At 44.3% G+C, this 118,349-nt stretch overlaps 3 protein-coding genes across 10 annotated transcripts; all 3 read left to right on the forward strand.

The window, feature by feature from the left end:
• Positions 1-4,123: 4,123 nt before the first annotated feature.
• On the forward strand, positions 4,124-11,174 carry LOC119975994 (extracellular calcium-sensing receptor-like). Its single transcript, XM_038816008.1, has 5 exons — positions 4,124-4,408; positions 4,792-5,622; positions 7,961-8,188; positions 10,053-10,176; positions 10,270-11,174. The coding sequence occupies exons 1-5, from the start codon at positions 4,151-4,153 to the stop codon at positions 11,172-11,174; spliced, it is 2,346 nt and encodes a 781-aa protein (XP_038671936.1). The 5' UTR covers positions 4,124-4,150.
• Positions 11,175-27,229: 16,055 nt separating this feature from the next.
• On the forward strand, positions 27,230-32,960 carry LOC119976023 (extracellular calcium-sensing receptor-like). Its single transcript, XM_038816093.1, has 5 exons — positions 27,230-27,511; positions 28,370-29,203; positions 29,393-29,620; positions 31,861-31,984; positions 32,065-32,960. Exons 1-5 carry the CDS (start codon positions 27,245-27,247, stop codon positions 32,958-32,960), a joined length of 2,349 nt encoding a protein of 782 aa, XP_038672021.1. The 5' UTR covers positions 27,230-27,244.
• A 23,624-nt stretch (positions 32,961-56,584) lies between these two features.
• LOC119976770 (membrane-spanning 4-domains subfamily A member 12-like) lies at positions 56,585-102,978 on the forward strand. 8 transcript variants are annotated; one of them, XM_038817519.1, is made up of 7 exons: positions 56,585-56,678; positions 73,874-74,048; positions 95,532-95,636; positions 98,812-98,868; positions 99,660-99,788; positions 100,101-100,223; positions 101,652-102,978. In XM_038817519.1, exons 2-7 carry the CDS (start codon positions 73,881-73,883, stop codon positions 101,817-101,819), a joined length of 750 nt encoding a protein of 249 aa, XP_038673447.1. In that variant the 5' UTR covers positions 56,585-56,678; positions 73,874-73,880; the 3' UTR covers positions 101,820-102,978. The 8 variants fall into 8 exon arrangements, with proteins under 8 accessions (XP_038673447.1, XP_038673445.1, XP_038673444.1 ...); XM_038817517.1 differs by lacking the exon at positions 56,585-56,678 and adding an exon at positions 58,159-58,304 and having other exon boundaries at positions 73,849-74,048; XM_038817516.1 differs by lacking the exon at positions 56,585-56,678 and adding an exon at positions 58,164-58,304.
• The last annotated feature ends 15,371 nt before the right edge of the window (positions 102,979-118,349 follow it).

Consider the following 118,349-nt stretch of genomic DNA (forward strand, 5'->3'; position numbering starts at 1 on the left):
TTGTGGCGTTCCCTTGCACCTACTTTGCTTGTAAGTTGTCGAGGCCGCGTGTATGGAAAGTCCTGTCAAAGGAAGCTTGGTGAGATTCTGGAGTTTCATTTGTAGATGGTACATTCTCTTTCATAGCGCACGCAGCGGAGGGACTGGATGTTTAAGGCGGTGGGTGAAGAATTAATAGGCGGGCTTTTTTGTACCGATGGTGTTGAGGCTCTTGAGTGTTGCTGGAGTTGCATTCATCCAAGCCATTGGCGAGTATTCAATCAGATGGTGGTCATTGCATAGTATAAACTTTACTTGACTGTAAAGTCCAGAATCAAAAAGCTTATTTTTAAAGAAGAGTAGTACACTACGGATTTGAAAATCAGAAACCTCTTTGGGTCACCGATTTGAAAAGTTTGTCTTTCCCTCTCCACAGATCCTGCCTGACCTGCTGAGTTTTCCCAGCATTTCCTGTCTTTAGGTCTTATTTCAAAGTATTTCTTCACCTAGTTTCATTTCTCTTGATTTTGTAACAACGCCCCGAATATGCTTTGAAACCAGGTCTAAAAGCTTTGAGTTGGGTTTGATGATTGTAAGAAGAATGTCGTCCACAACATTATAATTAAAACCACGGTCGCTGAGGTGGGAATGCAGAACGGGCCACAGTTACTCCCATTGATAGATATTGAGGGGTCTCCTTGAGAGAAATGTTGCATTGTGTAGGTGCAGGGTGAGGACGAGATTCCCCTTAGATGTGATGCTTCCAGCAACCTGGTAAGATTCAATGTCTTGGCAACCACATGAAAAAATGCCATTGGTAACAAGTATTGGGGCGCTCTTGTCGAAATTGGAACGTTACGGAAAGAAGGTTTGTACTTTCAGGAAATAAAATAAGAAAATATAATGCACCCTGTAGGCTAAGCTATCAGCTGCACGTCTTATCAGCAGCATTTCGTGTTTGTTTTTATTACGAAATATAAAAATGCGCGCTCACGTAAATGGCAAATTGCAGGAGTGCTCACTATGTCATCTAATAATAGATTTCTACCAAGATGCTGAGGATGCCGAAAATTAAATTACTTCCGGGTAATCTGCAATCCAGCTTCGCAAAATTAGAAGTCCAGCTTTTATTTCTGTGAACCGCTCTTAGAATATAAAGATGAAAAACATGATGATATTTCATTTCTCTGGTCAAAGGCAGGTCCAAACCATGGTACAGTGGCACAGTGGTTAGCACTGCTGCCTCACAGCTCCAGGGTCCCGGGTTCAAACCCAGCCTCGGGTGACTGTGTGGAGTCTGCACGTTTTCCCCGTGTCTGCTTGGGTTTCCTCCGGGTGCCCCGATTTCCTCCCATAATCCAAACATTTGCAGGTTAGGTGGATTGGCTATGCTAAATTTCCCCTTTGTGTACACAATGTTAGGTGGGGTTACTGGGTTGCGGGGATAGGGTGGAGGTGTGGGTTAAGTAGGGTGCTCGTTCCAAAGGCTGGTGCAGACTCGATGGACCGAATGGCCTCCTTCTGCACTGTAAATTCTATGTGAACTCTATGAAAACATCGCTACCTCCATCACAGGTAGGGTGAAGAGGCAGGCCACATCCGACCCATGGGATCAAATTCCATTCTGCTGTCACCAATCCAACTCTCCTCCCGCACCAAGCCCTCAATAAGTCCGAACTGCCCTGGTAACATACACTTTTACATGCATGTTTCAACCTGGAGTAACGTGTAATGGCCGCACAGATTCCAATTTATTTCCATTGCATGACTGACCAGGAAACCAGCCTCCCTCCCCCACTTACCAACTTTCGAAACATAGAAAATAGCAGTAGGCCATTCGATCTATCGAGCTTGCTCCGCCATTCATTATGATGGTAGCTGATCACACAACTCAATAGCTTGTTCCAGCTTTTGCCTTATATCCTTTGATCATTTTTGCCCCAAGTGCTACATCTCACTCCTTCTTGAAGTCCAATGTTTTGGACTCAGCTATTTTCTGCGGTAGAGAATTCCACAACTACACCACTCGAACCTCGTCTCAGTCTGCCTCCTTAGACTGTGGTCCCTGGTCCTGAACTCCTCTCCGCTCCCTTCAATAGGGAATACCTTTCCTGCATCTACTCTGTGCAGTCCTGGTAGAATGTTTAAGGTTTGTATGATATCTACCCCTTCCATTTTCCTAAACTTCAGAGAATACAATCCTAACCACTCAATCTCTTCTCATACGTCAGATCGGCCATCCCAAGAATCTGTCTGGTAAACCTTCGCTGCACTCCCTGTATAGCAATAACATTTTGGCACATGTTGGAAGGATCGAGATTTTGACACTCAACTTGTTTGCCAGCGTTATGAAGGCACACTTCTTGGCCATCAAGGAGTAAGGCTTCAAACCAGAGCTGCTGAGCAGCACCTCTTCTATCTACTGCACCACAAGGCCTCTTACGAACGGTTATAGCAGCTAATAATTTTGCTTCATGTTCAGACAAGAATGTTTTTTTTTGTTTCAGTATTTGCCTCCGGTGTGATCAGCTATTTATACGTATCGTTTTATCCTCTTTATAAACAGAGTCGTTCTGAAGTCCACTTAGGTAGTTTCTTATACGAATTTATGGCGGTCAGCTGCAATGCATATTTCTGTTGATGAATATAAATATTCAGACACGTATTCATCTATCTACCTCTCCAACTGTCTACCACTCTATCTCTATAAAGGAAAAATGCAAGAAAGTCGGCATCTTTGGAAGACAAACTCACGTCTATCTTTATAGCAAGTTTCTTCTTCAGAACTAGGAAAGAATTGAAAGGCAGCAGGCATTATAACAGAATCAGAATCGAGTGGCAGGGGTCTCCGCATAGAGCAAAACCTAATTTGTTGATCATTTGCAAATTGCTTGAAGGGAAAAATCAGATATATTTTACTGACAGAAACTAGCAGCTTTGATAGACAATGGAGAATTGAAATGAAATTGAAATAAGCACTTTTTGAGAGAGAAAAGCCAGTTAATTCAACAAATTTCTATTTGCTCGGGAGAATGAGTTCTACTCTGATGTATAGAGTAGATATTTATGGTTTACAACTAGAGGTTTAAACAAAGCGGGAAACATTTACATGATTGCAAAGAGCACCACCAAAAAGGGTTACTTAAATAATGGAGAAAAAACCTTTTATGACTAAACACCCGTTTCTACGTATGTGTTCAGGGGCTGGTTTAGTTCACTTAGGGGCTGGTTTAGTTCACTTAGGGGCTGGTTTAGTTCACTTAGGGGCTGGTTTAGCTCACTCAGCTAAATCGCTGGCTTTTAAAGCAAACCCGCAGGCCAGCAGCACGGTTCGATCCCCGGACATGCGCCGGAATGTGGCGACTAGGGGCTTTTCACAGTAACTTCATTGAAGCCTACTCGTGACAATAAGCGATTTTCATTTTCAGTGTTCAAGTCGAAAAATAAAACACATGGCAACAAAGTAAAATACAGTAGATTAATAAATGGAGGAAAACATACAATAGAGAACTAAACAAACTCTCAGTTTGGAGAATTATAGAACCGTAGAACCAGAGAATCCTTACATTGCAGAAGGAGGTCATTCGGTACATCGAATCTGCACCGAACCTCCGAAAGAGCAACTTTCTAGGCCCACTCTTCCACCCTATCCCTGTGACCCCCTTAATCCCAGCGAACCTGCACACCGTTGAATGGAAAATGTGAGTCAGAAAAAGTTTTAATTTTTATACCAGGAATGTATTGAAATAATAGTGGCTGTAACAGATGCCCTGACTGAAGGAGTGTCGTATCTGACAGTATATGCCATATTTTTTATTCCTGCGCCTTTGCGTTTTACTAATGTGGAAGATTTATCGAATGTCATTGTTTTATATATAATCTTGACATGAAGCGTTCAAGAAAGACTATCTTTCTGACGATTTTACTTTTAACTTGCATAATAAAGTATACTTTGCACTATTCACATGTGACCTAAAGTTGCTAAAGTGGATAATTTTATTGTTAACAACCTAGCCTTTGTAATTTGCTTCAAACAAACTCATATATAATAAGGTTGCTGAGTAGATTACACCTAAGATCAGGCACATGTCAAAAGCTATTGTAGATGCCTATCAACTTACATTTTGTACTCTGTAGTTTTGATTTCAGATCTTACCGTCTTGTGCAGACTATGATCTTTGCCATAGAAGAAATAAATAGGAGCCGTACCCTACTTCCGAATATTACAATCGGTTACAAAATTCTTGATGATTGTGCTTCAACCACAACCGCTACGCAGGCAGCTCTGACTCTTGCCAATGGAAGGGAAGAGTTGATTTCTGCCAATGATTGTAAAGGTCTTCCCAATGTCTTGGCCATAATTGGGGGCGGTGGATCCTCCCAATCCATCGCAATTGCGCGGACAATCGGTCCGTTTGGAATGCCTTTGGTAAGGTAGGCGCTAAATGGGATTATTCTGGGTCAACCTTATATTGTATCAAGAATGTCTAATTGAATTATATTACTGTTAGAACAAGAACACAACAGGCCATGTGTGTAATATTGCATGCAGTGAACGTTTTAAATAATAGAATGATTTTATATTTATTTTTCTCCACTATATATTGATTATATGAAGTAATGGGACCAAACAAGAAATCTAATTGTTACTTACTTCTTTGCAATTTCAATGCAATTAAGTTCAAAAAGATACTGATCAAATGACAAAGTTAATAATTTTAGTTACATGTAGTATTATATTTTTTCGCCTTTATTCTTTTTGACTATGATTTCTATTATGTGTGGCTTATATACATTATTCTTACCCAACAGATAAGTTACTTTTCCACGTGTGCGTGTCTCAGTAATAGACAGGAGTACCCCGCCTTTTATAGGACAATACCAAGTGATTACTATCAGTCCAAGCTTTTGGCCCAACTTGTGAAAAGGTTTGGGTGGACATGGATCGGAACCGTTAGAAGTAACAATGACTATGGTAATTTTGGAATGGAAGCTTTTCTGGAAGACATTGAAGAACTGGGAATTTGCCTGGCTTTCTCGGTCTCCTTTTCCCGCACCGATCCGAGGGAGAAGGTAGCAGAGATTGTTCAGGTTATCAAAAAGTCGACAACAAAAGTAGTTGTCGTGTTTTCAGCCAAAAGAGAAATGCGGATTTTGTTAAGAGAAATTGTACGTCAAAACGTGAGCGGCATACAGTGGATAGGAAGCGAGGCTTGGGTGACAGCAGAGTTACTTACTGCAGAGGAAAGTACTAATTTCCTGACTGGGACAATAGGGCCTGCCATCCATTTGGCAGAAGTGATAGGATTGCGAGAATTCCTTCTGCAGGTTCACCCATCTGCAGCGCCCGACAACAGTTTTGTGACGGAATTTTGGGAAACAACATTCAAATGCACCCTACAGTCGGACAGCGGGTTTGAGTCAGATGCTGCTCCTGAAATTCCTCAGTGTACAGGTCATGAATCGTTACACGGAGTAAACAATGCATATTCTGATCTAAGCATGGATGGGAGTTCCTACAACGTTTATAAAGCAGTCTATGTCTTCGCCCACGCTGTGCATGACCTGCTTGCCTGTAAAGATGGAAAAGGTCCGTTTACAAATGGCACTTGCGCGCACATTTCTACCTATGAACCCTGGCAGGTAGGAGAAGCAAATCTAAAACTTGTACTAATGTATAGAAAAAAAACACATTAATTGATAAATCCCCTTACTAGACTGGTCAGAAGCTCTCAAGAAACTTCTCTGATGCCCTGAATTACTCTTTGAAGGCTATAAGACCATAAAGCTATAAGGCTATAAGCTGCGAGTATGTTTCTTGTATTGACCAAATGACCACACAACCAGTCTGTTTGTTCAAAAGACAGTTTATTATTAATCACAAGACTTATCTATATGTGCAATGATATATGCAGCTGTGCATTAAACAAAACCTATCAACTAAGATGACCTTTACTTAACTTCTGGGTGACCGGCTCTGTGCAGGTAGATAAGGCTTTTATCTGAATCCCCACATGTGTCGGCTGGAAGTCATCAGGTTCGTCTCAGCTGCAGCTCGTCTCTCTCAGATCGCAATCGTGGGTCTTGAACTTGGCTGATCGTTATGCTGCAGTTGGCGTGGGCACAGGCCAGTCCCAAAAGAGACTGATCACTAGTTGTGCAGTGCCTCTTATCCTTCTCCTTTTTTGCACCCTATTGGGCGGGTCAACTCAGGATCCAATGGATTGATAGGGTCTCGATCACCCTAATCAATTCTGGCCAATTAGGGGCGGGTACCTCGATGGCTGGGCGGGTCCTAGTTACCATAGACCCAAGTACGTATGCCTTTCCAAATAAAGGAAGTGGCGCCGGCGAGTCTGCTACTGTTGCAATTCCTTGATTTGAGTCGATTGTCCTGGGGAAATCGGTGATTGACCTTTAACAGGTGCAAGTTTCAGTTCGGTCTGGTTTTCCTTTGCGGGTGTACTTTCCTGTGTACTTTCTGTGTGCCAATTTGACCACAATTCCCATTATCCTTTGTGGGTGGCCATTTTAGATGCCCACAACAGCTCTTGGCCGGTAATGAATTCCACAGATTCCCTACTCTCTGAGGGCAGAAACTCCTCTTCCTCTCGCTCTTCAATGGGCGAACCCTTACTCTGAGATTGTGCCCTCTGGTGCGAGACTCTCCCACAAGAGAAAACAACCGATTTTATTATCATGTAGCCCAATTCAGTTAATCTGCACTCAGCAATGTCCACAATAGGGAAATATGATTTTTCTAGATTATCGAGCATTTCCATTCCATTCTAAGTATGTTTTACTGTCTTGTTTAAGACAAGAGAGTCTCTGATCTTCGTGATTAGTGCAATGACTTAAAGCTTGCACCAGTGGACCCGAAATGTCCCCGACAGGGGCTGGGTTAGCACAGTGGGCTTGTAATGCAGAACAAGACCAGCAGCACGGGTTCAATTCCTGTTCCAGTCTCCCCGAACAGGCACCGGATGTGGCGACTGGGGGCTTTTCACAGTAACTTCATTGAAGCCCCCTTGTGACAATAAGTGGTTATTATTATTATTATTACTACATGGAGGCATCCCGTCCATGCGGGACTATTCCTAAACCCAAGACTATTATGTCCGCAATATTTGTTTACGGCTGGAACTGCCGACCTTACAATTTCGTGCCGTGAATTCAATCAAACTTGATATTAAGTAGCGGACGCGATGGAGGGTAGTTCGAATCATTCTCAAAGCCAGAGGGGCCAATGTCAAGAACCCATGTGGATGCCCGCCGAGGTTGGGACTGTGTTGTAGAAAAGAGGAGATTGGAAGAGGGAGCTTGGAACAGGCCCTATGATTACAAAAGGGTTAAATGCAAGCGAAAACCCTTTTACTTGGGGAGTGGTAAGAAAATATCAGTGGTGAAATAATGAAGTCATTAAAATTCAGCAGACCCGTCTCAACCAAAGTGTGATAAGAATGTGAATTGCGTTACCACGAGGAAGTAAATTGCATTATGCATTTGAAGGGAATGTAAATAGGCAACCAAAAGGAGAATAGAATTGAAGAAACTGGTGTTCAGGTGTGTTCAACTCGAGTGGGTGGATGCTCATATGGAACATAGACACCAGTAAGGACCAGTTGGGCCCAATGGCCTGATATAGCATGATGAGTTTCAGGTAATTCTATGAAGAATGCAGATACGTCGGAGAAGATGCCTTTGTAGGCGTTAATTCTGTTTGTCATTCTTTTCGCTTTCGTTGACAATGATTGAACTACTTGACAAATCGATACGAGTAATGTAAGTCGAGTGATGCGTGAAGATTGGTGGTCTTGGTCATGTTTATCAATTCTCTTTACTTTATTTTAGTACCATTAATTGAACGGTCTTAAATTCTTGCCAGGATAAGCCCGAAAGGGTATTTTGACATTGTAATATAGCAAAACCTAAATGTGTGTCTCATTCTCAATTAAACCATCCTCGTCCTTCGCTTTTTCAGCTACTTCATTATATGCAGGCAGTTAACTTTACAACTACATCCGGGGAAACGGTCTACTTTGAGTCCAGCGGGGATCCAGTGGCTATCTATGACTTGATGAACTGGCAAGTCAATACAAATGGTTTCCCGGAGATTGTGAATGTTGGCTATTACGATGCTTCCGCATCTTCCGGACAGGCAATCGTTCTAAATGAAAAAGCTATTGTGTGGAATGGCGGGAAAAACAAGGTGTGCCCATTGTAGAATTAAGGAAATATCTTGTACTGTAGGAGTCCATTCGGTCGGTATCGCCTCTACCGACGTTTTCCGAAGAGCATTTGTGCTGCACTCAATCCCCCGTTTTAATTCTTAACCCTGTAATTATCTCATGCTGAATACCATCTCCAAATCAGTTTGAAAACTGTTTATGGAACTTCGAAAAGGAGTAGGCCATTGATCTCCTCAAGCGTTCAATGTGATCATGGCGGATCTGCGGCGGAACTCCATTTACTCGCCGTGCTCCCATATTCCTTAATCTTTTAGGAAAACAGCTGCCTATCAATCTCAGATTTAAAATGAACAGTTGATCGAGCGTCAATTTCCCCTTATGGAGGAAAGTTCTAAACTTCCGGCGCACTTTGTGTAGGCGCGATTCCTAATCACAGTGCTGGTTTAGACTATGTGGTAGATACTCATCCTGGTCGCCGCTCGAGATATTTTGCGAGATTTTATATTTATGATATATGATTATTGGTCCGCTCGCCATAGCAAATAACTGTTTCTATTCTATCAAAATCTCCCCCACATTTAAAACCTTTATTAGCTCATCGGTTAACCTTTACTCTTCCAAGGCCATGATTATTTTTAACCACTCGACAACTAAGTTCTATGTTCCTATAAAATTCTGTTAAACGTCCTCTGTACCCTTTCTAAAACATTGTCATCTTTCCGCGAAGCCTTGTGATTTGCAACGTTGACGTTTGTTTTATACTGTATAATCCTCTATTTATATATTCTGGTACCCTGATGCTTTTACACCACGCTATCACGGTTTCTGCTCCTATTGGAGATTATTTTCAGGGACACCACGGTATTTTTGTTGAATAAAGTGCTGGGGTGAATCAATGCTCGAAGCAAGATACCGTCACGTGCCCCATGTCTATTCCAGTCGTGAAAACTCCAACGTCACATTAGTCTTTTAAATGTTATTTCTGTAGCTGTCTACTGTGTTTAAGGATTCCTATACACCTAGTCACATGCGTTCATGTTCACCCATTGCCCCTGCTGTCTTTCTATCGATTAAACGCTCTCTAATCTATCGTTCCCACGTCCATATTGGACGATCACGCATTTCGTTTTGGCTTCACACTCAATCTGATATTGCTTTGCCCAATAACCTTATCTATCACTGCCCCCTTGGAACTTTTTGCTCTCTCTTTGTTAATTACTGTGCTATCGTTATGTTAATCTAGTGATATCGGCCAATTTTTATATACGGCCCGTTATTCGTTCGTTTTAGGGATTTATAAACCTTCTGAGATGCTGCTGAGCCTGATCGATGCCACAAGTCCCATGTTTCCACTTTGGCACACACTCTTTTACTCCGACTTCCTGCCTCCTGCCACTTAACCAATCCATCCCTCATGTGAATGAGTTATCTAGAATTCCACGCCTTCTCTATTCAGTTTGTCTTCTGCCGTTCGGAAATTTATCAGTTAGTTCTGTTATATGATTAGAAATCGCAACGTACTACTAATTGCGGAAATATTTTCTTAAATGTGTTGTAGCTGTGAAGATAAATATAAAACATTTGTGATAATAACAACAGTACATTTAATGTCATGTTCAAATACACACCGCACACTGCACAATATAAAGTTCAGTTTTCGATGCAAAGGTCTCAACTTTGCAACATGTTTTTCTTCGTTTGCATATTCAATCCTTTGCTAAACTCCACTTGTGATAAACTGTAAAAAAGACGGATGATGACCCGTGCACCACTACTTTCCCCGTACCGGTTCTTGAAATTAGAAATATTTAAATCGTGTTTTGCGCTTTGATGTGCAATATTACATGTAACATTATATAAACGTTGCTATCACATTTTCTTCAGGTTCCACGTGCAATTTGCTCCGAAAGCTGCCTCCCGGGCACACGGAAAGTCTCCAGGAAGGGACAGCCGGTCTGTTGCTTTGACTGCATCGGATGCCCTGCCGGTGAGATCAGTAACACCACAGGTATGCCAAACCTTAAATTTCAACATTACCTTTCTAAGTCTCTCATTAGGATGCTTCAAATCGCTTAACTTCGTTTACTACGATTTATCCTAGATGCTTTAGACTGCATTACGTGTCCACTGGAATACTGGCCCAACCCGAACAAAGACAAATGCTCCCCGAAAGAAATCGAGTTTCTCTCTTTTGAAGAAACCCTGGGAATCGTATTAGTGGCACTCGCGTTATGTGGCATCTGTGCCACTATAGCAACAGCTGGCGTTTTCCTTCAGTACAAGGAGACTCCCATTGTGAAGGCTAACAATTCCGAGCTCAGCTTCCTTCTTCTCTTCGCATTAACCCTTTGTTTCCTGTGTTCCCTTACTTTTATTGGCCAACCATCATTTTGGTCCTGTATGTTACAACGTGTATCATTTGGCATAACCTTTGTCTTATGCATTTCTTGTGTTTTGACAAAGACCATTCTTGTACTGATGGCCTTTACAGCGACGCTTCCTAACAACAATCTAATGAGGCGGTTTGGGCCTACACAACAACGCTTTGGCGTCTTTGGTCTCACATTTATTCAAGGCTTCATATGCACCATATGGCTAAGTATAGCGCCACCATTTCCAATGAAAAACACTAGCTATTACAGGGAAATTATCATTTTGGAATGTCATGTGGGGTCCACGACGGCCTTTTATTGCGTGTCGGGTTATATTGCATTGCTGTCCTGTGTTTGCTTTGTTCTTGCATTTCGAGCCAGGAAACTGCCCGATAATTTCAACGAGGCCCAGTGCATAACCTTTAGCATGCTTATCTTCTGTGTCGTTTGGATAGCATTCATTCCAGCCTACGTGAGCTCTCCTGGGAAATATACTGTAGCTGTAGAAGTATTTGCTATTCTGGCATCCAGTTTTGCTTTGCTTCTCTGTATTTTCATTCCTAAATGCACCATTATACTGTTGAAACCAGAGACTAACACAAGAAAACATGTAATGTCCAAACTACCTTCATAAATCTGTAAAAGGCTGAACATTTGAATACTTTATTGAACATTCCAATATCATTAAAACACATTCTGTTGCCTGTAATTTCACGTTAACAGCATTGCTCCAAACCTTAGCACGGACAGACAGTTCCATTCTACTTTAGAGGATGGTTATGCATTTGCTTCTGTCAGTGACATAGAATGTTAGCTTTACAGAAACAATAATTAATGTGGTATAGTTGCAACAAAATGTAGTTTAAACAACTTTTTCAATGGATTTATGCTGTCACTAACATGCTACAGCGTGTAGCAATAATGGATTATTGTAATATTCTCTAAATGTTTAGCTGAAGGAATGAAATATAATTGGCATTCGAAGTTTCACAGCAGTGGTTTTCACATAAAGAACGTTCCTGTAAATTGACTCGCCGTGTACCTTTGTTGAAGAGACTATATCTGAACAACATTAACTGTACAATATTGGGTTCAATCTCAGCCTTGGCGAGGTATCTAACCTCCAGCTCCAGCGGCCCTGCAAGTATCATGAGCAGCCTACTGCCTTGATATTCATAACTGATACAGATCCTAAGCACTACAAAATTGCAGAAAGGTTACAGAACTGAAGGAGCTAATTCAACTTCTCGTATCTGTGCTGGGTCTTTGAAGGGGCAATTCACTTAGTACCTGTTTTCTCCCAGTAGCCCTGCACATCCTTCCTTTACTGGTGATAATCAACAGCTATTCCGTATTCTAGTTAAGAATTGAGTCTGAAAATCCCGAGAAGCCATGATCTGAATGGGGATGATTAATTCAAATATGCATATAATATGCTGCTACAGTACCAGGCCATGTAGGCTTTTCTAGTTCCCGAATATCGTGGAATATCGTACCAGCTAAAGATCTTCAGCTTTGACCAATAACCAAGGATATGTAATGCCTATCATCAGGATTCAAATCCAAGATGATTATTATATAAAATAAGAGTAAAATGATAATACTGTATAGCTCCTGTAAGTATGTTGAGTTATATGCACCCCTCATGCTCTCGGGTCCATTTCAATATTGGCCGTGATGTGTTCCCCCTTTAATTAACTGAGGACAATATGTTCAATATGTTTCTTTCTTAAATATTGCAAAGTTCGAAAGGAACAGTATCGAGCACAACTTGACACTGAGACACAGAAAATGATATCAGGGTAGCTGAGCAACGTTTTGCTTAATGACGTGAGTTCCCATGCATGTTTGAAAGGAGGCGAAAGTGGTGAAGAGTTTGAGAGGTTTGCGGTAGGAATTCCAGAGTTTACGGTAGGAATCCCAGAGTTTACGGTAGGATTTCCTGAGTTTAAGGTCTTGGAAATTGAAACCAGGGCCGCTAATGTGGAGCGATTAATATCGGAGATTCGCAAAAGACCAGAAATGGTGGTGACATCTATTGGGGCTGAGTGAAGAGGGTGGAGGCGCGAAAGTTGGAGTAACAGCTATCCTGGTCGGTATATAAAATACAAATTATTTTTCTAATCGTCAGATATAGCACAGATGTTGAATACCGGCCAGTGGTTTAAATAGAATGTTCAAACTCGAGGAAATCGGGAAGAAAACATCAAGTGTACAAGACATTGGTAAGACCACACATGGGATACTGTGTTCAGTTCTGGTCAGCCTATTATAGGAAGGATATTGTTAAACTAGAAAGAGTGCAGAAGAGATTTACCAGGATGCTATGAGGACTTGATGGTCTGAGGTATAAAGAGAGACGGGATAGGGTGGGACTTTTTTCCCTGGCGCGGAGTAGGCTTGGGGTGCCCTTATAGATAGAGGTCTATAAAACAATGAGGAGCATAGATAAGGTAGATGGTCAACATATTTTCCCAAAGGTAGATGAGTCTAGAACTAGAGGGCATAGGTTTAAGGTGAGAGGGGAGAGATACAAAAGAGACCAGGGGGGAAATTTCTTCACACAGAGGGTGGTGAGCATCTGGAACGGGCTGCCAGAGGCAGAGGTAGAGGCGGGTACAATTTTGCCCTTTAAAAAGCAGTTAGACAGTAACATGGGCAGGGTCGGTATAGAGGGAGACGGGCCAAATGCGGGCAACTGGGACTAGCTTAGTGATAGAAACTGGGCGGCATGGAGCAGCTGGGCCGAAGGGCCTGTTTCCGTGCTGTAAACATCTATGACTTCATGACTCGATAATTGGGAGAAAATGCGTGCGACCGAAAAACGTCGTGGGAATTGCGAGGCGGGATTTTGTCCCTTTTAATAATAATCATGGAACAGGTTCATTTCGGTGCCAAAACTGCACATTTGCCATCAACACGCCCTGACATTCCTGGAGGTGTTGTTCTCCCTGATTGGTCGCCGCCAAACCTGGCGTCCCATTAAGGAAGGTTAGGAGGTATCGGTTCAGTCAGAGGGCTGGAGCACTGTAACGGTGGCCTCGCTGGCTGTCGGTGGGGATGCACAGGAATATCTCAGTGTCGAAGTGTTCTTTGAAGTGGTTGAACTTTTATAGAAAAGAAACCGCGGTTAAAGCTGCCAGGACATCACTGTGACCCACTGTGTCAGCTTTGGAGGAGAAATTTAAAGAGGGTGGTGCGCACCCAACACTAATCACCTTGCTGATTGGCTGCACACCTCCGCGGGAAGACTGTGTTCGTGCAAAGCGACCGTCACTTAAAGCGAGACTGTACTATTTAAAGTCACACTGAATCTCTTAATTGATGGGTACATTTGGCCCATGACGGTATTGGAAATTGTTGAAGGAGCGTTTTTGACCGGAAAGACTAGATGAAGTAGCACAAGAGACCAGAGATCATTCCATGCAACACCGGAAGCTGTGCTGGTGAATGTTTCCGGGAGGAGTGACTTCCTCTTCCTAGAGGGCACGAGGAGTTCTCGAGACAAACATTACAAAGGGAGTGAGAGCAGATCGCTGGGATGATTGGTTTATACCTGCTTCTTCTGAGAATCTGGATGAAGTGCAGCAAAATGTTAATTGATTCCCTTAAGTGGAGAGTCACTCTGCGCAGCTTCAAATGCCATATTCTGACAGAGGAACAGCCAGTCTCACATACTGTTCCATTCACCCACACCTTCATAACTTACATAATAATAATAATATAATAACAATCGCTTATTGTCACAAGTAGGCTTCAATGAAGTAACTGTGAAAGCCCCTAGTCGCCGCATTCCGGTGCCTGTTCAGGGAGTCTGGTACAAATATTGAACCCGCGCTGCTGGCATTATTCTGCATTACAAGCCAGCTATTTAGCCCACTGTGCTAAACCAGCCCCTCAAAGCTTTGCCTCGCCCCCACATGTTTAATAAACTCTGTTGCAAGACTCACACTCACATTCAACAGTTTGTACACACTGAAAGCTAATCAACTACATTCCGAAGCACAAACAAGAACAAAGATCAAAGAAAAGTACAGCACATGAACAGGACCTTCGGCCCAGCAAGCCCGTGCCGACCAAGCTGCACACCTCCGTGGGAAGACTGTGTTCTAAACTAAAATCTACTACACCTCCGGGTCTGTATCCCACTATTCCCATCCTATTCATGTATTTGTCAAGATGCCCCTTAAATATCACTATCGTCCCTGCTTCCACCACCTCCTCCGGCAGCGAGTTCTAGGCACCCACTACCCTCTGTATAAAAAACTTACCTCGTACATCTCCTCTAAACCTTGCCCCTCGCAACTTAAACCTGTGCTCCCTAGTAATTGACCCCTCTATCCTGGGAAAAAGTCTCTGACTATCCACTCTGTCTATGCCCCTCATAATTTTGTAGACCTCTATCAGGTCGCCCCTTAACCTCCTTTGTCCCAGCGAGAACAAACCAAGGTTATTCAACCTCTCCTCATAGCTAATGCCCTCCATACGAGGCAACATCCTGGTAAACCTATTTTGCACCCTCTCTAAAGCTTCCACACCCTTCTGGTAGTGTGGTGACCAGAATTGAACACTATACTCCAAGTGTGGCCTAACTAAGGTTCTATAGAGCTGCAACATGACTTGCCGATTTTCATACTCAATGCCCCGGCAAATGAAGTCAAGCATGCCGTGTGCCTTTATGACTACCTTCTCCACCTGGGTTGTCCCTTTCAGTGACCTGTGGACCTGTACACCAAGATCTCGCTGACTGTAAATACTCTTGATGGTTCAACCATTCACTGTATATTCTCTACCTGCATTAGACTTTCCAAAATGCATTACCTCACATTTGTCCAGATTAAACTCCATCTGCCATCTCACCGCCAAAGTCTGCAAAAAATCTAATTCCTGTTGTAACCTCTGACAGTCCTCATCACTATCCGTAATTCCACCAACCGTTGTGTCATCCACAAACTTACTAATCAGACCAGTTACATTTTCCTCCAAATCATTTATATATACTATGAACAGCAAAGGTCCCAGCACTGATCCCTGCGGAACACCACTAGTCACAGCCCTCCAATCAGAAAAGCACCCTTCCATTGCTACTCTCTGCCTTCTAAGACCTAGCCAGTTCTGTATCCACCTTGCCAGCTCACCTCTGATCCCGTGTGACTTCACCTTTTATACCAGTCTGCCATGAGGGACCTTATCATAGCCTTACTGAAGTGCATATAGACAACAGCCACTGCCCGACCTGCATCAATCATCTTTGTGACCTCCTCGAAATACTCTATCAATTTAGTGATACTCAAGCATAGTGCACCACATTTATAGACCCATCTCACTTGCAGGACACGGTGGTTAGAATCAAAGGCAGCAGCGCCTACTGAGTTGGGGCAGGTCTGAGTTGTCCTGAAAAATGGGGAAAATATGACACTTGAAACATGAAAGTAACACTGAGAATGCCTGACAGTTTTAATGAAAGGGAGAAGTCCCACAAGGGGTTAACAGCAGCAGCGTCTTTGAAATGCAGACAGCTTCACAGACGTGAAGGAAAACAGCTCGGAACAATTCATTCTGATTTACAAGTTAAAAAGTCATTTGATCGACTTAAATTCTTAAGTTATATGAAAGGGAACAGTATTTCACAATTCTTTAACAATGAATTATTTTATTGAACAATTAAGAAGAGCAGCCAGAATCTAAGGCTTAAAATAAGGGACAACTTAAGCGTGAAAACTTGCTGACACCAGTAATAAGGTGAGACAAGTACAAATAAAGAAACCCATAAGATGATATGGTTATACTATAACACACACCATTTTGATGCTAAAATATTTTAGAAGATAATCAAGCCAGATAAAGTTAAAGTCAAAGGGGGTAACCTGAACATGACATTAGCTTGACCCAAAGATGCCCCGGGTTGAGACTTAAAAAATCATTAAAAAAGACATAAATCTGAAAGGTTACTGACGAAGACACAGACAAATTTATTACATGTCAAGCAAAGTGAAAAAGTTCAAAGTAAGTAATGGCGAGCTGGTGGAATGAAGCAGCGCTATTGCGAGGAGCCACGCTTCTAACCGATAGAAACTAGCTTTCAACTGTCAGACTCAAGCAGCAGAAGGGAGCCATTTCTGAATGTCAGGCTGCACAAATTGCTATAAAAACTCTGAAAATTGAGCACAGCAGGAGAATCTTCCTCCGCGATGGGACAAGCAGCATCTGAAGACAGCGGAACTCAGAGAAGCGAACAGAAGACAAAAGTTAAAGAAAAACGATTGACAAGGTAGACTTGAAAGTCATACAACTGGTCCGCACAAGAAAAGATCTTTTTACCTTTCTGTAAAAGCAGTTTTCATCTTTTTAACTTGAAAATAAAGTTAAGTTTAAATGGATAACCTAAAAGAGTGGTTATTGTTATTATTCGAAAGTTTACTTTACTCTGCTTAGCAAGCCGGATCCGTGTGTAAGCGACTGAGTGGTAAGTAGAAAACATCTGCTGGGAAGATATGGATTATACCGGGGGATAACTTGAAATAATAATTTGACCTGATTGGCATCCACCTAAGTCTGCCTAGGAGTCAGGGAAAGCAAGGGAATCCCTAGACCACCATTTAGAATTACAGCGCTCTATCGACAATAGGGGGGATTCGAAGAATAGTGGTGAGGTTTTTACATCAAAGTGCACATCTTTACTCGCATGCAGGAGATGGTCTTGGCCAACATTGGATAAGCCTTGACTGAGGCTCGAGTATGCATCCTGGCTCAATCCAGAAAGAGTGGCAGTTTGTTCCTACTTAATCCACCTTCTCGCACCGACTCGAGTCAGTGCCAATGGCGGGCCTGGAACGAGGGGGATCGTGAAATGTCACCATGTTGCCATGAATGCCCAACTTGCTGTCATGTCGCCTCAGATTGATCCCCACCACCTTCTCAAATGAAATTGGGAATGGCAAATAAATGCTGGCCCAGCCAGAGTCTCCCACATCCCGAAAATATTTTTTAAAAAGATGATAGATAGCGAGGCTTGGGTTTGTCACGAGAATGTCACTTGAAGAAATGTTTGTCTGCTCAAGTTACTGCACTGATGTTAGAGTGTGGGTGGAGCTGAACTCTGGCTCTGCTTTTTAGTTTCGCTTTGAGGAAAAGCTTGGGTGTGTCTGTGTTTTTGATTTTGTTTTAGTGTTGAAGCTGAAGCCAGACAAAGAAGGTGTAATTTCGATCTCTCTGCAATCTAAAGAGTATCTCTAGATCATTTGGTGAATTCAGAGTGGTAACTGCTTTCAGAAGAGAATTTAAACCTGATGTGCTTCTGTTAAAATGTTTTTTGTTTGATGGATGTTAAAAGGAAAGTTTAAGGATTAATTAGAGTGTTATATTCTTTGGGGGGGGGGTGCATTTGAATTGATGGTTGCTAAGATTATCACTGTATATTTTAGAAAGGTTAACTGAGTTCATAGAATAAACATTGTTTTGCTTTAAAAATACCGTTAGATGTCGGCTGCACCACACCTGTAGAGTGGGCCGTGTGCTCCCCATACCACAATCTATTAAAGGTTGTGGGTCAGGTGAACTCCATGATACACTTTGGGGTTCACTAAACCCTGGCCAATAATAAATTGGGGGCTCGAGGGGGATAAAAGTCTATCTATTGGATTGGCTTAGTAAACTTAAAGATAGTGAGGGGTGAGCATATTGTTGGTGCTTTTCAGGTGTGCTATTTCACTTTAAGTGGGGGAGTGTGTTGTGGACAATGGCTCTTTCAGATTCTTTGACGTTTTTGGCGGGAGAGGGGGGGGGGGGGGCGGGGGGAGACAGTCACACGCAGTACCTTAGGGACAGAAACTAAAAACAGACTGTTAGATTTGGCAAATACATTGCATTTAACATTACCTGCCAAGGTGCTAAAAGATGAGGTAATTATGGTGGTGGCTAAGCATTTAAACTTGCGTGAGATACAGTTTGACTCATTGGAAATGGCAAAAATTCAGTTACAAATAAAAAAATGGAACAAGAGAAAGAATAAAAGCGGCTTGTATACGAAAGAGATAGAAAGGAAGAAGAAAAAGAGAGAGAAAAAAGGAAACAAAAGAATAGCCCTAGCAGAACAAAAAGAAAGATAAAGTGAGAAGCAGTTCAGGGAAAAAGAAAGAGAGAGAGAGAAAGAGAGAGAGGAAAAAAAAGAGAGAGAAAGAGAGAGAGGAAAAAGAACGAGAGAGAGAATTTGAACTTCGGAAAATGGCCATGAAACTTGACAGTCAGATTGAATTGGCGGAGGTGAAGGGGAACATACAGTTGGAGAATAGTGGTATGGATAGTGAGAAAGAGTGTCAAAGTCGAAGGCTTGGTGGGGCTACATTTAAATATGTCCAAGCATTGCCAAGGTTTGATGAGAAGGAGATAGAAGCCTTTTTCATTTCATTTGAGAAGGTAGCTAAACAAATGAAATGGCCACAGGACATGTGGGTATTAGAGATTCAAACAAAGCTGGTAGGTAGAGCTAGTGAAGTGTTTGCATCACTATCGGAGGAGGTATTTGGGACATATGAGGAGGTGAATAAATCCATCTTAGGTGCATATAAACTAGTGCCTGAAGCCCACAGACAAAGGTTTAGAAATTTAAGGAAATAATTTGGTCAAACATACATGGAGTTTGAAAGGATCAAAGATAGTAATTTTGACAGGTGGATAGGGGCTTTGAAAATAGACCAGAGGGATGAAGCTCTCAGAGAAATTATACTTTTGGAGGAGAAATTCAATTCCTGATGTAGTGAGAACTCATGTGGAAGAGGAGAGGGTTAAAACTGCGAGGTTAGCAGCAGAAATGGCAGATGAGTATGAATTAGTTTATAAATCGAAGTTTGGTTTCCGACATCAGTTTCAGGCTGTGAGGGATAGAAACTGGGGGCATGAGAAATACTCAAGTGGTAAAGATAAAGGTGATCTGATGGGAGATAATAAGGAGAGTTTACCTCAGATTAAAAAGGAAATATAGGAGGGTGGAAAAGAAATGAAAAGTTTCAAATGTTTTCACTGCAATAAACTAGGCCATGTAAAGTCACAGTGTTGGTTGTTGAAGAAAAGCACTGGAAAGGCTGATGTGGTAAAACAGGATACGGCAGTGGGGTTTGTTAAAGTGGCAAAGGAAAGTCCAAGTGAAGCGAAGGAGGTGCAAAAGATTGTACAGCTTGATCAAGAAGTGATTGATAAGAAGGTGCCAGATCGCTTTAAAGAATTTACTTGTGTGGGTAAAGTTTACTCATGTGTATCAGGAGGAGCAGGTAAAGAAGTCACAATTTTAAGAGATACGGGAGCTAGTCAATCTTTAATGGTGAAAGATCAGGAGTTAGGTATTTTGGGAAGAATGTTGCCAGAAAAGGTGGTAACATGTGGAATTCAGGGTGAGAAGAGTAGTGTTCCATTATATAAGGGAAGGCTGGAAAGTCCAGTGAAGAGTGGTGAAGTGGTAGTAGGAGTAATAACGAAACTATCTTGTCCAGGAATACAGTTTATCTTGGGTTCTGATGTAGCTGGATCACAGGTGAGAGTGATGCCTATTGTGGTTGAAAGGCCAGTGGAAAATCAGACAACTGAAGTGTTGAAGGACGAGTATCCTGGGATTTTTCAGGATTGTGTAGTAACAAGGTCGCAAAGTCACAAGTTAAGACAAGAGGAGAAAGGTGAAGTTTAAGTGACGTTATCAGAAACGATTTATGATCAGATGGTTGAAAAAGAACAAGAACAGATGGAGGATGAGGCGAATGATTTTAGTTCGGGAAAATGGGCGGAGTTACAATAGAAATTAAACAGATGTATCAGAAAGCATACACGTACGAGGAATCTGAGTGTATACCAGAGTGTTATTCGGGTAAAAGTGATGTCTTGATGAGACAGTGGAGACCTTTACATATGCAGGCGGATGAAAAGTGGGCACAAGTTCATCAACTAGTATTGCTGGTGGCTGTAGAAAGAAGGTGTTGCGAGTTGCACATGAGGTACCAGTGAGAGGTCATTTGGGAGTAAGGAAAACTCAAGCTAAAATACAAAAATATTTTTTTTGGCCTGGACTAAATAAAGGTACAGTTTAATTTTGTCGATCATGTCAAACATATCAAGTGATAGGGAAACCTCAAGCAGTGATAAAACCAGCACCCTTAATACCCATTCCAGTATTTGAGGAACCTTTTACAAGGATGTTAAGTGATTGCGTAGGACCGCTTCCTAAAACAAAAAGTGGGAATCAATATCTTTTGATGATAATGGATGTGTCTACTAGGTTTCCAGGGGCCATTCCAGTATGTAATATTACAGCTAAAAAGATTGTGGAGGAGATACTTAAATTCTTTACTAGATATGGACTACCCACAGAAATACAATTGGATAAAGGATCAAATTCTACCCCAAAGTTATTCAAAGAAGTTATGGATAGTTTAGGAATAAAACAATTTAAATCAACTGTGTACCATCCAGAATCGCAGGGCGCGTTATAAATGTGGCATCAGACATTAAAGATAATGTTGAGGGCTTATTGTCAAGATTATCCAGAGGATTGGGATAAAGAAATTCTGTTCGTACTGTTTACAATTAGGGATGCACCTAACGAGTCAACCAAATTCAGTCCTTTTGAACTAATTTTCGGCCATGAAGTAAGAGGACCACTTAAATTGATTATGGAAAAATTGGTGAGTGAGAAATCAGAACTTACATTATTGGATTACATGCCAAATTTTAAGGAACGAATAAATAAAGCAGGTGAATTGGCTACACAGCATTTAAAAGTTGCACAACATGTAATGAAACGGGTCGTGGACAAGAAATCCAAAGTTCGTAGTTTTGCCAGTGGAGATAACGTTTTATATTGTTACCAGTGGTAGGTGAACCTTTAAAATCAAGGTTATGTGGACCTTATCAAATTGAAAGGAAATTAAGCGAGGTGAATTATGCCGTAAAAACGCCAGAGAGAAGGAAAACTCATCGACTGTGTCCTATGAATATGCTTAAAAGGTACTTTGCAATTTCCTTCATTAATATTTCCTTGGAAAAAAATCCTGCTCACTCAGAACTGGTGTTGAAAAGAGGATGTGGGTGGATGTGTATATGCACATGTCAATCTATGTAGGTGTGCGGCTGTGTCTGTGTAGTGTACGTGAGTCTGTGTACGTGTGCATGTGTGTCTGTGTATGTGTGCGTGTGCATCAGTATGCATGTGTCTGTCTGTGTATGTGCATGTGTCTGTGTATATCCATGTATTCTGCATGCATGTCTGTGTATATGTACGTGTGTGTGTGTATGTGTGCATGTGTATCTGAGTATGTGTATATGTGTCTGTGTGTATTTGTGTATGCATGTGCGTGTATCTGTATTTGGTCTGTGTATCTGTGCGTGTGCATCTGTGTATGTATGCATGTGTATCTTCGAAAGTATGCATGTATTGTGTATGCATGTGTGTGTGTATCCTTGTATATGTTAGTGTGCATCTGTGTATCTGTGTGTGTATATCAGTGCCTGTGTGTATCAGTGCATGTGTGTGTCTGCAGGTGTATCTGTTATCTGTATCCGTGTGCATGTATGTCTGTGTATCTGTGTTTGTGTGCATGTGTATCAGTGTATGTGTGTGTCTGGGTATGTGGACGTGTGTTTCTGCAGATGGTATGTGTATCTGTGTATGTGTGAATGTGTACCTGTGTATGTGTGTATCTGTGTATGTGTGCATGTGTATCTGTGTATGCTTGTGTATCAGTGTGTGTGTATATATCTGTTTATGCATATGTGTGTCTCTATGTATGTGTGTATCTTTGTATGTGTGTGTGTGTCTGTGTGTGCATCCCTGCCTGTGTGTGCTTATATCTGTGTACTTGTGTGCATATATCTGGGTATGTGGGTGTCTGTGCATATGTGCATGTGTATCTGTGTATGTGTGCGTGTGTATCTGTGCAGGTATGTGTGTGTGTCTGTCTGTGTATATTTGGATGTGCATCTGTGTATGCGTGTGTCTGTGTATGTGTGTGAGCATCTGTGTTTGTGTGCATGTGTATGTGTGCATGTGGGTGTGTGTAGATGCATAGGTGTATCTGTGTATGTGTGTGTCTGTGTATTGTCTATCTGTTTGTATATCTTTGTATGTGTGTGTATATCTTTGTGTATGTGTTTCTGTGTATGTGTGTGTATCATTTACGTGTGCATCTGTGTGTGTGTGTCAGTGTGTGTGTATGTGTGTATCTGTGCATGCATTTATCTGTGTGTGCATACATCTGTGAATGTGTGTGTGTCTGTGTCTGTGTGCATGTGTATCTGTGTATGTGTGCGTGTGTATCTGCGTATGTATGTGTGTGTATTTCTGCATATGCTTTAGTGTGAATCTGTGTAAGTGTGTGTGTCTGTGTATCTGTTTATGTGTATATGTGTATGTGTGCATATGTTATGTGGGTGTGTATATGTGTATCTGTATGTGTGTGTCTGTGTATATGTGTGTCTATCTGTTTGTATATCTTTGTATGTGTGTATGTCTATGTGTATGTGTTTCTGTCTATGTGTGTTTATCTTTGTACATGTTCGTATGCATCTGTGTATGTTTGTGTGTGCGTCTGTGTATGTGTGTATCTCTGCCTGTGCGTGCATATATCTGTGTATGTGTGCACGTCTGTATATGTGTGCATGTGTATCTGTGTAAGCGTGCATGCGTATCTGTGTATGTGTGCATATGGTACGTGGGTGAGTATACATATATGTGTATCTGTGTGTGTCTGTGTATGTGTATCTGTGTTTGTATATATGTGTATGTGTGTGGCTTTGTGTATGTCTGTGTCTGTGTGCGTGTGAGTGTTTTTATGTATGTGTGTGTCTGTGTATGTGTGTATCTGTGCGTGTGTTTCTGTGTATGTGTACCTGTGTATGTGTATGTGTGTGTTTGTGTTTATGTATGCGTGTGCATGTGTGTGCATGTGTGTGCCTGCATATCTGTGTGTGTCTGTGTTTGTGTGTGTGTACATCTGTGTATGTGTATCTGTGTATGTGTGTGCCTGTGTATATGTGTGTATCTGTATATGTATGCATGTATCTGTGTATCTGTGAGTATCTGTGCATGTGTTTGTGTGTGTCTGTATATGTAAGTGCGTATCTGTGTATGCGTGCGTGTGTACCTGTGTATGTGTGTGTCTGTGTGTGTATCTGTGTATGTGTATATTTCTGTATGTGTACGTTTGTATCTGTGTATGTGTGCGTGTGTGCCTGTGTGTGTGAATCCGTGTATCTGTACATGTGTGTACTTTGCATGCGGAGATCTAAATGACGGATTTGGCCAGATTCCAGACCTCAGGCCTTGTGTGAAAGACACACATGTGACTTTTATCAGAAGGAGATTTTAATTTAATTTATCTTCGGCCTCGCAACTGCTGAAACATACTCCTCAACTTAGTTTTAATTTTAAGATGTAACTTTCAATTAGTTTAGCCTTAAGGTAACCAGGGTGCTGTGATATTATCGAAATATTTAAAACTCATATCTGGTGACGATATGGTGACGAAACGTAGTTCGTTTCCTTGTGTTCTCTGCGGATTTCTGTTTTTAATCGGATAAAGTGTACTCTCAAAAGGCCTCAAAAGTTTTTTGTTTAAATTAGAAGTGAATTCTCCTCTCTGAGGAATTGACTAACCTCTCCGTACGTCGGGGTAGACCGTGCACCATGTGATACAGAGAGACCTCCTATATTAGCTTCTGAGGTAATTCATTTGTTGTAAGAAGCTTTGGGACGCCCGCAGGTCACGAAAGCCACTATATAAATCTCAGCTGCTTCTTTCTCCTTCTAACCTAGAGGTAGGCTCTTTGCAATAAAGTAATGACTGTGTTTCTAGTTTTCCTTTTGGCAGCAGCTTTTCCTAAGAGGGAAACGCATGGAATGGTCTGCACCCGCCGAGCGAAAGATAATTTACCCGGTGTATCTGAGGATGGTGATATCATCCTGGGCGGAATATTCACGGTGCATTTAGATCCCAATCAGGACCTCCCTTCCTTTATCACTACTCCAACAGATGCGGATTGTAAAAGGTACGTCTAACTGTTGCCGTGGGCAACACCGTCTTCAATTACTGTACAAAATGACAACAACACATTTTTATTTCAGTCTTTCACAAATTCGAAGTATGATGTCCTGGATCCGGGATTAAGTTATCTTCTGGCTGGTTTAAATAGTTTTACTGTGTCCTGTAACGTTTCTACTTTCACGTGCTTTGAATTGGCTTCCACAGAGCGTTAACCTTCAATTATCGAATCGGCATTGTGCACAGACCCAATTTCTATTCCCCGCATTATTTGTTTGTTGTTCAGTGTTTCTATTGTTATAAATGTCTAATGGTAAATGTAATGCATCGAAGGAACATCAACATCCCGCCGGGAGTCAATACAAATGTTATTTGTGTGGCAGCCGTGGTATTACTGAAGCAATTTAACGATAAATATAACTAAAATAACGATTTTAAAATATAGTTGGGATATAGTTGCTACGAAACGAAGTGTGTACTAAACACTGTAAAGTTCTGAATGGCAGTGTCATTATTGTCACTGATTAGAAATACATGTTTTTTTCACATTGGGCGGCTACACGCAGTCCCGGCAGCTAAACCGCGGAGTTACAGTGGAGCTCAAAACAAATGCAGATGAATGCAATGATGCGGGAAACTTTGCATTGAGAATTGTGCCACTTTCTTCCCTTCCCGCGTTACCTTCCAGAAAATGGAAATTTTACGAGATAGATATGAGGTTAGGAAATGTTTTAGAAAATGTTGAATAATCTTTATTGGTGTCACAAATAGGTTACATTAACACTGCAATGAAGTTACTGTGAAAAGTTCCTTCCGGCGCCTGTTCGGGTGCACTGAGAGCGATTCAGAATGTCCAATTCACCTAACACCGCATCGTTCCGGACTGTGGGAGGAAACCGGAGCACCCGGAGGAAACCCACGCAGACACAGGGAGAATGTGCAGACAGTGACCCAAGCCGGGAATCGAATCAAGGTCCCTGGCGCTGTGAAGCAACAGTGCTAACCACCGTGCTACCGTGCTGCCCGTTATTGTTATATAAGATACAGTTGCATCTCTAGTGAAGATGGACCACATGAATGAACAGCAAACTTACAATATCTGTGGGCAGTTATTTTTAAAAAATTATATTCTTGAAGTTAGAAAGCCAATGCGCAGAGTGGACAGAGCAAGCCCTTAATCCATCTCACTGCTTGCTCCTAAAAACAATTCAAATTGAATCCAATTCGTGGTCTCCACAAGAGAGACTTGCAAGATCTTGCACGCCAGTGTAAGGGAACTGGAGAGCTATTTCAAATAGCACCTGTACCAATAATCGAAGATCTGTTTGAATAGGGAACACGGCAGCGAATCTTTCCAACTAATCAGATTGAAGATTCCCAATGAGATACGCAGGGTCTTAACCAGCTAGTGTAAGATACTGTATTCAATTTGTAAAATAATGGAGAGAATTAAAGGGAAGGAAATGGATTGGATTAAGATAAATGAAGGGGCATAAATAAAAAGTACATTTTAGTTTTAATAAGTGCATTATTGTTTTGAAAATCTACAGTCGCAATTTATTTCTAAATGAATGAGCTTCCACGTTTGCAAAATGTACGTTTTAGTGCCAGATATATTTACACCCTAACAGACTTTTCATCCCGATAAGAGTTCACTTATAATGAATAGGCAACTTAACTATTCTGACTTGTTCTGTGGCTCTCTATTACGCGCTTAACGCATATGAGTATCAAGCCTTCTGGTGTGATTATTTTCTAGGATGATTTCTGGAAGGGCAATTTTACCACATCAAGGCGTTCCGATTCCAATGCTGAGCGACACCGTATAGACAGTGGAAGTTGCTTTCCGATTTATTCCGAAGTAATCGTCGGTGCCCTGTGTTGCATTATGCTTAGAGCAGAATCTGAACACGGTCTTATTGACTTTATAGTGAACACGTTGAGTGTTTAGGCTTAAAGGATACTACAAAAGTTAGCTGTGCATTAATCTAATTTTTGCGATTGCGTCCACATGTATCATAATTGAATGAAACCACTTGTCTAATTTGCTTAATCGGAATCCCTAAGTAGAAACTTGAAATGAAATGAAAATGAAATGATAATCACTTATTGTCGCAAGTCGGCTTCAAATGAAGTTACAGTGAAAAGCCCCTAGTCGCCACATTCCGGCGCCTGTTCGGGGAGGCTGGTACGGGAATTGAACCGTGCTGCTGGCCTGCCTTGGTCTGCTTTAAAAGCCAGCTGTTTGTGCTAAACCAGCCCAAGAAGAAAATGAATTGGAGAGTCAAGATGATTCAAAATATGTTTTTACTGCAATACAACTGTTAACATTTTCAATCAATAAACATTATACTGTATTTGTGTACATGGGCATCTCTCTCTCCCTCCCTCTCTCTCTCTATACATACATTCAGTTACAAGGACATACATTCGTGTATCGCTAAGCCACTGGAATTTCACTCCTCGCAGACATGCCATTTATTCTTGTCCCTCTGATTCGAAATGGGAGAGGAATGATCTCTGGTCGTTACTCACTAAATATGTTCCCTCTTTGTTATGTTTTAATGGAAACAATTGCGTCCTAACTATACTATGCAACAAGCGATGGAACAATTTCTTGAATGTCTGAGTGTCATGTTTTGTTTCTATATTCCACAGTTTTCATTTGTCAAACTTTCGGTTGATGCAGACTATGATATTCGCTATTGAAGAAATAAACCAGAGCAAAACTCTCCTTCAGAATTTCAAACTGGGATATAAGATCTATGATGACTGCTCGTCCCCCACTATTGCGTCAAAGGCAGCGCTCGCTTTGGTCAATGGAGAACAAGCGGTAATTAATTACCCTCGGTGCAAAGGTTCCTCTGATGTGGCAGCCATTATTGGTTGTGATATGTCCACGGCCTCCATTGCAGCTGCAAGATCAGTCGGCTCTTTCGGAATTCCGATGGTAACGTGTGAAATATTTTTGTTCAACCAGTTTTTAAGTAGCTTCGGTTTTAAAGTTTATCAGTGCACTGGAAGCTCAATCACACACACAGCAACATTAAATAAAACCCTCCCATGTCTGAGGCCAGGCAGAGTCTGAGTAGGTGCGGAATCTACAGAGATTGTAAAATCGACATAAGCGTTAGTATAGCCGTTCGATGCTGTAGAAATCGCACGTTTTTGAAATCCATTTCCAATGGTGGTGAAGGGAGTGGATGTTGAAGGTGATGAATGGGGTGTGAACCCAAACGGGGCTGCTTTGTTCTGGGTGGTGATCAGTTTCTTACGCTTTCGAGAACCACTCATCCAGGCAAGTGGAAAGTATTCCATCACACTCCTAGCAGATTTTTAAAAACGTATTAAAATTTAGAGTACCCAATGCTTTTTTAATTCCAATTGGGGGGTAATTTAGAGTGGCCAACTCTGTGCATCATTTTGGGTTGTGGGGGGTGAGACCCGCGCAGACACGGGGAAAATGTCCAAACTCCACACAGACAGTGACCCGGGGCTGGGATCGACCCGTGCCGCAGTAGTGCTAACTACTGCGCCACCATGCAGCCCAAATGCCTTGAAGATAATAGACATGTTTTGGGGAGTCAGGACAGTTTCTTGGAGCAGAAATTCCAGCTGCTCAGTGTTGCTGTCTCTACAGTATTTATGTGGTTAGTCCAGTTCAGCTTCTGGTCAATGGCAACCTCCAGGATGCTGTTTATATACAAGTGTCACCGAAAAGCTTGCCAAAAATCAAACTAAATAGATTGAAAGAATTAAAAATACGCTGAACACAAGTTTACATTTATTCACACTTTCTCTTACACAGATTAGTTACTTCTCTACCTGCTCCTGTCTCAGCAATAAACAAGAATACCCCACGTTTTTTAGAACGATACCAAGTGACGACTATCAGTCCAAACTTCTCGCTGAACTCGTGAAAAGTTTCGGCTGGAACTGGATTGGGACAGTCAGGAGCAACACCGATTACGGGAATTTTGGAATGCGGGCCTTTATCAAAGAGGCGGAAAGATTTGGGGTTTGCATTGCGTACTCTGAAGTGTTTTACCGGACCGACCCTGCAGAGAAGGTCAGCAAAATAGTGCGTGTGATCAAAAAGGCGACGACAACGGTGGTGGTCGGCTTCCTCCATCCGCGAGAGATGCGACTGTTACTTAAGGAATTTTTGCGTCAAAATGTAACTGGGATCCAATGGATCGGAAGCGAAGGCTGGGTTACTGAAGATATAGTTTCACCCGAAGAGAGGGCAAGATTTCTGGTTGGGACAATTGGCTTGGCCACCCCGAGGACAGAAATTTCCGGACTCAGAGATTATCTTCTTAAAATTCACCCCTCTCTGTTCCCTGAGAATATCTTCGTGAAGCAATTTTGGGAAGCTGCCTTTACGTGCTCGTTCGTGGCCGGTAATAGGACAGAGCAAATTACTCCTGCATTTGAAGTGCGACAATGCACAGGGAAGGAACGGTTGGAAGAAATAGAAACTGCCTATCTGCCAGCGCTAATGGACGGAAGTTCCTATCACGTTTACAAAGCTGTCTACGCTGTCGCACATGCTCTAGACGACTTGCTTTCCTGCAAAGAAGGCAATGGACCCTTTATGAATAATACATGCGCTCAAATTTCAAATTTTCAGCCCCGTCAGGTATGCACATATTATTTGACGCGATCTATCCCAGATAAACCCCGTGTATAATGTGGACAAATGTGATCATGTTCTGCATTGTGACTGTCGGTTTTGATTTAGTATCAATGAATCTTAATGCATTCAACCACGCACATCTTGTCCATGCTATACTTAAATACTGACACTACTTGCATTATTCTTTCTTAGCTACTCCATTATCTACACTCAGTAAATTTCACAGATCGGACCGGGAAAATCGTGTATTTCGATGAAAATGGTGATCCAGTCCCAGCGTATGAATTGATCAATTTGCAAATGACTTTGAAAGGTACAGTTGAAGTTGTAAACATTGGATATTATGATGGTACAGCTCCTTTAGGACAAGAATTCGACCTGAATATCGGGGATATCATGTGGAGCAGTGCTGAGAATCAGGTATGTTCCTTAACACACCAATTCACGACGCATGTAAAACTGAGCTTCAGAGAAACAGCATTGAAAGCAGCTACAGAAATGTATTTTTATGAATGATTTGAACTTTGATGTCACTGACAAGATTGGTATTTATTATCCACCTTAATTTTCCTTGTTTAATATAAACGATAATAATAATATTTATTATTGGCACAAATCCGTTTACATGAACGCTGCAGTGAAGTTACAGTGGAAATCTCCTAATCGCCACATTCCGGCGCCTGTTCGGGTGATTCAGAAATTCACCTAACAGCACATCGGTCGGAACTTGTGGGATGAAACCGGAGCAGCCGGAGGAAACCCGCGCAGACACGCGGAGAACGTGCAGATTCCACCCAGACAGTGACCCATGCGGATATCGAACCTGGGACCCTGGCGCTGTGAAACAACAGTGCTAAACACCGTCCCGCCATAACCACTTTCGAAGCCATTTAAGAGGCAGTTTTCTCCCCTTTTTCATTTGTCTACCTCTTTTACTGCGATTTATAGCCGTATAGCTTCCCAGTAACTGCTCAAGTGCATTTCCATTCACTGCTAACCTTGTTGCAGAAACAAATCTGTCTGCAACATGTATCCACGGGTTCCTCAGCTGTCCCTAGTTTTGTTTCATTAAGCGAGTAGCGACCTTCCATTAGTGAGAGGTGATAAGAAGCAGGAAATTTTGAACAGTGTGCAGTTATTTTCTATAGGAAAGAAAAGGATGATGGTTGTCCTGATGGATCTTGTTTAATATTATGGAAGGCTCGATACCGTAGAAATAGATAAGATTGCTCCTTGTGTGGGAAGAGCGCAATTAGAGTCCGGAAGATATCGGCGTTAAATTACCCAGACAACGCTTGGACTATGTAAAACACAAGTGGGAATGGGATTGAATGGCAAGGATGCATTAAATGTGAAGCAGGATAAACACACGATGAATAAACCTACAGAATATTTGAACAAGAGCTGATGGGAGCAGAATCCTGTGGAACATTAGCATCCTTACGGACCTTTGTGCCAAAATGTATGCTTCTGTGCTTTGCATTCTATGTAAATCTGAAAAAACCTGCCATGAAAACATTGCTATTATTTATTTCGATTTGTTTAATTCCCAATGGGCATGACTGGACCAGTCATAATAATTGTGAACAATATGCAATAGTCTTATTCAATGAAGTAATCAGAGCTATCAGCCGATAGCTACCTCAGTTAGCTTGAAAGAGAAACTGCAGCTGCATTGAATGTAAACGCTGAAGTAAATTGTATCAATAGGCTCAGCATCTCCCCTCTCGAGCCTCATACCCACAGGTATCTGCTAGTTTTCACTGAACTCCACTGATTCTAAACTATGCTGATAACTATCAGTTTTGTTTTATTTCTTAACAAAATATCTAATTGTTTCTCACCAACAGCGTCTCAATATTGGAGATCACTGAAAGTTGATCGTTTTGTAATTTAGCAGAAATCTTCTTTTCTGTTCCTGTGACAATTTTCTCCTTCTCAGCATGAACTTTTAAGTTGGCAATTCCGCAGGAAGAGTGATAGGTAAAGGAATTCCATCGGCAATTTAAAGGGGAAGCAAAAAATGCTGGGGGAAACCATAAGACATAGGGGCAGAATTGGACCACTCGGCCATTCTAGTCTGCTCAGCCATTCAATCGTGGCTGATATTTTCTCATCCCCATTCTCCTATCTTCTCCCCATGGCCCCGATCCCCTTATTAGTCAAAAACCTATCTATCTCTGTCTTAAAGACACTCAGTGATTTGGCCTCCACAGCCTTCTGCAGCAAAGAGTTCCACACTCTCTGGCTGAATAAATTCCTCCGCATCTCTGTTTTAAAGGATCGTCCCTTTAGTCTGAGATTGTGTCGCCTGCTTACTCAATACTACCTTGCTCTCTACAGATCTGTGTATCACCTGCAAAATCAGCAACAGTGCCTTCAGTTGCTTCTTCCAGATCATTGATGTATATGGTGAAAAGCTGTAGTCACAGCACAGACCCCTGAGGCACACCACTGGTCACCGGCTGCCATCCTGAAAAAGGCCCCTTTATCCCCACTCTCTGCCTCCTGCCATTCAGCCAATCCATGTCCATGCCAGGATCTTACCCTGAACGTACAGGAGGAAGAGTAATCGGTGACAAAGCGATGCGCCCAGTGCTCCTTCTGGACACTATCGATCCCATGTGACGTAGAAGTAAGCATGTTTTCTTTTTCTTTAGATTCCACACGCCATTTGCACAGAACCCTGCCCACCTGGGACAAGAAAGGTTAACAGGAAAGGGCAACCAATCTGTTGTTTTGACTGCGCTCAATGCGCAGATGGCGAGATTAGCAACACCACAGGTCTGTAGAAATATTTTTCACCATTTACTCCGCAGTTCTGTGGCCGCGAGCACTTTTATTCAAAGTCTTTTATGTTTCAGGTTCCGCAGACTGCCTGAAGTGTCCTTTGGAATACTGGTCCAATCAACAAAAAGATCGGTGCGTTCTGAAGAAAATTGAATTTCTTTCCTTTGGAGAGATTTTGGGGTATGTGTTAGTGGCGCTTGCTTTAGTGGGAGTGGGTTTTACACTGGCCATAGCTGCCATATTCTTCCAGTATCGAGAAACTCCTATCGTTAGAGCGAACAATTCCGAGTTAAGTTTCCTCCTTCTCCTCGGACTAATGCTTTGCTTCCTGTGCTCACTGACGTTCATCGGGGAGCCAACCGGATGGTCTTGCATGTTGCGCCGGACTGCGTTTGGTATTGTATTTGTTCTGTCTATTTCCTGTATTTTGGGGAAAACTATTCTCGTTGTCATAGCTTTTAAAGCAACTCTTCCCAGTAACAATTTGATGAGCTGGTTTGGGCCAATGCAACAGAGATTAGGCGTGTTCGTCCTTACATTTCTTCAAGCTTTGATCTGTACTATCTGGTTATCGGTATCACCCCCCTATCCACTGAAAAACATGACTTATTATAGAGATATCATTATTTTGGAATGTGACGTGGGTTCTTTAAAAGCCTTTTATTTTGTGTCGTGCTATATTGGCCTTCTATCCACTGTATGTTTTGTGCTTGCCTTTCTTGCCCGGAAACTTCCAGATAACTTCAACGACGCGAAGTATATAACCTTCAGTATGCTGATCTTCTGCGCTGTTTGGATAACTTTTATCCCAGCTTATGTAAGCTCTCCTGGAAAGTACACTGTGGCTGTAGAAGTATTTGCCATCTGGGCATCAAGCTTTGGTTTGCTTGTCTGTATTTTTGCTCCTAAATGTTACATTATCTTGCTGAAACCGGAGGATAATACGAAGAAAAATATGATGGGAAAGTGACTTCACAATCCCCCCGAACCTTTAGCTGTTTTTCACGTATTATGCCCCATCTGTAACATCAATATGTATAATCCTTGCTTAATTAATGTAGCTTGCACTCAATTTCGGTGTAAAATGTCTGAGATATGAATGTGCAAGATTCAATATTGTCATTAAATCCATATTCAATTATGTGGAATGTATCATAGAGCAAGTGTGCAACCCCAAACGTGTATAAATGGACTGCAAAGTTATCGTTACTTGCATATGATTAAATAAAACCATAGTCCAAAACACATAGGAGCAGAATTAGGCTTCTTGACCCATCGCGTCTTCTCTTCCATTCAATCATGGCTGATATTTTTCTCATCCCCATTCTCCTGCCTTCGCCCCATAACCCATGATCTCCTTATTAATCATGAAGCTATCTATCTCTGTACTAAATACACTCAGTGATTTGGCCTCCACAGCCTTCCGCGGCAAGGTGTTCCACAGATTGACCACCCTCTGGCTGGAGAATTTCCTCCTCATCTTTGTTTTAAAGGGTCGTCCTTTCAGTCTGAGATTGTGTCCCCTGGTTCTAGTTTTCCCTACAAGTGGAAACATCCTCTCCACGTCCACTCTATCCAGGTCTCGGAGTATCTGAGTACTCGGAGTAAGTTTCAACAAGATCTCCCTTCATAGGGCAGCACGGTGGCAGTGGTTAGGGCTGCTGCCTCACGGCGCCGAGGTCCCAGGTTCGATCCCGTCTCTGGGTCACTGTCCATGTGGAGTTTGCACATTCTCCTCGTGTTTGCGTGGGTTTCGTCCCCACAACCCAAAAGATGTTCAGGGTAGGTGGATTGGCCATGCTAAATTGCCCCTTAATTTGAAAAAATGAATTGAATACTCTAAATTTTGAAAAAAAAAACATGCCCCTTCATCCTTCTAAACTCCAACGAGTACAGACCCAGAGTCATCACCCATTCCTCAAACGACAAGCTCTTGATTCCAGGGATCATTCTTGTGAGAGTCGTCTGGACTCTTTCCAAGGCCAGCACATCCTTCCTTCGATAAGGGTCTGAACTCTGCTCACAATGCTCCAAATGTGGTCTGACCAGAGCCTTACATAGCCTCAGAAGTACATCCCTGGTCTTGTATTCTAGCCCTCTTGGCAAGATTCCAACATTGCATTTGCCTTCTTAGCTGCTAAATGAACGTGCACGTTAACCCTCAGAGAATCATGAACAAGGACTCCCAAGTCTCCTTTTGTTTCTGATTTCCTCAGCATTTCCCCATTTAAAATATAATCTATGCCTAAGTTCCTCCTTCCAAAATGCATAACCTCACAGTTTCCACAACGTATTTCATTTGCCACTTCATTGCCCAGTGTGCAAATCCTTCTGCAACCCCCTTGCTTCCTCCATATACCTGTCCCTCGACAGATCTTTGTATCATCTGCAAACTTAGTAACAGTGACTTCAGTTCCTTCTTCCAGATCATTAATGTATATTGTGAAAAGTTGTGGTCCCAGCACAGACTCCTGAGGCACACCAGTAGTCACCGGCTGCCATCCTGAAAAAGAACCCTTTATCCACACTCTCTGCCTTCTACCAGTCAGCCAATCCTCTCTCCATGCCAGAATTTACCCTTAACACCATGGGCTGTTAAGTTATTTAACAATCTCCTGTGGGGCACCTTGTCAAAGGCCTTTTGGAAATCTAAATAAATCACGTCCACTGGTTCTCCTTTGTTTAACTTCCTTGTTACCTCCTCAAAGAACTCTAACAGATTTGTCGGATATGACCTACTGTTTGTATTTTACCATGCACTTCCAAGTAGTCCACCACCTTGTCTTTAATAACGGACTCTAAAATCTTACGAATTACCTAAGTCAGGCTGACAGGCTTATAATTTCCCGTCTTCTGCCTTCCTCCCTTCTTAAACAGTGGTGTTACATTAGCCACTTTCCAGTCCTCTGAGACCGTTCCTTCCCCCAGTGATTCCTGAAAGATCACAACCAATGCCTTCACAATCTCCTCAGCTATCTCTTTTAGGACCCTGGGGTGTAGTCCATCCGGTCCAGGTGGCTTATCCGCATTCAGACCTTAACATTCCCCAGAACCTTCTCCTTAGTAATGGTCACTTCACTCATCTCTGCCCCCTGATTCTCCTGGAGCTCTGGCATCCCACTGGTGTCTTCCACCGTGTAGACTGATGCAAAGTATTCAGTTCGTCTGCCATGTCTTTGTTTCCTATTATTACTTTTTCCAGTGGTCCAATGTCTACTTTTGCCTCTGTCTTATCTTTTATATATTAAAATAAACTCTTCCTATCCACTTTTATATCACTAGCTAGCTTGCACAATTTAATCTTCTCTCCCCTTATTGATTTTTTAATTGTCCTCTGCTCGCTTTTAAAGGATTCACAATCCTCTGGCTTCCCACTAATCCTTGCCACTTTGTATGCCTTTTGTTTTGCTTTTATGCTGTCCTTGACTTCTCTCGTCAACCATGGATGCCTTGTCCTGCCCTCAGCGTGTTTCCTCCTCCTTGGGATGAATTTCTGCTGCGCGTCCCAAAATATCTTGCTGCCAAGCTGTGCACTTCCAGCAAGCTGATATTCCTCTCGAGATAATACTGATTTTCGCTCAACTCCGTACAAATGATATTCCTGAAAACAGAGACATGTCAAAGCATTCATTTTTCACTCCTCAGGCCACTTTGCAAGAATGCCACCATCAGGAGGAAGCATCAGTTTATGCTGTAAGAGAATAGAGTAATGTTCGTTGGCAAGTTGATTATAATTTGGAGAGGCGTTGCCATTGAAAATCAGCATCAGTTGATGCAATCTCTGTCATGTCGCGTCTACCAACCAGACGACACTTGCCAACCAACCATCACTCTCTCTCAGGCAGAATAAATTGTTGTTTCCCCCTTACATAGTGTTCTTGTGACGTGTCCTGATCAGTGCAAGCTGCACAGCTTGGACGCGTCTCTTTTTTCCGCAGCACTCAAATACTGTTTGCAAAGAAACAATCCGTGCAAAGAGAGATTTCCCTCTTAGTTAGCTCATTCCGAATTTAGGACTGTTTGAAACTCAAACGGTTCTTCATTTATGTATTTCGAGGAACTTAGTGAGAACGTGTTTTGCTCATCTATTGAGAAATTCTTCATAGTTCGCCAGTCACAAGTTAATAAAATGAATTTCCGCGATGTAGGGATTCTATGAAATACCCTACTCCGTACAAAAGCAAAATACTACACATGCTGAAGTCAGAAATATAAGCAAAATTGTACTGCAAACATTGCAGATCAGGCAGCATCTGTATGTGCGGAGCGGAGAAAGGCAAACGGTTCAGGACGTTGAACTGCAACATCCGATTCTCTCTCATAGATATCAGTTAATCTGCAGAGCATTTATGTATTTTCCTGATTTTATTTCATCGTTCCTTGAAACAAAGTCAGGTTGGCTCCGCTGTTCCTCTCTGTGGCCTTTAAGTCCTAGTAGTTGTTGTTTAAATCCCACTGTTGACCTGACACGTATTTCAACTTGCCAAGCCCATGCTGGACGGAGTGGGTGCTGCGTATTTAATGGTACGGTCCCAAATCGGCCCAATCTGTTTAAGAAAACACGGAATATCTCCTTCAGCTAGTAGAAAGGCGAACTGGCAGCTACAATTCATACCCTGCAATCATATTGCCCTTTGTGCCATTTTGTCCCTGCAACAGTGCCCACAGTGCTCTACTGGCTGATTCAGCCAGGGGGCGCACTGTATATGGAGCCGGATTCACAGATACAACTTGTTGCGTGAAATTGACGCAGAAGAGTGATTGGTCGGTGCTGAGGAGAGATTGACAAAGATGTCACGCACACAAGAGAAAGGGAGTGTTAATGGTGGCGTTAAGGATTAAGGAATGTACTAATAGCAGCATAAAGATAAATGAACAGAAAGTGTTACCACGAGAACACAGGTTAGTGCCCAGTGAAAGCAAAACTGAAACATAAGTGACAGATGGCCGAATGGGGGTGGCCAGGGTGGGGGAGGGGCGGACGGAAAGGCAAACAAAAACAAAAGGGAGTCATAATGGAGGGGAATATTCACCGTCTGAAGTTGGTAAACTCAATGTTGCTCCCAGAAGGCTGGAATGTGCCTTTGCGCCTCCCCCCCCCCCCCCCCCCCCCACACGCACACGAACACACATTTATCTAACCTTCACCTCCGCTTCTGGATGTCTCTTTTTCTTCAAACGAATGCTTCCCCACCTCACACTGCCATGCGCATGTTATCAAAGCTCAGTGCCAATCTTTCCCCTACTTGTTTATTATTCTCCCCGTCATTCTTCGCGCCTCTCTCCCTCCACTACATTGTCACTTTTTGTAGATCACTCCTGCTGGCTTTCATACCGCCGTTTTTTTTCTTGCAAATAAATCTTGCTTCTAACCCCCCCCCCCCCCTCCCAAAACTCCACAGTAACTTCTTGCACCTACCTGTGCGCTGTTCTTCATTTCTTTTTGTTTCTGCCTGCTTCAGGAATGGACCCAACATTATCCCCGACCATCACCACCCTTGTTACAACTATTGCTCTTCTCATTGGCAGCCGGTCCATGATCAGCTTGTGAGTCAGTTCCAACCATTTTTTCAAGCAAAATATTTATTTTGGGCTCGATTGCATACTTTGCACCTTAGCTGCCAACTCAGCCCCCTCACTGAGCCTCGACATAGCGGCATCTGATATTGGTCACCTATCTCACACTGAAAGGAACTTGAAGCCTCATTTTTCATCTACTCCCGGCACCATTGGCTTTATTTTCGGCAACGTCAATTTAAACCTTAAATCATCCTCACGTCTAACACCAGCGCTGTAAACACTTTCCGTCACCGTGGAACTCCTGGAATTCTGAATTTCCTGTCTTCTCAAACATTGGGTACGCATGGACACAGCACCTTGGAAGTATTAAATATTACAGAACAGAAGGAGGTTATTCGGTCCATTGTACTTTGCTAGTCTTTCTTGTCGACCTGTTTATTCAAATTAATTCCTGCCTCATTTCTCCACGTCTGATTGTTTGTTTATTTTATTTTCAACATCATTTATATGCTTCAGCATTCAAGATCACGATGGAATCTTCTTGGATGATTATTTTCGCTAGAGCAGACCAGATCTTCCAATTGAAAAATAAAATAAAGTCCATTTAACATTGCTTGTTTCCTCTTTGTCTTTCGTGGATATAAATACTTGGCAAATCATCTCTAAACACATTTTCGTCCATATAATGTTAGATAGATAGAGAAATACAGCACAGAACAGGCCCTTCGGCCCACGATGTTGTGCCGAACGTTTGTCCTAGGTTAATCATAGAATTTTGGACACTAAGGGACACTAACAGAGAGATCTCGGCATCCAGGTACATAAATCCCTGAAAGTTGCCACCCAGGTTAATAGGGCTGTTAAGAAGGCATATGGTGTGCTAGCCTTTATAAGCAGGGGGATTGAGTTTCGGAACCACAAGGTCATGCTGCAGCTGTACGTAACTCTGGTGCGGCCGCACCTGGAGTACTGCGTGCAGTTCTGGTCACCACATTATAGGAAGGATGTGGAAGCTTTGGAAAGGGTTCAGAGGAGATTTACTAGGATGTTGCCTGGTATGGAGGGAAGGTCTTACGAGGAAAGGCTCAGGGAATTGAGGTTGTTTTCGTTAGAGAGGAGAAGGCTGAGAGGTGACTTAATAGAGACATATAAGATAGTCAGAGGGTTAGATAGGGTGGACAGTGAGAGTCTTTTTCCTCGGATGGTGATGACCAACACGAGGGGACATAGCTTTAAATTGAGGGGTGATAGATATAGGGCAGATATCAGAGGCAGTTTCTTTACTCAGAGAGTATTTGGGGTGTGGAACGCCCTGCCTGCAACAGTAGTAGACTCGCCAACTTTAAGGGCATTTAAGTGGTCACTGGATAGACATATGGATGAAAATGGAATACTGTAGGTCAGATAGGCTTCAGATGGTTTCACAGGCCGACGCAACATCGAGGGCTGAAGGGTCCGTACTGCGCTGTAGTGTTCTATGTTCTATGTTCTAATTTATCATGACCAATCCACCCAACCTGCACATCTTTGGACTGTGGGAGGAAACCAGAGTACCCGGAGGAAACCCACGCACACACGGGGAGGATGTGCAGACTCCACACAGACAGTGACCCAAGTCGAAATCGAACTTGGGACCCTGGAGCTGTGAAGCAATTGTGCTATCCACAATGGTACCGTGCTGCCCTTAAGAAGAAATTAATCTACACTCCATTATTCTACCCTAATCCATGTACCTATCCAATGGCCGCTTGAAGGTCCCTAAGGTTTCCGACTCAACTACTTCCACAGGCAGTGCATTCCATGCCCCCACTACTCTCTGGGTAAAGAACCTACCACTGACAACCCCCCCTATATCTTCCACCATTTACCGTAAATTTATGTCCCCTTGTAATGGTTTGTTCCACCCGGGAAAAAAGTATCTGACTGTCTACTCTATTCCCCTGATCATCTTATAAACCTCTATCAAGTTGCCCCTCATCCTTCTCCGTTCTAATAGAAAAGGCCTAGCACCCTCAACCTTTCATTGTAAGACCTACTCTGCATTCCAGGCATCATCCTGGTAAATCTCCTTTGCACCTTTTGCAAAGCTTCCACATCATTCCTAAAATGAGGTGACCAGAACTGCACACAGTACTCCAAATGTGGCCTGACCAAGGTTTTGTACAGCATCATCATCACCTCACGGCTCTTAAATTCAATCCCTCTGCTAATGAATGCTAGCACACCATAGGCCTTCTTCACAGCTCTATACACTTGAGTGGCAACTTTCAAAGATCTATGAACATAGACCCCAAGATCTCTCTGCTCCTCTACATTGCCAAGAACCCTACCGTTAACCCTGCATTCCGCATTCATATTTGTCCTTCCAAAATGGACAACCTCACACTTGTCAGGGGTAAACTCCATCTGCCACTTCTCAGCCCAGCTCTGCATCCTATCTATGTCTCTTTGAAGCCGACAACAGCCCTCCTAACTATCCACAACTCCACCAATCTTCGTATCATCTGCAAATTTACTGACCCACCCTTCAACTCCCTCATCCAAGTCGTTAATGAAAATTACAAACAGCAGAGGACCCAGAACTGATCCCTGCGATACGCCACTGGTAACTGGGCTCCAGGCTCAATATTTGCCATCCACCACCACTCTCTGTCTTTTATCGGTTAGCCAGTTCATTATCCAACTGGCCAAATTTCCCACTATCCCATGCCTCCTTACTTTCTGCATAAGCCTACCATGGGGAACCTTATCACATGCCTTACTAAAATCCATGTACACTACATCCACTGCTTTACCTTCATCCACGTGCTTGGTCACCTCCTCAAAGAGGTCAATAAGACTTGTAAGGCAAGACATACCCCTCACAAATCCGTGCTGACTATCCTTAATCAAGCAGTGTCTTTCCAGATGCTCAGAAATCCTATCCCTCAGTACCCTTTCCATTACTTTGCCTTCACCGAAGTAAGACTAACTGGCCTGTAATTCCCAGGGTTATCCCTATTTCCTTTTTTGAACAGGGGCACGACATTCGCCACTCTCCAATCCTTTGGTACCACCCCTGTTGACAGTGAGGACGAAAAGATCATTGCCAACGGCTCTGCAATTTCATTTCTTGCTTCCCATAGAATCCTTGGGTATATCCCGTCAGGCCCGGGGGATTTGTCTATCCTCAAGGTTTTCAAAACGCCCAACACATCTTCCTTCCTAACAAGTATCTCCTCGAGCTTACCAGTCTGTTTCACACTGTCCTCTCCAACAATATGGCCCCTCTCGTTTGTAAATACTGAAGAAAAATACTTGTTCAAAACCTCTCCTATATCTTCAGACTCAATACACAATCTCCCGCTACTGTCTTTGATTGGACCTACCCTTGCTCTAGTCATTCTCATATTTCTCACATATGTGTAAAAGGCCCTGGGGTTTTCCTTGATCCTACCCGCCAAAGATTTTTCATGCCCTCTCTTAGCTCTCCTAATCCCTTTCTTCAGTTCCCTCCTGGCTATCTTGTATTCCTCCCTGTCTGAACCTTAGCCTTACATAAGTCTCCTTCTTCTTTTTAACAAGACATTCAACCTCTCTTCTCAACCATGGTTCTCTCAATCGACCATCTTTTCCCTGCCTGACAGGGACATACATTTCAAAGACACGCAGTACCTGTTCCTTGAACAAGTTCCACATTTCACTTGTGTCCTTCCCTGACAGCCTATGTTCCCAACTTATGCACTTCAATTCTGACAGCATTGTATTTACCCTTCCCCCAAATGTAAACCTTGCCCTGTTGCACGCACCTATCCCTCTCCATTACTAAAGTGAAAGTCACAGAATTGTGGTCACTACCTCCAAAATGCTCCCCCACTAACAAATCTATCACCTGCCCTGGTTCATTACCAAGTACCAAATCCAATATGGCCTCCCCTCTGGTCGGACAATCTACATACTGTGTTAGAAAAAGCTTCCTGGACACACTGCACAAACACTACCCTATCCAAACTATTTGATCTAAAGAGTTTCCACTCAATGTTTGGGAGGTTGAAGTCACCCATGACTATTACCCTGTGACTTCTGCACCTTTCCAAAATCTGTTTCCCAATCTGTCCCCCACATCTCTGCTGCTATTGGGGGGCCTATACAAAACTCCCAACAAGGTGACTGCTCCTTTCCTATTTCTGACTTCAACCCATATTACCTCAGTAGGCAGATCCCCATCGAATAGCCTTTCTGCTGCTGTTATACTATCTCTAATTAGCAATGCCATCCCCCCACCTCTTTTACCATCCTCCCTAATCTTGTTGAAACATCTATAACCAGGGACCTCCAACAACCATTTCTGCCCCTCTTCTATCCAAGTTTCCGTGATGGCCACCACATTGTAGTCCCAAGTACCGATCCATGCCTTAAGTCCAACCACCTTATCCCTGATGCTTCTTGCATTGAAGTATACACACTCCAACCCATCTCCTTGCCTGCAAGTACTTTCCTTTGTCAGTGTTACCTTCCCCACTGCATCATTACTTGCTTTGGCATCCTGAATATCGGCTTCCTTAGTTGCTGGACTACAAATCCGGTTCCCATTCCCCTGCCAAATATACGTCTCATTCTTGTCCCCTCAGTCTCCTCTGCTGCAAGGAAAACAACCAATCGCTCTTCATAGCTAAATCTCCCCAGCCCAGGTAACACCCCAGTAAATCTCCTCAATATCCTTTCCAGTGTTATCGCATCCCTCTAATAATGTAGATTCCAGAACAGTGCACTATAGAACCAAAGTTTTATACAGTTCCAGCATAACCTCCCGGCTCTGATACTCGACGCCTCGGCTAATAAATACAAGGAGAGCATATGCCTTCATAACTACTTCATCCACCTGCCCAACTACCTTAAGGGACCTGTCTAAATGCACCCCTCTAAACCTCGGTGTTTCCCACGCTCCTGCCATTTAACATGCTTTCCCTTGGCGTGTTTGTGCAGCCCAAGTGCATCGCCTCACACTTATCCAAAATAAATTCGATTTGCCACTGACCAGTCCATCTGACCAGCCCATCAATACCCTCCTGTTATCTAAGGCTATCTTAAGAACATTAGAACTAGGAGCAGGAGTAGGCCAGAGTGGGGGGTGGGTGAGGGACAGACGGAAAGGCAAACAAAAACAAAAGGGAGTCATAATAGAGGGGAATATTCACCGTCTGAAGTTGGTAAATTCAATGTTGCTCCCAGAAGGCTGGAATGTGCCCCCCCCCCCCCCCCCCCCCCCCACACACACACACATTTATCTAATTGTCCTTCACCTCCGCTTCTGGGTGTCTCTTTTTCTTCAAACGAATGCTTCCCCACCTCACACTGCCATGTGCATGTTATCAAAGCTCAGTGCCAATCCTTCCCCTACTTGTTTATTATTCTCCCCGTCATTCTTCGCGCCTCTCTCCCTCCACTACGTTGTCACTTTTTATGGATCACTCCTGCTGGTTTTCATACCGCCGTTTGATTTATCGCAAAAAAATCTTGCTTCTAAGCACCATCCCGCCATCCCAAAACTCCACAGTAACTTCTTGCACCTACCTGTGCGCTGTTCTTCATTTCTTTTTGTTTCTGCCTGCTTGCCAGCTCTCGGTAACAACATCTACACCCGGCCGTCATACCTTCAGGAATGGACCCAACATTATCCCTGACCATCACCACTCTTGTTACAACTATTGCTGTTCTAATTGCCAATGATGTTGGAAACAACCTCCCAGTTACCATCCTATCTATTCCCTTCATAATTTTATATGTTTCTATAAGACCCTCCCTCATTTTTCTAAATATAACTGTAGTCCGAGACAATTAAGTATCTCCTCATAAACTAATCCTGTGGACTCTGGAATGAACCGAGTGAATCTCCTCTGCACACACTCCAGTGGCAGTACATCGTTTCTCAAGTAAGGAGACCAGAACTAACACAGTACTCCAGGTTTGGCTTCACCAGCAGCTTGGACAGCTGCAACATAACCTCCCAGCTTTTAAACTCCTTCCCGCTATCAATGAAGGACAAAATTCCATTACTTCCTGCACCTGCATACCAGTTTTCATGATTCATGCAAAATGACACCCAGGTCCATCTGCACAGCTGTAAGCTTCAATTTTTTTTAACCATTTAAAATTATCGTTAATTTTTCTATTATTCGGACAAAAATGGGTGACCTTACATTTGCCAACATTGAACTCCATCTGCCAATTAAATGAAAATTAGTATTAACCCGATCAGTCCATAAGAGGGTCGTTTAGGAGCCTGGTAACTACGGGAAATATGAGGTTCGGAAATGTTTTCTTGTAGTATAAAATAAAATTGCATCTATAGTGTATATGGAACACAATAACAGCTATTTGTGAAACTTACAGCAACCCACTGACATTTGTGGGCAGTTATCGAAAAAAAATCTATTCTTAAAGGTACACAGCCAATGCGCAGAGTGGACAGGGGAAGGTCTTAATCCATTTTATTGCTTAATCCAAAAAAATAATTCAAATTGAAATAAATTCATGATCTTCAGAAAAGAGATTTACAAGATCTTGCACATCGGTCGAAGGGAATTGGAGCGCTTTTTCAAATGGCACTGGTTTCGCTTCGAAAGGCGTGTTTGGATAATCTGAATTCTCTCACAATGTACCCGAACCGGTGCCAGAATGTGGCGACTGTGGGATTTTCACAGTAACTTAATTGCAGTGTTAACGTAAGACTACATTAATGATTAATTTTAGCTACGGCATTGCATCGGCATTGGAAGTTGCTTTCCGATTTATTCTTCAATAATTGTAGGTGCCCCGAGCCGCATTATGTTTAGTGCAGGATCTGAGCATTATTTTATTGACTTTAGTGTGGAAAAGTAGAAGTGTTAGGCGTGCAAGGATATTTGAAAAGTTAAGTGGGCATTAATCTAATTTTTGCTTTTGCGTAAACATGTATCACAATTAAATATAATTGTCTAATTTTCTTAATCTGAATCAGTAAGTAGAAACCGTGAAGAATATTAATTGGAGAGTCAGGATCATTCAGAATACGTTTTTGCTGTAATACAACTGATGATATTTTCAATCTATAAACATTATATATGTGTATATGTCTCTCTCTCTCTCAAGTCAATTGCATCTTAACTATACTATGCAATAAGCGATTGAACAATGATTTGAATGTCTGAGTATCGTGTTTTGTTTCTATATGCCACAGTTTTCACCTGTCCAGCTGCCGGTTGATGCAGACTATGATATTCGCTGTTGAAGAAATTAACTAGAGCCAAACTCTCCTTCAGAATTTCAAATATAAAATCTACGATGACTGCGCGTCCCCCACTATTGCGTCAAAAACAGCGCTCGCTTTGGTCAATGGAGAACAAGGAGTAATTAATTACCCTCGGTGCAAAGGTCCCTCTGATGTGGCAGCCATTATTGGTTGTGATATGTCCACGGCCTCCATAGCTGCTGCAAGATCAGTCGGCTCTTTCGAAATTCCGATGGTAATGTGTGAAATGTTTTTATTGAACCAGATTTTAATGCCTTCGGTTTTAAAGTTTAGCAGCACACTGGAAACTCAATCACACACACAGCAACATTAAATAAAACACTCCTGTGTCGGAGGTGAAGCCAAGTCTGAGTACTTGCGGGGGCAGCAGGGTAGCATGGTGGTTAGCATAAATGCTTCACAGCTCCAGGGTCCCAGGTTCGATTCCCGGCTGGGTCACTGTCTGTGTGGAGTCTGCACGTCCTCCCCCTGTGTGCGTGGGTTTCCTCCGGGTGCTCCGGTTTCCTCCCACAGTCCAAAGATGTGTGGGTTAGGTGGATTGGCCATGCTAAATTGCCCGTAGTGTCCTAATAAAAGTAAGGTTAAGGGGGGGGGTTGTTGGGTTCCGGGTATAGGGTGGATACGTGGGTTTGAGTAGGGTGATCATGGCTCGGCGCAACATTGAGGGCCGAAGGGCCTGTTCTGTGCTGTACTGTTCTATGTTCTATGTTCTATGAATGTACAGAGGTTGTAAAATGGACATCAGCAGCTCCAATGCCCCCAGAGTACTCAGCAGTGAAAATTTTATCCCACAGTCGGAAATGTTTAAATGAAAGATTAAACGTTGTTCTACTAGTCACAATTACGTTTTGCGCGTTGAACATTATAATTATTTAATATAAATATTACAATTATTTATTTGAGAAATTATTTTTCATTCAGCACCTCATTCGACGCACCTTTTATTGCTCTTGAGAAGGTGGCGGTGAGCTGCTGTCTTGAACCGCTGCATCCATGTGACGCAGGTGAAGCCACAGTGCTGTTAGGGCGGAAGCACCGAGAATTTAACCCATGGACAGTGAACGGACAGCCATTATGTTGTTTGGCTTGGTGAGAAATTACACATGTTGGTGTTCACACGCATCTGCGCCCTTTGTCCTTCTCGGTGGTAGAGGTCGTCTATTTGGAAGGTGTTGTGGAAGGAGCCTTGGTGAGCTTCTGCCGTGCATCTTTTAGGTGGTAAGGATTGGTGCCACTGTGTGTCGGTTGTGAGGGGAATAATGTTGAAGGTGTTGAATGGTAGGTGAATGATGCGGGGCTGCTTTGTTCTGGATAGTGACCAACTTCTTACACCACATCCATTGCGCCTAACCATTGCGCCGCCGTGCCGCCCATTTATCAGCCTTTTGAGTGGCATCTTATGGAACCCGTTTTGGAAATTCAGCTACATGTACTGTTTCCCCTCTATATAACCTGCTTGTTCCTGTCTTAAACAATTCGAATACCTTATAGTCGCTTCATAATCCCATGAAACCAAACTGACTCTGCTTGAATATTTGATGTATTGGTAAATGCTCTGCTATTGTATCCTTCATAATGGACTCTAATATTTTACCAAATACAGATAACTGGACTACATACCTGTTTTATCTCCATCCATTAGTAAATATTGTTTGTTAACCCCCCTGGGCTTTTCCAGAATTTATCGATTCTTGGAAGATTACTAGCGGTGCACCCATTATCTATGCAGCTGCTTCCTTTAATATCCCGGGATACAACCCAGCAGGTCCAAGGGACTTATTGGCCTTTAATCCCATTAGTTAGAACATAGAACATAGAACAGTACAGCACAGAACAGGCCCTTCGGCCCTCAATGTTGTGCCGAGCCATGATCACCCTACTCAACCCACATATCCACCCTATACCCGTAACCCATCAACCCCCCCCCCCCTTAACCTTACTTTTATTAGGACACTACGGGCAATTTAGCATGGCCAATCCACCTAACCCGCACATCTTTGGACTGTGGGAGGAAACCGGAGCACCCGGAGGAAACCCACGCACACAGGGGGAGGACGTGCAGACTCCACACAGACAGTGACCCAGCCGGGAATCGAACCTGGGACCCTGGAGCTGTGAAGCATTTATGCTAACCACCATGCTACCCTGCTGCCCCCAGTTCCTCTCATACGTTTTCCTCTGGTGACAGTAATTATACTTATTGGAGGTTGGAGGTTTTGTCCGACTCTACTTCAAATCGGGGTAACGGAGCATTCGCATCCACCTTGGTGGACAGATGTGATTGCATCTTAAGAGCTCACCGCCTCCAAGTGCAGCGCTCTGTTAGCACCGCACAAGAATTCCCCCTGCTCAGAAACAAGCCTTTGGCAAAACATGTGTTTTTGTTTTATTTTAATATTGGTGTGCTTCCGTCTGCAGCGATACACCGGAGAAGCACACATCATTTCAAATGCAGCAGTTCCAAGACTGCAAAACAATTCTGGGTGATAAACTCCGACCAGTGACCCAATTGTTTTCTGCTCTGTTTCCTGTGAGTGGACACACGGCCTGGCATCGGCTGTAGTTTTAATTTGGTTCGACAAATGTAAAAGGAGGCATAACAAGTGAGAAACCCGTTTTTCGTTTCACACCCAATTTATTTCTCTTGACACATCGTACACAAAATCTCAAAGTCAAAGTCTATCTCATTGTCTATATTACGGTCAACAAAATCTCCTCTACCTGGTTCAATGCGGAGAGTGAAATCCTGTGTGTGCGTGTTGGCCTGAGTGTCTCCGGAATGAGAGAGGGAATGGTCCTGAGCGGCGACTCCCCTTCACATTGTGATGAAACGTCAGCACCGCGTTCTCGTTCCGTTCGGATTACCCCAGCAAACAGGATTGTCTGGACAAGGACAGGATAAAGGGCCAGTGGAATGAAACAGTGCATCCTAGCGGGAGTTAGATCAAAACAAGTGACCATATTCGACACAGGGAATGTCCAAATAGAAAAAAAAATCCAAGTCGCACTCAGAGCTTCGGTGCGAAAGGGAATGTTGCCCCATCACATCTTACCCCAGTATCACTACAGGTTTGTGAACCGAGGCAAATGTAAACATTCAAATTATTGCAGGCATGATGTGGAGATGCTGGCGCTGGACTGGGGTGGGCACAGTAAGAAGTCTGACAACACCGGGTTAAAGCCCAACAGGTTTATTTAAAATCGCTTTCGGAGCGCTGCTCCTTCACCAGGTGAAGTGGAGGCAGGTTCACAATCACAGCACATAGAGGAGAGACACAATTGTGTGGTTTGCAATAGACCTGTTGGACTTTAACCTGGTGTTGTGAAACTTCTTACTGTTCAAATTACGGAGCAGAGGTAACGCTTCAGCCGTGACATTTCATCAGAATTTTCATCAGTGTTCTATCAAATGTAGCGACCTGAAATCCACAGGCTCTGCCGAATCTACTGAGTGTTTTCAGCATTGTCGATGATTTTTTTTTCAGGTTTCCAGCATCTGAAATTAAGGAATTTGGGCGGCGAGGTTACCCACTCTCCCGTCCATCCCGATGAACAGAATTCGCTTTCATTTCTTCCTGCCGTCAACTGAAACTGGTCTTTCCGTTTGAGATCTTTAAGACGCACGTTATAAGACGCATTTACTCTTGATGCGGAATTATACGGAAGGTTTCTTTGAGCAGATGTAAAATCCAGTTGCCTCAGAGAAACAACCTGGAAAGTGCTAAAATAACCTGGAAAAAGGAAAGGTGAATGGAATTTCCACCGAGTAGGACAGGTTTGAGAATTTGGAGGTTATTGTGAGGTTGGGGCACTATTTATACATTCAGCAACTCACCAGGTTTGGGTCAGAATTCAAACCTGTTTTGGTCACGCAGCACAGAACAGTCTGTTATTTCCATATACCGAGTGTGGTTTAAAAGGATCGCCTCACACATCAACTTGCATCAACGACTTCTGCCACTTCCTCACGGACAGTTTCAGTATCAACCAGTCCGGGCTGAAAAAGAACACGTGGCTTTGATCAATGTAAGATTTTATATTCATCTCTCATTGGTGAAATATATTTCTTTGGTTGCTTTGATCTATAATTTACCTTAAAATTAATTGCTCGGGAGATATGCATTTTTCTTTATCCTTTCAGGAGACGCACTGCTAGGTCAATAATGTCATTGTCCATCCCGAAAGCACAGTGGTTAGCACTGTTGCTTTACAGCGCCAGGGTCCCTAGTTCGATTCCCAGCTTGAGTCAGTGTCTGTGCAGAGTCTGCACGTTCTACCTGCATTGCAGTGGGTTTCCTCCGGGTGCTCCGGTTTCCTCCCAGAAATCCCGAAAGACATGTTGTTCGCTAATTCGGACATGCTAAATTCTCCCTCTGGTTCCCGAACAGGCGCCGGAATGTGACAAGAGGCTTTTCACCGTAACATCATTGCAGTGTTAATGTAAGCCTACTTGTGACAATAAGGATTATTCTTATTATTATTGCCCCAGCGCTGGCGGTGAACCTTCATAGAACCCTCAAGCCACGTTGTTTACTTACACCCAAAATGTTATTCGACAGTTCCATGATTTGGACCCAGCGACAGTGAATATAATTCTAAGTCAGGATGCTGCTTGTTTGCAATGGAAAGTGCCCGGTCTTGTTCACATGCATCTGTTGTCCTTGCATGTCTGGGTGGTATAGGTGTCGGGTTTCTAGGTTGCTTTCGAAGGAGCCTTGGTGAACTGCAGCGAGGTGAACAGGTGGCAACCAAGCAAGCTGTTCAATTGTGTCAAACTTCTTGAATGTTATTGGAGCTGCATTCATCCAGGCAAGTGGAAAGCATTCGAGTACACTAGTGAATTGACCCGTGTAGATAGAATCATAGAATGTACAGTGCAGAAGGAGGCCATTCAGCCCACCTAGTGTCTGCATTGTCCCTTGGAAAGAGCACCCCACTTAAACCCACACCTCAACCCTACACACGTAACCCGGTAACTCCATCCAACATATTTGGACACAAGGTGCTCCGGTTTCCTCCCACAAGGCCTGAACGACATGCTGTTAGGTGAATTGGACATTCGGAATTCTCTCTCAGTGTACCCGAACAGGTGCCGGAGTGTGGCGACTAGGGGATTTTCACACTAATTTCAATGCAGTGTTTTTAGTAATAAGCCTGCTTGTGATACTAATGGAGAATTCACAGAAGCTGACCTGTTCTTAATAGCCACACCACGCATATACATAGCTGGCCCAGTTCAATTTCTGATCAATTTCTGATCATGCGTAGGAGGTTCAATGATAGTATTGCCATTGAATGTGAAGGGCAAAGTGTCTCATTCTCTCCTTTTCAAATGGTTATTTTCTGGCACTTCTGCAGCATGAATGCTACTTGCTGTTTCTCAGTCCATGTCAGAATGTTGACCCTGTCTTGCTGCGTGAGGGATGAACTGCATAAGTGCTTCAGGAGCCCTGAATGTTCAACACGAACATTGTACAATCCTCATTGAAAACCCCACTTCTGACCATATGATGGTGGGGTCTTTGATGAAGCAGCTGAAAATGCTTGTGCCTGGGACCGTTCAATGTAGGACTCTACTGGGAGTGAAATCGTTGGCTTCCAAAACAAAACAATATTCACCGGTATTACTCCAACTAGTGCCGGATGCACCCCCCACGCCCGTTCCGACTGAGCCCCCTTGCTCCGTCTCGAAACAGTGCCATCTACATTGACTCCAGTAAGAAGTCTTACAAAACCAGGTTAAAGTCCAACATGTTTGTTTCAGACACTAGCTTTCGGAGTACTGCTCCTTCCTCAGGTGAATGAAGAGGCATGTTCCAGAAACATATATATAGACAAATTCAATTTTTCTACATATATGTTTCTGGAACATACCTCTTCATTCACCCGAGGAAGGAGGAGTGCTCCGAAAGCTAGTGTTTGAAACAAACATGTTGGACTTTAACCTGGTGTTGTAAGACTTCTTACTGTGCTCACCTCAGTCCAACGCCGGCATCTCCACATCATGACTACATTGACCCAGTTTCGCTGGGGATCCTTGATGCCACATTCCTTTAAATGCGATCTTGATGTCATGGGCGTCTTGATGACATCTCGTTTCTCCATGTTTGGAACAAGGCTAAAATGACATCAGGAGCTGAGTAATCCTGGAGCAACTCAAACTGAGCGTTAGTCAGCAGGTTGTTTCTGAATAAGTGCCACTTGGCAGCACTGTCGATGGTGCCCTCGCTAACATGAAGGGGTTTTTAAATCCATTAATGAACATGAGCATGGGAGTTTCCTGTGGGCGGAATATGTACTGTGCATTTAGATGCGATTCAGAGTGTTCATTAATTTGCCATTACTCCGACTGAATCAGAAAGCCGGAGGTGAGGGTTTTGCCGTGGACAACTGGCATTACATTTGTTGCACAAAACAACAAATACAACAGCCTGTCACTAGTCTCATATGTCACTTTGTGGATTCCGTGGTCTTTTAACATCTGGTGAGTTTAAATATTTCTGTCTTTGAGCTACAAAGTGAATACATTCACGTTATTTGAATGAGACCTTCGCTTTCTCAGAATCAAGATCCTTCAAATATTAGATTTCCTGTCACTTTATGCGACATCACTTGTGTTATTGCATCTTATTAAACAGGTTCACCTGGTTGACTGTACCTAAGAGCGGACAGGGCAATGTTAAAAAATGTCTGGCCTCCAGTACAGCACGTATTAAACTCAGTAAATGTTACTCGGGTATAACTAAGGAGAACTGTCTGCTTGTAGCCAACTTTCAAGGATGTTATTCATGGAATTACATTGCAAAGTTTCTATTAAGCTCTTAACTATCTGCGCTGTCATTTGTAGCACTTGCTCAGTAGACTATATTTTAAATCAGGTGCTCATTCCCCTTTTCCTGGCAATGCACATGTTGCTGTGATTTCCTTATTCCCGTTTAAAGGTGAAATGAAATGAAAATCGCTTATTGTCACGAGTAGGCTTCAAATGAAGTTACTGTGAAAAGCCCCTAGTCGCCACATTCCGGCGCCTGTTTGGGGAGGCTGGTACGGGTAATATGGGTTCAGCAATAGTATTTGCATCGGACGCTTGAAGTACCATGTTACTTGAATTAAACATTTTTCCGTTGCCACAGTGATAAATGTTAAAAATGTTTAAGTTGTTCATAGATACGTGACGCATCATTTTGGATTGGATTGGATTGGATTGGATTTGTTTATTGTCACGTGTACCAAGGTACAGTGAAAAGTATTTTTCTGCAAGCAGCTCAACAGATCATTCAGTACATGGGAAGAAAAGGGAATTGAACAGAATTCAAGAAAATACATGAGAATACATAATAGGGCAACACAAGATATACAATGTAATTACATAAGCATTGGCATCGGATGAAGCAGACAGGGTGTAGTGTTAATGAGGACAGTCCATAAAAGGGTCATTTAGGAGTCTGGTGACAGTGGGGAAGAAGCTGTTTTTGAGTCTGTTCGTCCGTGTTCTCAGACTTCTGAATCTCCTGCCCGATGGAAGAAGTTGGAAAAGTGAGTAAGCCGGGTGGGAGGGATCCTTGATTATGCTGCCTGCTTTCCCCCGGCAGCGGGAGGTGTAGATGGAATCAATGGATGGGAGGCAGGTTCGTGTGATGGACTGGGCGGTATTCACGACTCTCTGAAGTTCCTTGCGGTCCTGGGCCGAGCAGTTGCCATACCAGGCTGTGATGCAGCCCGAGAGGATGCTCTCTATAGTGCATCTGTAAAAGTTGGTAAGGGTTAATGTGTACATGCCAAATTTCCTTAGTTTCCTGAGGAAGTAAAGGCGCTATTGTGCTTTCTTGGTGATAGCGTCTACATGAGTGGACCAGGATAGATTTTTGGTGATGTGCACCCCTAGGAATTTGAAACTGCTCACCATCTCTACCTCGGCTCCGTTGATGCTGACAGGGGTGTGTACAGTACTATGCTTCCTGAAGTCGATGACCAGCTCTTTAGTTTTGCTGGCATTAAGGGAGAGATTGTTGTCGTTGCACCACTCCACTAAGTTCTCTATCTCCCTCCTGTATTCAGACTCGTCGTTGTTCGAGATCCGGCCCACTATGGTCGTATCATCAGCAAACTTGTAGATGGAGTTGGAACCAAGTTTTGCCATGCAGTCGTGTGTGTACAGGGAGTAGAGTAGGGGGCTAAGTACGCAGCCTTGCGGGGCACCAGTGTTGAGGACTATTGTGGAGGAGGTGTTGGTGTTCATTCTTACTGACTGTGGTCTGTTGGTCAGAAAGTCAAGGATCCAGTTGCAGAGTGGAGAGCCAAGTCCTAGGTTTTGGAGCTTTGATATGAGCTTGGCTGGGATTATGGTGTTGAAGGCGGAGCTGTAGTCAATAAATAAGAGTCTGATGTAGGAGTCCTGGTTTTCGAGATGCTCTAGGGATGAGTGTAGGGCCAGGGAAATGGCGTCTGATGTGGACCGGTTGCGACGGTATGCGAATTGAAGTGGGTCAAGGTGTTCCGGGAGTATGGAGGTGATGCGCTTCATGATCAGCCTCTCAAAGCACTTCATTACAACTGACGTCAGGGCCACCGGGCGGTAGTCATTGAGGCACGTTGCCTGGTTCTTCTTTGGTACCGGTATGATGGTGGTCTTCTTGAAGCAGGTGGGGACCTCGGAGTGGAGTAGGGATAGGTTAAAGATGTCTGTGAAAACCTCTGCCAGCTGGTCCGCGCAGGTTCTGAGTGCACGACCAGGGATCCCGTCCGGGCCCATCGCATTCCGTGGTTCACTTTCAGGAAGGCCGATCTGACTTCGGAAACTGTGATGGTGGGTATGGGTGAATTATGGGTTGCTGGGGCACTCGATAGCGGGTTGTTGGTTACCTGCTCAAACCGAGCATAGAATGCGTTAAGTTCATCGGGGAGGGGTGCACTGTTGCCAGAGATACTGCTCGGCTTCGCTTTGTAGCCCGTTATGTTGCTTAGTCCTTGCCACAACCGCCGAGAGTCTGTCTGTGACTCTAGCTTAGTTTGATATTCTCTCTTGGCATCTCGGATGGCTTTGCGGAGGTCGTACCTGGATTTCTTGTATAGGACAGGGTCATCTGCCTTGAATGCCTCAGATCTGTCCTTCAGTAGGGAGTCAATCTCGCGGTTGAGCCATGGTTTGCGGTTGGGGAACATACGTACTGCTTTCTTTGGCACGCAGTCGTCCACACATTTGCTGATGAAGTCTGTGACGGTGGTGACATACTCATTTAAGTTAGTCGCTGAGTTCTTAAATATGGACATGTCAAAATTCAAGGTTAACATATTTGTTTAATTGGTGACGAAATTGCAACATGAAATATTTGATGCGATAGTCAAAATATTATTGATTTCAACCTGTGTAACCTATAGCATGTGGGATTACAGTAAATGTTCATGTATCCATGTATGACCAAACCTTCATGCGTCGCTTGAGAAAGGTGACAGTAATATCTCTTTCAAAGAAAAAGTAAACTAGTGGACGTTATTTCACTTTGTATGCTCTTAGGATGCATGTTTCAGAAGTTACAAATATTATTGTGTTACTTATGTTCTGCAATATCTCATTGAATTATTAGAACAATTTTATATATTTTGCAGTTACCTGTCAAACTTCAACTTGATGCCAACAATGTTATTTGTGATTGTCCATGTACTGCAGGAGAACCCGCAGTGCTGCTAAAGAAAAGGGGCTGCTTAGCACAGGGCTGAATCGCTGGCTTTGAAAGCAGACCAAGGCAGGCCAGCAGCATGGTTCAATTCCTGTACCAGCCTCACCGAACAGGTGCCAGAATGTGGCGACTCGGGGATTTTCACAGTAACTTCATTTGAAGCCTACTTGTGACAATAAGCAAATTTCATTTTATTTCAGAAGGGAGTTCTAGGATTTTGAGCCAATGGCAGTAAAGGAACATCGATGTAGTTTCAAGTCAGACTCTTGCGTGACTTGGAGTGGAACTCTTGTTGATGTTCCCATACATTTGCTACCCTTGCCTTCCTAGATGGTAAAGGATCCGCCTTGGAAGGTAGTGTCACTGAGACTTGTTGAGTTCATGCAGTGCCGTTTGTAGATGATACATAGATTTTGATAGAATTTCCAGTGCAGAAGGAGGCCATTCGGCCGATCGGAAAGAGCTTAGGCCCACACCTCCACCTTGTCCCCATAACCCACCTAACATTTTGGATACTAAGGGGAAAGTTAGCATAGCCAATCCACTTTACCTGCACATCACCCACGCAAACACAGGGAGGAAGTGCAAACCCCACACAGTCAACCAAAGCCGGAATTGAACCAGGGCTGTAATGCATCAGTGCTAACCACTCTGCACCGTGCCGCCCACACTGCTGCTGACTGCCACACTGGTTTAATAGCCACTGTAGTAGAGTGGTTAAAATGTTTGACATGCCCCGACGGATTCTTGCTTATATTATTGTAGCGACAGGTGGTCAGATGAACCTGTTTAACAAGTTTCAATATATAGAAGCGCTTCCACACAAAGTGTGTCGATTTGTAATAATTGGAGGATGATCATGCAGAATTTTTCATTTAAATCATCTGAAAGTATTAACCCTTTAAGTCCAAGGAAAGAAACTACTGAAAACGCACGGGACGATAATACATCACGGAATCAGCAAGGTTATGTGTTAGATTGGTGGTACGGTTTTTAAAAACTTTTGTCCAGCAGTTTTCCACAGAAAAACTAGACAAAGCTTCGTCATTGCGATGGATTTGAAGTAATGGTTAATGAATGAATTCTCTGAATCGTATTTACATGTGCAGTAAACATAGTGCCCAGAATGACATCCCTATCCTCAGATCCGACAAATAATGTTTTTCTCGACATTTACACATGTTTAAAATTTATTCATGGGATGTGGGTGTGTTGGCTGGGCGAGCATCCTTAATTTCCCTGAGGAAGGAGCTGCGCTCCGAAAGCTCGTGTTTGAATCAAACCTGTTGGACTTTAACCTGGTGTTGTAAGACTTCTTACTGTGCTCACACCAGTCCAACGCCGGCATCTCCACATCATAATTTCCCTTGAACTGGGTGGTTGGTTGGGGCATCTCAGAGGGCATTTCAGAGTGAACCACGTCTTTGTAGGACTGTAGTCACGGGTAGGACAGTCCAGGTAAAGAGGGCCGATTTCCTTCCCTAAAGGGGCGTTAGTGAACCAGATGCTTTTTATATGACTGTCCACAATGCTTCGTCCTGATCATTAGGCTTCATTTGGATACAAATTTCATTATCTGACATAGAGTCCCCAGAGCGGGCCTCTGGGTGACGAGATCTAATGACAATGCCACTATTGGCGCTCCTCTGCACAGCAACCAGCATCAGAAAAAAACAACCCAGAAACGATTCACCAGACCCACTGGCTCGGTGAATAATATGAGACTAAATTGATGGCTAATATATTTATAACTGAATGTTTACACCCCAGCCGTGTAAACAATTCCCGAAGAAACACCGAGCTTGAGATTGCAAAATAACCTCAATCCTGCCAATGATGAACATCGCACAAAACATTTGGATCAGCCTATCTCACGTGTTACCTGGAGCAACTGAAATTAATTCCCAGGCAAATGGGAAGTCAAAAAAACTCACCTTTCCGCAATTGACAGGTTAAAGTTTTGCACTGAAATAGTCACGCGCTTCATATCAGCAGCAACAGGAAGCTAAGGTGTGATCTTGCGGCATTGGCTTGAGTACAAAAATATCTAATGCTCATATTTATCCGCCTTGAATTTTATCTCAGCTCTCTTGCACACACTGGTTCGCAATCCCGTGCGAAACATGATCTATTGGTCTGATCCGCTATTTTAGAATTTCCTGGTGGGGAAAGGTTCCGTCGTTTCTGTTTCTGGGAGTGAAATACTTGATCAGGACCCAGCGTGAGTACAGCAGATTTAAATTGTGCCATAATCACTTCACACTAATCTCAATTGGCTGGCTGGAAGCAAAGATAAAAGGATAATTTCTTACAGGGCATTGTGGCATTCCAGTTGGAATGCACCTCCCCCCCTTGTTCTGTCTGCTCTGCAACAGGCAATTAAGGGAGAAGAGGTGCATTCAACGACGCAGCGCACATCCCTCCATCTGTCCATCACTGACCTGCCACCAGATGTTGAAACGTTGTGGCTCTACCTACATCTTAGTTAGAAACAGTGCTGGTCTCTGAATCGATGTTCAGTAGCGAGTGGATAGATGACAGCCTCAGTGGTACCTATATTGTTTGTAGACCCTGATACAGAAGGACCTGGTTCACTCAGTTATACCTCACTCTGCGCATTTGCGAAAGTTGTCATCAGCTTTTCACGTTAACGAGGGCAGGTGCTGAAATTTTCACCACAAAATGTAGAATATTAAAAATAGAACTGGACCACTCAGGGGTAAAATGAGTGACAATTTTGACAGGCATTGTCGCGGAAAGTTAGAATAATTCCCCCCTAATGAACCGTTTCCTACTTCAGCAGGAGGTTGCAATGTAAAATTTGATAGATTTTTGTTACATTGGAGTAAGTAAGCATATGGAGTACAGATGGGAAGAGCTACAAAATGAACCATAATCCAATGGGATGGTATATAAAACCGCTTATTGTCACAAGTAGTCTTCACAAGTAGGGGCTGGTTTAGCTCACTTAGCTAAATCGCTGGCTTTTGAAGCAGACCAAGCAGGCCAGCAGCACAGTTCAATTCCCGTACCAGCCTCCCCAGACAGGCGCCGGAATATGTCGACTAGGGGCTTGTCACAGTAACTTAATTGAAGTGACATTAAGTGATTTTCATTTTTCAATGAAGTTAGTGAGAAAATCCCCAAGTCGCCACATTCCAGCGCCTGTTCAGGGAGGCCAGTACGGGAATTGAACCCACCTTGTTCTGCATTACAATCCAGCTGTCTAAGACCACTGTGCTAATTCCCGGCTTGGGTCACAGTCTGTGCGGAGTCTGCATGTTCTCCCCGTGTCTGCGTGGATTTCCACCGGGTGCTCCAGTTTCCTCCCACAAAGTCGCATGTGTTTTTGGACTGTGGGAGGAAACCGGAGCACCCGGAGGAAACCCACAGGAACACAGATACAACGTGCAAACTCCTCACAGGCAGTGATCGAAGCCAGGAATCGAACCTGGGACCCTAGCGCTGTGAAGCAACAGTGCTAACCACTGTGCTACCGGGATGGACAATAATAATATTGATCTAGCAATACCTCCATTGAAAGAATAAAAAACAGCATATGCCCTGAGCACATGAAATAGACTCCAAGAAAAATTCTCAATGAAAACAACCAAAGAAATATATTTCAGCAATTGTGAGGTTAAATTAAAATCTTGCATTGATCAAAGCCTCGTGTATTTTTTTAGCCTGGACTGGTTGACACTGAAACTGTTCATGAGGAAGTGGCGGAGGCTGTTAATACAATTTCATGTGCGAAGCGATCCTTTTAAACCACATAGTGTATATGGAAATAACAGACTGTTCTGTGCTGCGTGACCAAAACAGTTTGAATTGTGACCCAAACCTGGTGAGTTGCTGAACGTATAAATAGTGCCCCAACCTCACAATAACCTCCAAATTCTCAAACCTGTCCTACTCGATGGAAATTCCATTCACCTTTACTTTTCCCAGGTTGTTTCTCTGAGGCAACTGGATTTTACATCTGCTCAAAGAAACGTTCCGTATAATTTCGCATCAAGATTAAATGCGGCTTATAACGTGCGTTTTAAAGATCTCGAACGGAAAGACAAGTTTCAGTTGATGGCAGGAAGAAATGAAAGCGAATTCTGTTCATCAGGATGGACGGGAGAGTGGGTAACCTCGCCGCACTAATTCCTTAATTTCGGATGCTGGAAACCTGAAAAAAATCATCGACAATGCTGAAAACACTCAGTAGATTCGGCAGAGCCTGTGAATTTCAGGTCGCTACATTTGATAGAACACTGATGAAAATTCTGATGAAATGTCACGGCTGAAGCGTTACCTCTGCTCCATAATTTGAACAGTAAGAAGTTTCACAACACCAGGTTAAAGTCCAACAGGTTTATTGAAAGCACACAATTGTGTCTCTCCTCTATGTGCTGTGATTGTAAACCTGCCTCCACTTCACCTGGTGAAGGAGCGCTGTGATTTCAGGCAAACCTGTTGGGCTTTAACCTGGTGTTGTGAAACTTCTTACTGTGCCCACCCCAGTTCAGCACCAGCATCTCCACATCATGCCTGCAATAATTTGAAAGTTTACATTTGCTTCAGTTCACAAACCTGTAGTGATACTGGGGTACGATGTGATGGGGCAACATTCCCTTTCGCACTGAAGCTGTGAGTGTGACTTGAAATTTTTTTCTAATTGGACATTCCTTGTCTCGAAGATGGCCACTTGTTTTGTGCTAACTCCTGCTAGGATGCACTGTTCCATTCCACTGGCCCTTTATCCCGTCCTTTTCCAGACAATCCTGTTTTCTGGGGTTATCCAAATGCAACGAGAATGCGGTGCTGACGTTTCATCACAATGTGAAGGGGAGTCACCGCTCAGGACCATTCCCTCTCTCATTCCGGTGACACTCAGGCCAACACGCACACACAGGATTTCACTCTCTGCATTGAACCAGGTAGAGGAGATTTTGTTGACTAAAATAGACAATGAGATAGACTTTGACTTTAAGAGTTTGTGTAAGATTTCCCATAAATGTGTGGGCAGCGCGGTAGCATGGTGGTTAGCATAAATGCTACACAGCTCCAGGGTCCCAGGTTCGATTCCCGGCTGGGTCACTGTCTGTGTGAAGTCTGCACGTCCTCCCCGTGTGTGCGTGGGTTTCCTCCGGGTGCTCCGGTTTCCTCCCACAGTCCAAAGATGTGCGGGTTAGGTGGATTGGCCATGCTAAATTGCCCGCAGTGTCCTAATAGTAAGGTTAAGGGGGGGAGTTGTTGGGTTACGGGTATAGGGTGGATACGTGGGTTTGAGTAGGGTGATCATTGCTTGGCACAACATCGAGGGCCGAAGGGCCTGTTCTGTGCTGTACTGTTCTATAACAGCCTCCCTGAACAGGCGCCGGTATGTGGCAACTAAGGGCTTTTCACAGTAACTTAATTTGAAGCCTACTCGTGACAATAAGCGATTTTCATTTTCATTTTCATTTTTCAAGAAGTGTACCAAATGAAGTCAAGAAACATAAATTGGGTGTGAAATGAAAAACGTTTTTCTCACCTGTTGTCCTTCCTTTTATATTTGTCGAACAAATTTAAACTACAGCCAATGCCAGGCCGAATGTTTGGAGGCACTTCCCACTCACAGCAAACAGAGCAGAAAACAGTTGGGTCACTGGCTGGAGTTTTATCACAGAATCGTTTTAGTATTGTAACTGCTGCATTTAAAATGACGTGTGTGCATTGCTGCAGACGCTGCAGACGGAAGCACATCAATGTCTAAATAAAACAGTAAGAAGCCTTACAACACCAGGTTAAAGTCCAACATGTTTGTTTCAAACACAACTTTGGGAGCACAGATCCTTCCTCAGGTAAATAAAACAACAACGTTTGCCAAAGGCTTGTTTCTGAGCAGGGTGAATATAATTCTTGTGCGGTGCTAACAGAGCGCTGCACCTAGAGGAGGTGAGCTCTTAAGATGCTGCGTATGCTCCATTACCCCGATTTCAAGTAGAGTCAGGCAAATCCTCCAACAATTTGTGACCAGTATTTACCCCTAAAACAGCATGACCAAAAGAGATCAAGGAGGGAAGGAAATAAGCATAATTACTGTCACCAAAAAGAAGGACTGGACGAACTAATGGGATTAAAGGCCGATAGTTGATGGGTTGTATCCCAGGATATTAGAGGAAGCAGCTGCAGAGATATTGGGTGCTGGTAGTAACCTTCCAAGAATCCATAAATTCTGGAAATGCCCCGTAGGATTGGAAAACTGACAATATTTACAAATGGAAGGAGATGAAACAGGGAACAGTAGCCCAGTTGGCTTAACATCTGTCATTGGTATAATTGGTATAAGTCCATTATAAAGATTGTAATAGCAGAGCATTTACAAATACATCAAATATTCAAGCAGTCAGTTTGGTTTCATGGAGAGATAAGGTATTATAATTATTTGAGGCGGGAACAAGCAGAATATGGAAAGGGAACTAGTACGTGTACCTGAATTTCCAAATGCATTTGATAAGATATCGCACAAAAGGCTAATGAATGGATGGCACAGTGGCGCAGTGGTTAGCACTGCTGCCACATGGTACCGAGGACCTGGGTCCGATACCGGCCGCGGGTCACTGTTGGAGTGGAGTTTGCACATTCTCCCCATAACTACATGGGTCTCACCCACACAACCCAAGGATGTGCAGGGTAGTTGGATTCGCCATGTTAAAATTGTCTGTTAATTGGAAAAAAACATAATTGGGTACTCTAAATTTATTTTTAAAAGGCTATTTTTAAAAAGGCTATTCGGGGAGGCCCATTCCGGCCACCCTGAACAGGCACCGGAATTTGGTGACTCGGGGCTTTTCACAGTTACTTCATTGAAGCCTACTTGTGACAATAAGCGATTATTATTATAATATTATTATTATGATTAATAATGTATGAGCTAATGGTGTTGGGGGTTGTACAGTACTATGGATAGAGAAATTCCTAACTGATAGAACACAGGGAGTTGGGATCAGAGGGTAATTTTCAGCAGGTAGTCTGTAACTCAAGGAGTGCTGGAGCCAGAATTATTAACCAGAGATGTCATAACTTGGACGAGGGAAGTGAATGTACTATTTGCCATGGGGATGAGAAAAATATCCGCCATGATTGAATGGTGGAGCAGAGTCGATTGGCCAAGTGGCCGAATTCTGCTCCTTTGCCTTATGGTCTTATGGAATATTGGTCGTTATTTCAAAGGGTATGGACGATAAAAGTAGGGATGTCTTGCTAAAACTCTACAAAGCAGATCGCACCTGGAACATTATGAACAGTTTTGGTCCCTGTATCTAAGGAAAGATATATTGGTATTGCGCAAATTCCAGAGAAAGATTACTTAGTTCATCGCGGATATGGAGGGATTTCTTTTCTTTTAAAAAAATTTATAGTACCCAATTCATTTTTTCCAATTAAGGGGCAATTTAATGTGGCCAATCCACCTCGCCTGCACATTTTTGGCTTGTGGGGGTGAAACCCATGCCAACACGGGGAGAATGTGTAAACTCCACACAGACAGTGACCCTGAGCCGGGAGCGCACCTGGGACCTTGGCGCCGCGAGGCAGCAGTGCTAACCCACAGCAACACCATGTTGCCACATGGACAGATTTCTGTGTGAAGAGTGGTTGAGGAGGTTGGCATGTAGAACATAGAACATAGAACGATACAGCACAGTACAGGCCCTCCGGCCCTCGATGTTGCACCGACATGGAAAAAAACTAAAGGCCATCTAACCTACACTATGCCCTTATCATCCATATGCTTATCCAATAAACTTTAAAATGCCCTCAATGTTGGCGAGTTCACTACTGTTGCAGGTAGGGCATTCCACGGCCTCACTTTTCCAGGAGACTCATCCGGAGTGAGACTTATCCAGAGTGGGGGATTGAAACTTGGCAATTTGGTGCAGTGAGGTAAATCAGCAAAGGTAAGTGGAAAATCTAATTCTGCTGTTTTTCAGTTAAAAGTGCAGTGTGGAGCTTAGTGTCTGATTGGTTGAAGCTGCCCCCACCCTAATTGCTGAGAGGCAGTCATCTGTCAATCACCTGAGGCCTGTTTAGGGGCACATTGTATTCTTCTCTTTGAAGTTAAGGTATTTTTTGAGTCATCGGTTAGCTGAGGTCTGTATAAAAGACAGACAGACAGTGCACACAGTAAACTAGCACTTTTCCAGGAGACACATCCGGAGTGAGACTAATCCAGAGTGGGGATTGAAACTTGGCAATTTGGTGCAGTGAGGTAATTCGGTGCAGAGTGTGAGGAGGTGCTTTTCAACCCTGGTAAGTGACTGGTAAGTAGTCTCTCTTTTTCTTTTCATTGTCTAATTTATTTATTTTTATTTTGAAATTCTAGTTGTTTAAGTTTACCAAGGGTTTAAGACATGGCAGGAGATCCCAGACCCATGTCATGCTCCTCGTGTGCGATGTGGGAGCTCAGGGACACATCCACTGTCCCTGGCTCCTTCACGTGCAAGAAGTGTGTTCAGTTGCAGCTCTTGTTAGACCACTTGACGGCTCTGGAGCTGCGGATGGACTCACTTTGGAGCATCCGCGATGCTGAGGAGGTCGTGGATAGCACGTTTAGCGAGTTGGTCACACCGCAGGTGAAGGTTACTGAGGGAGATAGAAAATGGGTGACCAAAAGAAAGAGCAAGAGTAGGAAGGCAGTGCAGGTGTCCCCTGCGGTCATCTCCCTGAAAAACAGATATACCGCTTTGGATACTGTTGAGGGAGATGGCTCACCAGGGGAAGGCAGCAGCAGCCAGGTTCATGGCACCGTGGCTGGCTCTGCTGCACAGCAGGGCAGGAAGAATAATGGCAGGGCTATAGTGATAGGGGACTCGATCGTAAGGGGAATAGACAGGCGGTTCTGTGGACGCAATCGAGACTCCAGGATGGTATGTTGCCTCCCTGGTGCAAGGGTCAAGGATGTCTCGGAGAGGCTGCAGGACATTCTGGGGTGGGGGGGGGGGGGGGGTGAACAGCCAGCTGTCGTGGTGCACATAGGCACCAACGATATAGGTAAAAAAACGGGATGAGGTCCTACAAGCGGAATTCAGGGAGTTAGGAGTTAAACTAAAAAGTAGGACCTCAAAGGTAGTAATCTCAGGATTGCTACCAGTGCCACGAGCTAGTCAGAGTAGGAATGTCAGCATAGATAGGATGAATGCGTGGCTCGAGAGATGGTGCAAGAGGGAGGGATTCAAATTCCTGGGGCATTGGGACCGGTTCTGGGGGAGGTGGGACCAGTACAAACCGGACGGTCTGCACCTGGGCAGGACTGGAACCGATGTACTAGGGGGGGGTGTTTTCTAGAGCTGTTGGGGAGGGTTTAAACTAATGTGGCAGGGGGATGGGAACCTATGCAGGAAGTTGGAAGGTAGTAAAACAGGGACAGAAGCAAAAGGAAGTAAGGGGAAAAGTGCAAGGCAGAGAAGACATAGTCAGAAATCTAAAAGGGCGACAGTACAAGGTACAGTGACTGAGGGGAGCACAGTGAATAGGCCCAGTAATAACAAAAGGAATAAAACTGGAGATGTTAAGATTCAAAACAGAGGTAAAAAAACCAAAATAAGTGTACTTTACCTGAATGCTCGTAGTATTCGGAATAAAGTAAATGAGTTGATGGCACAAATCATCGTAAATGACTATGATTTAGTGGCCATTACTGAAACATGGTTAAAGGATGGTCACGACTGGGAGTTAAATATCCGAGGGTATTAAACTATTCGGAAGGACAGAGTGGATGGTAAGGGAGGTGGTGTTGCTCTGTTATTTAAGGATGACACCCGGGCAATAGTAAGGGATGACATCGGTGCTATGGAGGATAAGGTTGAATCCATTTGGGTGGAAATCAGGAATAGTAAGGCGAAAAAGTCACTGATAGGAGTAGTCTATAGGCCACCAAATAGTAATGTTATGGTGGGGCAGGCAATAAACAAAGAAATAACTGATGCATGTAGAAATGGTACAGCAGTTATCATGGGGGATTTTAATCTACATGTCGATTGGTTTAACCAGGTCGGTCAAGGCAACCTTGAGGAGGAGTTTATAGAATGTATCCGCGATAGTTTCCTAGAACAGTATGTAATGGAACCTACGAGGGAACAAGCGGTCCTAGATCTTGTCCTGTGTAATGAGACAGGATTGATTCATTATCTCATAGTTAGGGATCCTCTCGGAAGGAGCGATCACAATATGGTGGAATTTAAAATACAGATGGAGGGTGAGAAAGTAAAATCAAATACTAGTGTTTTGTGTTTAAACAAAGGAGATTACAAGGGCATGAGAGAAGAACTAGCTAAGGTAGACTGGGAGCTAAGACTTTATGGTGGAACAGTTGAGGAACAGTGGAGAACCTTCCAAGCGATTTTTCACAGTGCTCAGCAAAGGTTTATACCAACAAAAAGGAAGGACGGAAGAAAGAGGGAAAATCGACCGTGGATATCTAAGGAAATAAGGGAGAGTATCAAATTGAAGGAAAAAGCATATAAAGTGGCAAAGATTGCTGGGAGATTAGAGGACTGGGAAATCTTTAGGGGGCAACAGAAAGCTACTAAAAAAGCTATAAAGAAGAGTAAGATAGAGTATGAGAGTAAACTTGCTCAGAATATAAAAACAGACAGTAAAAGTTTTTACAAATATATAAGACAAAAAAGAGTGGCTAAGGTAAATATTGGTCCTTTAGAGGATGTGAAGGGAGTTTTAATAATGGGAGATGAGGAAATGGCTGTGGAACTGAACAGGTTTTTGTGTCGGTCCTCACAGTGGAAGACACAAATAACATGCCAGCGACTGATAGAGATGAGGCTATGACAGGTGAGGACCTTGAGAGGATTGTTATCACTAAGGAGGGAGTGATGGGCAAGCTAATGGGGCTAAAGGTAGACAAGTCTCCTGGCCCTGATGGAATGCATCCCAGAGTGCTAAAAGAGATGGCTAGGGAAATTGCAGATGCACTAGTGATAATTTACCGAAATTCACTAGACTCTGGGGTGGTCCCGGTGGATTGGAAATTAGCAAACGTGACGCCACTGTTTAAAAAAGGAGGTAGGCAGAAAGCAGGAAATTATAGGCCAGTGAGCTTAACTTCGGTAGTAGGGAAGATGCTGGAATCTATCATCAAGGAAGAAATTGCGAGGCATCTGGATAGATATTGTCCCATTGGGCAGACGCAGCATGGGTTCGTAAAATGCAGGTCATGCCTAACTAATTTAGTGGAATTTTTTGAGGACATTACCAGTGCAGTAGATAACGGGGAGCCGATGGATGTGGTATATCTGGATTTCCAGAAAGCCTTTGACAAGATGCCACACAAAAGGTTATTGCACAAGATAAAGATGCATGGCATTAAGGGTAAAGTAGTAGCATGGATAGAGGATTGGTTAATTAATAGAAAGCAAAGAGTTGGGATTAATGGGTGTTTCTCTGGTTGGCAATCAGTAGCTAGTGGTGTCCCTCAGGGATCCGTGCTGGGCCCACAATTGTTCACAATTTACATAGATGATTTGGAGTTGGGGACCAAGGGCAATGTGTCCAAGTTTGCAGATGACACTAAGATGAGTGGTAAAGCGAAAAGTGCAGAGGATACTGGAAGTCTGCAGAGGGATTTGGATAGGTTAAGTGAATGGGCTCGGGTCTGGCAGATGGAATACAATGTTGACAAATGTGAGGTTATCCATTTTGGTAGGAATAACAGCAAATGGGATTATTATTTAAATGATAAAATATTAAAGCATGCCGCTGTTCAGAGAGACTTGGGTGTGCTAGTGCATGAGTCACAGAAGGTTGGTTTACAAGTGCAACAGGTGATTAAGAAGGCAAATGGAATGTTGTCCTTCATTGCTAGAGGGATGGAGTTTAAGACTAGGGAGGTTATGTTGCAATTGTATAAGGTGTTAGTGCGGCCACACCTGGAGTATTGTGTTCAGTTTTGGTCTCCTTACTTGAGAAAGGACATACTGGCGCTGGAGGGTGTGCAGAGGAGATTCACTAGGTTAATCCCAGAGCTGAAGGGGTTGGATTATGAGGAGAGGTTGAGTAGACTGGGACTGTACTCGTTGGAATTTAGAAGGATGAGGGGGGATCTTATAGAAACATTTAAAATTATGAAGGGAATAGATAGGATAGATGCGAGCAGGTTGTTTCCACTGGTGGGTGACAGCAGAACTAGGGGCACATAGCCTCAAAATAAGGGGAAGTAGATTTAGGACTGAGTTTAGGAGGAACTTCTTCACCCAAAGGGTTGTGAATCTATGGAATTCCTTGCCCAGTGAAGCAGTTGAGGCTCCTTCATTACATGTTTTTAAGGAAAAGATAGATAGTTTTTTGAAGAATAAAGGGATTAAGGGTTATGGTGTTCGGGCCGGAAAGTAGAGCTGAGTCCACAAAAGATCAGCCATGATCTAATTGAATGGCGGAGCAGGCTCGAGGGGCCAGATGGCCTACTCCTGCTCCTAGTTCTTATGTTCTTATGTTCTTATGTTCTCACCACTCTTTGCGTAAAAAATCCACCTCTGACCTCTGTCCTATATCTATTACCCCTCAATTTAAGGCAATGTCCCCTCGTGCTAGCCACCTCCATCCGCGGGAGAAGGCTCTCGCTGTCCACCCTATCTAACCCTCTGATCATTTTGTATGCCTCTATTAAGTCACCTCTTAACCTTCTTCTCTCTAACGAAAACAACCTCAAGTCCAGCAGCCTTTCCTCATAAGATTTTCCCTCCATACCAGGCAACATCCTGGTAAATCTCCTCTGCACCCGTTCCAAAGCTACCACGTCCTTCCTATAATGACGCGACCAGAACTGTACGCAATACTCCAAATGCGGCCGTACTAGTGTTTTGTACAACTGCAACATGACCTCATGGCTCCGGAACTCAATCCCTCTACCAATAAAGGCCAACACACCATAGGCCTTCTTCACAACCCTATCAACCTGGGTGGCAACTTTCAGGGATCTATGTACATGGACACCGAGATCCCTCTGCTCATCCACACTACCAAGAATTTTACCATTAGCCAAATATTCCGCATTCCTGTTATTCTTTCCAAAGTGAATCACCTCACACTTCTCCACATTAAACTCCATTTGTCACCTCTCAGCCCAGCTCTGCAGCTTATCTATGTCCCTCTGTAACCTGCAACATCCTTCCGCACTGTCTACAACTCCACCGACTTTAGTGTCGTCTGCAAATTTACTCACCCATCCTTCTGCGCCCTCCTCTAGGTCATTTATAAAAATGACAAACAGCAACGGCCCCAGAACAGATCCTTGTGGTACGCCACTCGTAACTGAACTCCATTCTGAACATTTCCCATCAACTACCACTCTCTGTCTTCTTTCAACTAGCCAATTTCTGATCCACATCTCTAAATCACCCTCAATCCCCAGCCTCCGTATTTTCTGCAATAGCCGACCGTGGGGAACCTTATCAAATGCTTTACTGAAATCCATATACACCACATCAACTGCTTTACCCTCGTCTACCTGTTCAGTCACCTTCTCAAAGAACTCGATAATGTTTGTGAGGCATGACCTACCCTTCACGAAACCATGCTGACTATCCCTAATCATATTATTCCTGTCTAGATGATTATAAATCGTATCTTTTATAATCCTCTCCAAGACTTTACCCACCACAGACGTTAGGCTCACCGGCCTATAGTTACCGGGGTTATCTCTACTCCCCTTCTTGAACAAAGGGACCACATTTGCTATCTTCCAGTCCTCTGGCACTATTCCTGTAGCCAATGATGACCTAAAAATCAAAGCCAAAGGCTCAGCAATCTCTTCCCTGGCTTCCCAGAGAATCCTAGGATAAATCCAATCAGGCCCCGGGGACTTATCTATTTTCACCTTGTCCAGAATTGCCAACACTTCTTCCCTACGCACCACAATGTCATGTTAGCCTGATATTTTCAGTGAGGAAAATGATAGGATGGGAAATCATGCTTGATAAATCTACTGGAATTCTTCGATGATGTAAGTAGTGTAATTGATGAAGTGGAGCCAATGGAATTTCAGAAGACTTTTTGACAAAGTCCTGCATAAAAGATTAGCGTGTAATATTAAAGTGAATGGGATTGGGGGTAGTGTATAGAGGTGGATAGAAAACTAGCTAGCAGACAGGAAACAAAGAGCAGGAATTATAGAATCATAAAATCCACGGCACAAAGTCAGGCCCTTTGGCCCAAACTGGGCCATGCCAACCAAAAAGCCCATCTAAGCTAACCCCATTTCCCTGCATTTGGCCATATCCCTGTTAAACTTTCCTATCCATGTATCTGTCCAAATGCCTTTTAAATGATGTCAATGTAGCTGCCTCAACCACTGCCTCTAATAGCTCATTCCACAAAAGTACCAACCACTGTGAAAAAAAATGCTCCTCATGTTCCCATTAATTCTTTCCCCTCTTAACTTAAAACCATGCCCTCTTGTTCTCGATTACCCAATTCTGAGAAAAAGACTGAGTGCATTCACTCTATCCATGCCTCTCATGATCTTTAAGATCACCTCTGCAACTCTCCAAAGAAAAAGGTCCTTGACTGTCCGATCTCTCCAAATAACTCAGTTCCTGAGTCGTGGCAACAACCTTGTAAATCTCTTCTGCACTCTCTCCAGTGTAATAACATATTTTGTTTTGCAAGGCAACCAAAACTGAACACAATACTATAGGTGCGGCCACACCAGCATCCTGGACAATTGTGACATAACTTCCCAACTTCTATACTCAATGCCCTGACTGATGAAGGCCAAAAGCCTTCTTCACTGCCCCATCCTCCCGTGAGTCCACCTTAAGAGAACCGTGGACCTTAACCCCAATGTCCCTCTGTTCGAGGACAGCATGGTAGCACAAGTGATTAGCACTGTGGCTTCACAGCGCCAGGGTGCCAGGTTTGATTCCCCGCTGGGTTACTATCTGTGCGGAGTCTGAATGCTCTCCCCGTGTCTGCGTTGGTTTTCTCCGGGTGTTCTGGTTTCCTCCCACAGTCCAAAGACATGCAGGTTAGGGGGATTGGCCATGATAAAATTGACCTTCGTAACCAAAGAAAAAAAGATTAGGAGGGGTTATTGGGTTCGGGGATAGGGCGGAAGTGACGGCTTAAGTGCGTCGGTTAGGAGGGGTTATTGGGTTACGGCGATAGAGTGGAAGTGAAGGCTTCATAAGGATTCGAAGGCTGTAAAATTATTTGAGAAATCTAGGAATGCATTATACAAAAACAAATTATTTTTTTCTTTCAATCTTCTGAATAATTATCGTTATTTCTTCATGGTAAGGGACTTTTGCTTATCAAAATTCTATTTTTTCTTTAAGTTTGATAGGGCACAGCTGTCGCTGTAGGTATATCGAAAGCAGGCCAATTGTTGTTCCATGGAAGCAATTTTGTTCCTTTTATTGTAATAAATGTGCATGTTTGGCTGAGTTGAAGAGAGGAAGTAAAAAAGCGGACAAAATTGAATTGCCTACAATAATTATTGTTATGTCTTTCCACTAAGTGGTGGCATTGTTAGTCAAGGACAGTATTACGGTGGCTGAGAGGACATTTGATCAGGACTCGAATACTGAGGTAGTATGGGCTGAGTTAAGAAACAGAAAAGGAGAGGTCACCCTGTTTGGGCTTTTCTATAGGCCTCCAAAAAGTCCCAGAGATGTAGAGGAAAGGATTGCAAAAATGATTCTGGATAGGAGCGAAAATAACAGGGTAGTTGTTATGGGGGACTTTAACTTTCCATATATTGACTGGAAACACTATAGTTTGAGTACTTTAGATGGATCCGTTTTTGTCCAATGTGTGCAGGAGGGTTTCCTGATGCAGTATGTAGATAGACCAACAAAAGGCGAGGCCGTATTGGATTTGGTACTGGGTAATGAACCAGGACAGGTGTTAGATTTGGAGGTAGGTGAGCATTTTGGTGATAGTGACCACAATTCGATTACGTTTACTTTAGCGATGGAAAGGGATAGGTATAAACCGCAGGGCAAGAGTTATGGCTGGGGGAAAGGCAATTATGATGCGATGAGGGAAGACTTAGGATGCATCGCCTGGAGAGGAAAACTGCAGGGAATGGACACAATGGAAATGTGGAGCATGTTCAAGGAACAGCTACTGCGTGTCCTTGATAAGTATGTACCTGTTAGGCAGGGAGGAAGTGGTCGAGTGAGGGAACCATGGGTTACTAAAGCAGTTGAAACACTTGTCAAGAGGAAGAAGGAGGCTTATGTGAAGATGAGACATGATGGTTCAGTTGGGTCGCTTCAGAGTACAAGTTAGCTAGAAGGCTCTAAAGAGAGAGCTAAGAAGAGCCAGGCGAGGACATGAGAGGTCATTGGCAGGTAGGATCAAGGATAACCCTAAAGCTTTCTATAGGTATGTCAGGAATAAAAGAATGACTAAGGTAAGAGTAGGGCCAGTCAAGGACAGTAGTGGGAAGTTGTGCGTAGAGTCCGAGGAGATAGGAGAGGTGCTAAATGAGTATTCTTTGTCAGTACTCACACAGGAAAAAGACAAAGTTATCGAGGAGAATACTGAGATACAGGCTACTGGACTAGAAGGGCTTGAGGTTCAGAAGGAGGAGGTGTTAGCGATTCTGGAAAGTGTGAAAATAGATAAGTCCCCTGGGCCGGATGGGATTTATCCTAGGATTCTCTGGGAAGCTAGGGAGGAGATTGCTGCGCCTTTGGCTTTGATCTTTAAGTCATCTTTGTCTACAGGAATAGTGCCAGAGGACTGGAGGATAGCAAATGTTGTCCCCTTGTACAAGAAGGGGAGTAGAGATAACCCCGGTAACTATAGACCAGTGAGCCTTACTTCTGTTGTGGGAAAAGTCTTCACAAAACCATGTTGACTATCTCTAATCAAATTATTCCTTTCCAGATGATTATACATCCTATCTCTTATAAAGATAGGATGTATAATCATCTGGAAAGGAATAATTTGATTAGAGATAGTCAACATGGTTTTGTGAAGGGTAGGTCGTGTCTCACAAACCTCATTGAGTTCTTCGAGAAGGTGACCAAACAGGTGGATGAGGGTAAAGCAGTTGATGTGGTGTATATGGATTTCAGTAAAGCGTTTGATAAGGTTCCCCACGGTAGGCTATTGCAGAAAATACAGAGGCATGGGATTCAGGGTGATTTAGCAGTTTGGATCAGAAATTGGCTTTGCTGATAGAAGACAAAGAGTAGTGGTTGATGGGAAATGCTCTGACTGGTGTCCAGTTACTAGTGGTGTACCACAAGGATCTGTTTTGGGGCCGTTGCTGTTTGTCATTTTTATAAATGACCTGGAGGAGGGCGTAGAAGGATGGGTGAGTAAATTTGCAGATGACACTAAAGTCGGTGGAGTTGTGGACAGTGCAGAAGGATGTTACAAGTTACAGAGGGACATAGATAAGCTGCAGAGCTGGGCTGACAGGTGGCAAATGGAGTTTAACGCAGAAAAGTGTGAGGTGATACATTTTGGAAGGAATAACAGGAAGGCAGAGTACTGGGCTAATGGTAAGATTCTTGGTAGTGTGGACGAGCAGAGAGATCTCAGTGTCCATGTCCATAGATCCCTGAAAGTTGCCACCCAGGTTGAGAGGGTTGTTAAGAAGGCGTATGGCATGTTAGCTTTTATTGGTAGAGGAATTGAGTTTCGGAGCCATGAGGTCATGTTGCAGTTGTACAAACCTCTGGTGCGGCCGCGATTTGAGTATTGTGTGCAGTTCTGGTCGCCACATTATAGGAACGATGTGGAAGCATTGGAAAGGGTGCAGAGGAGATTTACAAGAATGTTGCCTGGTATGGAGGGAAGATCATATGAGGAAAGGCTGAAGGACTTGAGGCTGTTTTCGTTAGAGAGAAGAAGGTTAAGAGGGGACTTAATTGAGGCATACAAGATGATCAGAGGATTAGATAGGGTGGACATGGAGAGTCTTTTTCCTTGGATGGTGATGTCCAGCATGAGGGGACATAGCTTTAAATTGAGGGGAGATAGATATAGGACAGATGTCAGAGGTAGGTTCTTTACTCAGAGAGTAGTAAGGGCGTGGAATGCCCTGCCTGCAACAGTAGTGGACTCGCCAACACTAAACACATTCAAATGGTCATTGGAAAGGCATATGGACGATAAGGGAATAGTGTAGATGGGCTTTAGAGTGGTTTCACAGGACGGTGCAACATCGAGGGCCGAATGGCCTGTACAGTGCTGTAATGTTCTATGTTCTATGTTCTATGTTATTTCAAACTTGTTATGTGACGTGCAAATTTAGAAAGGCCCATTTCTTTCATTTCCATTGGGATGACCCGTTTGTCTTTCTGCCCTCAACGAGGTTGGACAGGGCAATGAAGAGAAAATAGACGCATTACACCGCAGGTGACACATCTCTAGATTTAACCAGCGCTACCCTGCCACCAAAAGTTGAAACCGTACTGATCCTACCCACATCTTAGTTAGTAACTCTGTTTGTCTCTGGATTGATATTTAGAAGCAAATGGAAACATTTCTTCGTGGGTGATGTGCAAATTACTTGCAGGAAGGCCTGGTTTGTTCAGCTACATCTCACTCAAAATCGTATCACTTTATCCTGTTTTATTACAGAGAAGTGCGTCAAAACGCCGTCAGTTCACATCAATTCACTGATTATATGTTGACTACAGTTTGCAGACAGCAAAACCGCAGCCTGTGCAAGGGCAGTGTATAACTGACAGCAATTTCCGCATTTCAGCCCCATTTCTGTATGTGTGGAAACGAAAGGTTGCTGTTGGCATTTCACATCAGTGAGGGCGGATGTTGGAAGCATTGCGAACATACATTCTAGAATATTAATAGAATCGTAGAATTTTACAGCACAGAAGGAGGCATTGGGCCTATCGTATGGTCAGAAAGAGCTGCTTTAGCTCGTCCCATTCTCCAGCGCTATCTCCGTAGCCCTCTAAATTCATCAGTTTCCAATATATGGTATATCTCTAATATTAGAGCTGGATCATTCACAAGGAGAATTGATGACCGTCTTTACAATAAATGTAGAAATGTGGGTCTACTTCCCCTTAATAAACTATTCTGCTTCAACTGTCGCTTGCAGTTCTAAATTTGATAGATATTTGCAAGGTGCTGGTCTGTGAGGGTCTGGAGTAAAGATGGGAAAACTGAATTGAGCTACACAACGGCCTCAACCTAATCGCATGGCGCAACAGACGAGATGATCTATTCCAGTTCCTGACGAGGTTACTGTGTCCCATGAAAACCTTGCTTAACTTTCTCCGCCCCCAAGCATCTAGATATTCTGAAACACCTTTCATTTGAGAGACTCATTTCGAGGGAATATCAGTTGCTATTTATCACGCGGTTATATGCCGCCCTTCGATTCCAATCATTTCAACATAAACAACATTCTTTTACAGATCGAATCTGCCTGTGTCTCAATAGAAAGAATATGGCTGCATCTTTCAACCACCGAGGAATGGAATTGACAAACTTTCCGAGTCCTGCAGCAGCAGCAGACTACACGAATGTCGCACCAATGGGTCAGGACAGCCTTCAGGCTCAGCAGGTGCCTGGCCACAGACAGAAACCTCTCGGGAGAGAATGGAAAGCGCTGGGGGTAAGAAATAATTATCTCCGAAGCTTCAAATAAATCATAGAGATACCCAAAAGTACCCCAGCAGAAGAGTCATATAGACTCGAACCGTTAACTCAGTTTCTCTCTCCACAGATCCCGCCAGAACTGATGAGAAGTTCTTGCATTTTCTGTTTTTATTTCACATACCTCACGTGTTGTATTTCACGGAAACAACATGTATCATTTAGAGTCATAGAGGTTTACAGCATGGAAACAGACCCCATGACCCAACTTGTCCATGCCGCCCAGCTTTTACCACTATGCTAATCCCAATTGCCCGCATTTGGCCCAAAACCCTCCATACCCATCTTCCCCGTAAAACTGTCTAAATGCTTTTACAAAGACAAAATTGAACCCGCCTCTACTACTGCCTCTGGCAGCTGGTTCCAGACACTCATCACCCACTGTCTGAAAAAAAAACTGAACCTCTGGAAGCTTTTGTTTCTCTCCCCTCTCACCTTAATATATGCCGTCCTTGGGGCATACCTTCGGGCAAAGATGTTGACTTATCTATGCCCCTCGTTATTTATAGGCCTCCTATGCTCCAGGGGAAAAAGTCCCTGTCTATCCATCCCGTCCTTATAACTCAAACCATCAAATCCCGTTAACATCCTAGTAAATCTTTTCTGCACGCTTGTTAGTTTAATAATATATGTTCCATAATCGGATGACCTGAACTGTACACTGTATTCCAAGTGTGGCCATACAAATATATTGTACAGCTTCAACAAGATGTCCCAACTGCTGTATTTAATGTTCTGACCAGTGTAAAGCCTTTATTCCCAATCATAGAGCAAAGCATCTAAACTCTCAATCCACTTTCAAATACTGTTAGCACTCATGAATATATGCTGTACAGAGGTATCTGGATATTCTACTCTGAGAAAGGAAGGTCTTTTGACACTGCTTTAAAGAAATAAACCTGGTCCTTTCAGAACAATGCAGGATCTCTTGCTGAAGTCGTCAGAAACTGTCTTCATAGTTTGACTTTCATCTCCAGAACTAAAACTAAACTGCTTCTCTGCAAAATGCCTGGCCTGGTGCCTTAGCTTCTCACATTAATTTATCACCTTACCAAGCTGAATCATACTGTATCTCATTAATTCCACAGGGAACCCGCTGAATCCCCCAAAAAACCATTAGCCCAGCTTTTACAAATCATTAATTACGCCTCTGGTGCCCAAAACCTTTCGAATCAGTGTTCTTTAAAAACACTATTGCAGCAGCCTTACACACGCTGACCCAGATGTTTAACCCTCACTGCACCGAGTACCTTTGATGCAATAGATCCAAAATTCCTACATTCATCACAGCTTCCACATCCTCCTTGTCAAACCTTGGTAGCGCTTGAATATATTTAAACATATCCCCACTAGGCCTCTGACCAGGAAGTGCTAATCCTTCCTCTAGACTTTCCTCAGCTTCTGTCTTTAACTCCACTATTTTTAGTTGATATTCTCTTTTCCTTTCAAATTCATTTTCTTCCTTTGCCAATCTTTCCATTTCCGCATCCAGTTTCCTCATTTCCGTTTCCTTTTGAGAAGCCCTTTCGTTTTCCTTTATTATTCGCTCGCTTGCCTTTTCTTCTCCCTCTCTTTCCTTTAAAAAATAGAATCCATAGGATTCCTGCAATGCAGAAGGAGGTCATTCGTCCCTTAGAGACTGCACCTATCCTCTGAAAGAGCATCCTACCTAGTCCTACACCCCAGCCTATCCCCGTAAACCCACCTATCCTGAACTTTTGCTTGTATTATCTCCATCTTGCTCACCCCTTCAGGTAATGTCAACTACAACTTGACCGCCAAACCCAAAACGTTTGATTTGGAAACTCTTTGTAAATCAGGCCAACTGACCTCTTCCACACCCCAGGAAATTATTTGCAACTCAAAGAACTATTTGCCAAGTAACTCCCGATTTAAACTTGAACACAGGGTGGCACGGTGGCACAGTGGTTAGCACTGCTGCCTCGAAGCTTCAATTCCTGACCCGGGTTCAGTTCCTGCCTCGGGTGACTGTCTGCGTGGAGTTCACACTTTCTCTCCTTAACTGCATGGATTTCCGCCGGGTGCTCCAGTTTCCTCCCACAGTCCAAAGATGTGCAGGTTAGGTGCATTGACCATGCTAAATTGCCACTCAGTGTCCAACAATAAAGGTTATGTGGGGTTATAGGGTAACGGGGATAGGGTGGAGGTGCGGCCTTAAGCAGGGTGCTCTTTCCAAGGGACAGTGCAGACTCGATGGGCCAAATGGCCTCCTTCTGCAATGCAAATTCTATGAATCTGTGACCTTAAAGAAAATACCAGTTGCGCACACATGCTGTCTTCAAATTTAATAATCCTAAATCAAACGAGGAATTATATTTATAAATCCCTGTTGGGAGTCCCAATTTAATCATGTTCCTGGAGCGACCCCAATAGGGTACCGGACACAAACCCCAATATTTTACTTAATATGTAAGACTGTGAGGAAAGGATACTTCGCTCCACAAATAGGGATATACATAGAAGATGAAGCAGGAGGAGGCCTTTTGGAGGATTATGGTGGATTAAAATGTTTATCATTAGCACAGTCCTAAGCAAAAACTATCATCACAGAAATATAGTTTACAATTCCTAGTTAAACTACACTTAACAATAAAAATAACCAGTTAACTCCTAAGTGCTCCATTAATCCTCACTCAACCAAAACCATCTCGACTTTCCTCCAAAATCGCTGTTTAAATATAGTTAGCAGAACCAGGAATACGTACTTCATAGAGAGTATTTGGCTAAATTGCTTTGAGAGAGAGAGAACATTCAGGAACCAATTTGCATATTCTTGCCTGTGTTACTGATTAACCTCCCAGCAAAAAAGTGCACAATGTTCACATCCCAATCTAAACGGTTTTGAGAGAAGCTGCTTCAGCCTCTGCTCCTCCCATCATCTTACAAAGGCTAAGCACAATGTCTGTAAGTAGCAACTCCCCAGGGAACCATCTTTATATAAACAAAATCCCATGAGCCCAATTTCAGGTGGACAATATACATGGTTGTAATGAATAATTATTTCATTTTTTAACGATTCTATAACTGCACAACCCTAGCCAAAGTGTCCTTCTTTTAAACCTGGAGCTTTAAAATCCTTACTGCAGTAGACACACACACACTAACACAGGCCTTCAACACATACTGTACAATTACGTATAATACAATATGCCTGAAAGTTCTACATTCATCACAGATTAGAGTCGATAGGTACTTGATGGCCAGCACCGACTTCGATGGGCCGAAGGACTCTTCTCATGGTGTACATCTCTTTGACCCAACTCACGATCCAGATGCATCCTGCAGCCAGCCACTTTGGAGCAACCCGTTTCGGGAGCAGTGCACAAGGGACCCCCCTCTGAACGCAGTCCCTCCCCCCCCCCCTCCCGTGACTCCTTACAGTAACTCAAAGAAATCAGGAATAGGTTTAGACCTGTCGAGACTGCCCTGTTATTCAATACGATCATAGCACATCTTTGTCTCCAACTCCAATTTCTTGCTTGCATATCCCTTGCTCAACATATCCCTCGATCACCCAAGAGAGCAAAACACTTTTTATCCCAACCTATCGACCATGCAATTGAGAGATTGGTGACTCTGATGGGCAGCCTGGCCCAATAAAACTGTCTGTATAGTTTGTAGACACACGTAGACCTGCATGTCATTGTCTGCTCGATGGTGACTCTGATGGTCAGGTGGTTTACATTGTAGCGTCCTGCTGCCTCGGTCATTAGGGTTCTCGGTGTCACCGGACACCTTGTCAGTCGATACCCGTTATCGACCGGTGTGTGTGTGTGTGTTTGGGGGGGGGGGGGGGGGGGGGAGGGGTGATTGGGAGGGAGAGTGGTGGAAATTCGGTGGTATCCGAGAGTGTCGGGAATACATGCACCGTGATTGCTCCCAGGGTCATGAACAGAAATCCTTGCAATGCCTCCTGCTGGTGGTCAGAGATAAACACTAATGGAGTGAAATCCTTTCCAGATGATACATTATCCTGGCTGGCCATATCCACGCAGTAAATCCATCCTCATGGGCATTCCAGCAGTTGTCCTCTCTTGCCATTACTGTCCAGTTGTAAAGTTGACACATTGTGTGAACCCTCTGAAGGGGGCATCAGTCACGACATTGATGCAGTGATGTACGGCTGGGATATACAACACAGCATGGTAGCATGGTGGTTAGCATAAATGCTTTACGGCTCCAGGGTCCCAGGTTCGATTCCTGGCTGGGTCACTGTCTGTGTGGAGTCTGCACGTCCTCCCCATGTGTGCATGGGTTTCCTCCGATTCCAAAGATGTGCGGGTTAGGTGGATTGGCCATGCTAAATTGCCCGTAGTGTCCTAAAAAGTAAGGTTGGAGGGTAGGGGTGGTTGGGTTATGGGTGTAGGGTGATCATTGCTCGGCACAACATTGAGGGCGGAAGGGCCTGTTCTGTGCTGTACTGTTCTATCTATCTAGTAGCAGCAGCCTGGAAAGAGGCTGCGCTGTAGAATATTAGGCTGACTGTGACCAAGAGAGTTCCCCCATCTGATACTCACTCAGGCAATTAGAGCTGACCCATACTGCCATCATGTGGCTCCGAGCTGACATATCTGTGATCATCATTGTGGTTTGACGTTTATTTGTTTTAAGGCCAGAAGTACAGCAGGTAAGGCAAATGAACTTAGAGCACTTATTATACGTGGAACTATGATGTTGTGGCTATCACGGAAACCTGGTTAAAAGAAGGGCATGATTGTCAGCTGAACATTGGCGGATATAGATGCTTCAGGAGAGATAGAGGGGGTGGAAAAGGAGTGGGGAATTAACATTACTGGTTAAGGAGATTATAGCCATACTGCAGGTGGACATATCGGAGGGCAATACAATGTGGCAATATGGGTAGAGCTCACGAACAGTAAGGGGGTAATCACAATGTCGCTGTTTATTACAGGTCCATGAACTGCCAGCGAGAGACAGAGGAGCAGATCGGTAGAGAGATTTTGAATAGGTGCATAAGTACAGGGTTGTTGTGGGAGGGCATTTTAATTTCTCCTGAGTGCTAGGGACTTGGATGGGACAGAGTTTGTGAGGTGTATCCAAAAGGCTTCTTGATGCACTATGTAGATCAACTAGGGGAGGGGTAGTACTGGACCTGGTATTGGGGAATGAGCCTGGACAGGTGGTTGAGGTTTCAGTAATAATAATAATCTTTATTGTCACAAGTAGGCTTACATTAACACTGCAATTAAGTTACTGTGAAAAGCTCCTAGTCGCCACATTCCGGCACCTGTTCAGATACACAGAGGGAGAATTCAGATTGTCTAAATTACCTAACAGCACGGGGCGCGATTCTCTGCTGCCCACGCCGGTTGGGAGAATAGCGGGAGGGCCTCCCGACATTTTTCATGCCCTCCCGCTATTCTCCCCCCTCGCCCGACCCACGTCACGAATCGCCGCTTGCCATTTTTTACGCCGAGCGGCGATTCTCCGCGGCCAATGGGCCGAGCAGCCGGGCCTTTACTCCCGTTTTTTCACGTCAGCAAACACACCTGCTCGCTGCCGTCATAAAAACGGGCGCTGGATGCCCGTTTGGGGCATCCAGAGGCCCGTTTGGGGTGGGAGCACCACCGTTGTGCTCGGGAGGGGACAGGCCCGTGATCGGTGCCCACCGATCGTCGCGCCTGCGTCCAAAAGGGACGCACAATTTCCCCTCCGCCGCCCGACAAGATCAAGCCACCACATCTTGTCGGGCGGCGGTGGAGAAATGCGGAACCGCGCATGTGCGGGTTCCGTCAATGGCGTGATGACGCCACCCGCGCATGCGCGGATTTGAGCCGGCCTCGCGTCATCTTGGTGCGCGGCCTTAACGACGGTCGTTAAGGCCATGATGCCATGATTCCCGGGGTCCCGCTCCTAGCCCTGATGGGGGAGGGGGAGAATCGGGTCCCGGGAAAGGGCGTGAAGACTGCCGTGAGCACCCAGAGGAAACCCACACAGACACGGGGAGAACGTGCAGACTCAGCAGAGATAGTGACCCAAGCCGGGAATCGAACCTGGGACCCTGGAGCTGTAAAGCAACTGTGCTACCCAGTAGTGGAACATTTTGGGAATAATGACCACAATTCCGTAGGTTTTACGGTAATTTTGAATAGGGATTCCTACCCTTACATTAAGGTGCTAAACTGGGGAAAGACAAATTACGATAACATTAGATAGGAATTAATGAATGTGGATTGGGTGCGGCTGTTGGAGGGTAAATCTACATTGGACGTCTGGGAGTTTTTCAAGTGACAGTTGCTTCGGATTTAGGAAAGTCATGTTCCTGAGAGAATGAAGGATAAGTATGGGAAGTTTAGGGAGCCTTGGATAATGGAGGATATTGTGAACCTCGTCAAAAAGAAAAAAAGCTTTTGTACGGTCTAGGATGATGGGGACAGTCGAAACACTTGAGGAGTATAAAGAAAGTAGGAAGGTAGTTAACCGGGAAATTAGGAGGGCTAGGAGGGGTCATGAAAAGTCATTGGCAAGTAGGATTAAGGTGAAACCCAAAGCTATTTATTCACATGTAAAAAGCAAGAGGGTGGCTAGGGAAAGGTTTGGTCCACTTAAGGATAGAGAGGGGAGGGGGTGCAGTCTGGGTCTCGTTGTTATCAAATAAGAGGAGATATTGGGTCTTTTAAAAGACATTAAGGTGGCTAGGTCTCCTGGGCCAGATGGGATTTACCCCAGAATACTGACGGAAGCCAGGGCGGAAACTGCTGGGGCCTCAATAGACATCTTCGTAATCTCATTGGCTACAGGTGAGATCCCAGAGGACTTAAGGACAGCTAATGTGGTACTGCTGTTTAAGAAAGGTAGCAGGGATAATCCAGGATACTATAGGCTGGTGAGCCTTACATCGGTAGTAGGTAAATTATTGGAGAGAATTCTCAGGGACAGTATTTATACCTATTTAGAAACAAATGAACTCATTGGCAATAGATAGCTTGGCTTTGTGAAGGGGAGGTGGTGCCTCACTAACTTGATCAAGTTCTTTGCGGAGGTGACAAAGATGATTGATGAGGTTAGGCCGGTGGATGTTGTTTACATGGACTTCAGTAAAGACTTGGACAAGGTGCCTCATGGCAGACTGGTACAAAAGGTGAAGTCACACAGGATCAGAGGTGAGGTGCTAAGGTTACAGAAGGCAAAGAGCAGCAGTAAAATTGTGTTTTTCTGAATGGAAGGTGGTGACTAGTGGTGTTCCACTGTGGCCTCTAATGTTTGTTGTATACATGAACGATTTGGTGGAAAATATAGCTGGCGGTAAGTTCGCAGATGACACCAAGTTTAGTGGAGTGGTAGATAGTGTTGAGGATTGTCAGGGGATACAGCAGACATAGATACGTTGGAGACTTGGGGAGAGAAATGGCAAATGGAGTTCAATCCAGATAAATGTGAGGTTATGCATTTTGGTAGGTCTAACATGGAGGAGAAATATACCATAAGTGGCAAAAATGTTAGGAATTTAGAAAGTCAGAGAGATATTGGCGTGCATGTCCACAGATCTTTGAAGGTGGCAACACAACTGGACAAGCTAGTCAAGAAAGCATACGGAGTGCTTGCCTTCATTGGACACGACATCGAGTGTAAAAACTGGGAAGTCATGCTACAATCATATAGAACCTTGGTAAGGATTGAATTATGACCGGTACAGCCTCGGAGGGCTGAAGGGCCTGTTGTTTGTTCATCCAAGGAGCGGCAATCATCACTGCATCTCTGATCTGCTCTCAAAACTCTCCTGGCTTGAAACTGATCCGGCTTTCGTCTGAGACCTGCAGTTTAACACCTTTCCCAGAGTCGTGATGTACATCACCCCTCAGGGAGCTCCGTCCAAGCTGAGTGGCGGAGGGAAAAGACGAGTGGTCGGTAGGGGGGTAAGTGGGTAGGGGGTGAGAAGAGAGAGGGGGTAGAGGGATAAGTGGGAATGGTGGGTGAGAAGAGAGAGGTCAGTAGGGGTTAAGTGGGCAGGGTGGGTGAGAAGCGAAAGATTGGTAGGGGGTAAGTGGGCAGGGTGGGTGAGAAGAGAGAGATTGGTAGGGGGTAATTGGGCAGGATGGGTGAGCAGGGAGAGGTCCGTAGGGGGTAATTGGGCCGGTTGGGTGAGCAGGGAGAGGGCCGTAGGGGGTAAGTGGGCAGGATGGGGACATGTATCAGCTGCTCAGGGGTTTCGTGTGGGGTCTGGAAGTTACATGAGGGGTGAGTCAAGTCCAGTGGAATGGGGCAGTGTTGTTGGGGGGAGAGTCAGGACCGGTCGGCTACAGGAGTCAGATGGCTGGAGGGTTGTTTGGTTTGGGTCTAGTGACAGTCAGGGTGGCTGGGTCGAGTGCCCGATTGGTTTGTCAATGGGGCTAACATAGTCAGGATAGATAGGTTGTCAAAATAAAAGCAAATTACTGCGGATGCTGGAATCTGAAACGAAAGAGAAAATGCTGGTAAATCTCAGCAGGTCTGCCAGCAGCTGTAGGGAGAGAAAAGAGCTAACGTTTCGAGTCCAGTGATTCTTTGTCAAAGCTAACAGTCAGAGAATGTGGGGAATATTTATACTGTGGAGTGAGAATGAAAGATGAGTCATAGCCACAGAAACCCAGGAAACGGGCTGCTAATAGCCACAGAAACCAAGGGGAAAGAGTGCTAATGGCAATCCCCAGAGAGAACAAAAGGTATGAGAGGCCAAGCAGCAGAGAAACTAACATCAGAGGCTAAACTGTGACAGATGGAGATGTGGGGGGAGGGGAAGGGGGTAGTAAAGAGGAGAAAGGGTAAGGAAAAAAGGATAAGATGGGAGGGTTAAATATATATTATGAAAGACAAGAAAGAACAAAATGGTGAGACAGTTGAAATGAAATGGAATGAAAACAAATGGGTCTAGGTGGGGTAGAGCTAATCATCTGAAGTTGTTGAATTCGATGTTGAGATCGGAAGGCTGTAGCGTGCCTAACCGGAAGATGAGATGGTGTTCCTCCAGTTTGCGTTGAGCTTCACTGGAACATTGCAGCAGGCCAAGGACAGACATGTGGGCATGGAGAGCAGGGTCTTTTGTTAAAATGGCAAGCAACAGGAAGGTCCGGGTCCTGAATGCGCCCAGATCGGTCTGTAAATTCACTGATTCTGCGATGATTCTATGATTCTATGACTGGAGAACTTCAGCAGACTTTAGAAACAATTCTTTAGTTTATTTACAGTGAGAAATCTTACAAAACCAGGTTAAAATCCAATAGGTTTGTTCTGAATCACTAGCTTTCAGAGCACTGCTCCTTTATCAGGTGACTGAAGAGGTGGGTTCAAGGAACATATATATAGACAAGGTCAAAGATGCAATATGATCCTTTGAATGCGAGTCTTTGCAGATAATTAAGTCTACATGTCCAGACAGAGCAACTGGAGAGAAGGATAATCACGGGTCAAAGAGGTGTGAATTGTCTCAAGCCGGGACAGTTGATAGGATTTTGCAAGCCCAGCCGGATGGTGGGGGCTGAATGTAATGCGACATGAATTCAAGGTCCCAGTTCAGGCCGTACTCATGTGTGCGGAACTTGGCTATAAGTTTCTGCTTGGCGATTTTGCATTGTCGTTGCCACCTTGGAGAACGCTTACCCGAAGATCAGAGGCTGAATGCCATTCACTGCTGAAGTGTTCCCCGACTGGAAGGGAGCATTCCTGCCTGGCGATTGTCGTGCGATATCCGTTCATCCGTTGTCTCAGTATCTGCATAGTCTCGCCAACGTACCACGCATTGGGACATCCTTTTTGCAACGTATGAGGTAGACAATGTTGATGAGTTACACGAGTATTGTTGCACGTTTTACTATGGGCGTAAAACGCGTTTATTGGAGTGTATTAACACGCCTCCGAGTTCGACGTGTGCTTAACACTGCTAGGCTCTGTTCTATGTAATTATTTAAGCTCTGGAGTCGCCAGCTGCCGTATAGGCAACGTCACAAGTATTCCAAGGTCAAATTCAAAGTAATAAAGACGATACACCGATTAGTCAAGTTCAAACGATCAATATTTATTATACAGTTAATAATAAATACTCATGCACACACACTAAGAGACTAAGCTACAACTAAACATAAGCAAACAGAATACTTATCTAACAGGAACAGGCAAGGTCAGAGAACGAGGCCTTCGTCCTGGTTTTGTCTGCAGCCTTCAGCAAGCGTTCTGGCACTTGGGAGTCTAGTGGGCTTGGATCGCGTAGCGAGCGTTGAACTTACGGTTTCGGCGGCTGGTGCTCAACGGCTGGAGTCAGGATACCAGGTGTCAGTCGGGGCCGGAGCACAGGTTTAACAGACCGGACAACACGAGGTCCCTATCTTTTATAGGGGTTCCGTTGTCCTTCCCTCTTCTCGGGCGGGCTCTACCTATTGGATCAATTTCTTATCGATACTGGATTAATTCCCCAATGCGAGGGGGTCTCCGTGATGGAGGGGGCGTTTCTTATGTCCTTTTGTTCGGAGGTTTCTGGTGCCTCGATGTCTGGGTCTTGATTGGAATGTGTCCATTCAGAACCAAATGTATCTATTGTGTGGGTGTTCAAGTCTGATGGCCTCATTAGCATGCAAAGCGTTTTGCCATTTGCACCTAGCTAAGGTCTTTTCACCTGAGCCCAAACTGGTTCCTGCTGCTGCAGAATGCAAACTGCTCTTTGCAGACTGCTGTTCTGGCTGAACTGTCTGTTTCTCAGCAGCCTTCCATTTTAGTTTGGCTCAGTGTCCATTTTGCGTGGCCAGCATGGCTACATTCCCTCCTTGTGATCCTCACAATCGTACTATTGTGAAGGATCACCTATGTACTTTGCCTCCTTGTGTTCTGACCTCTTGCCAGTTCCTGTTCTACTCTGTTCTAAACTATGGGAAGAAGAGAAAAAAATTTTTTAACTAACATCTCTACTTGGCCCTATGTCAAAAGGGACATGCATTACTACAATTGGGAACCTCTACCTATCACTATTAACCTTAACTTAAACATTTAATCACTCTAAAATCTTAACCATTCACACCACAACATCACACTTCCCAACTCGGCAGTCGAGTATGGAACAATATAATACATGGCTGAATTTTATTTACAGAGTGTTGTAATCAGTGAGGGGTTGAGGGGTTTGGTGGAATCCGAAGATGGGGGATTGCACTCTATAGATGGGTGAGGTGCTGGAACGAGAGGCTCTCCTCTTCCATTTCCTCAACCTGAGGGTCTGCACTAGGATGGTGAGGATCGCGATCACCAACAGTGATTCGATTATGTAGGACATGGAGTACCACGTCATGAATTTAGTACACCAGGTCTGAACCTCGCTGATCAGAGCTGAGCACTGGGGGTTTGCTGTACTAACATTTACGGTGGGGGTTGTGGGGGAAACGTGTCTTGTTTCCACACATATACATATGACATTAAATAGTAATAAGTGGGCTTCCATCATCTTTTGTTGTTCTTCTTCTTTCTCTTCCTTCTTCCTCCGGTATTGACAATCCTGGCTTCGACCTCTGTCTCGTCCTTTGAAACCTTTGGGATCAAGCACAGTATCTGTCAATACACAGTTTAAGACCTTTACTTGTTAGTGCATCTGTCTTTCAAAACCCAATTGACCCTTTAAAATGACTGGCTAAGTCACACCCTGTGACTCCCCTCATTTTTTTTTTTTTTCAAAAAGCGAATTTAAAGACCAGCATACACCTAACAATCCTTCCTTCTGCGAGCCGTCTCGCAGGCTTTGCTGATTTACCATCCGAATGTTTCCGGATGTAAATAGCATGTGGGATGGCGGCCGAAGGGCTACCTAACCTAAAATGAAAACAAATTTGGAAAGAAACATCCGAATGAGTTGCGTATGGGCCGCTGCGGGTACGAGTTGGATGGGATCCCCGGGTAGGGCGTGCTGTGCCGTACCCGAGCTTGGCTGACCAAGGGTTGGTTCTCAGACAGGGCGGGTCCTCAGTGCCGTTTGTCCACTGCCTGAGTAACCTGGAAAGAAACGGGTACGAATGTGTTTACCATGACTTGCAGCCTCTATTTCGCCGAATAGAGGGGCACCTAAAAAACCAAGGGAGCCAAGATGCTCCGTTCTGAAAACAGGGAACAAGTCGTGAACCGTGTCGGTTCACCAGAGGATACAACTGAAGTTCTCAGAAATATCTGCGGACAAGCTATTTGGCGTGTGGCCTTACAACTTTGGAAAAGATCTCCAATCAAACCGAAGTTCTCAGAAGTATCTGCGGACAAACTAACGTGCATGTGAGGTGGTCACAATCTTTTCAGCTGAAAAGAAGATGTCCATCCTCCAACTGAAACATTTACATTCCTGAAAACAAACAAACATAAAACGAAGACAAACATACGTGCAGGTTCCATCAGAAAGGACATCGTTTCCCTCAAACGATTCCTATCTTACATCATCTGGACACCTCACTTTGATTCTGCCTCTGTGAACAGGGTCACAAAGGGGTTGCCGTGTCGGGAGTCAGACACCGTGTCGTCCTGCTCTCCCGGATCCCACACCCTTGTGTGGATCAGGCATGCTATTTTGGAGTTGTGTGACCGGGGGTCACTTTCATCATTGCGGACAAGTCTGTAGGAATTGTCCCTGTGCCATTGTGTAGCGTCGAGTGTGTTGTCGGGGTAGTCGGGGTCGGGTGGTGGTTCTGGGTTTTTGAGGTAAGTGACTTCCATGGGGTCACTGGAGTCGGGGTCGTAGTTGGTGCAGTGTGGGCTGTATGGCTGTGTGCTGTCGCTGTCTTCAGAGTCAGTGTCTGTCCTACTGTCTCTGCTGTGGCAGCTTGTGGGCGTGTCGGGGCGTGGTCTGTGGTGGTCTGTGGGCGGAGTCGTGGGCGAGTCCGTGGATGAACTGGTCTGTGAGGGGGATGGTGGAAAAGTGTCTCTGGTGGGCGGGGTGAAGTGTTCTGCTGCGTCTAGCAGGACATGGTGGGCATGGTTGGCCTGTGTTCCATATGCCTTTAACTGGTTTATATGGAACCACGCGGTCTTCCCATTAGGATACTTTATCCTGTAAACGGAGGGGCTAATTTTGTCCGAAATTGAGTAGGGGCCGGAATATTTTGGAGCCAAAAAACTGCTGGGGTTATAAACAGATAACATTACCTGTTGCCCAACCTGGAATTCTGTGGTGTGTACGGTCTTATTGAAACAGGCAGTCCGTTGCTGTCGGCGTTTCCCTAGTTGGACTGCGGCTGCGAGCTGTGCAGACCTCACAGTCGCAACTAGATCTCTAACTGCCTTTTCATGTGTGAGGGCCGTCACTTCGGGGCTTGTCATGTCCAGTCCTAAAAGGAATTCTGTACCTTTCATAGGGCGTCCGGTCATGAGTGTGTGTGGTGTGTATCCTGTCGATGTGGAGACAGTGTTCCTTATGAACATAAGTGCAAAGGGGAGCACTGAATCCCATGTGGAATTGTTCTCTTGAACCATTTTCCTAAGGGTAGTTTTTAGGGTCCGATTCATGCGCTCCACAATCCCGCTGGACTGTGGATGATACGCAATGTGGAAGTTCTGTTTGATTCCGAATATTGTCAGGACGTTCCTCATGACCCGTCCTGTAAAGTGAGATCCCTGGTCCGAATCGATACTTCGGGGTAAACCCCATCTCGTGAAGATGTGGTGGGTCAGGATCTTTGCAGCTGTCTTTGCTGTATTTGTTCGTGAGGGAAATGCCTCTACCCATTTGGTAAAGGTATCTATCACCACCAGAACGTATTTATAGCCATTCCTACAAGGGGGCAATGGACCTATAAAGTCGATCTGGAGGTTTGTCCAAGGGCCGTTAACTGGGCGAGTATGCCGAAGTTGTGCCTTCTTAGAATACCTGTCCGGGTTATTCTGAGCACAAATCAGGCAATTCTCTATGTAGTGTGTTACATCATTCCTGAGATCAGGCCACCAACAGAGTTGCCTGAGGTGCCTCGTTGTTGCATCAATTCCCTGATGCCCGTGTCCGTCATGGAACAAGGCAATCATCTGATTCCTGTCCTGCTGTGGGACCACATAAAGTCGGTCCTTAATGATCACACCCTCATGTGTGGTCAGTGCGTGTTTAAAGTGCTCGTAAGCAGGCACAAAGTTTCCCTTGAAAACCTCCCTGAGGTCTCCGTCCTGTTTTTGTGCTGCCACGAGATCTTTAATATCAGTCTGTGAGACTTGGACTGCGCTCACAGGGGCGCTAGCTGGTGCGCTAGCTGGGGGGGTCCATAAGTGTCCTCTCCTGGAACCTGCCTTAGCCAACGCGTCGGCTTTTACATTCCCAGGTGGTGATGACCTATGGTGGCTGCGAACTTTTATAATGCCGAAGGTCCTGTCCTTCGCTTTCGCTAAAATATGCTGGAGTAGAGGGGCTGATGGAAGGGGTTTCCCGTCTGCGGAGACAAAACCTCGTGTCCTCCACAGGGGCAGAAAATCGGTCAAACTGTTACAGACATATAAGCTGTCCGAATATATGTCTGCTGGGCTGGGGAAAGAATCGGGGTGGTCCACTATGTACGCTATGGCTGCTAGCTCTGCTGCCTGCGCGCCTAAGTGACCTGGTAACTTAAGAGCGATTTCTTCGAGAGCGCGCCCCTGCGCGTCCTCTACATAGATGCCGCATCCTGTGATACGCTCACCATTTAAAACTGTGGAGGAACCGTCTACATAAATCCTCAAGGGTCCACACGTGTCTGTGGGCTGGGGGCTTTGTTTCGGGTTCCCTATCTTCCTGGGGGGTGTTTTGGCTAAAAAGGGTCCTGTGTTATGCAGGGGAGCTACAATTTCACAGTCATGGGGCTGTCCGGGGTATTGGAGGTTGTCTGCTAAGTATGTGTGTGTGCGTGTCCGTTTCACTGTAATGTCCCGTCCTTGTAAAAGTAGGGTCCACCTAGCTGCCCTAATCTGGCTAACTGAACCGTCCTTCAGTCGACCGTCTAGTAGTAGCTGTGTGGGTGTGTGTTCGGTTAGAATGGTGATGGGGTTGAGTCCGGTGATGTATGAGAAATACTGCACTGCCCAGAAGACAGCAAGGAGGTGCCTCTCACAGGCTGAAAATCCTTGTTCTACTGGGTCTAACAGTCGGGAGGCATAAGCCACTGGTCTTAGCTGCTCGTGCCGTTCTTGAAGCAACACGGCCGAGAGGGTCAGATCTGTGCTAGCTACCTCGATTGCGTACGGTGAAAGTTGGTCGGGGACTAGCAGCGCGGGTGCTGCACTAAGGGCTCGTTTCAACTCTTCCACAGCGCCTGTATGCTGCGGAAGCCATTCCCAGGGGGCTCCTTTCTTAAGGAGGTCTGAAAGTGGGGCGGCTTTTGTCGTGAATCCGTCGATGTGGTTCCGACAGTAGCCAACCAGTCCTAAAAACGACCGGAGGGCTGATACATTCTGGGGAAGGGGCAATTTGACAATCGAATCAATTCTTTTGAATTCGATCTCGCGTTTGCCGTGCGTGATGACTGATCCCAAATACATCACTTTACTTTCCAATATTTGGGCCTTTTTCGGGTTAACTTTACAGCCAATTTCAGTTAAGAGTTCTAGGAGTTCGGCCAGAAGCGAAATGTGCTCTGCCTTTGTGTCCGTCTGCAGTAGTAGGTCGTCTACATACTGTACCAGACAATCGGGTCGGGAAAATTTCTCTAATCCACTTGCCAGCTGTCGGTGGAAAATGGAGGGTGAATTGTGGAATCCTTGTGGGAGGCATGTCCACGTGTACTGCTGAGTTTTGAAAGTGAATGCGAATTTGTATTGGCACGCTTTTGCCAATGGTATTGACCAGAATCCATTACTGATGTCCAATACCGTGAAGTACTTGGCGTTGAGACCCTGCTTGAGCATGGTCTCGGGACTAGTAGCTACCGTTGGGGCTACTGCGGGGGTTACTTTGTTGAGTTCCCGATAATCGATGGTCAGACGCCATGATCCATCGGGCTTCCTCACTGGCCAAATAGGGGCATTGTTGGTGGAGGCTACCGTTCTCAGTACACCTTGGTCCAACAAGCTGCCTATAACCTTTTCTATTTCCACCTCTGCCTCGAGGGGAAATCTATACTGCTTTTGCGGTCGGGGGTCCTGTCCGGTAACATGAACTTGTCCAGTCATTCTGCCACAGTCATGACGGTGACTTGCAAATGCTGTCCTGTGTTTGTTTAGTAGGGCCTTAATTTGTCGGTCGGTGTGGAGTGTAGTCAGGTCGAATGAGTACTCTCCCACTGCGCTAATCCGATTAGCGTAGTCTCCTACTGTGAGGGTGGCTGGGGCTCTGTCTGATCTCGCCATTCGCCAGACACACTGGTTCACTGGGTCGAACGACAAGCTGTGGGCGTTCATAAAATCTATCCCCAGGATGTGCTCTGCTGTCCGGGGAAGATTTACTAAAACTACGGGGTGCCTTGTGCTAATGTTCCCTAGCTGGATCGCTACGGGTGCTGTGATATGTCCCTGCTGCGAGTGTCCGGTGAACCCGCTAAGTGTGATGGTGGAGGTGGTCGGCCACGTGTCTGCGTGTGCCGTGGTTGTGGAGTTAATGGTGGTGCGGGATCCTCCTGTGTCCCACAATAACTCTATGGGCTTCCCTTTGACTTTTGCCGTGACTACGGGCCTCCCTGATGAGTCCCATAGTGTGTCACAGACCCAAGTGGGGGAGCCCGAACACCGTCAGTTCGTCTCGTCCACATTGGTGGGTCCTGACTGTACTGCTACATTGTGGATGGGTTTTGCCTTGTTGCGGTTCAGAGTGCCTGTCTGCTGGCCTCTCTGAGATCGCTGGGGTGCATTACACTCTTTTGCCCAATGCCCTAACTGTCCACAGTTATAGCATTCCTGTCCTTTCTGTTGAGGGCTGCTCCTGCCTTCATTTACCCATGCGGGCTTCCGGTGCTCTCTGACTGCTTGGATATCTGCAGCAGCCTGAGCCTCTTCTGGGGATCTAACCTTTGCTTTTGCCTGAAGCGATTGCTCCCAAGCGCGGGACAATCTTTTTAGGACCCATTTTTCGTTATGGGCCTCTTCTGAGGGGTCGTAATTATTGCAAGCGCTCTGTCCTGCTTCTGTTGCGTGTGAGATAATTGTGCGCGTCCACTTAACCATGTTTTCGCGGGTTAAATGCGCTCTATCTAGCTGTCCGAAAACTGCGCTGAAGTGAATCCACAGCCTTCCTGCGAATGCTGTGGGGTGTTCGGATCTCTTCTGCCTGCACTTATTCAATCCTTCTACGGGGTCACCTCTATTGTACCCGATGGCATCTAAAATGGCAGTGTGCATCTCCTCTAGGCTGCCTCCTGCCACGTTCTGTGGGTCGGGGAGGGCTGCCACTACACTCTGGTCTAAGCTCAACACGGTGAGCTTAACCTGCTCTCTCTCATCCAGGCCGTACATGGTAGCCTGCTGTTTTACTTTAGCGAAGAACTGGTGGGGGTCTGCGGTGGGGAGGAACGGAGTGATCTTTTCACAAGCGTCCCTTAGCTGGGTTACTGTTAAAGGGGTGGTGTAAGTTATGTCTGGGGCGCCTTCTGATTCGGCTTTTCTCTGCGTGGTTACGGGATTCATGGGTGCGGTTATGGTCTGAGCTGTGGGGGGTTGGGGTGCCTGTCGTTTCTGCTGAGCTGCTGGCGCACATGTTCCCTGAACATAACGCTGCGCTGTCTCGCTTAATTCCTGCCAATCTGGGGCGTTTTCCCCATCTAACTGAGCTCCAAAGGTGCTTTGGAAGCCATTCTGCACCGAAAGCAGAGATTGCAGTTCCGCAATCTGTTTTCTGCATTTCGCGTGGTCAACTGTGCTTTGTCTTTGTTCGGTTGTTGCAGCATGGAGTGCTCTCAAAGCTGCTTTGAGATCGGAACATTGCCTCTGCAATGCCTCCACCTGCTTTTCCGATTCCTGTCTTATCAGAACGGCACGTTGCACGTCCTGATAGGCTTTCTCATACTGGGTCTGGGAACTGTTCAGATGAGCTAGACAAGACTGGTGAGCCCTCTTGGCATCATCCACCTCTCTACCCTTCTCTGCCAACTTCCCTTTTAGATCCAGGTTTTCTTTCTCGATGTCCCTGACATCGACCTTACTCATTCGGTTCCTTTCCTCTAAATCTGCCCGGAGCGTCCTGATGACCTCCTCTGCGCCTCGCAACTGTGCCAAGCAGGACACAATCGCCATCGGCTTGCGTGCTTTACTTAAACTCTTTTTGTGTATCTGAGAGAGGTTCTCCCACCAAGTATGACCTATACTTCCGGGACCTGTCTCCTCATTTGCACAAAACTCTTTCCAAAGGGGCCATCCCTTTCCTTGTAAATATTTGCGGAGTTCCAGCTCCCACGTGGGACACTGGCCTACTCTGCTACTGCTGCTGGTCGCTGCGACCACAAACTTTGCTGGATCCATCAGACGTTCCATTGCCTGCATGGCCATTTCCTCTGACTCTCTTTTTATAATTTGGAACAGGGGGTTGCTGGGGTGGTGTTTCGTGAAAAGGGTACGGCTTACGCTATTTTCCGATTACAAAACTACCGAAAGTTTGTCGCAACAAAAAGCTTTCAGTTTTACCTTACAGCCCTGTTAGTACGCATGCACTAAACACACTTCCGAATTTCGCTTATTATTTTGAACACCTTGAATACTTGTGATCTCTTTCTTTCTCTGCAATTTGGAGTTCTAATTCAAATTTCAGCGTCCTGGACACTGTGGTGTTTCCACTTACAACAGGGTCCCGGCGGAGTCGCCACTAAATGTTGCACGTTTTACTATGGGCGTAAAACGCGTTTATTGGAGTGTATTAACACGCCTCCGAGTTCGACGTGTGCTTAACACTGCTAGGCTCTGTTCTATGTAATTATTTAAGCTCTGGAGTCGCCAGCTGCCGTATAGGCAACGTCACAAGTATTCCAAGGTCAAATTCAAAGTAATAAAGACGATACACCGATTAGTCAAGTTCAAACGATCAATATTTATTATACAGTTAATAATAAATACTCATGCACACACACTAAGAGACTAAGCTACAACTAAACATAAGCAAACAGAATACTTATCTAACAGGAACAGGCAAGGTCAGAGAACGAGGCCTTCGTCCTGGTTTTGTCTGCAGCCTTCAGCAAGCGTTCTGGCACTTGGGAGTCTAGTGGGCTTGGATCGCGTAGCGAGCGTTGAACTTACGGTTTCGGCGGCTGGTGCTCAACGGCTGGAGTCAGGATACCAGGTGTCAGTCGGGGCCGGAGCACAGGTTTAACAGACCGGACAACACGAGGTCCCTATCTTTTATAGGGGTTCCGTTGTCCTTCCCTCTTCTCGGGCGGGCTCTACCTATTGGATCAATTTCTTATCGATACTGGATTAATTCCCCAATGCGAGGGGGTCTCCGTGATGGAGGGGGCGTTTCTTATGTCCTTTTGTTCGGAGGTTTCTGGTGCCTCGATGTCTGGGTCTTGATTGGAATGTGTCCATTCAGAACCAAATGTATCTATTGTGTGGGTGTTCAAGTCTGATGGCCTCATTAGCATGCAAAGCGTTTTGCCATTTGCACCTAGCTAAGGTCTTTTCACCTGAGCCCAAACTGGTTCCTGCTGCTGCAGAATGCAAACTGCTCTTTGCAGACTGCTGTTCTGGCTGAACTGTCTGTTTCTCAGCAGCCTTCCATTTTAGTTTGGCTCAGTGTCCATTTTGCGTGGCCAGCATGGCTACAGTATGTACCACGTACCTGAGGAAGGAGCAGTGCTCTGAGAGCTAGTGATTTGAAACAAACCTGTTGGAGTTTAACCTGGTGTTGTAAGACTTCTTATTTAGTTTATTTAGACTGGTTTTCTGTTCCAGTGCCCCATTAAGTGGATGCCACTTCATTATCGTGATTATTATGTTACGTTTGGTTTATAAGGGTATCTCTTGTTGGGCGCTTCAAGTTAAATTGCAATAGAATGGGGCAGCACGGTCGTGCAATGGGTTAGCACTGCAGCCTCATGGCGCCGAGGTTGGAGGTTTGATCCCGGTTCTGGGTCACTGTCCGTGTGGAGTTTGCACATTCTCCCCGTGTTTGCGTGGGCTTTGCCCCCACAACTCAAAGGTATGCAGAATAGGTGGACTAGCCACACTAAATTGCCCCTTAATTGGAAAAAATGAATTGGATACTCTAAATTTATAAAAAAAAAATTGCAATAGAACCAGGTGATATGCAGACATCAAATTGCACCACTTTACACTCCATCGCCTCCAAAGCTGTCCAATTGTTGTTTGTAAACATTCATCACATCCTGACCGGTCCAGTATCATCTTTGTAAATCTTCCCTGCATCTTTGTAGTGCCTCAATATCCGTTTATGTAATCTGAACAGCACTTCTCATAACAAAAACAGAAAATACTGGACAATCTCAGCAGGTGTGACAGCATCTGTGGAGAGAAAAGGGAGCTAACGTTTCGAGTCTGGACGACTCTTTCTAAAAGCCGGAGAGAACTGAAAATAGGGTCAGATTTATAATGTGTGAGTGGAGGGTGGGTGGGGGGGGGGGGGGGGGGGGGAAGGGAGGGGGTCATGGAGCAGTGGGACCGGTCAGCAATAGGTGGAGGATTGACAAAGATGTCATGGAGAGAAAGACAAATGGAATATTAATGGGAATGATAAAAGCTAAGTAGGGTGCTGATAATGAAATGAAAATGAAAATCACTTATTGTCGCAAGTAGGCTTCAAATGAAGTTACTGTGAAAAGCCCCTAGTCGCCACATTCCCGCGCCTGTTCAGGGAGGCTGATACGGGAATTGAAACGTGCTGCTGGCCTGCCTTGGTCTGCTTTCAAAGGCAGCGATTTAGCCCTGTGCTAAACAGACTGGCACATAAAGAGATTAGAATGTGTTAACGGCTGAAGAAAGATATGCGGTGTGTCAGAGGGCAACCAAGAAAAGATGGCCCAAATGGGGTGGGCTGGGGGGATGGGGTAATGCGAGGGAAAAACAGAGCAATGGAATAAATGAAAATAAATTGATACAAATACAAATGGGCTGAGTGCGGAGGAGAGTGTTCACAGTCTGAAGTTGTTGAACACAATGTTAAGTGTGGAAGACTGTAACGTGCCGAAATGGAAGGTGAGATGTTGTTCCTCCAGCTTGCGCTGGACTTCACTGGACCAATGCAGCAGTACAAAGACTGACAAGCGGACATGAGAGCAGGACGGTGAGTTGAAATGGCAGCGACAGGAAGGTCTGGGTCCTGCTTGTGGACTGGCTGAAGGTGTTCTGCAAAGCGGTCACCAGTCCTGACATAATTAGGGTTTAACTAATATCCTGTGCAAACATGAATGGATATTATTTGGTACTTTGACCAGGACTGGAATATGCTTCGGCAAAAACTATATAGCTTTGGGACTCCTGTAGTAATTGAGTGCAGCTACAGTTCTATCAGATTTGAAAGATATTACTTTTGAATATGTGATCACTATTAATTAAGGAACACTTTCTGCTTTAGGTTGTGCAGATTATGTTGGGAATTATCCAGCTGACATTTGGCTTCGTCCTCTACTACAATGATTCATATTCAGGATCCGTTGGAGCATCTTGGCCAGGAGTTTCGGTTTGTTTGGATTCCAATTAAATGATATTGAATCAATTGTTGTCTTCCAGCATTGTAGTTGGTATATATTTACAAAAAAATAGAAACTGTTCCTCCCAGCTTCCTATTACCATGATAAGTATTTAATTTATAAGATTCATTCAATTTCTGTAATTTTTATGAATGGATCAGTTGGTGCATTTCTTCTCTGGTGGTCTCTGGAGAAATGTTAATCAAACTGAAATACAATTGGAAAAAGCCAGAAGTACTGGACTGATCTGTTAGCAGCTGTGGAGAGAGAAACAGAATAAACATTTCAGGTCGTTGACTCTTCCTCATAACTGAGAGTACTTAAAGATGATAATCTACCTAGCCTGCAGACTGTGGGAGGAAATCGGAGCACCCAGAGGAAACCAGAATGGGGAGAAAGTGCAAACTCCACACAGACAGTTACCCGAGACCAGAATTGAACCCAGGTCCCTGGTGCTGTTGGCAGCAGTGCTAGCCACTGTGCGAGCCGTGTTGTTATGAAACATTTGTAAACTGTAACGGTTCCTTGTCACTTTGGAACTTGCACTTAAAATTCAACAGCTGAAGCGTCATGTCTCTACCTTTCTGATAAAGCAAATTTTAAATCCAACCTTTTAATTTGTAAATTCAACCTCAGGACGATCTCTCATTAGAAATGTGTGAACCATGTGTGCACATGTATGCACATACGCGTGCACACACACAGACATGCATGTACACGCACAGAAACATGAACACACACCTGCATTTGTGAGCACAGACACACGCATATGCACACATGCACACAGTTGCGAATGCGCGTGCACGCACACACACACACTTGAGGGAAGGATATCTGCAGTCCCCACCTGGTCTAGCCTCCATGTAAATCCAGTTCCACAGAAATGTGGTTGCCTCTTTAATGACCTCTGAAATGGCCCCACAAGCCACTCATTTGTATAAAACTAATATGATGTCAATAAAAGGGAAACAAAGCAAATGGACCACCTGGCATTGACCTAGGTACTGGCAATGATAATGGCAAAATCTGCACTATCAACCATGCAAAGTCTGTCTTACTAAAATCTGGGGCTTTGTGCAAAATTGGGAGAGTTGTCTCACAGACTCAGTTCATAGAGTGCAGAAAAGGCCTTGCAGCCCATTGAGTCTGCAACTACAATATCTACCCCTCATCCCGCGCCAATCCCTCTTACCAGCACTTGTCTCATATCCCTAAATGTGTTCATCCAAGGGCTTTTTAAAGGTTGTGAGATTTCCAGCTTCCACCACTTTCCCAGCCACTGCATTCCAGATTCTAATGTAAACCTACTTGTGTCAATAAAGGTGATTATTATTACTATTGAAATTACGGCTAGACGTTAGGAAGAAGTTCTTTATTCACATGGTGGTATTGGTTTGGAACTTCTCACACAAACAGCAGTTGAAGCTCGATCAGCTGTTAATCTTAAATCTGAGATAGATATACTTTTGTTAGGCAAGAATATTAAAGGATATGGGCCATAGGCAGGTATATGAGATAGATAACAGATCAGCCATGATCTCATTGAATAGTGGGATAGGCTCAAGGGGCAGAATAGCCTCCTCCTGTTTCGTTGGTCCTATATCCAATGTAAGTGCATAAATGCCACACAAAAATCTTACCTCTAATCTTTAATAAGAACATAAGAACTAGGAGCAGGAGTAGGCCATCTGGTCCTTTGAGCCTGCTCTGTCATTCAATGAGATCATGGCTGATCTTTTGTGGACTCAGCTCCACTTTCAGCTCGAACACCATAATCTTTTATTCCTTTATTCTTCAAAAAACTATCTATCTTTGTTTTGAAAACATTTAATGAAGGAGCATCAACTGCTTCACTGGGCAAGGAATTCCATAGATTCATAACCCTTTGGATGAAGAAGTTCCTCAGAAGCTCAGTCCTAAATCTACTTCCCCTTATTTTGCCCCGCAGTTCTGCTTTCACCTGCCATTGGAAACAACCTCCCCGCATCTATCCTATCTATTCCCTTCATAATTTTATATGTTTCTATAAGATCCCGCCACATCCTTCTAAATTCCAACAAGTACAGTCCCAGTCTACTTAACCTCTCCTCGTAATCCAACCCCTCAACTCTGGGATTAACTTCTGCACACCCTCAAGCACCAGTACATCCTTTCTCAGACAAGGAGACCAAAACTGAACACAATACTCCAAATGTGGCCTCACTAACACCTTATACAGTTGCAACGTTACCTTCCTAGAATTAAATTCCATCCCTCTAGCAAGGAAGGACAAAACTCCATTTACCTTCTTAATCACTTGTTGCACCTGTAAACCAACTTTTTGAGACTCATGCATGAGGATACCCAGGTCCCTCTGCACAGCAGTATGTTTTAATATTTTATCATTTAAATCTAAATCCCTTTTGCTGTTATTCCTGCCAAAATAGATAACCTCACATTTGTCAACATTTTATTCCATTTCCCAGACCCTAGCCCATTCAATTAAACTATCCAAACCCCTCTGCAGATTTCCAATATCCTCTGCACTTTTTGCTTTACCACTCATCGTAGTATCGTCTGCAAACTTGGATACATTGCACTTGGTCCCCAACTCCAAATCATTTTTGCAAATTGTGAACATTTGTGGGCCCAACACTGATCCCTGAGGGACACCACTAGCTACTGATTGCCAACCAGACAAACACCCATTAATCCCCACTTTTGCTTTCTATTAATTAACCAATCCTCTCTTGATGCTACTACTTTTTCCCTTAACGCCATGCATCTTTATCTGATGCAGCAAACTTTTGTGTGGCACCTCGTCAAAAGCTTTCTGGAAATCCAGGTATACCACATCCATTGGCTCTCCGTTATCTACTGCACTGGTAATGTCCTCAAAAAATTCCACTAAATTAGTTAGGCATGACCTCCCCTTTATGAACCCATGCTGCCCAATGGGACAATTTCCATCCAGATGCTTCGCTATTTCTTCCTTGATGATAGATTCCAGCATTTTCTCTACTACCGAAGTTAAACTAACTTCCCTATAATTACCCAATTAATTGCCTTTGCATTTAAATATTTAATCTCTATCTCGCCTGTTTTCCCTGTCATTCAAGTATTATTGTTGTCGGTGTTCGAATTTTCCAAAGAGTTGATCTGCCTTTTTTTAACCACCTTTCCCAGTACATCGTTTCTGGAGTTCTGTCTGTTTTGGTGAAGAAAGGATCAAAGAAAGCCCTGGTGGGTATTTATTTGAAGTAGAATATTCTTTATTTTTCTGAATTCACTGCTTTACGAGATGGCATCCACAGGTGTTCCTAATATTATCACGACAAAGTGGCAGAGTTGCCCTGTTACCAGCCTTGTAATCTGCACTCCGGGATTAATGCTTCAAATAAAGAAATTGTCCCACCATGGCAGCTGGGAATTTAACTTCAATTAATTCAGTAGTGGCCATGACGCTATCTGTTTGTCTTAAAATGCATTTGGGTCACAAACGTTCCTTTTGGGATGGATATCTGCCATCCTTACTGGTGTTTATGTGGCCCGATATGCACAGCAATATAGCTGACTCTTCACTGCTTTTGAAATAACCCAGAAAGCCACTCACTTGTGTTCAAAAAGGCTTATAATACTTTTTAAAATATAATCTTTATTGTCACAAGTAGGCTTACATTGCAATGAAGTTACTGTGAAAAGGCCCTAGTCGCAACATTCCAGCGCCTGTTCGGTGCACAGAGGGAGAATTCAGAATGTCCAAATTACCGAACAGCACGTCTTTCGGGACTAGTGGGAGGAAACCGGAGCACACGGGGAGAACGTGCAGACATGGCACAGGCAGTGACCTACCCAGGAATGGGACCTGGGACCCTGACGCCGTAAAGTCACAGTAGCTAACCACTGTGCTACCATTCCTCTGCAGGATAAAGGGGGGATGGGCAACTAATAATGGTCTCATCAGGGACGTGCATATTATGTGATTAAAGGAAATAATAGTTTAACTTCTCTGCTGTATCTTGTTTACCTTTCAGCTGGTAGGAAATTTAGTGATGAACATCCTGAGTACCGTTGCTGCAGGTGTTGGCATTGTGATTTACAGCATCCTCCTGTGGACGGGCCCAGTGTGCTTTGCCCGTTTTTGTGCACCATGGCACTTTCTTGTAAGTAAGCGAATAGGTCAAGATGACAGCACATACTGAATATTGCGCATTGTACACTGTTTTATTAAACTATATTCACTTAACTCTAAAAGAAACATGTCCATCCAGCGACATGTTATTGTTCACATCCTCTTTGGGGGTTTCTTAGCTCAGTTGGTCGGTCGGCTGATTCACGATGCGGAGAAAGCCTCGCCTTCTCAACCTCGCCCCTTGCTGGTGACGTGCTGACCACCGCAAAATTCTCTTTCAAAAGGGGAGAGCAGCCGATGGCCCTCGGGGAATTTCATAACTATTTCACTTCGCTTTTTGCAGGATCCATTCCGTGTTTTAGTTGCCTGTCTACTGGTCTCCATGCTCCTTGAATATGTCATTTCATTTGCCACATTCACGTTCAGTTGCGCTGGGATACGATGCTGTGAAATGGACTATGAAGTGGTAAGTTTTGAAAATGATAGATATATATTACTTACCTGTGTGAAAAGAAATAAATAAAACAAATTGCTGCTACAGTGCCAAGAAACCACTTTCTGACCTGAATCCATGTCACCAGCCAAATGTCTGGTTGATTGATTGATTTTTAAAAATGGATTGATTGATTGATTTGCACATGGGCCAAAGTACAGTGAAAAATATTTTTCTGTGGCCAAGGAAACATACACATTACATATTTTACCAGACAAAAAAGAAGCAGATATTTACAGAGAATGCAAAAATATACACAGTACATCGACAAATAAGAACAAGGTCAAAGTAACGAAGCAAATACTACATAAGCAAGAGCAGCATAGAGCATTGTGAATTGTGTTCTCACAGGGAATAGATCAGTCCGAGGGAGAGTCATTGAGGAGTCTAGTAGCTGTGGGGAAGAAGCTGTTCCTATGTCTGGATGTGCGGTCTTCACACTTCTGTATCTTCTACCTGATGGAAAGGTCTGGAAGAGGGCAAAGCCTGGGTAGGAGGGGTCTCTGGCAATGCTGTCTGTCTTCCTGAGATAGTGGGAGGTGACAGAATTAATGGGAGGGTTACAGCTTGTGTGATGCCTTGTGCTCAGTTCACCACTCTGCAGTTTATTGCGATTGACGGCTGAGCAGTTGCGATCCCAAGCTGTGATGCAGTCCGATATGATGCTTTCTATGACACATCTGTAGAAGTTTGTGAGAGTTGATGCAGACATGTCGAAATTTCCGTGGGAAGCAGAGACGTTGTTGGGCTTTCTTGACTATTGCATCAACGTGAGTGGACCAGGACAGACATTTGGTGATGGTGACCCCCAGGAACCTAAAGCTATGGACCACCTCCACTTCAGAGCTATTGATTTAGACAGGTGCTTGTGTCATGCTATACTTCCTGAAGTCAATGATAATTTCCTTGCTTTTGCTGACATTTACAGAGACGTTGTTCGGTACACCATGCAACCAAGTGCTATATCTGCCTTCTGTAATCTGACTCTGCATTGTTTGAGATAAGACCCACCACAGTCGTATCATCTGCAAACTTGTCGATAGAATTAGAGTCAAATCTTGCCACACAGGCATGTATATAAGGAGTAAAGTAGAGGACTGTTAATGTATTTAATGTCTTGCCAGCAATATCTGTACCTTAATGTCTTACCGTCGAGTTAACATTGACACATACTAAACGGTATTTTGTGCTGCGTTTGTACCTCGAGGCCTTGGGCGCAAAATGAGGTGCAACTTTACCTTATTATTGCACGCAAAAACATGTCTCAATATTGTTGGTGCAATTACTCCATGCATTTGACATTGAACAGCGGAACCTGCTCCGAGAATCTCCCTCTTAAAGGAATCCATTCTTTTCCTTTTCTCTGTTTCCTGATTCAGATTTTAATCAATCTTTTTGCAGATTACAACTGTGATCCAATTAGCCACCGCTCAGAACGCTCCAGCACAGGAACTTCAGGATGAGAACTATGAAACCCTCCTGGCTGGATGTTCCACTTATGAAGCCCTGAACTTTAAGGGACAATCTAATTTCAGGCCTGGGGAGTCAGATTATATAAATCCGATCTGAGATACACTTGTTATCATCTCAAAATATACTTTTCCATTTTAGAATAATTAAACGCATGCTTCGACCGCTGTTTCCTTGGACTATTTACGAATGAGATAAAAATGTTCAAATTATGCCCGTCATATAATTTGTTGGTCTATTATTAAAAATTATGAGTCATCGGTACTAAATCACTGAGAGGATTTCCCCCGGGGTCCTTATATCCAAATTATGGCGTTTGAAACCCCGGTGGACATTCAATCCCAAGCTTTTAGGTTTTGTTTTTACAATTAAGTGAAGTCTGATGCGTTTCTGAATTACATCAACGAGCAGAGATCTATACGGATGTGCTGAGATCTCAGTCCCACCATCCACACTGACAGCATCATCACATCGCGCCGGCATTTCCACCACAATGTCCTCTGGCGGTGCTTCATTTCACAGTTGCTTCCTGCGAGGAGCATTAGCTCCATAAAAAAGCAATTCTCAAATCTCTAATCTGAGGGAAATATCTAATTGCCCAGTTAATTGCGCACAGAGAATCTTTTGACGCCGCCATGAATTGGAGATTCAGAAGAATCCCGGGTAATGTGTGTTGAGAAATACAATGATTAATCCGCCTTCTGATTACTTCACCTTAAGTTTCAAGGAGGAAATTTCAACGCGAGTAAGAATTGAAAATGCGGTTGCAACATATTGCTTGGCAGATTGTCAAATTGGGCCGTGGGAGGTATTTTCCTTTCTATTCTCAATTCTTGTTATTATTTGTAACATATCGAAATGTTGACATGGAAGTTCTGTGTATGAAAGCTGGGTTTGTTCACCACAACCAATGGGAAAGCGAATTCTGGATGTTGAGGAGAGTGGAAACTTGGACAGCCAACCCAATTTATTGGGCTTCACCCTAATCTTTTCATTCTATTAGGCGGATCTGATTTCCCGCCTCTCAATATGACTCCCTTTGCAGGCGGAAGGCCCCCAAGTCCAGGTGAATTTATCCTCGTTGCTGCTGATGCCAATGGAAAATTCAATTGAAATGTCTGAAACTATGAAGAAACTAAATAATTTTCTGCTGTTTGTTGCAATTGTTGAGAAAGCTTTTCATTATTATTGTTGGAATTCTGCATTGATTTTCTTTTTCTTTGTACGTTATACACATTAAAATTGAAATGACAATCAACCGCTGCTTACTCTTTCACAAAGAAACACAGAATCATAGAATGAAGCAGAGGTGAAGAAGGTGGTCTGGCTCACTGTAAATCTGTAAGTTCTTTGAAAGAACTATCTGGTCAAAAATAACTACCAAATCATTCTAGCCCCATTTCCCAGCACTTGGCCCATAGCCGTGAATGACTCAGCATTGCAAGTGTACATCTTAATACTTCCTAAATGTCATGCGGGCCTCTGCCTCCATTGCCCTTTCCAGCAGTGACGTCAGACTCCCACCACCCTGTGGGTGAAAATAAATTCCTCACCACCCCTCTAAACCTCCTGCCCCTTACCTTAAATCTATGCCCCCTGATCATTGATCCCTCCGCCAATGGGAAAGGTTTCTTCCTGTCTACTCTATCTATGCCCCTCATAATGTTATACATCTCAATCTTGTACTATCTTATCCCGTCTCAGTCTCCTCTGCTCCAAGGAAAAGAACCAATCTCTCTTCATAACTAAATCTCCCCCAACCCTGCCAATTTTGGGAGGCAGTGGCCTGGTGGGATTATCACTGAACGAGTAAATCAGGAACACAGGGGAATACTCTAGGGATGCGGGTTCCAATCCCATCGCTGCAGAAGTTTGAATTCGGGGCAGCAGGGTAGCATGGTGGTTAGCATAAATGCTTCACAGCTCCAGGGTCCCAGGTTCGATTCCCGGCTGGGTCACTGTCTGTGTGGAGTCTGAACGTCCTCCCCCTGTGTGCGTGGGTTTCCTCCGGGTGCTCCGGTTTCCTCCCACAGTCCAAAGATGTGCGGGTTAGGTGGATTGGCCATGCTAAATTGCCCGTAGTGTCCTAATAAAAGTAAGGTTAGGGGGGGGGTTGTTGGGTTACGGGTATAGGGTGGATACGTGGGTTTGAGTAGGGTGATCATGGCTCGGCACAACATTGAGGGCCGAAGGGCCTGTTCTGTGCTGTACTGTTCTAAGTCTAAGTCTAACATCCTAGTAATTCTTCTCGATACCCTTTCCAGTGCTATCACATCCCTCCTGTAATGTAAATTCCAGAACTGCACACTAAAACCAAGGTTTTATACAGTTAAGCTCTATGCCTCAGCTAATAAAGGCAATGGGGACACATGCCTTCTTAACTACTTTATCCACCTGCTCTACGACCTTAATGGACCCGTCTATATGCACAGCAAGGTCCTCTGAACCTTGGTGTTCCCCACGGTTCTGTCATTCAACTTGTCATCCTTTGTTTTTTTGTGCTGCCCAAGTGCATTGCCTCACACTTATCCGGGTGAATTTCAATTTGCCACTGACCAGCCCATCTGATAGCCCCATCCATATCCTCCTGTAAATCTCAGGCTATCTTCCTCACTGTTTTTCACCCCACCAATTTTCAGATCACCTGTGAACTTACTGATCAGCCCTTTGACATTCAATTCGAAATCATTTATATAAACCACGAACAACAAGGACCCCAACACTGATCCCTACCACACCCCACTGGACACTGGCTTCCAGTAAGAAATACACCTCTCGACCATCACCATTGCTTCCTGCCACTCAGCAAATTCTGGGTCCGATTTGATAAATTTCCTTGGATACCTTGTGCTCTTACCTTTGCTATCAGTCTTCCATGTGGAATTTTATCAAAAGCCTTGCCAAGGTCCAAGTTGGCACGTCAAATGTATTTCCCGCATCTACACACCGGGTCACCTCTTCGTAAAATTCAATTAAGTTGGTCAGACATGACTTCCCTTAACAAAACTATGCTGAAGCTGAATTACACAATAAATGGGAGAACTCTTGCGAGTACTGACAGGCATAGTGATCTGGGCGTGCATGTCCACCAATCATTGAAAGTGGCAACGCATGTGGATAAGGTGGACAAAAAGGCATACAGCATGCTGGCCTTCATTGCTCAGAGCAAGTCATGTTGCAGCTGTACAGAACCTTAGTTCGGCCTCATTTGGAATATTGTGCACAATTCTTGTCGCCACACTACCAGAAGGATGTGGCTGCTTTGGAGAGGGTACAGAAGCGGTTTACTAGGATGTTGCCTGGTATGGAGGGCATTAGCTATGAGGAGAGATTAGATAAACTCGGTCTGTTCTCACTGGAACGACAGAGTTGAGAGGGGACCTGATAGAGTTCTACAAGATGAGTGGCATGGACAGAGTGGATAGTCAGATTTTCTTTCCTAGGGTAAGAGAGTCAAGTACTAGGAGACATAGGTTAAAAATGCATGGGGAAAAGTTTAGAACAGATGTGCAAGGCACGTTTTTTAGCCAGAGGTGGTGGGAGCAGGTACGATAACGGCATTTAAAGGACATCTCGAGAAATATATGAATAGGGTGAGAATGGAATGATACGGACTCTATAAATGCAGATGGTTTTTGTTTAGGAAGGTACCATGGCTGGTGCAAAGGGCCTGTTCCTGTGCTGTATTGTTCTTTTACTGTTCTTGATTAATCACTGTCTTTCCAAATTTGGGTAATTCAGTCTCAGAATTGTTTCCAATAGTTTCTCCACCATTGAGGTTAGACTGACTGGTTTGTATTTTTCTGACTTATCCCTTCCTCTTTTCTTGAACAGTGGTACCAGATTGGTTATCCTCCAATCCTCTGTCACCTCTCCCGTGGCCAGAGAGTAATTGAAAACTATTGCCGGCGCCTCTGCTATTTCCTCCCTTACATCAGTCAACAGCCTGGGATACATTTCACCTGATCCTGGAAATGTATTTACTTTCAAGCCTGCCAGACTACTCAGGATCTCCTGTCCATGTTAATTTCTTCAGTTTTATCTCAGTTCTTGTCCTTGATTTCTATACTCACACCGTCCCTCTCACTGGTGAACACTGACACACCATATTAATTTCGGACTCCACCGAGGGGATAAATGAGAAAAATTAAGCATGAATACAAAGTTCAGAAAGGGCACACCTTCGTAGACTTCATCATTGTGCCCTTAGTTTTTGTCTTTGAATTGAAAGAACTGTCTACTAATGGTCCCAGTTCCTTTCTTTGCGCACTTATTTATACTCTGCAATGTTTGCTGACTCATTTCACCCTCAAATATTATCCACATCTGAAATCTGTCTAAAACCTCTAATTCCTACTGCACCTCAGCTGATGTATAATATAAGATAATATGCCAGTGCCACCATGAGAGGGTGCTGCAATATTGATTAATATATTCTTTAGTTAAAACATTGATCTAAGATAATCTGTGTCTGTCAAATGATTGTATACCTGCGACAGATGTAAAGCAAGGACCAAATTTGAGATATCACCAATACAGTTTGACTCCCAACTAAACTCAGAACAGGTCAATTTTAAAATTAGTTTCTCCAAGACTCTATTCAAACCAAGCTAGTACCCACGCTCATTCACAAGCGCCATGACAATGCTAAGGTCAGATATAGGTCTGAATTGTCATGCTCAAAATTCCCAACTCAGCTGGCACATCTCGAGAGAAAGTGTCTGCAAAGAACAAAGAACAAAGAAAATTATAGCACAGAAACAGGCCCTTCGGCCCTCCCAGCCTGTGCCAATCTAGATCCTTTATCTAAACCTGTTGCCTATTTTCCAAGGATCTACTTCCCTCTGTTCCCCGCCCGTTTATATATCTGTCTAGTTGCCTCTTAAATGATGCTATCGTGCCCGCCTCTACCACCTTCCCTGGCAAAGCATTCCAGGCACCCACCACCCTCTGCGTAAAAAGCCTCCCCGCACATCTCCCTTAAACTTTCCCCCTCTCACCTTGAAATCGTGACCTCTTGTAATTGACACCCCCACTCTTGGAAAAAGCTTGTTGATATCCACCCTTTCCATACCTCTCATCATTTTGTAGACCTCAATCAGGTCCCCCCTCAACCTCCGTCTTTCCAATGAAAACAATCCTAATCTACTCAACCTTTCTTCATAGCTAGCACCCTCCATACCAGGCAACATCCTGGTGAACCTCCTCTGCACCCTCTCCAAAGCATCCACATCCTCCTGGTAATGTGGCGACCAGAAGTGCACGCAGTATTCCAAGTGTCGCCCAATCAAAGTCCTATACAACTGTAACATGACCTGCCGACTCTTGTACTCAATACCCCATCCGATGAAGGCAAGCATGCTGTATGCCTTCTGGACCACTCTATCGACCTGCGTTGCCACCTTCAGGGTAAAATGGACCTGAACTCCCAGATCTCTCTGTACATCAATTTTCCCCAGGACTCTTCCATTGACCATATAGTCCGCTCTTGAATTAGATCTTCCAAAATGCATCACCTCGCATTTGCCTGGATTGAAGTCCATCTGCCATTTCTCTGCCCAACTCTCCAATCTATCTATATTTTGCTGTATCCTCTGACAGTCCTCCTCGCTATCTGCAACTCCACCAATCTTGGTATCATCTGCAAACTTGCTAATCAGACCACCTATACCTTCCTCCAGATCATTTATGTATATCACAAACAACAGTGGTCCGAGCACGGATCCCTGTGGAACACCACAAGTCACCTTTCTCCATTTTGAGACACTCCCTTCCACCACTACTCTCTTTCTCCTGTTGCCCAGCCAGTTCTTTATCCATCTAGCTAGTACACCCTGAACCCCATACGACTTCACTTTTTCCGTCAACCTGCCACGGGAAACTTTATCAAATGCCTTACTGAAGTCCATGTATATGACATCTATTGCCCTTCCCTCATCAATTAACTTTACCACTTCCTCAAAGAATTCTATTGGGTTTGTAAGACATGACCTACCCTGCACAAAACCATGCTGCCTATCACTGATAAGTCTATTTTCATCCAAATGTGAATAGACCCTATCCCTCAGTGTCTTCACCAATAGTTTGCCTACCACTGACGTCAAGTTCACAGGCCTATAATTCCCTGGATTATCCCTGCTACCCTTCTTAAACAAAGGGACAACATTAGCAATTCTCCAGTACTCCGGGACCTCACCCTTGCTCAAGGATGCTGCAAAAATATCTGTTAAGGCCCCAGCTATTTCGTCCCTCGCTTCCCTCAGTAACCTGGGATAGATCCCATCCGGACCTGGGGACTTGTCCACCTTAATGACTTTTAGAATACCCAAAACATCCCCCTTCCTTATGCCGACTAGACCTAGAGTATTTAAACATCCATCCCTAGCCTCAACATCCATCATGTCCCTCTCCTTGGTGAATACCGATGCCAAGTACTCATTAAGAATCTCACCCATTTCCTCTGACTCCATGCATAAATTCCCTCTTTTGTCTTTGAGTGGGCCAATCCTTTCTCTAGTTACCCTCTTGCTCCTTATGTACGAATAAAAGGCTTTGTGATTTCCCTTAACCCTGTTAGCCAAAGATATTTCATGACCCCTTTTAGCCCTCTTTATTGTGCGTTTGAGACTTGTCCTACTTTCCCGATATTCCTCCAAAGCTTCATCAGTTTTAAGTCGCCCAGATCTTATGTATGCTTCCTTTTTCATTTTAGCTAGTCTCACAATTCCACCCGTCATCCATGGTTCCCTAATCTTGCCATTTCTATCCCTCATTTTCACAGGGACATGTCTGTCCTGCACTCTAATCAACCTTTCCTTAAAAGACTCCCACATTTCAAATGTGGATTTACCCTTAAACAGCTGCTTCCAATCCACATTCCCTAGCTCCTGCTGAATTTTGTTATACTTGACCTTTCCCCAATTTAGCACTCTTCCTTTAGGACCACTCTCGTCTTTGTCCATGAGTATTCTAAAACTTACAGAATTGTGATCGCTATTCCCAAAGTAATCACCGACTGAAACTTCAACCACCTGGCCGGGATCATTCCCCAATACCAGGTCCAGTATGGCCCCTTCCTGTGTTGGACTATTTACATACTGCCCCAAAAAACTCTCCTGGGCTTTTTTTTGTTGGGGGGGGCTGGCGGGGGGAGGTATAAGCTGGAGTTGTCCCAGGTAACCAGGGGAAATGTCTGAACCAAGGCCGTTGGCCTGTATGATATACTAGGAATCGTACTGAAGACTTGTTCTCCAGCCATTCCGGGTGTGTCACATTTCAGATTCTATGTTGGACTGAGTACTTTACTGTCTTATTGGTGGATTTGCTTTGCTGTGCGGCCTGGAAATCTTGAATATGTGTCAGTGCCATTGTACACAGTATTCATACGTGATCCGACTAGAGTATCTGAAAGTTTGATCTTTTACTTATCTTCTACACGTTTAGCTGGACAACTGAACATAAAACTCAATTGCTAATTGCTATTCTGTATTTGTCTGAGAAAATTTCATGGGGTTCTTCAGTACGAGCTCAGTAGAACCTTTCGAGAAATGGTTAAAACAGCTGTTTACATCAGTCAAAGGGGATTCAATTGACATAAACCGAGTCAGGAGCCTAGTTCTGGCAAATGTTCTGGCACGAAATAAGGGTCCATATCACTCCTGCTCTTCCCAATTTGGGAGTGAGTATTTAAAATCTTGCCCCTGTCCCGACAGCAGATTTCCTCCCCTCAAGGGAGTGAACCAGAGGTTTTTTTTTAGAACAATCAATGATACTTTCACGGTCTCTATTACTGAGACAAGCTTTAAATTACTTAGTTATTAACTGACTTGAAATTCCACTAGGTGGCGTGGCAGGATTTGACCTCACATCCCCAGGTCATTAGCCGGAGCCACTGGCTCCTAGTCCAGTGACAATACTACTGCACCACCATGTCTCCCGAAATGTGGGGAATCAAAAAAAGAAGGGCCACGTACTCCTGAAATTCATTGACTGCCAGACTTTGAAATGCAAAAAATATTCCGTTTAGTTTCAGTGGTTAAAATTTATACTGTAAATCAGATATTCTTCTACTGCAGTGATTGATGATACAAGGGTATGTCGACTGTTAATGTATCAGCGTTGTGTAAGTGTTGAGATGCATAAGAAGATATTTTGCAGTGACTAAACTGCTGTTATTGCCTCCAAACTGAAGACAGCACTTCTAATGCAATAAACTGAGGGTATTTAAATGCTCAGATTCCACTTGATTAAAAAAGCACTTCAGCAGCTTTAACATACAAGGTGAAAAAAACCCACTTGCTCTCGGACTGCTTTGAATGACAAAATATCTGGTGTAGCAAAAGAGAAAAAAACCACCTTGTTTTTCAGCTTCACTTGTCGCCATTGCTTACATGTTCCACAGTAAGAAGTCTTACAACACCATGTTAAAGTCCAACAGGTTTGTTTCAAACACTAGCTTTCGGAACACTGCTCCTTCCTCAGGTGAAGGAAGAGGTATGTTCCAGAAACATATATATAGACAAAGTCAAAGATGCCAGACAATGCTTAGAATGCGAGCATTTGCAGGTAATTAAATCGTCTCAGATGCAGAGATAGGGGTAACCCCCAGATCCTGGGATTCATGTCCCATGACATTCATCCCCCACCATCTAGCCTGGGCTTGCGAAATCCTACCAACTGTCCTGGCTTGAGACAATTCACACCTCTTTAACCTGGTGTTGTAAGACTTCTTACTGTGCTCACCCCAGTCCAACGCCGACATCTCCACATCATTACATGTCCCAGGGTTTGTATCGAAACCTCTCCCATTTTGAATGCCATTCATCTCCCAAAGCTTGCCCCTGTCATTCAATTTGCCAATGATGCCAATTCATATTAAATCCATTTACCTGCTATTCATGTTTGATCCTTCGTAACCTGTCTGAACAAATTCAATCAATAACAGATATGAAATTGTCAATCTATCCACAGCCTCAATAGCCTATTTTGGAAGCTGTTCTGAGTACAGGGATGGGATTCTCCGATAAAAATTAGAAGCGTGTTCCCTGGCGGGAAGTGAGGTGCGATTCTCATTGGGTGGATCGGCACAATCCATATCGCAATCCACCCACACTTCAAAATTATTTTGGAGCCAAGAGTGATTCGCACCATGGGACCAGACTGAGCAGTCAAGGCCGGATCCTCAGAGATTGGGGCGCACTTTATAAAAGGGGGCCCAATCTCAGAATAACATTTCAGGCCCCCCATCACCAAATCGCTGGCAAGGTGGCACCCAAGGTCTAACCAGTGCTAACCACTGCGCCAACGTACCACCAGTAGTAGCAAAGTGAAATGGATTTCAGTGTTTGTGTGATGTCAGGTACATAGCTAGTATGTCCGAATGATTGGCTGATTGAATCAAACAGCATGTTGTTCATAACAGGCAGAGTACAGGCTGTACTCAAGCAGCCCGCACTTGCAAAAATATAAAACCAATCATCTACTGCTCGATGTGATTTCACGATTGGGCAACACTTGCTAAACCCTGCTGAGTGTACCAAAAACTATGCTAACAATGAATTTGTGTTAACGAACGAACATGTATAGTGGTTCATTTATAAACATCAGAAACAATATGGTCGTATACAATGACTCGCTCTCGGCAAACAAAACAAATATGTTGAAACCTTGTGCCTTTTTTGAATTACTCAGGAACTTGGAAAGCTGAACGTTCTCCATTGCTTTCTCCAGGGCAACGGCTCGGCCAATTGGAGGTGACTTGCCAACCAATCGGCATCGTTTGCTTCCTGAGTACAAATTGTTACAACCGTTTGAAATTTGACATTCTTGTGTTTGTCCTGATGAGTTGAAGACAAAACCCTTTGGCACCAAATCTCTTTACAATGTCAGAACAATATTACACAGACACACACCTCAATGAACAGTAAACTAAAAAAAATGTCATCAAGATCCTTGAACAAAGAGTACACAAAATCATTCAAGCATGTTAATAAGTAACACACAGATCAACTCCACATGTTTATAAATATCATCCATGCAAGTTCACAAATAGTAGAGAAGATTATGAAAATGGAAAATGCTCATACACAGTACGTAACAACACTAATACAGCACAGATAGGTGCACAGGTCATAGAAGCACGAGTAGGGAGCGGCACGGTGGTACAGAGGTTAGCACTGCCTCCCCACAGCACCAGGGACATGGGTTCGATTCTGACCTCGGCTGATTGTCCGTATGGAGTTTGCACATTCTCCCCGTGCCTGGGTGGGTTTCCTGTGGGTGCTCTGGTTTCCTCCCACAATCCAAAGATGTGCAGGTTAATTGCGCCTTATGGTGGTGTTGCAGTTACAGGGCAGGGATTGGGCTTAAGTCAGTCTTTTGATGGGTCAGTGCAGACTCGATGGGCCACATGGCCTCCTTCTGCACTATAGGGATACTAAACGTGGGATGCTGGGCTCCTAGAGCCTGATCTGATAGTTAACTAGATCACTGCTGATTTTCTACCTCTACCTGCACTATCCCCCTAAACCTGATGCCATTTCACAAGCATATTAACAAATAGTACAGGGAAAGTTGTACCACCTGCACTATAACAACAAAGACATTGCTGCTGGCATAGTTTAAACCCCGAGATTATTTCATATTATTCTTTATGAAAGGATTTGCAATTGGATAGCTTTTCTTAAGATTTATTCGCTCCCTAAACCGTACTCTGTTGCCATACGATCATGAGGCAGTCCTCAAAAGACATTCAATTTGTAATATGTAATGGAGACAATAACTTCAAACAATTACTTCTATCTGACAGATAGCCAGAGGATTGTGAAGTTGCTGTATTATTCTGCAGTATAATAAATCTACACAAAGATAAAATGTTCATTTGTTGAGCCTTGACTGTACTGAATTAAATAAAAGACTCTCTGCAAGTGGCAAAACATGACTGATTGGAACTGAATAGAGGGGACAGGTGTCATTGTGCTGTTAGTTTTGTCCCTGCACTGAAAGAAATGTTTACTGATTGAATTGGTTCTTTTCTTGTATCTATGCATTTCTTTAATCTCTGAAATGTTTGCTTACTCGCAGCAGTATCATGACCTGAAATCTGGGCAAAGGCTCATTGACTTCAGCGGAAGTGGAAGACAAGCCGCTGGGAGGGTCCATAAAGTTCTGGGTGGAATTTAGTTCATGTGATTAGGGGCAACACCCTCCCACCAGAATGGTTGGAGATAATATGGATGCCCCATATTTCTCCTGTCCAGGAGACTTGACACTTTTAAAATGCAATCAGTCAATTAACTGACCACCCTGAGACCTCCCACATGATCAATGCCCCAGTAGGGCAGGTATCCTGCCCATCATGGCTGCCGGTCTGACTGCCTACAGCACTACCAGGAGCAGTGGCCACTTCGAGTAATGCTCTGAGGCCTTCACCAGAGATCATCACTTGAGGCATATCTGTGGTTGTGTGATGGAATCTGCAGTGAGGAGAATGACGTGGCTGCGAGGGTAAATGGGTGGCATTCAGCAGCACATCCCCTTCCCAATGTCAGGTGTCTCGGGTGGACACTGTGTGCCTGTCAGTGACACTTTGTTGGTGGCCTTCAGGAGGCACAAGCAAACCATACAAATCCCATTAAATCTGTGTGTCACTATTAAATCTTGGTGGGCATAGGGGTAATTGCCTTTAAGTAACTAATTTATGAGACTGATTGAGATCCTGTGAGCAGTGGGCAGGATTTCTGCCTTGGGGCCTTCTTAAGGTGGGTATGGTATTCTTGACACTGGAAACCAGATTTCCCCTTCTCTGCACCCAATTATAGTTCATGTGAGCAATGCTAACCTGACTGATCCATAAATTCTGCTTATTTCATTGTGAACCTACATTTTTGAGACAGTGAGAACAGGCTAACAAGTGCAATGGCTGAATTTTTAGGATGGCAGGTGTTCAGCCCTTGCCATCTGAAGAGTTGGTGCCAAATCTGCTGACATTTTATGCTGTTACGAGCATCGATCGCCGTCACTCATGAGGAAGCCACACGAGGGGAACTCTCCAGTCCCTCCAGGAACAGTGCCGCAGTGGTAGGAAGAGGCACTGCAAGAATATTTCTGTCCCCATGTCCTGGGAACAGGGGGAAAATGTAAGGGTCAGGGTTCCATGCGGAGAGAGCATTGAAGACCTGATGGTTGCAAGGGCCATAAGGTGCAGGTTCCCTAGTCAGAAGGAGGCTTCTGATGGAGTTTGCACCCCACTCCTCGAGATCTAACGACTCTTAAGGGCCTTAATTGGGACAAGGGAGGGGATCCAGTTGAAAGCCCTGTCCACCCCATCGCAAAAATTGCTGCAGATTTGGGTTGGGCAGGAATCCAGAAGGAATCCCGTCCATGCAATTTGATGCTTCCCTTCACCTTGCCTCAGAACCTGCCAAGGGAGCACAGAATTCTGGCTAATATCTTATGCAGTCTGGCCTATATGTGACTCCAGACAGTGGGTCAAACCTTTCTAAGTGCAAGCTCACTTTTAGAATCTAAATACAGCACAAGATCTACTCTTACAAATTCAACTTTATTAAAACCCCCAAAAATGTACACTGTGCCTAACATTCCCCTATTCTGAGTCTGACACCTGTGCTTGCACACTATGGGCGGAATTCTGCGCAACGGCCGCCGCCGCCGTGAAACCTGGAGTGTTTCACGACGGTGTCGGAGGCCGCTCCTCGCCCCCTATTCTCCCCCCCGGGAGGCTAGGAGCAGCGTTTCGTGCAACTTGGCCACCAGTCCTTGACGCTGGGGTCAAGGCGGCGTGCCGAGAATGACGCGGCCGGCGGCGCCTAATGACATCAGCCACGCATGCGCGGTTTCCGTCTTCCCCTCCACTGCCCCGCAGGATGTGGCGGCTTGATCCTGCGGGGCGGCAGAGGGGAAAGAGTGCGCCTCTTGGAGATGTCAGCCCGACGATCGGTGGGCACCGATCGCGGGCCAGTCCCCTCCTGAGCACGGCCGTGGTGCTCGATCCCCTCTCCGCCCCCCACAGGCCCCAAACTCACCTTTTGCGCTATGTTCACGCCGGTGTGGTTGCCGCTGGTGTGAACAGGTCGGGAACGGCAGGCCGCTCGGCCCATACGGGCCGGAGAATCGCGGGTCACCGTGAAAAACGGCGACCCGCGATTCTCCGAGCGGCGTGTCGCAAAATGTGACACGCCATTTTGGGGGGGGTGGGAGAATCGCAGGGGGTGCCAGAGTGGCCCTCCTGCGATTCTCCCACCCGGCCTGGGCAGCGGAGAATCGCGCCCTATCTGTGAGCGCTGTGAAGTCGGGCTCATAGATGGAGATGACCAGTCTTGTCAGATGAGCATCTGTGAGATGAGTGCAATGCTTGGACTTGGTGATTTTCGTCTGGGAAAAAGCCATCACAGAGATATGTGGAACCAAAGTATGCCTTCATCTTGAGTAAGTAGGACATCAGAAGAGGAGGATATCAGAAGAGGGTATTAACTCTACCTACAAATCTCCCAAAATCTTTGTCCTTGACCTACATTTCGACCTTATGTCATTTTGCATGGTGATGATTTCCATGTCAAGTTCACCGCTTTGTTCAAACACCGGCTGAAAGTTTGCTGAGTTAAGGGGCTCTTCAGGGGGGGTTTGTGGAAAGGTGGGGGATCTTTGTGACCGTGTTTGAGGAGATGTTCGTCGCGGGGGAGGGGATGAAAAAGAGGAAAAATCTGTACAGACTGTGTAGTTGAGTGTTGGGAAACATGTTTCCCGTGGTGTTTGTTCGCTGTTACTTGTTTTGATACATGTAATAAAATACATTTAAAAAAGAAGAAAGTTTGCTGTCAGTTCTCTAATGTCCACTTGAAGAAAAAAATTTGAGGTAAACATAGCGATTTTTTTCCATCTTGTCGAAGTCCTGAAATTGTCTGTTGAATATACTTTCCAATTTGTTCCGGTGGTCACAGAATTTGTTTGGATGGAACCCTTTCTGTTTGAGCTGTTTTTGCATTTTCCCCAGGTTATGGAAATGCTCAATAATGTGAGGTGTCATGAGGCTCATCGAGTAACGTTTTTAACAAACAATGTTGCATAATTCTGGCATGAATTAGGTTGAAGGTTTTGACAACAACTGTCATTCCTTGAGAAATGTTAATAACCTTTCTCGCTTGAACATGTTGGTGGACAACACAGTGGTAATTGACAAAGGAGATGCCCCTCCTTTGGATCATTTCTGCAAAGTGCAACAAATCCTGCATTGAAACCCAGCATTGATCATCGGTTGTGATTGAAACCAGTTTCTTGATCGGAATGTTTTTCTCTGTCATAAACTTTTTGAATTTGTTGCAGACATCCTCGCCTCATGTCCGCTCTTTGAGTAGCAAAGAGCGAGAATGTCCTCACGTGCCTTTGACATTCATAAAAATACATTTGTTTTCACATTTGCTGGTTAAAATGGGATGTTTTTGCCCTCTTGGAAATCTCTGACTCCTTGCTGATCATTTTGTCTTCAACCAGTTGATTCCAAGTTTTGGCGCTTGCGAGAATCTTGTTGCCTGCGTCTCCCAGACTGTTGGTGCCATTCAGCTGGCAATGAGCTGATTTACTCATCATGATTCCGGTTTGGGTCATTGTCTGTACGGAGTCTGCACATTCTCCCCTTGTCTGCGTGGGTTTCCTCCGGGTGCTCAAGTTTCCTCCCACAAGTCTCAAAAGAAGTGCTTGCTAGGTGAATTGGACATTCTAAATTCTCCCTCAGTGTACCCGAATAGGCACCGGAATGTGGCGACTAGGGAATTTTCACAGTATCCTCATTGCAGTGTTAATGTAAGCCTACTTGAAAATGACAATCGCTTATTGTCACAAGTAGGCTTCAAAATGAAGTTACTGTGAAAAGCCCCTAGTCGCCACATTCCGGCGCCTGTTCGGGAAGGCTGGTGCGGGAATTGAACCGTGCTGCTGGCCTGCCTTGCTCTGCTTTCAAAGCCAGCAATTTACCCGTGTGCGACAGTAATAAAGGTTATTGTTACTATTATTATTACGAGAATCCCGAGTGAAAAACGTTTTTGGCGTCATTCAGCAGGCATTGAGCTGATCCGCTCATCGTTATGAGAATCACCAGTCACGTGCAATTTGGCAGGCAATGGCAATTGACTGTTTGAGACCCCGGGATCGACCGGGCGATTGCAGTCAACTACTTAGAGACCGCTGCTCCAGATCAAACAACAAAGTAATTGACTCCTAACTGTCCTGTGAACTGACTCTGTGCGCTATTCTGTTATCAAGAATACAGCTCACCACTAGTTCCTGAAGGGAAATTGGAGATGGGTCATGCATTACCAGTGCCACCCACATCCTGTAAATACATTTTGAAATTACATACGGTTGTTCAGAACTCAGGTGCATGAAAAAATGTCAAAAACCACATCGACTACCGTGATGGAAGGCATCTGTGATTCAGTTTATTTTAAATGTGTCTCGCTGAAACCTTTCTACAAAATGCAAAATATGTTTTTATATATTGTTGACCTTATGAGATTTTCTGGAGACTGAGGTTTTACTTCCCATCAATTCACCTAGCAAGCACTTCTTTTGAGACTTGTGGGAGGAAACTTGAGCACCCGGAGAATTGTCTGGAAGGATGCGAAGAGGGAGATATAAATGGACACCTAGAGACTCTTCCCAGTGAAGTCTCGACACGGAGACTACGGATGAGACTCAGCAGCGAACCCGAGACAGATAGAAGAGGCGTACAAGAACCACCTTCGCAGAAGAAGATCCTGAGATTCAGAGAATTGGACCCGCTGCTCGAGCAAGTTCATCAGTACGGGTAGTATTAGAATCTTGGGCAAATAATATTGAGATGATTTGGGATAGTGACTGTTTTATTGTACCTATGAATAAATTTGGGTTGAATTGTGAACTGTCCTTTGTTCAGCTCGCAAATAAGGGCACCTGGGTCAAATGTTTTGCTAGTAAACGAATCAAAGTGTCTGATAATTTACCGAAAACAGGAGTGTTAGTGAAATATCTGAGATTGGGATATCTGATCGCTTCAAAGTCTCATGCGTATGCCTCGTTCCAAATTACAACTATGATCTAAATATATTTGGCAGGAGAGTCTCCGTTTCAGAGACTAAGGGCTGGATTCTCCTATTTGAAGACTAAGTGCTGACACCAGCGTGGGATCACTGGCATTTTACACCCAAAAAAATTAGGCAAAAGATGCACCGATCCTCTGCTGGTGGGAGGCTAGCAAACACACAACGTAAACCCCATGGCTTTAGCTGTAGATATGGCCGGAGAATAGCTGGGTCCATGGCCGCCTATGCGCACGGCGGCGGCCTGCAGCGGCCGAGTCGTGCAACATGGCGCCAGCCACGCACGGACGCGGCATGCCAAATAGTGCTCCCCTTTGGCCAGGCTTATCACACCCGGACCACCCCCACCAGTGCCCCCAGCCCCCACCAAAGCCCCTCCTGCCCATGGAACGGCACACCCCCCGACTGTCAGGAACTCGGCCCATCGGGGCGGAGTATCGGGGAGGGCCTGAGGTGACGTCCTGAGGCCGTCCATACGGTGTGTGGCATTTTTTGAGGGTGTGGAGCATCCCCAATTTTGGTGCAAACGGGCATTCTC

The sequence above is a fragment of the Scyliorhinus canicula genome, chromosome 13 (assembly GCF_902713615.1).
Source record: "Scyliorhinus canicula chromosome 13, sScyCan1.1, whole genome shotgun sequence".
NCBI classification, from domain to species: domain Eukaryota; kingdom Metazoa; phylum Chordata; class Chondrichthyes; order Carcharhiniformes; family Scyliorhinidae; genus Scyliorhinus; species Scyliorhinus canicula.

What these genes read in the sequence shown, in the direction of transcription:
- LOC119976023 (XM_038816093.1), top strand. Translation starts at nt 27,245, where the DNA reads ATGCAGACTATGATATTCGCTATTGAAGAAATAAACCAGAGCAAAACT. An exon ending in GGAGCAGTGCTGAGAATCAG is followed by an intron (nt 29,621 to 31,860) that starts GTATGTTCCTTA and finishes CTTTTTCTTTAG; the next exon opens with ATTCCACACGCCATTTGCAC. An exon ending in CGAGATTAGCAACACCACAG is followed by an intron (nt 31,985 to 32,064) that starts GTCTGTAGAAAT and finishes TTTATGTTTCAG; the next exon opens with GTTCCGCAGACTGCCTGAAG.
- LOC119976770 (XM_038817519.1), top strand. Translation starts at nt 73,881, where the DNA reads ATGGCTGCATCTTTCAACCACCGAGGAATGGAATTGACAAACTTTCCG. An exon ending in CATCTTGGCCAGGAGTTTCG is followed by an intron (nt 95,637 to 98,811) that starts GTTTGTTTGGAT and finishes CACCTTTCCCAG; the next exon opens with TACATCGTTTCTGGAGTTCT. An exon ending in AAGGATCAAAGAAAGCCCTG is followed by an intron (nt 98,869 to 99,659) that starts GTGGGTATTTAT and finishes TTTACCTTTCAG; the next exon opens with CTGGTAGGAAATTTAGTGAT.
- LOC119975994 (XM_038816008.1), top strand. Translation starts at nt 4,151, where the DNA reads ATGATCTTTGCCATAGAAGAAATAAATAGGAGCCGTACCCTACTTCCG. An exon ending in GTCCGTTTGGAATGCCTTTG is followed by an intron (nt 4,409 to 4,791) that starts GTAAGGTAGGCG and finishes CTTACCCAACAG; the next exon opens with ATAAGTTACTTTTCCACGTG. An exon ending in TGAGATCAGTAACACCACAG is followed by an intron (nt 10,177 to 10,269) that starts GTATGCCAAACC and finishes GATTTATCCTAG; the next exon opens with ATGCTTTAGACTGCATTACG.